This window comes from Salminus brasiliensis, chromosome 12 (assembly GCF_030463535.1).
Source record: "Salminus brasiliensis chromosome 12, fSalBra1.hap2, whole genome shotgun sequence".
Taxonomy (NCBI): Eukaryota; Metazoa; Chordata; class Actinopteri; order Characiformes; family Bryconidae; genus Salminus; species Salminus brasiliensis.
The window spans coordinates 35,004,736-35,143,703 of NC_132889.1; the positions used below are offsets into that span (position 1 = coordinate 35,004,736).

At 43.2% G+C, this 138,968-nt stretch overlaps 6 protein-coding genes across 10 annotated transcripts in view; all 6 read right to left on the reverse strand.

Moving 5' to 3' along the window:
- Positions 1-5,443, reverse strand: part of kcnh6a (potassium voltage-gated channel, subfamily H (eag-related), member 6a) — a 79,663-nt gene extending 74,220 nt beyond the window's left edge. For both annotated transcript variants that reach the window (XM_072693256.1, XM_072693257.1), the window contains exon 1: positions 4,771-5,443. In XM_072693256.1, coding sequence (XP_072549357.1) covers positions 4,771-4,846 — 76 coding nt within the window. In that variant the 5' untranslated portion in view covers positions 4,847-5,443. The remainder of the gene's footprint in view (positions 1-4,770) is intronic.
- A 16,035-nt stretch (positions 5,444-21,478) lies between these two features.
- Positions 21,479-33,836, reverse strand: gfap (glial fibrillary acidic protein). The gene is made up of 9 exons (XM_072694077.1): positions 33,308-33,836; positions 28,875-28,935; positions 28,457-28,552; positions 27,553-27,714; positions 26,864-26,989; positions 26,422-26,642; positions 26,141-26,184; positions 24,760-24,845; positions 21,479-24,458 (listed from the first exon to the last, which is right to left on the reverse strand). The coding sequence occupies exons 1-9, from the start codon at positions 33,805-33,807 to the stop codon at positions 24,417-24,419; spliced, it is 1,338 nt and encodes a 445-aa protein (XP_072550178.1). The 5' UTR covers positions 33,808-33,836; the 3' UTR covers positions 21,479-24,416.
- Positions 33,837-43,182: 9,346 nt separating this feature from the next.
- On the reverse strand, positions 43,183-81,385 carry map3k3 (mitogen-activated protein kinase kinase kinase 3). 2 transcript variants are annotated; one of them, XM_072693281.1, is made up of 18 exons: positions 80,335-81,385; positions 78,673-79,071; positions 68,863-68,949; positions 64,523-64,653; positions 64,401-64,441; positions 63,872-63,971; positions 62,299-62,412; positions 62,050-62,170; positions 58,088-58,221; positions 57,778-57,851; positions 57,623-57,690; positions 56,834-56,929; positions 56,580-56,741; positions 55,761-55,909; positions 52,175-52,306; positions 50,895-51,024; positions 50,507-50,684; positions 43,183-48,051 (listed from the first exon to the last, which is right to left on the reverse strand). In XM_072693281.1, the coding sequence occupies exons 3-18, from the start codon at positions 68,864-68,866 to the stop codon at positions 47,823-47,825; spliced, it is 1,863 nt and encodes a 620-aa protein (XP_072549382.1). In that variant the 5' UTR covers positions 68,867-68,949; positions 78,673-79,071; positions 80,335-81,385; the 3' UTR covers positions 43,183-47,822. The 2 variants fall into 2 exon arrangements, with proteins under 2 accessions (XP_072549382.1, XP_072549383.1); XM_072693282.1 differs by lacking the exon at positions 80,335-81,385 and having other exon boundaries at positions 78,673-80,327.
- A 2,896-nt stretch (positions 81,386-84,281) lies between these two features.
- limd2 (LIM domain containing 2) lies at positions 84,282-114,958 on the reverse strand. 2 transcript variants are annotated; one of them, XM_072694056.1, is made up of 4 exons: positions 114,786-114,958; positions 93,630-93,674; positions 92,432-92,568; positions 84,282-91,423 (listed from the first exon to the last, which is right to left on the reverse strand). In XM_072694056.1, the coding sequence occupies exons 1-4, from the start codon at positions 114,786-114,788 to the stop codon at positions 91,264-91,266; spliced, it is 345 nt and encodes a 114-aa protein (XP_072550157.1). In that variant the 5' UTR covers positions 114,789-114,958; the 3' UTR covers positions 84,282-91,263. The 2 variants fall into 2 exon arrangements, with proteins under 2 accessions (XP_072550157.1, XP_072550158.1); XM_072694057.1 differs by lacking the exon at positions 93,630-93,674.
- A 4,492-nt stretch (positions 114,959-119,450) lies between these two features.
- On the reverse strand, positions 119,451-121,553 carry zp3e (zona pellucida glycoprotein 3e). Its single transcript, XM_072693035.1, has 8 exons — positions 120,990-121,553; positions 120,802-120,923; positions 120,614-120,717; positions 120,360-120,537; positions 120,146-120,263; positions 119,993-120,081; positions 119,825-119,916; positions 119,451-119,551 (listed from the first exon to the last, which is right to left on the reverse strand). Exons 1-8 carry the CDS (start codon positions 121,551-121,553, stop codon positions 119,451-119,453), a joined length of 1,368 nt encoding a protein of 455 aa, XP_072549136.1.
- Positions 121,554-124,749: 3,196 nt separating this feature from the next.
- On the reverse strand, positions 124,750-135,949 carry ddx42 (DEAD (Asp-Glu-Ala-Asp) box helicase 42). Of its 2 annotated transcripts, none has more exons than XM_072693656.1 (18): positions 135,932-135,949; positions 134,796-135,047; positions 134,480-134,639; positions 134,077-134,138; positions 133,790-133,826; positions 132,826-132,978; positions 131,805-131,909; positions 131,567-131,686; positions 130,565-130,741; positions 130,252-130,380; positions 129,245-129,344; positions 129,066-129,113; positions 128,087-128,184; positions 127,276-127,552; positions 126,801-127,027; positions 126,392-126,502; positions 125,827-125,925; positions 124,750-125,492 (listed from the first exon to the last, which is right to left on the reverse strand). In XM_072693656.1, exons 2-18 carry the CDS (start codon positions 135,008-135,010, stop codon positions 124,779-124,781), a joined length of 2,832 nt encoding a protein of 943 aa, XP_072549757.1. In that variant the 5' UTR covers positions 135,011-135,047; positions 135,932-135,949; the 3' UTR covers positions 124,750-124,778. The 2 variants fall into 2 exon arrangements, with proteins under 2 accessions (XP_072549757.1, XP_072549756.1); XM_072693655.1 differs by having other exon boundaries at positions 135,901-135,943.
- Positions 135,950-138,968: the final 3,019 nt, after the last annotated feature.

Genomic DNA, 138,968 nt, shown 5'->3' on the forward strand with positions numbered 1-138,968 from the left:
GCGCAGTTTATTTCATTACACTGATCTAGAGCACAAACTAGTGTCAGAAAGAGCTATTTATAACATTACCCCTGTGGTCCACACACCAGACGCCATCCCTCAGGACAGACAGAGAGACGGATACAGATACACAGAGAGAAAGAAAAACCAGACTAAAGGCTGTTAACAAGTGAACACACACACACACACATTTCTACTCAGTCAGACAATAAAGCTAAGCTAATTTAATCTTCAGAGTGAATGTATGAATATTTACCCAGTCCAAAAGTATATAGACTATGTTAAGGTGCACCGACTGCTGACCCAGATGTTCTATGGCTCAGACTTATGGCTTATATAACCTCCACAGCCATATATAACTTTATATAACCTCCATGGGATGCTCTAGAGTAGTCACCCATGAGCCTAAGGTCGTCATGCCTAATTCAGAGCATAAGCTAGAATATATAAGGGCCTCCAATGTGGAGCTGTGGAGCTGTGGAGCTGTTTTCTCTGGAGTGATGGAGATAAGGCTTCATCCAATACATCTAGAGTGAGCTGGAGAGTTTGAATGCAGTCAAATTCATTCACCTCACAGCAATGTTCCTACATCTAAGAACTAAAGGAAGGAGAAACTCACTATTAATACCCTTGAATTCAGACTAAATGATGGATAAGCTGGGGTCCACAAACTCCTGGGCCATCAGTTCATTTCCAAAGAGGTTGAAACCTTGTTAGGAGTCCTCTGGTTAGAGAACAGGATGTGGTAAGTTCATATCATTTAATTTTTGGTGAACAAACACAAAAAAATGACTCAGTCCACCAACAAGACAATGCAAGACGCCACAGCGCTCATCAAGTGATGGAGTGGGTGGAGGAGTGAAGAAGGTCAGGTGATGTCATGGCAACACAATCAGCAGATCTGAACCCCCCTGCGAGCTTGCTGGACTGTATTAGGAAATGTACCAAATCAGCCATAACATTAGTACCAAGTGAGTAGTCTCTACAGTGGTTCCTGTCCAGGGTCAGAAGAACTTCAAAACATCAGGCAGGTCTTGTGAGGTGTTGCTGGTATACAGTGGTCAGTACCTACCAAAATTGGTTCGAGGAAAGACAAGCGATGAACAATGTGATCATGGAGGCCCCACCTCACAACTTACAGAACTACTTAAAGGATCTGCTGTCCATCTTTGTCTTGGTGCCAGATGCCACAGGACACCTTCATGTGGAGTCCATGCCTCGAATGGTGAGATTGTGAGATGGTGAAATGGTGAGAATGCTGCTGTGGTGGCACAAGGGGGCCTATTCAATATTAGGCGTAGGATACTAATGTCATATTCGGGGAACAGAAACCCAACCCTTAAAGGAGGTGTGTGGACAGCTGTGAAGACTATGTGGGAATCAGTTTATTTAGATGTTAAGAAAACATGGCAAAGTGGTGTGTGTCAGTGATCATTTGGTTTGATGGCCATTTGCATTTTTTTACATTATTATCTAATAGCCCAAATTTGCAAATCAAATGATGGCTATAGTACAGCCATTAAAGTCTAATAACTCAAGTTTGTTGAAACCCAGAAAGTCAGGCAAATTAAGACGCAGCCCAATATCCTTCAAACTCTGGAGTGTCCAGCAGTTTCTCTCTATAGTACAGATGAGACCGGTGTTGATAAATGAGAAAGCTGCTGAAAGCCTAAGAATGTACATGTGAAGACATACACAGATCAGCCAGATCATTAAAAACCACCTGTCTAATATTGTGTAGGTCCCTTTCGTGCCACCAAAACAGCTCTGACCCATCCAGACATAGACTTGGACACAAAACTCTGGAGGTGTCCTGTGGTGTCTGGCACCAAGATGTTAGCAGCAGATCCTTTAAGTCCTATAAGTTGGGAGGTGGGGCCTCCAAGGATTGCACCAGTGACCCTTGGGCACTCATGACCCTGGTACTGGTTTATTGGTTGTCTTATCTTGGAGCAATTCTGGTAGGTACTGACCACTGCATGCCAGAAAAGACCTGCCTGATGATTTCTGCACGCTTGCCATCTTACTGCCTAATACTGTATATCCCACCCGAGTGAAGATGCTACTGTAAATAGAGATAGTTAATCTTATTTATCTGACAGTGTTTTCTTTGTCATGGCAGATTGGTATTCACAGGTTTCTGATGTAAATATGGTGCAAACCCAGAGAAACACAAAGATCAGAGATACTAAAGTATTTTTATGAGCTTTTTGTTAGTTTGCAAGTAGTTGTATTTGAAGCATACAAATGCTAAGAATGGCCTCAGAACGTGTTTTGGAGGATGTAGTCATCTAACAATAAATATGCCAAAGGGGTTCTTTACATGAAGAAAAGGGTAACTCTACATGATGTAAAAATTATATTAAAATGTTTTTTTCACACTTAAACATCACATACTTACAAAATAAACCCAAAGGTTCTTCTTTTAGGGCATTGCTAAAAGACCGCTTCCTGGCATCTTTCCCTAAAGTAGGTTACACTAATTAATATACGACCTATATAAATGCGAATGGTGCTGTAACAGGTTATGCAGACTAAATAACATGTTGTTTTTCATCAAACTCAGGGCCGAAAAGCCTCTTAGCACAAAGATTGTTGTTAAACTGTAAAGCAAAAATCACATTAAACACGTTCTCTACCGGTTTACCATTAACTCCATATCTTGAAGGTTCTGGGAAATTAGGCCCTGATGACCTTAGTCTGGTCCAGACACACATATCCATCCTTTTCCAGACAGATTTCACTTCGTGTTGGGAAACGTTTTAAAAACTGCTGCTTTATGGCATCGCTAGCCTCCAGGCCTGTGTATCATCGCTAAACACTTTCCAAATCACCAGAGAATGGATGCTTTGGGAGAGTCTTTACACTGTTTACTTGCTCTGGGTGGTAGAACTTTCATCGTACACTGGGAGATCATCAGCAGCTACATGTAAGCATGCAGCATTCCTTTCTGTTCACTTCTGCACCAAATGATCAACCTTAAATTCTCTAAAATAAAGAAATAACAATTATTAGACCGTTATTAGACAGTTATTAGACCAGGTGTGACACCAACAGGTTTGTAGAAAACCAGGTTTGAAGAGCCTTTGTCACTAAAGACTTTATCACGGATGTTCACGATAAACTAATCCAATCCAAACAAGACCGAACAACATGTTTCCTAAAGGTCTCACATTAGGACATACACCTCTGAACGTCTGATCTTTCAAATACTACCCTGCTGAAAAGAAAACGGAAAGGCCCGGCCTGCTCAAAGCTGGTCAAGACGGTTAAGCTAGTCCGTCAAACTCGCATGAAAACATACGCAAAGTGGTTAACCAGCAGTGTCTCAATTCAGGGGCCGCATCTTTCGAAGGAAGCGGTATTCGAAAGGCACAGCCCTCGAGGGCTGTGTAGACCGCGAAGGCCGACCTAAAATGACACGTCTGCTCTACAGCGAATTTCCTGTTTGTGTTATAGCACCGCTGTTCCTGTCCTTACTGCAGCGTCACAAAACGTTGAATGAATCTTGGGATATGTTGGGTCCGTATGCGAAAACCTATCATACTAGCAAAAACCTCGCTGCTACGCTTTGCTACAAGCAGAAACTGCAGGAGGCCTCCCTGATGTTACTTCTAATGGTCAAAGTCTTCGTCCCTTAAGCTAAGAATTAGCCTACACCTGCAGCAGGGTTTCACACATGGGCTCGCTTCAGCCACAACCATCTTGAGCTAGCCTCCGCTGCCATGCTTAGCCTCATCTCCCTAGTGGCTTCGCTCAGATGTTTGGACTCCAACTTCAACTTCTGTAGAAAGTAGCGCACTGATGTAGCTGGGAAACCCAATCTAGGAGAGGCTACAAGTGTTTAGGAGATGTTTTTAGTTTGATATGAACGCTAGATCAGGTTTCAGATGGGAAAATGGTGCACATGAGAAGAAATACAGCACTTTTACTGAATTTTAGGAGATTTTAGGAGATTTCTGAGTTAACGATGTGCTGAGAAGGTGCTTTTGGAGGTCTGGCTTTCAGATGTGAAAATCTACCCAATAACAGAGAGCCTTTAATTAGTTGGACACTAGTTTGATAGCACACTTGCCAGTGCTAAATACTGGGGATAGAATAACGATACGTTGGGTAATTAAGGTTTTAGATGGGAATATGGTGCACATGAGAAGAAATACAGCACTTACTGCATTTTAGGAGATTTTATTGGGCGTTTGTTAGTCGAGCATCAGTTTTTCAAGTGTTAATGATGTGCTGAGAAGGTGTTTTTTGGGGTGTAGGTAATAGATGTCAAGACCTACCCAATATAAGAGAGCCTATACAGTTTTTAGGAGCTTTTACTAGTTTAGTACTGGTTTGAAATCAAGCTTATAAACATTAGGCTGTCTGTTTTATACGTGACAATACAGAACTGTAGAAAAACACTTGTTTAGGAGCTTTTATTGGTTGAATATCAGGCTTTTAGAAGCTCATCGTCTCATAAGAAGGGTTTTAATAAGGTGCACAGTGTTTCTGAAGTGTTTAAGAGCTTTATTTCCCTAAAGAGGTTCAGGAACTTCTAGCTAAGCACTGGCAGTGTCCTGAGAAGTGTTCTGTAGGGTGCAGCTAGCTTAGTCCACCCAGAGAAAGCAGGACCTTCGCTAAATTACAGATTATAAGGTGTCAGTGGTCAGAAATAGCAACACATGACCCCTGAAAGATGACCAATTCATGTAAACATTAAAACTACAGCGAAAGGCTGAAGAAAGCAGTGAGACACGAGCTGAGAGGGAAAGTTGCTGCTCTTACTCTGGCCGTCGAATTTGCGGATGATGGTGTCCAGGTAGGTGTTCTGGAGGGCGACGTGGCCGCGGCGGACGGGCATTTTCGCACACGGGAGAGAGGAGGACTCCGGAGATCCCTCCACCGCTTCCTCTGCCGATTTTCTCCCTGCGTGTTTTTTCACGGGGAGGCGGTGAAGGAGGAAGGTGAGCCGCGGCCGTGGAGCATGGTGGCCGCCGGAGCAAGAGTCGGTCGGTTAGAAGCGAAAGAAAGAAGAAAGAAACGAAAGAAAGGAGGAGAGAAAGGAGGAGAAATAAGGAGATAGAGGCAGAGAAACGCGGAGAAAGGAAGAGGAACGAAACACTGGCGAGAGCCGTTGCCAAGGCTACGCGCGCGCACGTCCGAGACTTAGATCAAATATAGCTCAAATAAACTATAATAATATATAAATAACAACTTTTACAGCGATTTTATGTAAGAAAATGATATTAAATTAAACTTCTGTCGCGCCTGGCGGGAAGAAGCACCGCTTCCCTGGGTGTTGCTGGGGTTTCGTATGGGACAGCGAAAGAAAAGAAGAAGAAAAAGATATAGGATGAAATGTCAGATTTAGCTAATAAAGAAAGGCAGCCGGAGAGCTGGAGCCCTGAAAGCGATCAGTCTCCACTTCTGTCACCGACCCATATTTAATCTCTCGGTGACTCCATTTAGTGAAGCGAGGGAGTCAACTCGACACAGCTGTCACTTCTGACAGAGACCAGATGCGCTCTGTTCACCTTAGCATCTCCCCCCCTCTCTCCCCCCTCTCTCTCTCTCACTCTCTCTCTCCCTCTCCCCCCCTCTCTCTCTCTCACTCTCTCTCTCACTCCCCCCCCTCTCTCTCCCCCCCCCTCTCTCTCTCACTCTCCCTCTCTCTCTCTCTATCTCTCTCACTCTCTCTCTATCTCTCTCACTCTCTCTCTCTCTCACTCTCTCTCTCTCTCTCTCTCTCTCTATCTCTCTCACTCTCTCTCTCTCTCACTCTCTCTATCTCTCTCTCCCTCTCTCTCTCTCTCTCTCTCTCTATCTCTCTCACTGTCTCTCACTCTCTCTCTCACTCTCTCTCTCTCTCTCTCCCTCTCTCTCTCTCACTTTCTCTCTCTCTCTCACTCTCTCTCACTCACTCTCTCCCTCTCTCTCCCTCTCTATCTCTCTCTCTCTCAATCTCCCTCTCTCTCTCCCTCTCTCACCCTCACCCTCTCTCTCTCTCTCACCCTCACCCTCTCTCACTCACCCTCTCTCCCTCTCTCTCTCCCTCTCTATCTCTCTCTCACTCTCTCTCCCTCTCTCTCCCTCTCTCTCACCCTCTCTCACTCACCCTCTCTCACTCACCCTCTCTCTCTCTCTCCCTCTCTCACTCCTTCTCTCTCTCTCTCTCTCTCTCTCTCTCTCTCTCTCTCTCTCTCTCTCTCCCTCTCTCTCTCCCTCTCAACATCACTACCACAGTGTTAGCACACCAGCCACCGGCCTCGTCCAACATTACTACCACAGTGTTAGCACACCAGCCACCGGCCTCGTCCAACATCACTACCACAGTGTTAGCACACCAGCCACCAGCCACTACTACAGGGTTAGCACACCAGCCACCAGCCTCGTCCAACATCACTACCACAGTGTTAGCACACCAGCCACCAGCCTCGTCCAACATCACTACCACAGTGTTAGCACACCAGCCACCGGCCTCGTCCAACATCACTACCACAGTGCTGCAAACCAGCCACCAGCCTCATCCAACATCACTACCACAGTGTTAGCACACCAGCACGCCAGCCACAACTACAGGGTTAGCACACCAGCCACCAGCCTCGTCCAACATCACTACCACAGTGTTAGCACACCAGCCACCGGCCTCGTCCAACATCACTACCACAGTGTTAGCACACCAGCCACCGGCCTCGTCCAACATCACTACCACAGTGTTAGCACACCAGCCACCGGCCTCGTCCAACATCACTACCACAGTGTTAGCACACCAGCCACCGGCCTCGTCCAACATTACTACCACAGTGTTAGCACACCAGCCACCGGCCTCGTCCAACATCACTACCACAGTGTTAGCACACCAGCCACCAGCCACTACTACAGGGTTAGCACACCAGCCACCAGCCTCGTCCAACATCACTACCACAGTGTTAGCACACCAGCCACCAGCCTCATCCAACATCACTACCACAGTGCTGCAAACCAGCCACCAGCCTCGTCCAACATCACTACCACAGTGCTGCAAACCAGCCACCAGCCTCATCCAACATCACTACCACAGTGTTAGCACACCAGCACGCCAGCCACAACTACAGGGTTAGCACACCAGCCACCAGCCTCGTCCAACATCACTACCACAGTGTTAGCACACCAGCACGCCAGCCACAACTACAGGGTTAGCACACCAGCCACCAGCCTCGTCCAACATCACTACCACAGTGTTAGCACACCAGCCACCGGCCTCGTCCAACATTACTACCACAGTGTTAGCACACCAGCCACCGGCCTCGTCCAACATCACTACCACAGTGTTAGCACACCAGCCACCAGCCACTACTACAGGGTTAGCACACCAGCCACCAGCCTCGTCCAACATCACTACCACAGTGTTAGCACACCAGCCACCAGCCTCATCCAACATCACTACCACAGTGCTGCAAACCAGCCACCAGCCTCGTCCAACATCACTACCACAGTGCTGCAAACCAGCCACCAGCCTCATCCAACATCACTACCACAGTGTTAGCACACCAGCACGCCAGCCACAACTACAGGGTTAGCACACCAGCCACCAGCCTCGTCCAACATCACTACCACAGTGTTAGTACACCAGCACGCCAGCCACAACTACAGGGTTAGCACACCAGCCACCAGCCTCGTCCAACATCACTACCACAGTGTTAGCACACTAGCCACCAGCCTCATCCAACATCACTACCACACCGATAGCACACCAGCCACCAGCCTCGTCCTACATCACTACCACAGTGTTAGCACACCAGCCACCAGCCTCATCCAACATCACTACCACAGGGTTAGCACACCAGCCACCAGCCTCGTCCTACATCACTACCACAGTGTTAGCACACCAGCCACCAGCCTCGTCCAACATCACTACCACAGTGTTAGCACACCAGCCACCAGCCTCATCCAACATCACTACCACACCGATAGCACACCAGCCACCGGCCTCGTCCTACATCACCACCACAGTGTTAGCACACCAGCCACCAGCCTCATCCAACATCACTACCACAGGGTTAGCACACCAGCCACCGGCCTCGTCCAACATCACTACCACAGTGATAGCACACCAGCCACCAACCTCGTCCAGCATCACTACCACAGTGTGAGCACACCAGCCACCAGCCTTGTCCAACGTCACTACCACACCATTAGCACATCAGCCACCAGCCACCAGCCAACCATGTGAGATGCCTGTGCGGCATTTCTGTTCCTAGGCCCAAACTGGCCCAACTGTGCCAGATTTGGTCCAAGTCATCACCGTCATTTCACTGTGTTAGGTGGGCTGGATGATGGTGTAAGTGTGGGCCATATCTGGGCCATGACTCGTGTGCCCACATTGCCACCTGCCTCGTCCAACTTCACTACCAAGCCGTTAGCCACGAGCCACCGGCCTCGTCCAACATCACTACCACAGTGTTAGCACACCAGCCACCGGCCTCGTCCAACATCACTACCACACCGATAGCACACCAGCCACCAGCCTCGTCCAACATCACTACCACAGTGTTAGCACACCAGCCACCAGCTTCGTCCAGCATCACTACCACAGTGCTGCACACCAGCCAACAGCCTCGTCCAGCATCACTACCACAGTGCTGCACACCAGCCACCAGCCTCATCCAATTAATCAATACAATCCCACTGTGCTAGCAAACATCTTTTTAGACCTTTGTGGTCTAAATGTTGTACAATCAAATACCATGGCATAATGTTAGAGAGAGCAATGTCATAGCATAGCAAGTAATTAGCTTTAGCTAGGTTAGCACTAGCAAACTGTTGCTATAGTTGCTGCTGCTCAGCAAACCAGTTGTGATTCTCTCTCATAAACATTCACAAACGGGACAAAGCGATACTGGTCTCCTCTGAAACAGTAAAAATAGGTCATTTACCAACCTATCACACAGGATAAAGCATGTGGAGGCAATATTCACTGAATTTTACAAAAAGGGTATTGTACTGAAATCATATACAGGACCTTTAACCCCATGCAGAAGGGCTTATTACACACTAGCTATTACTCTGTAACTACAGGGACTTCTGTTCCAACCGATGGGGCTATTCTCTGCTAATAAAGGTGTGTAATAACACTTTCAGCCCTCCGACGGACCATTTATACACTGAGGAAGCACTTATTTCAAATACATTTTCCTTGGTGCTTTCTAGTTAGTGATAGCCAGTGAGTAGCTCAGAGCAATCAGAGTAAAAGACAATCTGAGAAAGATAAAAAGACATCTGAGTCGATGGCCTGAAGTTCCCATGCTGTAAAAACCAACAGTCACTTTTCTGAGAGTTTTGAGCGTGCAGGCCGGCCTGCCCTTAACTGCCCTTATGATTTCTTTGTCCATGTAAGAGCTTGAGAAAAGGCCTAAAATCACAAGTCTCACACCACAACTGTGAAAGCTGGCAGACTTAAGGAAGGGGTTCAGTGTGAATGCAGCCTGGAGTCTAAATCCTGGCATGAGTTTCAGTACAATTCCTGAGAAATTCATGGGAGGGAGATCAACGTGGAAGTGTATGTTCAGTGCACGGCCATATCGGCCAATCATGCAAATGCTTTTAAGCGCTTAGACTCTCTTGGGAATCCCCAATGCCACCTCAAATCTAGGCTGAGGGTCTAATATTAACAGCATGTGAGTGTTTGAAGCAATTCTATCTACTGCATGTGTAGATCTTTTAAAGCAGCATTATGCGAAAATGGGTATTTCTTGCTCCTGGGCTCCCCCTACAGTCTGGAAGTGTAATTAGTGCTATGAGCCACCTCTAAAGAAAATGCGACCAATGGATCTCTAGATAAGCTGAGATAACAGGATTTTACAAATATGACTCAAATATGAAATGAAAAAAGGGTTCATTACAGTAAGTGGATTTTAGACAATGCTGCTTTAAAATGTTTTAATTTTTTTAAATAAGCAAAATCTGGCAATTTAATTTATAGATTCTTGAAGAATTACTAAAAAGCAAGTAAAAATGTCTCAATATCAGTTACACACTCTTGGGAAGATCTTACTGCTCTCTCAAAATGACAAATACCACATATTTACACTAGATTTAAGACGATTTCACTGCCTAAGGGTTCATTAATGTACAGTTTACAAAGTGCCAGAGGTTCCAGACGTCGGAAGTCCGGATCACTTAAATTCCGTAAATAGAAATGGACTACATCTGGATAAAGCATTCGTTCCGAGACAAGCTCGAGTCTCAGCAAGGCCCACTATTCGTGTGAATGAAGTCAGTGTGGACATGAGAGAGACCCTTCTGATTCCGGCTGTGCTCCTGCTTCTCCAGACCATACTGTAGCATTGAAATCTTCAAATCTTCAGACGCTTTCCAGGGGCTCTTGTGTTTTTTTTCTTGGGTGGGGGTTGGGGGGGAGAGAAAGAGGCCGATCAATCAAAGGATGCGGCACAGTCCCGGAGTTTAATAACGTCCGAGAAGCTCGGAGAAGCTCAACAAGCCAATAAAATGAGATTAACACCCCTCGTTCTGTGAAGCCAACACACAGCGTTTGCCAAATAAAGCAGCGGGACACAGCTGGAGTGGTGTGTCTTGTCTCCTAGTTCGTGGAAAGCCAAGCAGAGTCCAAATAAGATCAGCACCAATATATCAAGCATAGTTTCAGGTTTGTGAAATGTATGTCGCCGTTTATGAGACATAGACTTTAAGCTGTCGTTTTCTAGCCCAGAATCGTTTCGTCTTCTGCCGGGGTCTCTGAAGGGGTCACACTCTCTCTCTGACTCCTCTCTCTACCTCAGCTAAACACACACTGGACCTACATGAGGACGGGAAAGGAGGAGAATACAGAGAACCCAGCTCACTGATCAGAATCTGAGGAGCGTCACTGTATGGACAAAAGTATTGGGACACCTGCTCATTTATTGTTTCTTCTGAAATCAAGGGTATTAAAAAGTGTATTCTGCTTTTGTTGGTGTAATTGTCTCTACTTTAGTCAGGTCATCTCTCAAGCTCATCCCAAAAGTGCTGGATGGAGCACCAACCATCGTTCCAGTGAACACAGTTCTTCCACTGCTCCACAGCGCCTTAATACCGGGGTCTTTATACCCCTCTAGCCCACACCTGGCATTAGTCATGGTGCAAATAGGTTCATGTTTAACTGCTCCAGAGAGTCCTATTCTTTTGGCAATATTTTTTACAGGGACTAGAAAAGCTATTTGAGTGCATTTGCACTTCTGTGTCAGCAATGGATGCGACCTAATCCCTTAAATGGCCAATGGCCCGGCCATTGCTGAGGAACAGCCCCACCAATTTGCCGTCCCTTAATAGTATGACTTAGTGTGTAATAAACCTTGGAGTGTTAAGGAGTTAAAGTAGCTGAATGCATTCATTAGAGGGGTGTCCACAAACTTTTGGACACCTTGTGCATGTTCTGCTTTTGGTCATATGCATTGTTTGTTTTCCTCTAATGTTTTGTCATGTATTCAAAACAATGTGAATAGACTTGGTTGAGGGGCCCCTTTGTAAGGGCCCTCCACAGGACCCTCACAGTCAGTCTAGATAGGAGTAGTTCTGGTTTATAAATATGATCGGTGTTATTCAAGTTTATATACAACATAATTCATAATGTTTATGCTATTTTATTGTAGAGGTTTGGTTTGTTTTTGTTTTTTTGTTTAACCAGGTTTAGATGATTCAGCTGCACATGTCAGAGTGTGCAGGCCAGTGTGGTATGTGTGTGTGTGTGTGTGTGTGTGTGTGTGTCACGGTACAGGACATGTTCTGTGTTTTGTCTTAGTGGTCTTGATGAGATGAGAGCTAAACTTAGCCGTCAGGAGCACATGCCTTGCCGTGACCCCGGGCTGGTGGGGCAGGAGTGTGTGTTTGGGCTGTTTGTGTTGTTGCTGATTGAGGTCAGAGTAGAACACACTGCAGTTAAGCAGTTTCTCAGATTCACTTCCTGAAGACGCCTTAATGTTCTCACTGTTACAAATATTTACTCTATATGTGGCTGTAATTTGCATGAACATTTCAATTACACTGTTTGGACAAAAGTCCAAAGCATTAGTGAGGTCAGGATGTTGGATGACTCCCACCCCACCTCATCACCCCCAACTCCCCAACCTTCCTAAAGTAGTGGATGGAGCACCATCCATCATTACAGGGAACACAGTTCCTCCACAGCTCAATGCTGGGGGGTGCTTTATACCCCTCTAGCCCACACCTGGCATTAGGCATGGTGCCAGTTAATAGGTTCATGTTTATCTGCACCAGAGAGTCCTATTCTATTGGCAGTACTTCTCTACAGGTATAATATTATTCTTTTTTTATTTAAATCAGGCTTTGAAAATCTTTGTTGTGCTTCGGTTTCACACTGTATTTAGATCTACTTTGGCTGTTACACTTCTTCTTGATTTTTCCATAAAACTTTGGGAGGTGTTAGTGCCCCCCTGACGTGATAACGCATGATAACGCAAGCATTTTAGGGCTGTTTTTTGGCTCGTGTGCGACATTCTAAGTATTAAAGTAGTATAGTATAGTATATAGTAGTATTAAAACTCCGTAGTTTGCATTAAAATGATGGACAGTAGGCACGTCAGGCATGTATGTCATCTTGCTAATGATAGATCAAGACAAACCACCCTAAAGGTAATACATGAGAAGACAGTAGAGACACACAGTGCAGGGCTACAGGGACATTATTGGGACATTATTAGAGTTTCTCATAAACTGCAATCCAAAATATGACCACTACTGCTAATCTCTCTCTCTCTCTCTCTCTCTCTCTCTCTCTCTCTCACTCTCTCCTCCAGTAAAGTTTCGCAGTGGAAAATGCTCTGTCCCGGTCCTCCCGCTGTCTGCCTGAGCACAGAAAGCGTTCTGAAGTGTTTTATCTGTTCCACATACCTCCTGCTGCACAGCCTGGCTCTGCTACTGCTGATAACTCCCCTCTCACACACACACACACACACACACACAGACACACACACACAACATATATATATACACATATCACCACAGCACAGAATAAACTCTGGGGCTAAGTATTCTTTAACCCTCATACTGGTTTGAAGATTGACTGACTGGTGCACTGTAAAGTGGTCGAGAATTTCTCAACCTACAACCTAATGAATTAAAACCCATCAGCTGAGTCTGTTTATGGTGATTTTATGGGAGAACTTTGGATGTTTGGATGGTCTGTTGTAGACGCCTCGTAGATGCTCCACTGACATTCAGCTGGCATTCGACTGAACGTCTATTAAAGTCACTGATCTGAATGTAAATGAGTGTCTGTTGACTATCGAACCCCAACCATAACCCTAACCATAACCCTAACCATAACCCTAACCATAATCCTTACCCTTTTGGAGTTAGGTTTAGGCTTAGATTGAAGGGTTAGATTAAGGCTAGGGTGTTGTATACTTGTGTTTCATGCAGAGAAGAAGAAGGTGAGCCGGGGACGTTTTCCACCCTGTTATTTTTGCCTCGAAATGCAGTGGAGGACCCATGAAAAAATGACCAGCTCTGCTCTGATTGGCTGGTTTCACAGCACCTATCACATCGCACCACATATTACAGCACAGTTTTAACACTGAACCAAACCCCCTGTATTTGTTCCCGAGTCTTAGCGGACTGTACTGTGTACTGTGCTGCTGTCCTCTCGCTGTGTCCTCTCAGTTCTGATGTGCGAAGAGATTGTAGTCGGTTAGCTTTTAGCCTTGCTTTAACTCGCTCAGTCTCACCAGTAGAAAAGGTAAGCCTGTGCTTTCCCCTCGGAAAGCTCCAGTTTGGTTCAGCTGAGACAGCCTAGTTTGTATTTGGCGGAGCGGACGACGGGAAGAAGAGGTAAAAGCTAGTGTCGGCTAGCGTTAGCTTTTAGCATAGCAGGCAGCACTGTTTGCCTCAGCAGCTTTGGCTTCATCACGTGTCAAGTTTGAGGTGCTTTTCCGCGGACACTGAGGAAGGGAAAAGCCACGGTTACGAGGCCTGGTTCCCGTAGCAACCCATATTCCAATAACTAGCCACGTCTGGAGGTGATGAGCTGTTCTCCAGTATCAACAACAATGAAGCGGGGTTCATTGTTAGTGGGGTTTATGTCAATTCTGGGGGTGTAAACATAGCGAGTCAAGACTGTGATGTAACAGTTTGGGGGTTTTGGAAGTGGCCTGTTTCACAGCTCTGTTTTGGCTCAGCTGGATGTTGTCTTGAAGGAGAAACGGCAGCGTTTGAGGTTCCCAGTTTGTCACTTCCACGTACTGAACTCTTATTATTCCACTGGGCCGAAGATAACACAGTTTTTCATTCTAGGGCACCGTCCAGGCCACTGTCTACAGTATACGGAAGCCAAGCTTTCGTTTTAAGTGTAGTTGCCGTTGTACAGGACCCAGGGCCAACTTGTGGAAGGTGTCTGTTGAAAATGTTTGTCTCCATGGTTAGAACTGGTTCGTCACAGTGACAACAGCCGGCAAAGAAAAAAACCTCCACAAATCTCCCTCAGTCACACCTTCATCATTAAGCCCACTTAAGTGTTTCTCATCTCTAGAGGAGGATAATCACTTTACTCGCCGGGACAGACCAACACTCTCAGCCTGTGTGTCAGCGTCCCTCCAGAGATAGCTAGAGAGAAGCCGAAAGAGGTTTATAATGCCGACTGACAGTGCTGGCCGCTGCTGTCGTGAAGTGCGGAGATTCTCAGGTTGTGTGTGTGAGTGTGTGTAAATCAGCGGCGCTGCAGGATCAGGCAGGGTTAAATATGAGGAGCTGTCTGATTACTTCCCTGAGAAGCTGCTCAGCTATCTTTCAATAAACTCCCTCACCCACCTCCCAGATAAGACTTTTCTCCTCTCCGTCCAAGCAGAGTCCACAGTGGAATGTCATTCGGCATGCCGCGGGCAGCCAGAGGTCCGCACAGGGTGCCGAGATTATCACTCTCGGATCAGCACGTGGAATGTGTTGATGGCGAAATGGGCCGGAGTTGCTTTCTGCCTGTACATGGCATGTTTGCTGCGTCCACTGTGACCTTTTGGGCATGACGTGAACTTATAGGGCAAAGCCAGTAAGGGGTACAATCACCAACAGCGACTCAGATCAGGCTGGTTCATTTCTTGTGTGATCCTTAAACACAGGTTTATGTGGATATCCACCTTCATGTATTTAATTTCCTATCAGAACAGCCATTAACTCCATGTTCTGCCTTCTGTTTTAGGAGATGTTTCGGAGGAGATTTGACTCCAAACAACCATGGAAAACCTGGTAGACCACCATCAACACTGCCCCATCAGATACACAACAGCACTTAGTGCTTCCGCTATCAAAAGAGAGAAGAAAATTAAGCTTCACTTACTTCAGATCTGAGAACATCCACAGGTCCTTCTGTCCTCCATCCTTCCACTGTGAGAAGGGGCTGGCGAGAGTAGCAGACGAGCCCGACGGTCAGTCAGTCACACTGGCTAGCGGCTCCATCAGATCTGACTATAACAGCCTAACTAAAAGGAGAATGCCAGAAGGTAACACAGACATGGGAGCACCCTGAAACACTGGCATCTATCTGCTCCACCGTCCACAAACCTGAGTGGTTGCATGCAAGCAGTGGGATGACAGCCCCAGCATCTCAGTTTACCACAATTCCCTGTGTCCGTCTTGAAGACTTGAAGATTATCTGGTAGGTTATGCTAGGGTTGGGGAGGGGGGGATACAGGAAAAGGCTCATAATAGGAAAGGAGGTTTCGCGTGTACTCAGGATTTGTGCTGTACTCGGACTGTACTCGTGTAGGAAGCCAGTTCAGTGCTGATGGAACTGACATGATCATTTTTTCTGGTTTCTAGGTCTTCTCTCTCAAATGTCTTGTAATTACAAACCTGGTTCTTTATGGAACCGTAAGAGGTTCTTCTATGGCATCACTCAAAAAACCATCTGAATCACCTTTATTTTTTAGAGTGTACCAGAAAGATCCAAGAAAGACCTGTTCCTGACCTGATCCAATGGAAGACCAGTTGCTCGTCCTTCCATGTAAATGGTGACTCAGATCTACTGGTGATGTTAGGTGTTGGATGTTGGTCATCGTCCTCTCTAAGCTGCCCTTCCAAAGCGCAGCACCCTAAATGACTCACTCAATATGTCCTATTTTCCAGATACATTTTTCCTGTTAACTCAAGCCAAGAGTCAGAGAGCTGTGCTTGGAGCCAGGCCCCCCAGAGTGAGCCCCTCATGCTTTTATGGAACTCTTCCTCCCGTCACATCATCAGCTGGATTTGGAGGAAAGATGCATGAGCGCTTATGAGGAGGTACAGAGGGACAGCAGTAAGGCGTACAAAGCTTTCCTTTAAGCCATTAAATCACATCTGATGCTTTAAGATGTGTTAAAACATCATTATGTAGCTTTTTACCATAAAGTGGAGCTTCAGAATCATGCTAAAGCTCTACTGACCGTACGGCCTGATCTCACAGTGAAAACCTCCACACTGGTCATTTGCTTTGTCTTGTAAAATGGCCAGTTTTTATGTTCAGAGGACATACGACCACTAGCGTAGGAGGTTCCTGTCAGAGTCGACTCACGGCTGAGAATCGACTCTTCAAATCTAGCGTTACTGTAAACAAGCGAAAACTACAAAACTACACCTAAAAACTTAATCTACACCTACACCTAATCTGAGCCTAACCTTAATCTACACCTTAATCCACACCTAAACCTAACCTTAACATACACCTTAATTTATATCCTAATCTACACCTAAACCTAACCTTAACATACACCTTAATCTACACCTACACCTAATCTGAACCGAACTTTAATCTGTACCTTAATCTACACCTAAACCTAACCTTAACATACACCTTAATCTACACCTACACCTAATCTGAACCGAACTTTAATCTGTACCTTAATCTACACCTAAATCTAACTTTAACATACACCTTAATCTAGACCTACACTTAATCTGAACCTAACCTTAATCTGTGCCTTAATCTACACCTACACCTAATCTGAACCTAAGCTTAATCTGTGCCTTAATCTATACCTACACCTAATCTGAACCTAAGATTAATCTGTGCCTTAATCTACAACTTAACATACACCTTAATCTAGACCTACACTTAATCTGAACCTAACCTTAATCTGTACCTTAATCTACACCTAAATCTAACTTTAACATACACCTTAATCTAGACCTATACTTAATCTGAACCTAACCTTAATCTGTGCCTTAATCTACACCTACACCTAATCTGAACCTAACCTTAATCTGTGCCTTAATCTACACCTACACCTAATCTGAACCTAACCTTAATCTGTGCCTTAATCTACGCCTACACCTAATCTGAACCTAACCTTGATCTGTGCCTTAATCTACACCTACACTTAATCTGAACCTAACCTTGATCTGTGCCTTAATCTACACCTACACTTAATCTGAACCTAACCTTAATCTGTACCTTAATCTACACCTTAACCTAACCTTAACATACACCTTAATCTAGACCTGCACTTTAATCTGAACCTAACCTTAACCTTAACGACTGGTTCTGAGTATGTAGCTGCGTTCCAAAGCTTAGGCTGCGGTCGAGGTAGGGCGCGTCCTCAGTGGGACTGTCCTATGAAAACTCCCTCCTAGGTCACACAAATGGAACAGTCTGTGGACCAGGCTGTGCAGCGACGCCACCATACTTTCAGTGTTTCTGCAGAAATCTCCAGGTTTCCGTCTAAGAAGGACAGGGACCCAAGTCATCCCAAAAGCATTCAATGATGTTGAGGTCTGGACTCTCCTGGGATGTTTAGTCCATTGTTCCGAGAGCAGCAGCAGCTTTAGCAGTTTTTATCTGGATGCTTTCCTCAGTAAGAGCTTCTTAACCATGTCCATATCCTTTCAGACCCACAGCATTAAATCGTCTTCTCACAGTGGAAGGATGGAGGACAGAAACACCTGTAAATGTTTTTAGATCTGAAGAGAGAGTGGAGCATAATGTCCTCCTCTCTCTGAAAGATGAAAGCTTTAAGGGCTTTTAGGGGACAGTGTGGGTGGTCTACCAGGTCTTGCATGGTTGTTAGGAATCCCATTTTCTGAAATCTTTGAACTCCAGCTTTGGAAGCTCCTGCCCTTTCCTTTGTTGATCTCCTTCTAATGAAAGTGGACTTTCTTCTACTGAATGTCCTCAGAGATATCTCCTTATACGAATGAATAAATGAAGGTCTGTGGAAGTTGAACAGTGTATATAGAAATGTCCATGAAGAGAATGTCTGACCTTCTCTCAGCAGCTGGGTGGATCACAGACTGTACGCTGGAGTCACTGCAGTGTTTTTATCTCGCCCACTGTCTGTCTACAGTAATCACTCAGCCCCTCAGACAGTGTGTCCTGTTCTCTTCAAACACAGCATGGAATACACTCCCTGTCACTGACCCTCGTCACACACCCCATCACTCAAACACGCTGACCCCTGACATGTGTCTGCTCCCTGTATGGCAACATCAGAAGACCCACTGTCATTTCCTATTACACTCACCCTCTCTCTATTACACTCACCCTCTCTCTATTACACTCTCTCTCTCTCTATTACACTCTCTCTCTCTATTACACTCACCCTCTCTCTATTACACTCCCTCTCTCTATTACACTCCCTCTCTCTCTATTACACTCACCCTCTCTCTATTACACTCCCTCTCTCTATTACACTCACTCTCTCTATTACACTCTCTCTCTCTATTACACTCTCTCTCTCTCTCTATTACACTCTCTCTCTCTATTACACTCCCTCTCTCTATTACACTCACTCGCTCCCTATTACACTCACTCTCTCTATTACACTCTCTCTCTCTATTACACTCACTCTCTCTCTCTATTACACTCTCTCTCCCTATTACACTCTCTCTCTCTCTATTACACTCTCTCTCTATTACACTCTCTCTCTCTATTACACTCTCTCTCTCTCTCTATTACACTCCCTCTCTCTATTACACTCACTCTCTCTATTACACTCTCTCTCTCTATTACACTCCCTCTCTCTATTACACTCACTCGCTCCCTATTACACTCACTCTCTCTATTACACTCTCTCTCTCTATTACACTCACTCTCTCTCTCTATTACACTCTCTCTCCCTATTACACTCTCTCTCTCTCTATTACACTCTCTCTCTATTACACTCTCTCTCTCTATTACACTCTCTCTCTCTCTCTATTACACTCCCTCTCTCTATTACACTCACTCTCTCTATTACACTCTCTCTCTCTATTACACTCTCTCTCCCTATTACACTCACTCTCTCTATTACACTCTCTCTATTACACTCACTCTCTCTCTCTATTACACTCTCTCTCTCTATTACACTCTCTCTCCCTATTACACTCTCTCTCTCTCTATTACACTCTCTCTCTATTACACTCTCTCTCTCTATTACACTCTCTCTCCCTATTACACTCACTCTCTCTATTACACTCTCTCTCTCTATTACACTCTCTCTCCCTATTACACTCACTCTCTCTATTACACTCTCTCTCTCTATTACACTCACTCTCTCTCTCTATTACACTCTCTCTCCCTATTACACTCTCTCTCTCTCTATTACACTCTCTCTCTATTACACTCTCTCTCTATATTACACTCTCTCTCTCTATTACACTCACTCTCTCTATTACACTCTCTCTCTCTATTACACTCACTCTCTCTATTACACTCACTCTCTCTCTATTACACTCACTCTCTCTCTATTACACTCACTCTATCTATTACACACTCTCTCTCTATTACACTCACTCTCTCTATTACACTCCCTCTCTCTATTACACTCTCTCTCTCTCTATTACACTCACTCTCTCTCTCTATTACACTCACTCTCTCTATTACACTCACTCTCTCTCTCTATTACACTCACTCTCTCTCTCTATTACACTCACTCTCTCTCTATTACACTTACTCACTCTCTATTACACTCACTCACTCACTCCCTATTACACTCACTCTCTCTCTATTACACTCACCCTCTTTCTATTACACTCACTCTCTCTCTCTATTACACTCACCCTCTTTCTATTACACTCACTCTCTCTCTCTATTACACTCACTCTCTCTCTATTACACTTACTTACTCTCTATTACACTCACTCACTCACTCCCTATTACTCACTCACTCCCTATTACACTCACTCTCTCTCTATTACACTCACTCTCTCTCTCTCTATTACACTCACTCTCTCTCTATTACACTTACTCACTCTCTATTACACTCACTCACTCACTCCCTATTACACTCACTCTCTCTCTATTACACTCACCCTCTCTATTACACTCACTCTCTCTCTATTACATTCCCTCTCTCTCTATTACACTCACTCTCTCTCTATTACACTCACCCTCTCTATTACATTCCCTCTTTCTCTATTACACTCACTCACTCACTCACTCCCTATTACACTCTCTCTATTACACTCACCCTCTCTATTACACTCACTCTCTCTATTACACTCACTCACTCACTCACTCCCTATTACACTCTCTCTATTACACTCACTCTCTCTATTACACTCACTCTCTCTTTCTCTATTACACTCACTCTCTCTCTCTCTCTATTACACACACTCTCCCTCTCTATTACACTCATTCTCTCTCTATTACACTCTCTCTCCCTCTATTACACACACTCTCCCTCTCTATTACACTCTCTCTCCCTCTATTACACTCTCTCTCCCTCTATTACACTCACTCTCTCTATTACAGTCACTCTCTCTCTCTCTATTACACTCTCTCTCTATTACACTCACTCTTCCTCTATTACACTCTCTCTCTATTACACTCACTCTCTCTCTCTATTACACTCACTCTCTCTCTCTCTATTACATTCACTCTCCCTCTATTACACTCACTCTCTATTACACTCACTCTCTCTCTCTCACTCTCTCCCTCTATTACACTCACTCTTCCTCTATTACACTCACTCTTCCTCTATTACACTCTCTATTACACTCACTCTCTCTCTGTATTACACTCACTCACTCTCTCTATTACACTCACTCACTCTCTCTATTACACTCACACTCTCTCTCTATTACACTCACTCTCTCTCTCTATTACACTCTCGCTCTATTACACTCACTCTCTATTACACTCATTCTCTCTCTCTATTACACTCTCGCTCTATTACACTCACTCTCTCTCTCTATCACACTCTCTATTACACTCACTCTCTCTCTGTATTACACTCACTCTCTGTATTACATTCACTCTCTCTCTATTCCACTCACTCACTCTCTCTATTCACTCACAAACTCTGTTACACTCACTTTATTATGCTTGCTTTAACTCTATTTAACTTACTTTAACTCTATTGCACTTTATTTAACTCTACAATACTCCCTTTATTGTACTCACCTTCACTCAACTGCACTTAGTGTAATTAAAACTGTAATACCTTCACTTTAACTCACACACTGTTACTCACTTTAACTCTGTTACACTCACTTTCTGTTCACATCCTCCCCAATATTAATCACACTGAAGTCAAAAGCAAGGCAGTCCACACTGTTATCAAAGGAATGATTTTTTATTAATACAGCTGATTTTAGCCACAGCAGTTGTATGAGATCCTAAACTCAGGACTAGAATTCTTATCTAGTTTAAGACTGTTATAAACACACGTCTCAGTGCTAACAGGAAGTCTTTCATAGGAGCGCGATACACTGGACCTCTGGACAGCAGGACATGACACAGACAACAGGACAATGCAACAGATGTGTAAGAAACAGAGTCACACAAGCTGCCCGACTGACGAGCGACTGACACGCATACTGAGGCGTGCCGGACGGGTTTAAAGGTCAGTGTACTTGCTGTAATGGCTGATTAACAAGGAGAATTTCACTCCTGCCGGCAAGGCCTGCTGTCAGAATACCACCTACCTTCACTTCTGCAAGTGTAGAGACACACACACACACACACACACACACACACACACACACACACACACACACACACACACACACACTTACTCACACACATTGCTATCTTTCAAACTCACAAGTCTGTGCTCACTCAATCACACAGACACCTTGACCATGAGTGTGTCTATATGTGCGTGTGTGTGTGTGTGTGTGTGTGTGTGTCTGCGTGTGTGCATATGTGTTGGTTTCTACACACAGCTAGACATAAGCAGGTTAATCAGTCCAGCCATAGAAGCAATGCTATACAGCACTGTGCAGAAGTTGTAGGCACCTCATCTCAGCAGTGAGAGAGTTTTTACTGTAGAAGCTCCAGATCTCATCAGAACAGATAAAGCAGCTGAACATAAATCCAGTAAAAAGGAGAAACAAGAGCTTCTCAATCTGAAGAAAGAAAGTAGTGAGATCTTGTCGGTGAGCTAGTCTGAAGAACAGAGCTCGGTTCCTCCAGGTTTCTCCTGGACGCCCCCCAGTCCAGCCAGCACAGCGTGGAGGATGTGTTCAGCTCCATCAGCAGCAACAGCAGCAGCAGCTCACCTGATTTACCATCATTAAGCCCTGATTTACCACCAAACCAGGTGTTGATCTGAGGAGAACTCTAAATAATACTAGACTCCATGAGGAGAACCCTGGAGATGTTCTAATGAGCACAGTGATGGAGAACCACCACCACTTTCTGTAGTGTTTATTCTAATATCAGAGTTATACTGAGAAAATAAACACTTACTGCCCAGATAAGCAGCTTTTCACACCAATTTCCATCATCATTTCAACTGGTGCCCAAAACGTCTGCACAGTTCAGTATGTAAATTATGCTATTTCAAAAGTCTACATAATTTCCATATGAATATAATATATTGCATCCAGCCGAATATACTGTATTCATGTATTATATAGTGAAATAATGCACACGTCAATTAGTTCAGTTGAATGCAGCATGTCAGTACAGTGAGTGTTAAACACACCACACTCAGGTCAACAAAGTGTACAAACGTCCATCCTCATAGCACCTCTAGCAAATTCACCTGTCTGAGTCTCTCTCAAATTACGTCTCCAGTTCCCAACATCCAGCTGTGTTTTTAGCACCACTGACCTCTGCTCCTGCCATACCTACACGCTGACCATTCACTTACACACAGAACTACGTTTCTCTGCCTAATTCTCCCCTAGCAGACCCTACGACAACAAACGCAAGTAAAAATACTATTAACTGTTGACAAAAAAAAAAACTATGTTAGCCCTAACAACTTTAAAAAACTACATTTCCCAGCCTGCACTCTGGCCAACTGTGTTATAAGCCGCCGTCCTGAAACTGGCCAGTGATCCCGTTAACTGGGCACTATGAGTGCTACGCTTTCTACCTTACACTCCTTTTCTGTAGCTATTTAATAAGAGAAAAGATTTTTTTGGGTTATCAAGATTTGTCTCGCTTGTAAATTATGTTAGTGAGGAGTAACTGGACAGGGCCACTGAATGGTTTTATATTGACCCTGACTAATATGTCATTTATCAGATGATATCAGATGATGTTAACATCCCGCAGACTTAGATTTATCAGATCAACCTAAACTGATCTTACAGAGCGCGAACGTCACGTGATTTATTACTTCTGCATCTCAGTTCGGTCAACAATCCATATTTAGTTGGGCCTCAAAAACATTAGGAAATGAGCTGCAGCTTTATTGTGTAAGATGTTTAATCCGTGGCTCCACCCCCTCAATCTGTTTTACTGTTTATTCCCATTTGTAGGTCAGAACTGCCGGCCTAGAGCCACAGAAATGTGCATGGCTTCACAGCTCTAGAGTGGAGTGACTGTCTAACTGCCTGCTTGTAAAGAGATTTAGGAGATCATACGTTCAAATGTCTGCAACACTACCAACAGTCCTCCATGGACAGGAGTCTGAGAATAGGAAGGTGATAGCCTGTGATAGGGAGAGGTCTTACCTGCAGATGAGAATACACAGTATTGAATCAGTTTCAGTTGCAGCTCATTTATTAATGTTTTTGAGGCTCAAGTAGAAGTGAAAAATGTGAGTTAGGAGAACTTGTGACTCAAAAAATGACCTGAAATCAGTTACTGTATCATTTTAAGTTGGACTCTAGTAAAATTGTAGTGAAAATAAAGCTACCATGCCTCAAAGTAAGGCTTTTTTTACTTTAGAGGAGTGTAACCATGCCTTATTTTTTCCCTTCAATATCCAATCCTGCCTGACACCGATACCCATTGATACAATAAGCCATGAGAATTTAGCATGAGCATAACTTTTTGGGTTAAAAACAATGAGATCAGCTGATTTTAGTGTTTAGCTGTGTGTTTTTAGCTCCATAAAATTAGTATCGGTGTCTGTGACAGCATTTTCAGGCCCTAGCGTGAACCCAGAGTAATGGAGATGGAGGGGGGGTGGGGGCGGTGAGCTATGATCAGTGTCTGAAAGCATTAGCGTGAATTCGATGGTGAGGGAGACTGAAGGCTAGCCCGTCTCAGGCCTGTCCTCGTCACTGCCATTAGATCCAGCAGCTGTGTGAGATCATGGCAGGTCCTTCCTCTCCGTGGTGGACTCTTTTATAATCTGAAAGAGAGACAGCCATGAGTGTAATCAGAGCAGACAGCAGGGGAGCAGTCCCCCAGCAGCCCGCCTCATTTGACAAGCAAAATGCTCATGCTGGGGGAAAATCAGTTTAGCATGGAGGAATGTAGCACACGACCCTCTGCTGGTGATGCAGGGTAAGTACACGTTTCTGTCTTCGGGCCTTTTTGAAAATTGCCGGTCTGGCCACGGCTCGGTAGCACCGTCTGCTGGTCGTTCTGGTTATTTCCCTGTGTTAAGTGATGTTGTAATGTTAAGTTGTCGTTGGTATTGTGGCTATTACCTCTCCATCACGTGTTTCAACAGTTCGGACAACAATGCTCCTCTTCACATGAGCCTCTGGGGTCAGTTTAGTGTCCATACTGGTTTCTGAAGCCAAACAGGGAAAGAAACGATGTACATTAGGACAAATAACCTGCAGCTGTCCACTTTATTATAAACAGCAACCTTATACTTTCACTTAGTGGCCACTTTATTAGAAACCCCTACCTTGTGCTTCTACTCACTGGCCCCTTTATTAGAATCCCCTACCTTGTGCTTCCACTCACTGGCCACTTTATTAGAAACCCCTACCTTGTGCTTCCACTCACTGGCCACTTTATTAGAAACCCCTAACTTGTGCCTCCACTCACGGGTCACTTTATTAGAAACCCTTACCTTGTGCTTCCACTCACTGGCCACTTTATTAGAAACCCCTAACTTGTGCCTCCACTCACTGGTCACTTTATTAGAAACCCCTACCTTGTGCTTCTACTCACTGGCCCCTTTATTAGAAACCCCTACCTTGTGCTTCCACTCACTGGCCACTTTATTAGAAACCCCTACCTTGTGCTTCCACTCACTGGCCACTTTATTAGAAACCCCTACCTTGTGCTTCTACTCACTGGTCACTTTATTAGAATCCCCTACCTTGTGCCTCCACTCACTGGTCACTTTATTAGAAACCCTTACCTTGTGCTTCCACTCACTGGCCACTTTATTAGAAACCCCTAACTTGTGCTTCTACTCACTGGCCACTTTATTAGAAACCCCTACCTTGTGCTTCCACTCACTGGCCACTTTATTAGAAACCCCTACCTTGTGCTTCCACTCACTGGCCACTTTATTAGAAACCCCTACCTTGTGCTTCCACTCACTGGCCACTTTATTAGAAACCCCTACCTTGTGCCTCCACTCACTGGTCACTTTATTAGAAACCCTTACCTTGTGCTTCCACTCACTGGCCACTTTATTAGAATCCCCTAACTTGTGCCTCCACTCACTGGTCACTTTATTAGAAACCCCTACCTTGTGCCTCCACTCACTGGTCACTTTATTAGAAACCCCTACCTTGTGCCTCCACTCACTGGTCACTTTATTAGAAACCCTTACCTTGTGCTACCGCTCACTGAAATACTTTCGTGTCTATTTCAATTTCTTAATTCTATTAGGTGAGCAATGAGTGTGTTTTCCTGTTTACATTCAATCAATCAATATGATTGCTGTTATTGATCAGGGTGTGAGGCAGTATGTGGGATAATAAAATCTAACCTAATCTAATCTAAAATCACCAGTCTTCTAATTGTACATCAACTATGAGGAGCTAAAGGGAGGGGTTTCTAATAAAGTGTCCGGTGAGGTGTAGTTGGTAGGACATCGTATGAAGTAGCACAGTGTTCACTCACCTCTGAACTGCAGGTTAGCGAAACTCTGCACAGGAACCGTGATCCTGAGAAGAAAGCACACACAGTCATTACAGAGGCCCTCTGGAAGTCCACTTTTAACACGTCTGAGAGTTTTTGGGAAACGTGAGCACTGATGCGATTTTTAAAGTCCTAGTGCGCCCCCTAGAGATTAAAAGGAGGACTTTGTCCCTGTATTACACAGTCGTTAGCGATGACCTTCCCGTCAGTGGTGCTAATATTATAGCTGATCAGTTTACATCCTTCTCTCCCTCCTCTCTCACCTGCTCTCCTCCCCTTCCAGGAGTTTCCTGTAGGTGGCGATCTCCACGTCCAGGGCCAGTTTGACATTGAGCAAGTCCTGGTACTCCTGCAGGTGTCGAGCCATCTCCTCCTTCAGTGTCTGGATCTCATCCTCCAGACGTGCCACTGTGTCCTGATACGCTGTTGTCTCCATGGAGAAGCGCTCCTCCATCTCACGCAGCTGACGCTCCAAAGACTCGTTCTGTAGAGAGAGAGAGAGAGAGAGAGGGAGAGACACAGAGAGAGAGAGAGAGAGAGAGAGAGAGAGAGAGAGAGAGAGAGAGAGAGAGAGAGAAAGTAAATAGACACAGTCTCAGATAAGTCAGTAACCCTCCTGCAGTTTTAGGGGTTCAGCTCAGTGAACAGAAGCTGGGTGATGGTTCTGGGAGCTCAGTGTTATTAATGCACGAGTAATAAACTCACGGTTCCACGCAGTGACTCCAGGTCGCAGGTTAGGGCCTGTATCTGTCGACGGTAATCATTGGCTTCCTGCTTCGCCTGCCTCAGAGTATCCGCGTTCCTATTGGCTGCGTCTGTCAGATCCGCAAACTAGGGAGGACAAGAGACAGGAAAAAAGAAAATGACTGGGATTGTCATGGCAAAACTTTACAGGAGGAATAAAAAAACCTCTTAACTTTCAATGGAAGTCAATGTAAACATATTTTAATCCAAGTCATTTTGGAGCTTTTCTATTGGTCCAATTATCATGAAATTCTGATCCGATGTCTAGAACAACTGCCAGATTCTCATTATGCCAAAAAGTAAAAAAATGACTGTCCAAATATTTGTGGACACCCATTCCAGCTACTTTAAGTTGCACCCATTGCTGACACAGATGTGCAAATGTTATTAGCAGTACTTGTCTAGTCCCTGTAGAGAAGAAGTACTGCCAATAGAATAGGACTCTCTGGAGCAGATAAACATCATGAACCTATTGGCACCATGCTGCCTAATGCCAGGCGTGGGCTACAGGGGTATAAAGCCCCCCCCCCAGCATTGAGCTGTGGAGCAGTGGGACTGTGTTGGGGATAATGAGGTGGGGTGGTGAATATCAAAGTGGTGAATGCAATCAAATCACAGCAATGCTCCAAAATATAGTATCTGTGTCTGACCTTTGAGCGGTACCACTCCTCTGTCTCCTGCATGTTAGACGAGGCCATGGCCTCATACTGCACTCTGATGTCCCTCAGTGCAGCGGTCAGGTCCGGTTTGGACACATCCAGATCCACATGAACCTGCTGAGCCATCAGCTGCTCCTGCAGCTCCTTCATCTCCTACAGAGAGAGAGAGAGCGAGAGAGAGAGCGAGAGAGATAGAGAGAGAGAAGGAGAATAAGAGAAGGATAGTTTTGAGGGTGGGGGTTTGGTAAAGGGAAGGGGAACTCCACCCATTTTCCAAAATTTCTGCGTGAAGTGATGTAAATAAAGTCACTGTCCAGAAGCATACAGTCTCAGAACTGTTCACAGTGGAAGTGAATGCAACCAGAGACATCTGAAGGGTCACGTTCCTCCAAAAGCTGATTATAAATACACTGCCTGATCCCTGAGACACTGTTTAACCACAGGTCTGAGGACGTTTGGGCCTACAATGCATGTGTATTAAGATTCATTCATGGTGGAGGGATACAAGCGAAGACAAAATAGTCCCCAAAGAAACCTTATTTTTTCAGATTTGCCACTGTTTTACCATCAGTCACATTCCATATAACACCCAGAAGACCTGGGTGGGTTTAGATAGTCAATTAAGTGGATGTTTGATGATCCCTGGCTCCATTCACCAACTCTGGGAGTCAGCAAGGTTCTCTACAGTGACCCATTTCACACAAAACCCCACTCCGAATGACTGTTTTTCCAAATGACAAAACTGGTAGAACTTCCCTGTACAGCAGACACTGCCCAGAACTACCCCCCCTCTTTTTACATCTCAGTAATTCTGAAAATTCTGTGGACTTGCCCTTTAACAAAGAGAGAGAGAGAAAGAGAGAGAGAGAGAGAGAGAGAGAGAGAGAGAGTTCACCTCCTCATGGACTTTCTTCAGAAAGCTGATCTCATCCTGAAGGGCTTCAATCTTCCTCTCCAACTGCACCCTGTTCAGAGCGGCCTCGTCCACATCCTCACAGAGGGAGAGCGCGAGAGAGAGAGAGCGTGAGAGAGCGCGAGAGAGCGAGAGAGAGAGAGAGAGAGAGAGAGAGAGAGAGCGTGAGAGAGCGAGAGAGAGAGAGAGAGAGAGAGCAAGACTCAGTTTAATATCAAAACACACAGTTTCCAGGCATCTCTGCTCTCTTCAACATGGAGAGGAAAGAAGGGTAGAAGCGTGAAAGCAGGGAGTTTTCAGGTGTTCAAAATCCCTTTTAGAGGATCAAGTTTTGTGTGTGTGTGTGTGTGTGTGTGTGTGTGTGAGTGTGTGTGTGTGTGTGTGTGTGTGTGTGTGTTACCTGTCTGTATCCATTCAGGTTGTTGTCAGCCTCCTGCCTCTGTGTGATCTCATCCTGAAGTCTGAAACACACAGAAACAGAGAGAGTCACGCCGGCTCTAAACACACACTGCTTCAGTCAGTCTGTATGATAATCCCTCCAAGTGATAACTATTATTATTATTATTATTATTATGTTATCTACTATATTATCATTATTATACTGTAATCACTGACGTCAGCTTTATTGTCAAACCTGTAACATGTACAGGACAGGACACAGGATTGAAACTGCGTTACTCTCAGATCCATGATGCAACATTTTAAAAAGATTAAACATTAAATAACACAAAGCAAGAAATGGTAATTTACTCATTTGTAGGAATGTAAGAGTTTAAGCGTGTGTATAAATAGATAGATAGAGGTCTCTGACGTTGACATCAGAAGTGTCATATGCAGCAATGCACTTATAAAGTGTGGGAATAACGGTCTCTGGATAGAGCTCCCTGAAATGACATAAAACATAAAGCCACAAACGCAGCAGATTAAAAATCCTGGTATGTTCAGTGCAGATATAAACAGTATTGCTAATTAGAGCTTGTAGACTTGATTATAATGTGATTGTAAACACTATTAGAGGTTAATGGTAAATAATAGTGTTAGAATGCTGTAAGGAGGGTTTTAGCTCTTACTGAACCTCACTGTGAAAGTAGCTACTGAGTGGGTGGAGCTAAACAGCAACGATCACAGTATATGGATGGAACACAGTCTTACAAATGTGGGGTCGACTGTTCATTCTACATTAGGTTTCAGTGATAATGCTGAATGTTGAATTCACAGGTTTTGATGGTGTGTGAAGGTGTGGGTGTGTGTGAAGGTGTGGGTGTGTAAGGGAGAGTCTTTAGAAGGTGTATTTAGTGTGTTAATGGTTGGTGTGAGGTGCAGGTCTACAGTGAGGTGCCAGTGTGATGAGATATGTAGCCTTATTTAGCCTTATCTTCCTCTCTCTCGCTCTCTCTCTCTCTCTCTCACACACACACACACACACACACACACACACACACACACACACACACACACATAATCTGACACTATGGTTACCAGTTTCCACAATGGTAGAATAATAATAATAATAATAATAATAATAATAATTTTAACAAAACTAAGTAAAATTGAGCTTGTTCTAATCACTATTACAGCAAACCCCAGCCAGAGGAAACACTAAGCAAGGACCTAGGTGACCTACCAAGGCAAGTCTTATGAGAGAGGATGCAAGGGGGTGCCTCTTGTAAAAACGGCAGCCCCTTTTGACCCCTTTGAATCCAAAGAGGCTAAAAAAATGATGTCAGAATGTAGTCAGGTGATGTGATCTGTTGTAGATTTATTTTGATGTATTTGTTTCTACACAAACTAAAGGAAAAGTCACACAGACATGGAATTTGGTGAATAGGTATAAGTTCATACCACTACTCATGCAAGAGAGCACAGGTTGATGGGCCTGATAGTGGTAGTCCCTCTGCTCCACCTTAGGACGAGTTGATGAGGTAGGATAGTCCATATCTCTTGCTTACCATCACTTATGCTAAGCAGCTATGGCCTTAAGGTTAGTAAAGTGGGTCGGGTACAGGAGATCACTGGTTCGATCCCCTGGTCCAGCAGGGAGTGGGGGAGGGGGGGAATGAAAGAACAGCGCTTTCTCCTAACCTCCCATAGGCCGCACTTAATTATTGCTAGTTACACAGTTTAACCACTAAGCAGGTCAGTCTGTGATTTGGGGTGGGCTTCCATTCCTTGTTAGCTACATTAGCCATGTAGGTCCAGTCCGTAACTTTTAGGTGGTCCGTTTACACTGCAGGGTTGGTCTCCTGTATCTGGGCCGTGAGAAAACGGGTTGGTGGCGGTGGTGGTTGGAGTGCGTAGCTAATGCCAACACGCCTACTGAGTCAGCAGCTGATTGTTTGGGAGACATTGGGTTAAAAAATGTGACTTGTTGCTGGGACAACAAGACATCTGCATAAGGCTTTTGAGGGCTTAGCAGAGGGGCTATTGTGATCCTCCCTGCCCCCACCGTACCCGCCTCTGGAACAGGGAGGGGAGAAGATGAGGCTCACGTTTGAAAAGAATGGCAAGTGAATGAATGAATGCATGCATGGATGGACGAACGGACGAACGGACGGACCGACGGAAAGCTCTCAGGTCCTCTGCCATTACAGAGTTATGACTCCTCATACGCTCACTCCGAACATCAGAATTTACAGCTGAAATAATCCCAGCCTATGTACGCCCAGCGTCTCAACCCACCCGTTGCCGTGGCAACTTTCAGACACAATTCAAAGAGCTCCGTTTGAATAGACGCATTTCTTTGGCATCCCCGCTGACCTCGGAGAATTCCTTTACAATCCATCCATCTGCCGCCCGTAAAGCTCCCCTGGTGCTCTGAGTATTGGCATGCATTAGAGAGCCACGGCTGAGTGCACAGAAATGCTGCGTAGGTTTTGCTTGAAACAAACTAGAAGAGACTAAACTTTAACTGAAGTTTAGGAATATATAAGGAAAGAAAAATGTATTAAATGTATAAATATATTTTTCTCTCTTTTTCTTACTTATTCAAACAGATATAATTATAAACTAAAGTACCCTAAAAAAAAAACAAAAAGTATTTGGACACTTTTGCTATTTATCTGCTGGTAAACTTTAATGAAGTTCTGTAGGTTCTTCAGGTTACGCCATTAAAATATTTAAGAACATTTAAAAAGAAAAACACTTTTAGCACTTCTATGGAGAAAGCCTGGAGAAGAAATCCACCCACTGCACTAAAGGTACTGTAAAATAGGGCTGGGAAAATATTAGATCATGTTACACGACACATTTTCACGATAGACGATGTAGACTATGATATTTTAAGGATTAAAGAATGCTTTTGTTCTGTATTCTTTAACCCTTCATTCCCTTCATCCATAAGAATTACTAATCAGTAACTACATGCAAAGCAATGCAAACTAGCTGAGGTGTTCCTGAGTTATACCAGTGAGGAAGTCAGGAACCACCGGAGGTTCCAAGCAGTTTAACCCCTTAAACAGCCTATGTCCCGCCAGCAGGCTGAAATCGTTATTACAAACAGCTATTAGCAGAGAATGGCCCCACTAGTTTGTACAGAAGTCCCTGTAGTTACTGAGGTTTAGTTCTGATGATATTCACGCTATTCTCTAAGAATTTTATCATGATTCGGGGCAGTGATGGCTCAGCGGTTAGAGCGGCGGGCTATCGATAACAGGGTTGTGGGTTCGATTCCCGGGCTCGGCAAGCTGCCACTGTTGGGCCCTTGAGCAAGGCCCTTTACCCTCTCTGCTCCCCGGGAGCTGGAGTTGGCTGCCCACCGCTCTGGGTTTGTGTGTACTCACTGCCCCTAACACATGTGTGTGTGTGTGTGTGTGTGTTCACTACCAGATGGGTTAAATGCGGAGGACACATTTCGCTGTACAGTGACAAATACATGCACCTTTACCTTTGATAAATGATAGCCCAACTTCTCTGATAAGAACCCCAGGCATTGATGCTCTTACAGTAGCATCAATAAGCTTGTGTTCAGTGATTGAAGGATGAACTCAGATGTGTGTAAATGTATTAAGGATGTTGCTCAAAAGCCTATTTTGAAAGAAGATTACAGTCTGAACATGGGGTACATGGGGAGGCGGAGTGTAATTATACTGCAGGACAACTATGAAAACTATGACCGATTTGTACAGGATGAGAACTAGCTAGAAGTAGCTACTCGATTTACACACTGCAGTCACCTCCAAAAACACACGATAATAACAACTATCTCATAACCCACTTGTTATAATGATGACATTTAGCAGTGAAATGTATGAGACACATGTTCAACGTGTATGTAGGCTATAGACTGGCCTAAAGCTGCCTGCAGTGTCACCCCTCTGAGGAGGTTTGCCACAGAGTTGAATGACCCGACTAAACGAAATGCCTCCTCAAGCTGGAATAGTTACCCACACGTCGACTGGCATGGGATTAATACAACCAGAGGTTATTTTTGTGGCTCATTTTACAGAAGGTAAAAGGTGCCAGAATCTTTACTGATGCGGGAGAGAGAGAGCATCGTCCATTAACACGACTGACCTGGGATGGGACTAAAATCACTGAGATACTCTGATAATAATTACACAGCCCCACCTCTCTGTGTAAATCTAATCCCGTCTTAATAGGGCTTTAGAATGGTCTGTTAAAATGCCACCTAGTTTGATAGGACCTTAAAACATCTTTAAGTATGGTACAAGTGTCCAAATAGTTCCTGGGGCACCTGCATGTACTGTATTCAGCTGCATATATACTGTGTTCAAGCCTAATCATTTATTAGATACAGAGCCTGACAAGTACTAGAGGTACTCCAGGACCAGAGTGGCCCTTCAACTGCTATTCAGGCCGCAAAGCTCTCCCTACCTCTGCTTGAGTGTGACCAGATCAGCCGCCAGGTTGTCCCTCTCGATCTCCAGCCTGGCCTTGCCTGCGTTGAGGCCGTCCACCTGTCTCCGCAGGTCCCTCAGCTCCTCCTGGTAGATGTCCCCCAGGCGGCTGGGCTCTTTCCCCCGCAGCTGGTTCAGCTCGGCCACCAGCATCTTGTTCTGCTGCTCCAGGAAGCGCACCTTCTCAATGTAGCTGGCGAAGCGGTCGTTCAGCCCCATCATCTCCACTTTCTCGTTGGTGCGCGTCTCCCGGTACTGAGCCTTCAGCAGAGAATCGGCCGAGAAGTCCAGCCGATCGCCACCGAGGGACAGCCGGGAGGTGGACAGGGCTCCCGGGCTGGACAGGGTCAGGTGGCGAGGGGTGCTGTGGAGGGACAAGCGGCCAGTGCTTAGGCGGCTGGACACTGCAGGGGACCCGGTGGAGCCCTGGGGCCCGAAGCGCTTGCGGTAGGAAGAGAGAACACGCTGGCTCTCCATGTTGGGGCAAAATGAGGTTGGACAGAGGGGAAAGAGGGCCCTTATATACTGAGTGAGAGGGAGTGAGGGAGTCCAGTGGGAGGGATAGAGGAGGAGGAAGGGGTAGGGAGAGGGCAGTGAGGGAGAGTGAGGGAAAAGGAGGGGTGGAAGGGGTGGACAGGGTGTGTGTAAATTGTTTGTGCTTGTCCGGGCAGCGACAAACGTCTCCTGAACTGCTTCCTTTCTCTCTTTCTCACTCTCCGGGGGGTGTGTGTGTGTGTGTGTGTGTGGTGAACTGGGGGCTACATTCAGTCACAGAAAATTCTATTCATCTCTGAAGGAGAGCAAGAGGGGGGGGAGGCAGGGAGGGAGACATGGAGGCAGGGAGGCAGGGTGGGAGAGAAAGAGAATGTCAATTGTATTGGTCTTGCTTTACCTCCTGCTGGTTAGCCCCAGCACTACAGAGAGAGCGAGAGAAAGAGAAAGAGAGAGAGAGAGAGAGAGAGAGAGAGAGAGAGATGTGAGAGAGAGATGTGAGGGTGAACAAGTGTGCTCCATGTCTCACCCTGCACCAAAGTAACACACTTTTTTGGCACCATCTAACTCACTGATGGTTTCTCACTTCTGTCTGGGTCTTTTCTCTGTGGGGGTTTAATGATGTCACGGACCACTGGTGCGATTACGTAATGTGCTGATTAAAAAGAGAGCATGAGTCTGGCCGGCAGCGAGTCTGAGTCGGCCCTCTTCATTGTGCTAATCTGGGAACATCGTGCAGAAGAAATTGCTGTGGACTTACCAAACTCACATCAAGACCTGAGTTTAAGTAATTAGTCATTTTATACACTGATCAGCCATAGCATTAGAACCACCTACCTAATATTGTGTAGGTCCCTCTTGTGCCGCCAACGATGGAATTCGAGGCATGGACTCCACAATACCTTTGAAGGCATCCTGTGGTATCCCCCCCAATGGGATGTTCCTTTTAACTCCTTGCTCCTATTTTGTTCTGACTCTTTGTGGTCTCAACTCCACTGCTCTGTGGGACCTCTCCTACTTGACAGAAGTTTACATCACATTTATGATTAGCTTCCTAAGGCCCTTTAGGACGAGATGCTGACTCCTCAGGCCCTTTAGGACTAGCTGCTGCTTCTCCAGGCCATTTAAGACTAGCTGCTGCCTCTCTAGGCCATTTAGGACTAGATGCTGACTCTTCAGGCCATTTAGGACTAGCTGCTGCCTCTCCAGGTCCTTCAGGACTAGCTGCTGCCTCTCCAGGTCCTTCAGGACTAGCTGCTGCCTCTCCAGGTCCTTTAGGACTAGCTGCTGCCCATCAAGGACATTTAGGACTAGATGCTGCTTCCTACGGCCCTTTTGGACTAGATGCTGACTCCTCATACCCTTTAGGACTGGATGCTGCTTCTCCAGGCTCTTTAGGACTAGCTGCTGCGCATCCCATTTAGGACTAGCTGCTGCCTCTCCAGGCCCTTTAGGACTAGCTGCTTACTCTCCAGGCCTTTAGGACTAGCTGCTTCCTCTCCAGGCCATTTAGGACTAGCTGCTGACTCCTCATACCCTTTAGGACTAGATGATGCTTCTCCAGGCTCTTTAGGACTAGCTGCTGCACATCCCATTTAGGACTAGCTGCTGCCTCTCCAGGTCCTTCAGGACTAGCTGCTTCCTCTCCAGGCCTTAAGGACTAGCTGCTGCCTCTCCAGGCCTTTAGGACTAGCTGCTGCCTCTCCAGGCCTTTAGGACTAGCTGCTTCCTCTTCAGGCCTTTAGGACTAGCTGCTTCCTCTTCAGGCCCTTTAGGACTAGCTGCTATTTGCTAGCTTGCTATTTTAGCAAAAGCTGCAACGGGTCCCGGTCCAGACCTTCCTCATGGCATAGCTGTGCCTACTCCACCAATACCTCTGCTCTTCACTTCCTACTGGTCAGTAACTCCTACCCCTGAGACATTAGGAGGGTAGGCAGGCCCTCTATTGCAGCACTTCCTATGCTTGCAAAACCTTGACCTCCTCTATGATGCTCAGATGTCTTTGGGTAGGTGCAAACTGATGAGATGTGATGGTGGACACAGGGAACTGGCAGAGGAGCAGAGGAGCAGATATATCTTGGCCATAGATAGTTGGCAGGATTTTGTGTTGGCAAATCCATGCCTTGCAGTGCCAGGGAAGACTGTGTTGTGTTGATTTCTTTTTTACCACCTCTTCATTTCCTTCCAGTTGTCCTTAATCTGTTTGATTTGCAACAGATTTTGATTGCAGAGGCTTTTCACTGGTTTCTCAGAGACAGTAGAGATCAGTATACCTGAAATAGAAAAATGGAACTGGTCAATAACCTTTAATAATCTTTTTCAACATCCTGGCCCATCCTCTCTGATTCTACAGCTTCAGGACCATCTGCCTCCAAACACTTATCAGTGTCACTTATCATCCACTAAGGAATATTTACATCACTTGAGCTCTGGGCTCTGTGGGGTGCTTCTCAGGGCAAGCCCTATTCCTCCTCTGCTGCACCAAGTCCTGGACCTGCACAATGTGATGCCAGTTCTCATCCCTCACATTTCATCCCAGACTGATTCATCTCTATTGTTTCCAAATATTTGATACTCATCGGGCATTCATTTCCGAGAGACTGTCCATTTATGACCTTTTATGAGGCTATCCATCCCCCCCTTTAGCTCCCTAAAGGGGATCCTTAGAATCCAGGTAATTTCTACACATAAGGTGTTAGTAGGACTCAGTAGTTAGGTAACAGCAGGTCAAGCCTCAGCTGTTGTCCTAGCTTTAATCGGGATGTCAAGGCTACAGAGATAGAAAGTGCATTGTAAGCCTTACTGAGGTACTGCTCGGTCTCGGCCAGTTGCTAACCAGGTTGCTCATTTTCCATCCAAAGGCCACAACACAGTTAGTTCCAGCATGGCAATGTCTTTTTTGACAACCTAGCCACAGGAACGTCAGTCCTCCTTAGGATGTTTTGTTCTCTTGTCCCCTCATTCCCTCTTTGGCTCATCAAGCAGAAACATCAGCCAGTGCAAGAAAGCTTGTTGACTGGACCACAGTCATGCCATGCTTCTATAATAGCTTATTTTTCCTTGTGAATTCAGGATGGCAGGGCCTGTCTCCCTTCATCACATGCCAGTGCTGAGCACAGTGCTTCGAGGCACTAAACTATGCAGCTTGGCCAGGAGTTCAGAGAAGTGTTGAGTATGGCTTCCAAGGGTCACTGGGTCCGAACAGGTGCATGCTGGCCTTCGGCGCTTAATGCCAAGGCCACATAGCAGGATAATTGGGACAGTTTTATGGCTGTTTCAGCCTCCCAACAATGGCAAAAGGTGTCCTGATTTAATGCTCATCTTAAACGACTTAAACATCTTCCCAGAATGTCCTATATTCTACTTACAGTCCATTTGCTGCCCTCCCCATTTCAAAATGTGAACATCCACACAACTCAATATCCAATAATAGAACAGAATTCTCTCATATACAAAAATAGATGGTTCGAGCTGGCAGTTTAGTTGAGCAGAAAAGCCTCTAAGAATGCACATCATGTCCAACCTCAAGGTGGACGGACTACAACAGCAGAAGACCATGTCAGGTTCCACTCCTGTCAGCCAAGAACAGAAAGTTGAGGCTGCAGTGGGTACAGGCCCAACATAACCTGGCCTGATGAATCTCGATTTCTGCTCTGCTGTTTACTCAAGAAGAACCTCAGCTAGTTTGAATAGACTAAAAATTCAAAGATAACTCTAAGCTTAGACTCAAGTCAATGGCTAGACACAAGTCAATATGGAGACCATAATACTCTACTCTTTACCCAAGTCCTCTCAGAAGAGGAGGGTCTTCAGTCTGGGTTTGAAGACAGCGAGCGGCTGTTCGGAAACCCAGGGGAAGCTCGTTCCACCACTTTGGTGCCAGGACAGAATACTCAGAATGCTCAGGCTTACAGATGGTCAGAATTTAGTGCCACAAAATGTGAATCCATGAACCCAACCACAGTCCAGACTGGTGGAGGTGATGGGGTTATGGTGTGGGAAATGTTTTCTTGGCACACTTACTTGAGTATTGTTGCAGTGCTCTTCACTGGCCTTCCCAGTCACCAGATCTGAATCCGGTAAAACATCTTAGGGATGTGGTAGAAGGGGAGATTCACAGCGTAAAAAGTGCTTCTGAAAAACTGCAAAGAATTGCAGGAAACCGTCATATCAGCGTGGGTCAGAATTGTAAATAAAGTTTCCACCATCATGTGAAATCCATGCATTGAAGAATTGAGTCTTTTTTGAGAGCAATAGGTCCTAATAAGTGTTCCTAATAAATTGCTTGGTGAGTGTACTGTACATAATTACATGATTTCATTTGAAAAGTACAGTAAAATGAAAGTGGCAATGAGGTTCCTTACAGTTCATGCTATTGCAGACTAAGAGCTAAGAGCTGAGAGAGAGAGAGAGAGAGAGAGACAGAGGCAGACTCAGGCCACTGGGCAGTCCGCCTGGCTGAATGCATCATGCTCTCTGCTCTCATTGTCCTGTCAGATCTACGGGAGATGAGGTCACCAAATACCACCATTGATGACTGGCAGGCTGGACGTGTCTAGAGGGACGTTCAGGTCTGGTGGTGATGCTGGTGGGAGGTCTTAGGCCAGTGTCAGGAAAGATATAAATATATATATTGGTTAATAAGCAAACTGGGGCTATTGTGTGGAACGGTCATCATTGGCTCTCCCTTTACCTCTATCACTATCTAGTGTAACAGGCTTAGCAGAGTTCAGTGCATTTCACTGGTCAATAGGATGATAAAGACTCAGAGCAGCTCAGCGGTCTAATGCACTACCACTTTGGCCCGGTGGTAACAAGTCTGAATCCCGAGCTGTGCCGCTTTGCCATCAGTGGCCGGAGACGGAGAGAGCACAATTGGCCATGCTCTCTAAGGGTAGATAGATGGCGCTCTCTCCTCTCATTACTTTTAAGCAATGTTGGCCGGCGCAGACGTCTGTTATCTGGTGCAATAGAGCAATGCTGGGCAACCGATTGGCTTAGCATGTACTGCATAGAGGAGACACGTTAAGTAAGGGTAGATGCTGATTCTCTGGTCTGAAACTGCAATGTGAGCCTGGATGAACACACACACACACACACACACACACACACACACACACACACACACACACACACAAATATATATATATACACATGTGCATACACATACAAACAAGCGGTGCACTACAATAAAACAATAATTTCTTATTTTAATATTTGACATTTTTCAAGAGAATATAGAGGACTGGTACCAGTTTTCTCTTCAGTGCTCCCAGACAGCATAGCGTTCTTCACACCCACCAGTGGCACACCCCATTGCATCCATTTGAACAGAAGCTGGTAGGATGATAAACTACAGATAATACTGGGCTTTATTAAGGAGAGGACTGGAAATAGTTAACACTGACAGACACAAAAGAGTTACATTTTTTGCTTTATTAATAACTACGGGTATTTATTCTAACATGTTTCTTAAGTAAATCTATTGTACTGAATATATACACAGCATTTAAAAACTATAAAATACTTAAGACTATATTATTATCTTCATCTTGGCTGTTACCGTACAATGTAGCAGTTATGGAGAAACTCCTATGAGGGTTTGAGGTTGCGAACAAACGGTCGGGACTCTTTTGCATAATAATCTCAGTGTGTGGTTTCATTTAGGGCAGGTCACGTAATAAAACCACATTAATATATAATATATATCATCCACTCCGATTGGAGTGAATGTTGGGCTTAAAACAAGGCATAAATAATAATAATAATAATAATAATAATAATAATTTTTGTGTTCTGTATTGTCAATACGTGTTGTACACCGTAACCCTGCACATGTCTTATGTAACTAGAAGATGTAGGTGGTAGTTAAGAACCCATCAATCTAAGTGGTGAGCCAAAGTGGCTGTGGCCTGAGGGAACATTACAGTGTGAGGGGAATGCTAACAGTCCCTGTGTCGTGATGGAGCATCTCCACTGGAAGTCCAGTAGTGATTTGTGGAGTGTGTAGGGTTCCTCCTGTAGTGGCAAGATTACTGCAGCGCCATCATTAACGGGCAGTCACAACTCTGAGAGGAGTTCTGAGGGGGCCGGGGTGGTTGCCCTAGAGGCCGTAACTGAGGGACTACCTTTTAGAGAGTAAACATTCAAAGAGAAAGCTCGCGAGATAGTCCCAAAGCGTCGGCGAAGTTAGGAGTCAAAAGTTCAAAGCTGCAAGTCAAACCGGTACAGTGCGACCGTTTTCTAAAACCAACTTTCTGTCCGCTAACTCCTTCCAGCTTTTCTCCTTTCTCAAATAACCCTAACTCATCCTCTTTTCTCTCCCTCTTGTTCTTCTCCTCAAGTCACAGGCCTGAGAGTAGGTCCAACAGCTGATTCATGTGTGTCTGCGGTGTGAAGGAGTGCTCGAGAACGTTTGCTGAATGCTAATGCTACTTCCACCGAGTGATCGTTAGCCAAGGCAAAGCCACAGCCAGACTACCAGACTACTCTTACTCTGGCAGACTCCGTGTGTGTGTTGCACAATACATGTGGTGGGACTCTGCAGCACAAAAAGCCCAAAGCTAATCACAGAAGACAGAAGGCCGAATTTCCGTCCATGTGAACTGATAAGAATATTCATAATTCTGATCATTTCTTAAATGATAAGAATTATGAATATTAATGATAATAATTATTAATGATAATTCTCATATTCATCTTATATTCAATTAATGATAATTCTCATATTCATTTCTTAGCTTTCATTAAAGCTTAAATATGCAGAGGTTGGTCTAATCTACCTATTTGGCCCATCCTATATACACTACACTACATGACCATAAATGTTTGTAGACCTACGTTATCTCATCTCTATGACCAAGTTGACCAAGCTGGTCATATTTTTGAATACCATTGAATATTCTATTGATGGGGCCAACGCTTAGAAAGCTGCGTTCTTTAAGGTCAACATACTGTACTGTCCTTTCATCTTTCTGGGGAATGTATGAGTAGTAGTGAGTAGGGGTTCCATGTTGGCCCCACATAGTGGATAGATAACACCGCCACCTGCCAGTGAGCTTCCACACCATGTGGGAGACTGGGGTTCGATTCCCAGTCTGTGCTACACCAATAAGAGTCCTTGGGCAAGACTCCTAACACTAGGCTGGCCCATCTTTGTAATACGAGTAACCTTGTAAGTCGCTTTGGATAAGAGCGTCAGCTAAATGCCGTAAATGTACATATGGACGCACACCAGGGTCAGTGATCGGACCAGGAGGGGTTAAACATGGGGCCCATCTGGTTTGTACACTGCACATGGGGCCTCAATGGAATTGTGAGTTCAGGATGGGCTGTAGCTAATGGGCCCATTTGAGAAACCCAACTCAGAATACCCACTCCCATGTTCACCTGGAACTCACCTAGCCCCTTATTAGGATGCTTGCATTCTTGATTTTTTTATTTCATACTGTGCTTTTGTTTGGTCTTAATTATGAAATAAAATTGTCGAAATCATCAAAATAAAAAAATCAAAAGACTGTCTAATGGAAGTATTGATTTTGATACTATAACTGTATCATCAATACATCCTTTACCCCTCAGAAACCAAGAGACAATGGCCACTGGTCAAACTGGGTATCTGGGTGCAAAGTAAAGTGGGTAGGGAGGGGGCGACGTGATGTTTTTAAGCAGTGGGGTTTTATTTAGCAATTTTTTCTTCCCTCCCCAGTGCATCCCACAGACTCCTATAGCCTTCAAACTGCACCTAGAGAAAAACACAGCAATAAAGCAGCAACAGCAAAGACATTAGGCCGTTTACACCAGTCACGTACAGGAACCTTTGTGTAGGTCTCCTTCCATCTGACGTTCATATGTCTCTCTCAGTCCATCTACCCTTTTATTTCACAGGGAGAAAGAGGGGAGGAGAAAAGGCATCAATTGAGCTGCTTCTTTACGGATATCACAATACAGTCTATTCATAAAGTCAGTCTGTTATTTAGTGCTGTGGCAGCTTTACACTGACTCCACACGGACAGAGACAGAGACGGCCCTGCCAAGCAACTCAGCAACACGCTGTCGGCCAGAGCAGGGCGCTTACACAGCTCTCTCTCTCACACACACACACACACACTTTTCCATGTACAGTAGCAGTGAAAAGTTAGAATAACAGTGTAGTTAAAAATAACAGTGACGCAGGGCTGTCTTTATGAACAATTCAGCTGAAATCTGAGTTTGTGCAACCATAACAGCTCCACCATAGGTGGGGTAACTGTAACTGAAGCCCCTCCTCCCAATCTAACATCGTATAAATAGCACCTCTACCTTGTCTTTGTTTTTGACAAAGTCTGCGCTACCCTCCACCACCCTGTCTCCCCATCATTCCTGACTCCACTCTACAAGCAGGAGCCACCTAAACTCCAACCCAAAGTTCTTAAGAGTTCTCTCCCCTTATTTATGCTGTCATGCAAAAACCTTGTTTCTCAATTTTTTACATACCATGTATTTACACTATGCTCTGAGCTGAGCACCCAGCGACCCCTGCTCTGTAACTTTACATGGTCTGACACTGGTTCCTCTAAACGCTTCCACTGTTCGATAATAATACCACTCACAGCTGATAGTGGAAGATCTAGGAGGGAGGAAATTTCACCAGTTGTTGCAACGGGGGCTCCTATTACATACATAACCATGCTGGAACCTCCCACTCTTTCACTAATGTGTGGAAAGGCAGACTGCATGGCTAGGGGCTTGATTTTATACACTTGTGACAATAGAACTGAATATAGAAATTAAACACCTGGATTCAGTGATCAAGAGGTGTGTCCCAATACTTCTGTCCATAACGTGTGTGTGTGTGTATGTGTGTGTGTATGTGTATATATATATATATATATATATATATATATATATATATATATATATATACACACATATACACACACACACACACACATATATATACACACACATTGGAGAAATTCTTCTATTGTAGAAATAACACATATGGATGCTTTTTTTTTATGCAGGGACCAAAACACAAATCACATTTTTGTCATCAAGACTTTTCAGATCCTTGACAAATGACAAACATTCTGTACCAAAGTTGTGTTTGGTACTTTTAGCAACTAATAATACACCCATATTGTTAGTTGCCAAAATTTGGTGCAACAGATAACACTACTACCTGCCAGTGAGCTGTTACACCATGTGGGAGACCAGGGTTCGATTCGCAGTCTGGGTGGCTATGTTGCGCCACACTAATAAGAGTCCTTGGGCAAGACTCCTAACGCTACATACTGGAGAAGAGTGTCAGCTAAATGCCATAAATGTAAATAACACAACCCTTAATAACTGCAAACTGAATATCAGGCAACACACCACTGAGCTTACAGTTATTTTATTGTAAATAACTTTGATACATTGGACTTTGCACTGCAAGTCCCACGTCAAGATACATATTCATATATATTTAACCTATTGGTTCGTAGTCTTTTGCTTACCCCAGGGTTTTCACAATTCACGACAGCAAAAGAAAAACGCTTACTTTGACATTCCTCTAACGGTCGGATCTGCAAGACGGGAATCAACATCGAGATCTAGCTGCCCAAACTGTGTAGCAGCCATACTGCATCTCACTCGATCCATTACTCACTGTTTGGAGGAGGTCAAATCGCTCTTAAGAAAGAGAGGGAGGGGAACAGAAGGGAAAACAAAAGCAGACTCTGATCGGTCAGAGCGTATGTGCCCGTGTGATGGGCACCTGTCACTCAAACCCTGAGCTAAACAAAGTCGTCGAGATGAGTGGAACTCCGCCCTCTGGCATTTACCTGCCCTGATTCCTGGGCCACAGCCCAGCCATGTGGGTCACTCCATATTTCAGCACTATTACACTTATTCTTTTCCCAAATCCCTCAAGATTGCATCGCTTGTATGCAGTGAAGAGGTACATCACCTTCTCAAGCCTTCAAAGTCTCTCACACCCCCCTCACACGTCTTCTCTCAACGTTCTACATCGGCTACTCAACAGGTCAGGTAACGTTAATACAGAATACTGGAAAACCCAGCAGAGACCAGGCATCAATTTCACGCCAGACAAAGTCAAATATCTGTCAATAATCAACATTGGGTTGACATCCAGCGTTAGACAGACGATGAATTTTGGTTACTTAACACCATGATCTTAACCCAACACCATACCAACGTGAGTGAATTTCACATAGTGTGGACGTCAACATTATGATGTTTAGCAGGCGTTGGGTTTTGGTCAGCACTCCTAATTACAACTAAACCTTGAAGATGTTGGCAAGTGGCATTTGGAAGACGTTGGATTTTGGTTTCTCCATGGTTAACACCATGACTTAAATTCAACAAAATTGCAATGTCTAACAGCGCTAGAATTTCACCTTGTGTAGACGTCAACACTGTGATGTTTAGCAGACGTTGGGTTTTGGTCACCACATCGCATGAACCCAACTAAATGTTGGTATTTTTCGTCCCGAAGACGCTTGGAAGACGTGGGATTTTGGTTACTAAACATCATCAAAATGTCAACGTCAGCTGTCGCCACCTTTCTACGTCAAACTGACGATGGCGTTAAACATTGTCCTGACGTTGACTTTTGGTCATCTGACGTCACAACCTACATTCAACCAGATAACAACATCTATCACTGCTGGTGGCCTGATTGGAATACCTATGGGAAACAGTCTCACTGATACGTGCCTCATTTGTTTTTAAGGGCCTTGTGGAAACCACCATCAATAATTGAAACAGTTTTCTGGGCGCAGCCTATCAGACTGAGGTGGAGCTTATGCTTTTTTTTTCTTTTTTTTTTTAAGTTTCTCATAAAAAAGTTTCTCTGATTGTTGACATTTTCTGCTTTGAGTTTGAATGAAGATATGAAATTTTGCCACTTCAATCAAATTTTGGACCACACAGCTCCAGATGTGTCTGGGGTTGTGGGTTTGATCCTCGCTCTTGTCTCTGTCTGTGAGGAGTTCCATGGTCTATGTTGTGTCTAGACCATGTTCTTCTGGGTTTCTCCCTACCTCCCAGTAACAAATGGTAGGTGAACCGTCTATGCTAAATTACGCCAAGGTGTGAGTGAACGGGCGTGCCTGGTACCCTGTGATGGACTGGCGACCTGTCTGGGGGTATTCCTGCCTTGCGTCCAATGATTCCAGGTAGGCTCCTGACTCACAGCGACCCAGACCAGGATGGATAAAGTCAAATCTTATCTAATCAGAAAGATGTGAGAGGAAACGTACAGAAGGCACAATGGTCTGATTAGTTCATTAATACTCTAAATATGAAATAATCATTTGCAGCCTTAAACCTCACCACTCTCATACTCTTCTCAATGACCAACACACACACAAAAACATGCATACACACACAAACAGGTTTCTACCTCACTCAAATCAGGGACAGGTTAAACCAGCAGAGTAGGAGTTCCACTCAGAAATGCACTAAAATGCTGTAAATCTCTGCAAAACCAGCTGCTTACAAGATTTCACTCTCTTTTTTTGTCTTCTTTTGGTGTCTAACGACGTCTCGTCTCATATTTCACATTCCAAAAGACATCAATCTATTTCAAATAGTCTAGAGTCCATATATAAAAATATATATTTATACATGAATATTTGCGTATATAAAAAGACAGCTGAGCCCTAGGATATAAATAAAAGGGTAAGAGATTTCACATTATGAAAAAAAAAGGTAAAATAGAAAAAACAAATTTGGTAAATACAACAACATTCATTTCACAAAAGTGCATCTGATGTTCAAAAACACTGTCAAGCTTAAGGCACACCATCTTTTCCATTTCCATAATCTCTTCCCCTTGAAATCCTAATGTGCTTTCCAAGCCTTACGAAATCTCCTTAGGAAAAACGAACCAGTTATTTGGCTTAGTCTGAGTTATAGTAGCTGCTTCTACAGCACTCTGAGGGTGCTCTCTACAGGCACAAACACGATGCAGTGTGGCCTAACTCTGGAAAAGGCACAAAGCAAAGTCCTGACCAACATTAAATATGTCTGAGAACTTCCTTATGTATAATTCTCAGGCACAATAAGATAGAGTTTCTCGCTAAAGCTACATACCCCGTCACAGAGAGCATTTAGTCAAAGGAAGAAAAAGCCTTTATGTGTGAAAAGGAAGCTGCCTGTAACAACAACAAGCAGGCGACAAATACCTCCATCCTTCTATTAACAAATGGGTAAGTAAGCCAGTGCTGTCGTGACTGACCTCAGAGAGATCAACAGAAGGCCTCTTTCAGACATACTACCTCTAGTGGCATGACCTGACGTGGCAGCAGGGCAAACAGAGTTTTTCCAAATGCAAATGTTGGCTTTCAAAGAAGAGGACAGTAGGGATACACGGGTTGTGGCTGGGGGCTTCAAGTAGGCCGAAGCTAGAAGGCTGTGGCAGTTTGTGTGTGAGGGTGGGAGGAAGTGGGAAGGAATATTAAATTATAAATATTTATTCCTTTTCCAACATTAATAAATAGCTTTAATTACTTATATGACCAAATCATCTCCTGTCATTCGTCATTTTCATGCCAACATAAAAAAAAACACATAATTACAGGCAGATACTTAAAAAGTCCACTATTTCACCGGACACTGTTCAGTCCGCCTGTTGTGTCTGACAGGCTATACCTGTGTGTGTGTGTGTGATTGATTAGATTACTAATTTGAATCTCGCTGCTTTTGGATGTTTTAGAATATCTGGTCCACTTGGTTCCACCGAAACTACAGAATTTTTACCTGGAAAATAATCTGTTTATTTACAATTGTGGCATTTAGGCATTTTTACACTGTGGTGGGAAGCATTTGACCAATGGTTGATGCAGATGCAGGTAAATTCACACCAGGTGTGGTGGTGAGAAGGCAGGGCTTAAAGACATATGTTTAAAGTTGTAAGAACATGCAGCGACTGCAGGTGTAAAATCAGCCCAACATTTACAAAATTTGGAAATCTCTGTAGGACAGATTTTTTTAGATGCCAGAAAGTGGACGTTCGGTCATCCTATCTGATCATTAAATTGATTATTCTGTTTAATAAATGCACAGCACAAAATCTCTCACTAGTGTTTCATAGGTTTTTGAGTGTGTTTTAAAAAAAGACAACTAGACTGCAAAACTCTAGATGCCGCATCTCTTCTGGGACACAAGTTGCATTCAAGCTAAAACCTTGCATCTCAATTTGTGCTGTTGTGTCAAAATTTCTTGATGAATGGACCAGTAGAAGTGCTCCAACAGTGACGATATGTATGAATGCTCTAGTCTCCAGGTTGCTAATGTAGAGGCAGTATGTATGAAACAGGCCTTGCAGTCAAATGAATTTTGCTAAGAAACTAGCACAACCAAAAAACTACACAGACATAAAACTCTTCATCCCTCCAAACCGTAAGATGCAACAAAACCGGCAGCTTATGAAGACGCTCCAGGTAACACAAAAGGTCATAGAGTCCACACCACCTTCTGTAACAGAGACCATTTGCTTTCTAATTTGGACAGACTGCAAAGAACAACCGTTTGCAATGTATGACCTTTTGTTGCCTGTGTGCCGTGTACAATTCCACGGCAGTCAAAGGGTCAGCAAACTGCACTAACCTTGTGCTTAAGATCTACAGATCTAGCAGCTTGGGTTCAAAAGGCACAGCTGGTAATTTAAAAAGCAGAGTCCACTAAACAGCAGCTCTGATGACCTGGTAATTTCCTGAAATTTGCTGTACCTGCTACAGCACTCAGGTGTCCTTTGGCACCCCCTGCTGTTGGAGCGAATACTGAAAGACTGCCCTCTACAGCCAGACTTGAGAACTGAATTACTACTGACTGGACGGTGGTAGGAGACACATGCTAGGCCGCCTCTGTCGTTGTGGTTTATGATCATTACTCAAGTAAGTCTTTGGACTGGGCAGCTCGGCGTACAAGAGAGTTCTTGGCTTCAAAGTGGCTCTGGTGCAAGTGTCCAGCTTTAGGCGTCTTAAGCCTGGACAGCGATCAGAGTGGGTCCCTCAGCAGAGGATCTGTGAGAAGGGGTGTCTGAGCAGCTCCTCTGCACTAGGTCTGTGCTTGGCCTCCACAAAGATGCGGCGAATGAAGTCCCGTGTCTGCTCTGAGGTGTGTGAGGGCAGCATGGGGTTAGTGGGCTGAGTGGCTATTTTAAAGATGGCTGCCATGGCCTCGTATTCTGCCCAGGGGGGCTTCTCCGTCAGCATCTCCACCACAGTACAGCCAAGGCTCCTTGAAGCAAAACACAGACAACAAAACACACACAAATGCATTAATAACATACACTGTAAAAGCAAATCAGTCAGACGATCTCCTAACTCACATTTCTTTACTTCTGCATCTTATTGATACGTATTGAGTTGAGCCTCAGAAACATTAGTAAATGAGCTGCAGCTGAAACTGATTAGATACTATGTAAGATGTTTAGTCTGTGGCTCCTCCAACTCTACTTGTCTACTTGCTGTTTATTCTCATCTGCAAGTTAGAACTCCCCCATCACATAGAGGCTGCCCTTCCTATTTCCAGACCCCTGACCACGGACAGCTGCAGTGTGGATGGAAGTCTCTTGACAGGCAGGCAGTTAGACAGTCACTCCACTCTAGAGCTATAAAGCCATGTACATTTCTGTGTCTATGAAAAAAGGGGTAGATAAATTTATTCATATTCTTTTCTCTCAATTTGGTATTACCAAGAACCCCCCTGTTTGTAGCTCCCCCTAGCACTGTGCTCGCCAACACCAGGAGATTATAAGGACTTAACACATGCAACGCCAGCCACCAGCGGGTCCCCAGCTCCACCGCACCAGATAACTCATGCCTGTGCCAGTCAACATTGCTTAAGAGTGACGAGGGGAGAGAGCGGCATGGCTCGGGCCATAGTGGTAGCGCATCAGACCACTGAGCCACTCAGAGCCCTCACAGCTTTAGAGAGGCCCTGCGGTCTAACTGCTGCTCATCAAGAGCTCAGAGCTCCACTGTCAAAAGCGTTCCAGTCTGAGGATGTTGCGTGATAGTGGGACTTCTAACATGCTGATGGGAACATACAGTAAATAAACCGAGGGTGAAGAGCCATAGACGAAACCTCTGACACAGGATCAGTTTCAGGTGCAGCTCATTTATCAGTGTTTTTGAGGCTCAACTCAATATGTATTGTTGAGTAAACTGAGATGCAGAAGGTAGGAGAACTTCTGACTAAACTAAGTTGAGTTAACTCAGAAAACGCTCTGTAATCAGTTGCTTTATCATGTTTTCAGCAGTCATAAAAGATTTATACAGGTGTCATGAAGCCTTATATAAACTGTTCCTTGGTGAAATGTTGAACTAATCACCTTGGATTTCAGTCAGCAAGACGCAAACAAACAGATCAATCCGTCATGGGTTCATTATAAGTCCAGTTATGCTTTCTTTACTGAGGTGAAACACAGTACAATGGCAGACAAAGCTGCTCGTACACACACACACACACACACACACACATATATATAGCAGATCCACCGGGCCTATCAAATAGCGGTCTATTTGAGCGTGGAGGCTGCACAGGAATGTTTTGGTGGAAACTTTCCCCTGTAGAGCTGTTGACAATTAACGGGTGTTTTTGCTGGCTGCTGCACTGAGCGCTAAACAGCATGAGAGAAAGAGATCCGTGTATGTCTGTGCTCTAGAGAGAGTGTGTATGTGTGTTTGTCAAGATGGGCGTACGTGTCCGTGTGTGCAAGAGTGCTAAAGGATGAGAGAACCGACAGGCCTCTTCTAGAAACGCTTCAACTATCTCTCCCCACAAAGATCCCTCGGGATTTCAAAACCTCGGAACATTCCGGACCACTGTCATGAGTCGACCGGGTGGCTCTAGGCCAATTATTTTCCCTCGCCTGATGGGACAGTGTCCAATCAAGTTGCAAAAGGGGAATCCCTGGACAGCAGGTAAGCTCCTCCTACTTCAGCAGAGTTTATGGTTCTGTCGTTAATGCTTTAGTCCTTAAAAATAGCCCCATTTCCCTCTTTAAAATAGTTTTTCCACTTTAGGAATCTTTATTTGGCTTTACTATACCTTTGAACCTTTAACAATGTCTCTTTTTCTCTCCAAATGTTCTGCCCTCCCTTTTCCGCTTTAGTTCTCACAGTTATGCTGGCTGAGTTATTCCATCAGATCAGGCTCATAACTATAATGAATTCACTCATTCAGCTCAAGCCCGTAAGTCATTTTCATTCCTTTCTCAGGCAGATAAGTGGAATTTTCTCTCAGTGTCTCACTCTTACCGTATCAAAGACACACTTGTATGAGCAAACTCTGCTTCTTCACCCTTTATGGTATGGTATTTTAAAATTTCAAACCATTACGGTTTAACTAAATTACTTGCTCATAATTCATCCTCAGTAAATTAAAATACAGCATTTCAAAAAAGCACTACTGAAGCTTTACCAGACGAGGCTGTTTAATGTCATTTGTGGGATCTGATTGACTGCCAGCCCAGATTCACATCAGTCTTAACTAAAACAGTATTACAGTTATTCCATATGACTGATGGAGCTCTGGTTTCAGCCAATTACAGAAGGCCGTTCACTCCACAGTTATCATCATTACTCTGGAAAAAAAAAACATAACACGTACTGCAAAGCCAGACAAGCAAAGCGAATACAACGTGAACCGAGGAAAGGTCTTAACTGGTCAGTTAAAACTCTGGACTTACCAGACGTCAGCTTTGCGGCCATAACCGTCCCCGCTAATGACCTCCGGACTCATCCAGTAGGGAGTCCCAGTCACAGAGCGGACGCCCGTACTGGACATACAGATGGTCTGCAGACGCTTGCTGGCCCCAAAGTCTCCGAGTTTCACATTCCCTGCAGAATCTCTCAGGATGTTGGCGCCTAAACACAACACACCACATATCAGAACATGAGAGGGAGGATAACGTGAGCATGGAGTCTGGGTCTTCATTCTACCAGATTTTATTATTAAATTGCAGACACTAACTAAGAGGCTTATAAACTGCTACTGTAGTCTTTCAGCAGGAAACAGGATGTTAATACTGTACATGGATTACATATGGTCAAGAGGCCACATGGGTATTCCTGTACCTTTGATGTCTCTATGGACAATCATGTTGCTGTGCAGGTAGGACATGCCCTCCAGGATCTGTCTGGTGTACTTGCGGGTCACGTTTTCCGTCAGGGCCCCGTACGCCTTCAACTGGTCTTTGACTGAGCCCTGGATAGAGAGGTGTGGTCACAAACATGACAACATACATATCAAGCCAAAACTAGCTACATTCAATAAAAGGTTTTAAATCCTGCATGGCCTCACTAAAGGAATCTCTTAAGAAGACAATCATTTACAAGTCTAAAAATGACACATCTGTGCTTCGCTACTCTCCTCGCCTAGTTTGCAATGTGCGAATGCTTTTTCAGAAACTATTACAGAATAAGAACAGCATGGTGCTACTTTTATACACTGAGAGACAACACAACAGCACAAAAAGGCCCTAATTCCACAGAGTGATCCATTTTACTAAAATCAAAGAGGCAACTACTCTGACTTTGATGTTAAATGACAGAAAACCAAAAGATTTAGAGACAGAGTGAGAGAGATCATCATGTGAAAAAATAGGACACCCCTTGAAAACCTCTGTCCTGTCTTAATCGCAGCCACTATGTAGCAGCACACAATGCATTCTATGCCCACAGGCTATATATACAGGCATGGGAAAGATTAGGACACCCTAAAGGACACTGTTGTCTTTTTTTAAGATTTTTACACATCTGGACATTTGCTCTTTACTTAACCAATACTGAGAGATGGAAGCAATATAACTAAACACATATAGCTGAAGAAGTGTCTTTAATAATAAATATGTCATATATGTAATGAATAGAAATGTAATTAATGCATTACAATCAATTCATTCTTCTTGTGAGGAAATAAATAGGACATCTGTGTAAAATTAGAATCAGACATAGCTAATTAGATGGTTAGAGTGGATTCTGGAGTCTGTCTTATTTAATCCTCAGACATTTAGTCTGTTTTGCTCTTAATGGTTGAAGTGAGTGGTGAAGATCACCATGGTCAGATCCAAAGAGCTCTCTGAGGGCCTTCAGAAAGAAGGCTGTAGATGCAGAAGAGTCCTCAAAATCCTCCTCTCTAATAATGTTCTTGTGTGCTGCACCTTATTCTAATTTTAGATATTTTAAGTAGTAATAAATGTGGGGATTTTCTAACTTCTTTATAACTTAAAAAAAAAAAAAGACATTGGTATAGTTTTATATGTTTAGTTATATTACCTCTGTGTCTCAATACTGTTCAAATGAAGATCAAATCTCCATATGTTTAAATTTGTTCTCATTGGGTAAGCAGAACTTACCCCAGGCATGTACTCCATGAAGATGGTGAGGGTTTTCTCATTGTGGTCTCTAAGACAGCCATAGTACTGCACAATGCGCTCATGGTGAAGATTCTTCAACAGCTGAATCTCACACTCCAGAGTGCTGACCTCCTGCAGGGAGACAGCAGGAGAAAAGGAAGAGTCAGTGGACTTCAGCAGAGAACAGAAACGTCCTAGAGTTCAGACTCAGGCTTTTGAGGGAAGAGGGGAGCAAGTTCAGAGCATGGTGCACGAGTGGCCAAGTGGATAAAAGGAAGAAAAACACCAAACAAAAAGCAACACTGGAACACACACCAAGTACACACCTGGAGTCATTACACAATTCTTGTGTATTAATGGGAAAACGCCGACCTGGATGAGTATCTTTGTCTCTGTGGGTGTGCACATGAGGGGACCTTTTAATTGAAGTGAACTCTACTTCATTTACACAGTAACTCCCAGTCCCAACCCCCCGCTCACAAACACACACACTCTCGCAGAGATACAGGAAGTGACAGTGCATGTTTTTGCAGTGGCAGACAGGAAAAGATTTAAGAGAGTGGGGGGAGCAAACAAGAGAGTGACATGGACAGAGCAAACCCGAAAGAACAAAGAACAGAGCAGAAAAGTTCTAGCAGGCTCACAGCCTCCGTTCATAGTCCAAAAGTAAAAAACAGTAAAAACAGTTATATACAACAGCTGTTTCCAATGACCCTTAACTCATAAACTACGTAAAAGTACCTACCAGCTGGCCGAAAATACAGTGTGTGCAGAATTATTAGGCAAGTTGTATTTGAGAGGATTCTTTTTATTACTGAACAACAACTATGTTCTCAGTCAACCCAAAAGACTCATAAATATCAACGCTTAATATTTTTGGAAGTTGGAGTGGGTTTTTTTAGATTTGTCTATCTTAGGAGGATATCTGTCTGTGCAGGTAACCATTACTGTGCAGAATTATTAGGCAACTTAATAAAAAATATATTCCAATCTCACCAATATAACACAAAATTTAGAAATAAACATTTCTGACATTCAAAAAACAAAACCACAAACAAATCAGTGACCAATATAGCCACCTTTCTTTACAATGACACTCAAAAGCTTTCCATCCATAGATTCTGTCAGGTGCTTGATCTGTTTACGATCAATGTTGTGTGCAGCAGAAACCACCGCCTCCCAGACACTGTTCAGAGAGGTGTACTGTTTTCCTCCCTGTAGATCTCACATTTTATGAGGGACCACAGGTTCTCTATGGGGTTCAGATCAGATGAACAAGGGGGCCATGTCATCATTTTCTCTTCTTTTAGACCCTTACTGGCCAGCCACGCTGTGGAGTATTTGGATGCATGTGATGGAGCATTGTCCTGCATGAAAATCCTGTTTTTCTTGAACGATACAGACTTCTTTCTGTACCACTGCTTGAAGAAGGTGTCTTCCAGAAACTGGCAGTAGGTCTGGGAGTTGAGCTTCACTCCATCCTCAACCAGAAAAGGTCCCACAAGTTCATCTTTGATGATACCAGCCCATACCAGTACCCCACCTCCACCTTGCTGGCGTCTGAGTCGGAGTGGAGATCTCTGCCCTTTACTGATCCAGCCTCGAGCCCATCCATCTGCCCCATCAAGAGTCACTCGCATTTCATCAGTTCTTAAAATCTTAGAAAAATCAGTCTTAAGATATTTCTTGGCCCAGTCTGGACGTTTTATCTTATGTTTCTTGTTCAAAGGTGGCCGTTTTTCAGCCTTCCTTACCTTGGCCATGTCCCTGAGTATCGCACATCTTGTGCTTTTTGATACTCCAGTAACGTTGCAGCTCTGAAATATGGCAAAACTGGTGGCAAATGGCATCTTGGCAGCTTCACGCTTGATTTTCCTCGATTCATGGGCAGTTATTTTCAGTTATTTTGCCCCTTTTTTTTCCCAACACGTTTCTTGTGACCCTGTTGGCTATTTGCCATGAAACGCTTGATTGTTCGGTGATCACGCTTCAAAAGTTTGGCAATTTCAAGACTGCTGCATCCCTCTGCAAGACATCTCACAATTTTTGACTTTTCAGAGTCCGTCAAATCTCTCTTCTGACCCATTTTGCCAAAGGAAAGGAAGTTGCCTAATAATTAAGCACACCTTCTATTGGGTGTTGATGTCATTAGACCACACCCCTTCTCATTACAGAGATGCACATCACCTGATTTACTTGATTGGTAGTTGGCTTTCAAGCCTATAGAGCTTGGAGTAGGACAACATGTATAAAAAGGATGATGTGATCAAAATACTCTGCCTAATAATTTTGCACACAGTGTATATATTGTATCCAGGTGTTCAGTATCTAGCCCCGCCCCTCTTCTCATCGTTACCAGGTGTTCATTGTTCTTTGAAGCTGTTTTCATGTATGAATTCTGGAAATATCGTCTGGAGATTCGGGCCTGGGCACTTTCCACTGTTGCCCTTTCACACAGCCAGCATACAGCCTGAGACACTCTGTGTCCGAAGTGTTTTCACTACTACAGGAAGTGTTTCGCATGGTATTGGCAAGGGTCGGTGTAATATCTGCTGCGTATGATTTCTCCCATGCCTTTACAGATGTGTTCCTGGGCCTGTTTGGTTGCTTTTGCTGTTTGGTTCGATAAAGCAAGTCTAGCGTTTCTATCCAGACCCCTCGCAAACTGTGACTGGGTGCAGGTTGACCTGAATCTAATCTAATTCTGCACACAGTGTTTGTGTGTACACATGTTTTTATTCCATTTGTCCCTCACGTGGACGGTGCCAGACCTCATGGGAACATTTTACAGGGCCTTCTTGAAAACAATGCATTTTAAGCTTGGGGCTAATGGAAAAATAGCCTGCAGAGGGACGGTATATCTATATATACACACATATCTACAGCACTGTGCAGCACCTCAGCACATCATTTAATAAGCACCTATCTCAGCAATGAGAGATTTTACTGTACTTTACTGTAATCACATCAAAACAGGTAATCATAAATCCAGTAAAAAGGACCAAGAGCTTCTCGTTCTGAAGAAAGTAGTGAGATCTCGTGAGTGAGCTAGTCTGAAGAACAGAGCTTGGTTCCTCCAGGTTTCTCCTGGACGCCCCCTAGTCCAGCCAGCACAGCGTGAATGTGTTTAATTCCAGCAGCAGCAGCAGCAGCAGCTCACCTGATTTACCATCATTAAGCCCTGATTTACCACCAAACCAGGTGTTGGAGGAGAACTCTAAATAATAAAAACCACGACTTTCTGTAGGAATGTCATTAGTGTTTATTCTAATATCAGTGTTTTACTGAGCAAATAAACACTTACTGCCCAGATAAGCAGCTTTTCACTGGGTACTAAAACCTTTGCACGTTATCAATATATCTCGTGGTATCTCCAAAAATGGTGTCTTTATAGGAAAAGGCAAAAATGTCTTCAACTTTGATTGGAAGTAAACGTAAAATAAGTAGCAGCTACAGGATTCGAACAGTGGAGAAAACTGGACAAAAATTGACAAAAATGGAGATACATGTTTGTCATTGGACAGCAGTGATATGTGTGTGTGTGTGTGTGTGTGTGTGTGTGTGTGTGTGTTTATAAGAGTCATACCTTGCTGGTCTCTGGGCTTGCAGGGTCAAACTGGACCTGTTTGGCAGCCAGTTCCCGGCCTGTGTCCACATCGTAGCACAGGTACACTCTACCGAATGCTCCCTGCCCCAACAGTTTTCCCCTCCGCCATGTCACTGGTGCCGTGGGGGCTGGACACACACACACACAAACACACACACACACACACACACACACACACACACACACACACACACATTTGAGATAAACACACAGTAGACACAAACAATAAACAATGAAATTACATTAATCCCAGCCACTATGTAGCAGAACATGATACGTATTATGCCCACTACAAGCTATTTATCTACAGTGAAAAAGTTAGGACACCCTATAAAAACCTTATCTTATCTTAGGACACCCTGTCTAACCTTGTCTTATTAAATATATTTAAATATCTGGACATTTGATATTCATTTAAACAAGATTGAGAGATGGGGGTAAAATAAGTAAACACATACAAATAAGGAAATCAGGGTTATAAAATGTAATTAATAGAAATCCAATTTTCCTGTGAGGAAAAAGTTAGAACACCCCCACATTTATTACTACTCCAAAGGTGTAGAATCAGAATCATTTGCTGCAGATTGTAGGTGCAAGTATTGCAGAGAAGAACATACATGGGAGTAAATTGGACAACACAATTACTAACATAATATTTGCACAATCTGCCTAAACTACTGTCTGTGCAATCCTGTGGGTAATATCTAAGCCACATCACTTTGAGCATTAAATATAAATAACAATTAAAATTGAAAATTAAATATATGACATGTATTTGTTTCAATAGGATTCTCTTACACTTGTGAGGAACTGGGCGGTCCTGTGGACGGAGCCTGGACTGTGCATCCACAAGCTGCCAGGTGCCCAGACTCTCCTCGCTGCCGTTGAGAGATCGACGAGAAGGCACTAGTGTAAACAGGTTCCCCTGGGGGCGCCGAATCCGTGGAAACGTACGCCGTCCTAAGAACGGTTAAAAAGGGATTAGAAAGTGCTAATTAAGTTAGACACACAAGACTTTGTCTTTCCACTTGTGTGTGGGTGCCGCCTCTTACCCTCACTGTGGTCTTTGTGATGCAGGGAGACATGGTATCTCCGTGGGTATGTTCCTCCTTTCCCAACAACCTTGTCATATACATGATTTTCACGGTCTGAGAGATAAGAAAAAGGGAAAAAACTGAGATCTAAAGCGCTTAGTATAATATAGGGCTGCATGATATCGACAAAAGTATTGGGACACCGACTTATTTATTGTTCTCTTCTGAAATCAAGGGTATTAAAAAGAGTTTCTCCTGCTTTTCTTGGAGTAACTGTCTCTACTCTTCAGAGAAGAAGGTTTTCTACTAGATTTTGGAGACATGGAGGCATTTGATTGCAATAGAGGCATTTGCTGGAGGCATTTGATTGCATTCAGTGACAAGAGCGTTAGTGTGGTCAGGATGTTGGATGATCACGTACCAAGTAGTACTACATGGAGCACCATCATACCAGAGAACACAGTTCTACCACTCCACAGCTCAAAGCTGGGGGGCTTTATATTCATATAGCCCACACCCGGCATTACGCATGGTGCCAATAGGTTCTCTCTTCCAGAGAGTCCTATTCTATTGGTAGTACTTCTCTACAGGCACTAGACGAGCGGTGTGTGTGTGTGCATTTGCACGTATTTGTCAGCAATGAGTACAAGAGGTGTCCACAAATATTTGGACATATAGTATAGCAGCAATGTGACCGTAGTGCTACATACTGCAGCAACACTACTTACAATTACTCTTATTGGATTACATGAATCACATAAATGTGAATTAGCAGTCAATTAGTCAACTCTGCATTTATGCACCCACCTGCACAGTCCTGTCTGTTGTCAGGATAACTCCTGGCTCTGTGCATACGAGATTTCCTGAGGGAGGGACTACAGGAGGGAAAGAAACCAAGAGATAAATCCATCTATCATTGTTTAATGCAGAACAATGTATGTGTGATTGTAGGATACTCTAACCTGTCTGAGTTGCTATCGAGTGACTGGCAGCTCCCAGACACAGAGTTTTCTGCACTGCTCCATGGGTCCAGGACCTAAAATCAGAGATAGCAGTGCATTTCAATGTAAGCCTTAATTTATGTCAGCACACTGCCGCACATCTTATGAAATGTGCCCTATGATGCATATGAACCATATAAAATCAGTGTCACATAAAATGGACCAATAGAAACTTTAAACATCCACTGAAAGTTAAGAAGGTTCTTCCTTCTCCTGTAAAGTTGCCAGTTTGAAGACGTGTGTGTGTGCTTGTGTGTCCATGGTCACTTACTAACTGGTCGCTGGTCTCAGGTATGAACTCCCCCTCACTGTTAATGCTGGTATAGGATCCTTGGCGCGCAATTCGTTGCTGTCGCTCTGGTACATAGCCAGGGGGCGGAGAGCTCCGCCCAGTGTTCTGAGAGCCTGAAAGAGCAGAGGCGAAGATATGTTACAGATCAATCAATCCCAGAGGGGTTAGGCCTGTCACGATTATTACAAAATTACCTGATTGCCGTTTTACGAGAATGTAAACTTGGTGTGTTTTCATTAAATGGGTATAAGCAAATACGTTTAAATGAACAAAATCAGGAAACAGTGATTCATGGAGCTCAAGAGGTTTCTGTTGTCAATACAAACTACTTAGTATCAACAGACAGATAACCAGGCAGTTTGTCCAGTGTAGGATTTTACTACAACCTCTTTCCACATGCCTGACAGTGGCGATTCTGCTGGCAAAACTGAGTAAAATTGGTGAGAGGAGGCTTCGTTCTTGTTGGATACACTTAGTTTCTTTTTATTTAAAGACTTTATTTTGCGATACACAATATTTATCACAATACATGTAAATCACAGACTAAAAACAGTAGCGACAGATTCTTATAAACTACTATTCAGATCCTCTCCCGTACTGAATACAGTGATTTATACTCTACATCTGCTGCTCTTCATCTAATTAAACCAGTCTAATTACACTGTTAGTAATGAAACCTGCAGCTGATCAGTGTTTATTAATCACTAACAGTCTCCTCCATATGCTTCGAAATTTCACATGGAGGGTGGGGGGGGGGTATTGCACATTGTATTTTTACATTGAGGGATCTCTGTTCCCTGAACATGTGTGTGTAGTTTAAGTGTGTGTGTATCGTCATATTGCCCAGCTCTAATTACAAGTGATGTTACGAATGTCTTTCTTACATAACATTCATTACATCTGACATTCTGACACCTCGTCTATCCCAAACACCAAAAACACCTAGAAACCCAGGAAACTAAGCTGCTGTACATCCTTGGAACTACAGGTCCTCACTATGATCTTGCTACCCCCTTCACCTCGTTCAGTCCCTTGACTACCTCAACTCCTTCCTGGCTGGTCTTCCAATATGTACCATCAGGCCCTTGTAACTAGAATGTTGTTAATGTTTCAATGTTCAGCTATGTATCTCCTCTGATGCCTTCTCACAGCTGCCCATCGGATTCACCGACGCCGGTCCTTTGTAAAATTACTCACATCCTAATAGGGCTTAAGTCGATTAGTCATTGCACCAACAATACTCACAGTCCACTTAAAGGTGTAAAAACAACAAATCTCAGCATTTTTACCAGGAATTAATAATAAAAAACACAATCTGATCCTTCCAACAGTCGCCTGGACGAGCGTCTAATATCAGCACATTGAATGTTTTCTGCTTACGCCATCTGGAAACATCTAGCGGACCACACAGAATCCAGATCCACTGTTCTCAGAACAATATCATTATGCCTGACTGCTCTATGGACTCTAACTGTACTTAACCATGAAGGCCACGTCTGGAGAGGCGTTCTGCTGACCAGCTGAAGTATGATGTAATAAATCAGTATTCAGTGAAAGAGCTGAAACGGAGCTCGCAGCGCCGGCATGAGCACGAAAACAGTCTGCGAGTCTGTGGAACAGATCCACCGGGACAGGAGCAGAACTCGGCTATCAGAGAACAGAGACGCTGAATCATTACGCCGAGCACAACTATAAACAAACGGCCCTTTCCTCCAGACACCGACCCTCTAACAAGTCCTGCTTCTCTCCAGGCCTCACAAGCAGAAACCACCTCCCCGTCCCCCCCTAAACACACACACACACACACACACACACACACAAAAAAAATCTCTAAACGAGGCCACTGGCTCAACACACTAATAGTGTCTCGCAATCTGATTGGTTAGATGCCAGCAGGCCATTGTGCAGTGGCTAGTGATGGTGGACAGGAAAAGGAAGAGGACCCAGTGCTCATGGAGGAAGTTTGAGGAACAACAGACAGAGAGAGGAAGAGAGAGAGAGAACGAGAGAGAGAGTGAGCGAGAGAGAGAGAGAAGAACAGAAAGAAAAAGAAAAATAAAACAGAAAAGGAAAGAAGAGAGAGACAGAGAGGGAGAGAGAGAGAGAGAGAGAGAGAGAGAGAGAGAGAGAGATAAACGGTAAACGGCGGAGGGGAAAAAGGAACAGAAAGAAACGAGCAGAGTCAGGTGGAGCTCAGGCATTAGAAATTAGGCATTAGAGAGAGTCGTGACACAATATCAGAGAGTAATGCGAGCATCTTCCTGTTCCTCTAATTCCTCGTTACTCTTTCCTCTTTTAGCTGCTTGCGTACACGGCGCTCTAATGTCAACATGAGCCAGCGGAGAAAAACAGTACAAAACAGCAGCAGGCTTCATCTGCAGTGACCCAGGACATCAGCTGCACCTTGTGTTTGACCCCCTTTATTTTGGATAAAGTGTCAGTGTCAATTTTTCAGCATTTCGGCATATTTAAAATCCTCAGATCCAGTCGAGTCATTCAGAGCGGTTTGGTGTGAAGTGAGCTGTTCCAGAAAGTCAGAATTCACGATGGTGGAGCCAGAAAGGGACCAGACCTCTGAAGGAACTGTTTTAAGAAACCTTCCTCTCAGCCCATTCATGGTTAAAGGGAGCTGGGATACAAAACAGCACTCAACAGAATTTGGATTTATCACTATTTCACCATCATAAACATTGCATATATAACTCTGAAGGTGTGTGGAGGTGCACTGGTGGGTTTGGATAGTAAATACAAAAGGTTTGGCTTGTCGTCATCAAGACTCCTAGTCTTACTCACCATCACTGGGGAGTTGAGATGATGAGGTTATCAATTAGTTACAATTAACTATTTCAAACCAACCCCCACTCTGAATGACTCTCTGTTTGATAGCAGTGTAACATCAGTACACACAAGTCAGGGGTCAGTTCACACTGCGATTTGGAGATCACAATTCAGAACAACAAGACAAGACAGTCAAATTAACCTTCTGATTTGAACCCATCCGTGCAGTAAACACACACACACACTTATATTAGTGAGCACACGTGCCCGGAGTGGTGTGTAGCCACCACTGCAGTGCCTGGGGACCAGAGAGGGTTCAGGGCCTTGCTCAAGAGCCAAACAGTGGCAGAACCCACAACCCTCAACCTTGTCATCAGTAGCCGGTGCCTGAACCGCTCAGCTGCCTCTGCCCTCTGTTCAGTGCAACAGGAAAAAAAAAAAAACACAACCTGGAGCATGGAGGAGAGTATAGACGATAAAACTACCATTGCCACAGTGACATGCATAAATCCACTACAGTTCCCACAGTGCTATGCAAGGTTTCCAGGAGGAATTTGCGTTTGGTCTAAGCTTCGTCGTATTACTTTGTGTACTGGGTATTTTCCATGCGACTGTGTGCACCGAGCTGTGACATCTGTACCGTGATGTTTCAGTAGGCACATTATACTATTACATCCCTACTGTTTACATATCAAACACTGAATTATGCAGAATTCCCCTTTAATTAATTAAATTATACACTCGACTACTTGCTCTTAGAATTTGACTAACATCAAATATAGAAGTGACATGATGCTAGTTTGTTTCACTGTATTTACATAAATTTAAATGTGACGATTTTTGCCAAAAGCAGTGAAATTAAAGCATTTTTTAAGAAAAGAAGTTTTAACCACTTGCCACATGCCACTTTTTTGTAAAGCAGATTTTGTTAAATTTGTGGTTGTTAAATTTCAGCTGTAAGAGTGTGAACAATCTTTTCGTCTGGCGGGACAACAGACTGATTTCAGATTTGCTCCGAACACTAACATCAATAAAAATCAACGTTTGTAACGACTGGGAGTACTTATGCCTTGAATGCTTGTTCATTTGTGACTGTGTGCTGTGTGTGTGTGTGTGTGTGTGTGTGTGTGCGCGTGTGTGTCTGTCAGTAAACATGAACTCACTGGTGGACGAGTGGCGTCCCCTGGGCTCTGCAGACTGATAAGCCGTGCTCACATCCCCTGTGGACTGAGATGCTTTGATTCGAACCTGCTTACACCCAGAGTGATGAGAAGGGGAAGACACCTGCAGGGCAGATCATGCATCTCTCATTAACACACTCCGACATCTCAGTGACAGCGTATGTGTGTGTGTGGGTGGTCTGTGTTTGTGTGTGTGTGGTGTATGTTTGGGTTTGGGTGTGTGTTACTCACATTACTGTGCTCCTGCGTGAGCAGCAGGATCTTTATGCTCTTCATGTTGGAGCTACGGTCCAGCAGATCAATAGCCTTGTCCAAGTCATCTTGACCGTGAAGAGGGATGGACATCTACATACACACAGAAGCGCACTTTAACCAGCTGTATGACTCGAAAATGCACAAATTACTTTGCAAATACAAACGGACTGCTGTGACAGTTTTCAGTAAAGCAGAAGTTCTTAAATGTGGCAAGATCAGCAGCTGGATTCACAGAAGTGTCGTAAGTAAGATATTTTTCTTAAATGTATTTTTCCTAAATAAGTTGTTCTTCCAATTACCTTTGTTAGTTACAATCTGTATTATTAAAAATATTGTCCTAAATATTTTATTAACCTTACGATCACCTCTCTCCTGTTTTAGACTGTAAGAGGTCAGAAGGTCAGCCTCTAACATGAGCAGGTTAAGTAGTTGAATGACTAAATATTATATTAATATTAATGTCTTATTTAATTGGATTAAAAGTGAAGACTACATTTTTTGAACACTTGATATTGTGCACAGATTTAAATGCAAAACTAAAATTGTGTCGCATTATTTATGAAAAGCTGTAAAATTCAGCAAAAATAAATAAATAAATGATATATTTTAGAATTATATTTAAGAATATTAGGCCGAATATTAGGTCGAATGCACCACCACTATGGCTAATGATGGCCATGCTGCTTTGTCATCAGCGGTCAGAGTCTGAAAGAGCACAACTGGCAGTGCGCTCTCCAGATACTCTTAAGTGATTTTGGCCGGCACAGATGTCTGTTAGCTGGTGCGGTGGAGCTGGGGACTCCTCATAGCATGTCAGCTACACAGCGATGCCGAATCTGCAGCAGGTCAAAAAGAGGCAGTGGCTGGTTTCAAATGTATTAGTGGAGACATCAGTAAGTCCTTATCACCTTCGTAAGTGTGGGGATCATTGTTAGTGCTAGGGTGAGCTACGAATGGGTGGGTTCATTGGTAGTACCAAAAAAAAGGGAAATATTTTTCAAATTGATATAAAATAAAGAAAATTAGGCTTCATTCACCAACTGAATTCTCTTAAATTAGTTTGTTAAAAAGTCCAAACAAAAACTCTAGAAGTGTTTTTAAAGCACAGAAATGTTTCCAGTTCTGCTCTTATAACGATGGATCACATTGTCCTCGTAAACTGAACAAATCCCAATTAAAACCATGAATTTCAGAATCTTCGTGAAGACTGTTTACATGAGGTTTAAGAAGAAGCGTATTGTTCAGAACATGAATAAATGAGACCCAATCTTATAAACTTCTTTATTTTAAGATTCTTGGTAAGTTTGATCTTATAAAAGCTTCTGAGAATCCAACCTCTGATTCCATAAAGTGCAATATTGTATACAATACATTACATGATGAACTATAATAAGCAATAAGCAATATAAAAGGTGATTATTTTTTTTAAATTTATAGTTTGAGAACCCAATTAAACATTAGATAGACACACTGAAAGAGCAACCTGGTCAAATAAGAAAACTTATCCAACAACTATTTACAAAATATTAATGTGTGTGTTGATCAGTACCTCATTATTAATATAATGCAAGTCGAGCTGCTGGCCAAAGACAGTCTTGACCTTTTGCTGGACTTCGTCAAACTGCACAGGCCGACCAAACATCAATATCCTGAACATACAAATAAACATACAGATGTGTGACCCAAGACTGCACACACATAAACACACCGGAGCTGAGAGTTGCAGTGCACACAGATTCCTGAAAGTACACCTAGCATAGTTGTGGTTTCTCCTGGCAGCCAAAGACAAACCACAGTCTTTTCCCTTTCCACTCAAATACCAGTCTGAGAGCTGAGCTAGGGAATGTGTGTGTGAGTGTGTGTGTGTGTGTGTGTGTACTGGCAGAGTTTATCAATACTCTTTTGTGTGCGTGTATGTTTCAGTCTCCATCTCCAGAAAGACATATACATGACTTGTAGAAGTCTTTATCTGTGTGTTTACAAAAATATATACATTATCATTTGTTCCCAGTATTGTTTCCACAGTTATCTACAGTGTTCCCATATTATTCTAAAGTAAACACATTAACCACACTCACCTTCTCTCACCACTGAACTCAAATTTAATCCTGACATCATCCTGTAGGTGGAGAAACAGAAGCAGGTCACTACAAGCTCATACAGTAAACACACAGGTCACCATTCAGCACCTCTAAATTACCTGTCTGTTGGTCGTGCTGGCAGCGCTCACAGGCTTGGCTTTAGCCGTGTCGCAAGCCGTTATGGGCTGCCGCCTGGTCATCTGCAGAGCCACCAGGTCCTTCATTATAGAATGGAGAGCCTGTCTCTCATCTACAGATGGAAAGAGAACGAAAAATGGGAAAAGTGAAGGGAAACAGACACTGACCTTATAAATAAAGAGGGAAGACAACTAATGACCTGTTATTAACCCTTAGATTTTGGAGATGGTGCCAGATGCCGTTCATTTCTTCTTCTATTCTCTTCCTACAATTTTTATTAATATTTTTGCGGCATAACTTGCCTCCTATACAGATGTTTGTTCAGTGCTACATTTTCTGTATAGCAACAGATTTTTGCTGATTTTTGCCCCGTAAGAATGAATGTGTGCACCCTTCTTAAGCCAGGATCATACACTAGTACCACCCAACCAACTGCACAGGGTACCACAGCAACCACTAGGAAATATCATTCCAACCAACCAGAGATACCACAGGAATACAACTGATCCAATTGGATGCTCAACTACATACTACAACTGCCTTGCAACCAGCAAGCAAGACCACAGCAACCACCAGGCAAAACTACTGCACTAATGTGGAAACTACTTGCCGATACCACAGCAACCACCTACCAAAACTGTAGAACACAAGGTAGCAACCACATGGGATGGCATTGCAATTGCCTAGCACAATTATAGCACCCATCTCAAAACTACTTATCAACACCATAGCAAATCACCTGAAATACCACAGCAACCATGTGGCGACACCAATGCAAAAACCTAGCAATAATAATTCACTATATGGACAAAAGTATAGGGACACACCTCTTTGTTATTGAAATACAGTGTTTCATTCAGTTTAGGTGTATAAAATAAAGCCCCTAGTCATGCAGTCTGCCTACACACATTAGTGAAAGAAAGGATGGTCCTGAAGAGCTCACTGAACTGAATGCACTGGTATAGGATGCAACCGCCAGGAGCTTCATGGCATGGGCTTCCATTGCTGAGCAGCTGCATGCAAGCCTTACGTCACCAAGCACAATGCCAAGCGTCGGCTGGACGCCACTGAACTCTGGAGCAGTGGGAATGTGTTCTGCAGGGTCATCTGGCACTCTGATTGAGAGGTCTGTTTTTGGTGAAAGCCAGGAAAACTTCAGTTATCTGCCTGACCACACGGTGCCAACTGTAAAGTTTGGTGGAGGAGGGATAATGCTATGGGGTGGTATTTCAGGGGTTGGCCTATGGGCCCCCTTAGTTCCAGTGAACGGAAATCTTAATGCTTTAGCAAGACATTTTAGACAACTGTAGGTCTTCAACTTACAAAGCAAGGCCCAAAGCAAGGCCCGTAAAGGTATGGTTGGGTGAGTTTGGTGTGGAAGAACTTGACTGGCCCAGTTGACAGAGCCTTGACCTCCAACCCACTTAACACCTTTGGGATGAGCTTAAACGCAGATTGCGAGCCAGGCCCTCTCACCAAACATCAGTGTCTGACCTCACAAATGCTCTTCTGGAGGAATGATAAAAACTTCCCAAAGACACACTACCACATTCTTGTAGAAAGCCTTGCCAAAAAAGTGAAAGCCGTTAGAGCTGCAAAGGGGGTGGACCAACTCTACATCAGTGCTCATGGATTTAGTCTTATTTTATGTATTAAAGCTTAAAGCTGTCAACACAGGCTGTAATCTCAATGCAATTGATAATCTCAATTCATTGACATAAATGACCGGCAAACAAAGGTAACAACCTCGCTAAGGCTTCAGCAGCAGCAGTGTATCATCTGAGACGTTTCAGCTCAGCGTCTTCATGCGGTGTGTGTGAAGTTACTCGTTAGAGTGATAATGAATAAGACCGACTCTCAGCTGCAAACAGTGAAAAATGCCAAGGAAAGATTTTGTAACTGCTGTCTAAATAAGTGCCTGCATGCACACACACACACACACACACACACACACACACACACACACGGTCATTCAGACACAGTGAGTTTGTGCCAGTGTAACGGAGCCTGTGAGAGAGAGAGATTGCCATGTTTTTGCGATCTTTGTTCTCATGTTTGAAGTGTGAGCGTGAGCTGTGTCTTGGCTTCGCTCGTTCACGGAGGGAAAATATTCCCACTGTGTAGCTTGGACTGACTTCACACACCTCCGGAGAGAGAGAACCGGAGAAGCCTCATCTAACCAGCAAACCTGCAGCTGGGTCCAGTACACACGAGCAAGCCAACAGCACCGAGTGTGCATCAGTAATCTCTCTCGCTTTCTTCCTCTGGCATTTTTACTGCTGCAAAGCTTTTCTTCACATCACTATTGCAGTTTCTCCGTAGTACAGTAGTGTGGAGCCTTCTCATCCCCATATCATCACTGTCATGCAAACATTTGTCCAAAAATGGCGTCTTTACAGGAGAAGGGTAAAACATTCTCAACTTTCAATGGAAATTAATGTAAAACGATTTTATTCCAAGTCATTTTGGTGCATTTCCATTGGTCCATTTATCATGACATTTTAACACAATGTAAAAACCAACTGCCCGATTCACATTATGTCAAAAAGTCAGACGACTTTAAAACAGACGACTTTAAACTCAAGCTATTTTAGGCTGCCTTTTAACACCTGACGAGAGACATAAGATTAAAATTAGGTTATTGGACTGAAGCCATACTTGGACTGGATTAGTTTATGAGAGGGGCGCCTGTAATAAACTTTTCCAGTCTCCTCAGTGATAAATAAAAAACTCTCTCATCCAGACGGCAGTAAAATTACTGCAGGGCAAGCAAGACTGTGTGTGATGTAGATAAACTAATGCTTCATACAGCTAGCTGCCATCATAACCACCACCTTAATCAGCGTTCAGGATCTGACTTTTCTGATGAACTTTTGATTTTCTGATTTTCTCCCTCCTCCTCCACCTCCTGATGCTTTCCCAGTGTTTAAAGCAAGTTCTACCACCCACAGCAAAAAAACTCTTATATAGGTAGTGTTTGAGAGAGATTCTAGGGGTGTAACGGTGAACCGTTGTGGTAGGGACGTCATGCCTCAGTGTGCCCAGTTATCCAGAGAATACATGCTATGCACGAAGCGTCGACACTGCGGACAAATTTCCAGGCGCGAGTTCCACCCGGAAGCCTTAAGCAGTAAGCCGTTGGATCTGCATGGTATTGTGGGAATCGTAGTGGATTAAGAAGTATTGCTATAGTAACTGTAGTCTTATTGGCTCTTCCCTTTCCCCTCCTCCAACATCTCTCTGCCTCTATGGGCTGGTTTCCCAGAAAGGAATTAAGACTAGTCCTGCCCCAAATGTCCAGTTCTCTGTTCTTTCTTTATTCTTTATCTCTCACTGTTCTGTTTGCAGTGCAATGTCTGAAAAGAATAAGTGTTTCTGATATTCTGACCTTTTGCCATCTTTTTTCAACTCATTAATTAATGGTGGACCTCATTCGGAAGGTGTGTCAGCGTTGTGTGACAGTTGCACGGTGTGTGAAAACACACTGAACATGCTAACTTTTACAATTTACTGCTTAGCACATTACAGGCTGCACTGACAACCTCAGGGGAGCGCTATAACACACTAAGTGGAACCAACTGTAATGTGCACGACTGTTTGCTTAAATCAATGAAAATAAATTAAGGGTTGGTACCGAACCCATACTAAACTGTGAGGTCCAAACTGCAGTGTAAACTGAATTGTGACTAAACGTAAGGTGACATCTGGCTAGAAAATGTGTAGAAATGTGCATCAGCACTAAGTCTGGTGAAAACAATAGACAACAGGTATTTCAGAGTGAGAAGATTGAGGAAGAGTGAGAAAAAGAGAGACATGCCCAAGATATAAAGAGATAAAATAACCTTACTTGCTTATTTAACAATTAAATAAGAACTCCTTGAACATTTAATACCATCCAAGCTTAACTGTGGCTCATTTACAGTTCTGTTGATCCTGTCTGGGCACTGTCCTACTAAACCTGACAAATACATGTGAATATTAAAAGGAAATAATTGACATTTTATTAATCTGGACACCTTTTGAAAATATTTTTTTTTCCAACAATATAAGGTAATAAATGATTCATAACCTAATCTAATATAAATGATTATCTAATCTAATCGAATCGAATCTAATCTAATAATGCAAGCTCTTGAATTGTTCCAACAGTAACATTTTTCTCAGGTTTCCAAATCAGAATCTGGATGTTTCTCAGAACTGCTTATCCTGACGAACGCTGAGGGAAGCAAGGTCACATACCTGTGCCCAGAATGCATGCAGTAATGTACTACTGTATATTAACCACCTTTCCAGGAAAATAATAAAATCTAAAGGAACTTACTCATTTTTGCGGTGTGCGTCTGTCCTCTTCTGTATTACGATTTGGAGTCTTCACACACGTGGTCGTCTAGCACCACCCATCAACAGCCTGCAAAGGAGACCGTGCAGATGTTAGTCATGATCACGCTCACCATCACAGCTCCCCGTTCAAATAAACAGAATCGCTATTTAACAGCATTTAATGATCTGTAATAACACCAACTTCAAACAATAAACCAAAGCACAGCTCATCCATTAGCTCTCCTTGCAATTACTAATCAAACAACCCACTGTCGTCATAATCATCTTCATCTCCTCTTCAAATATACAGCTCTGTTATCATGGCACTCCACTATCATTATAATCACCATAATGGATAACGAAAGACTAACAGTGCTCTTGTAGGGCTTTACCAAGTTGCCTTTCTTCTCTGTTTATTTGACCTAACACTAATTAGAAGGTGAGGGGAGGGTAAGACTATTCCCAGAGGTGTGTCTCTTGATTTTCATAAAGAACCGCTCACATAATGGAATACAATCAGTCAAAGGTCTGCTGGACAATTCTGGTCCACTGTAAGAATCACAAATCAACATATTGGGTCTCTAGAAGAAAAAGACTTCAATGAACTCATCTTCTGACATCATACATGCCTGGCTGGTGACAGAAATTGATCCCTATTTAGGGTTTAGGGCACAATTGAGTATGATTTGAATTGTCTGAATCGTAAAGTGGAATTTGAGCGTGATTCTGAGGTCACTACAATCTGGTCATTTCTACTACATGAGCTGAACGTGGACCAGAATGCACTGCAAGTCATAGTTATGAGCCACTGGATGCCATGAATTTAACATACTTTCCCATGTATTTTGTTAACAGTAGGTTTAGGTTGCTCAGCAACATAACAGTCAAAGATTACTCCATGAACAGCTGAACGCTTTTGCTGACTTTAATTCGGAATTACGTTTGCGTGAAGTTTAGGTGAGTGTGTGCAGATTTAAACATGGCTCTGCCACCCACATTTTTGTTTATGATAGGGAAGTGTCCGAATTTGTGTTTGTACCGCTACTTAGGGTGCTTTCAGTTTGGTCCGAGCCAAAATAGCAAGTAAAAGGGAACCTCGGAACAAATTCCCAAAATCTGGTCAATCCAAAAGTGGTGGTCACGGCCCAGATTAAAACTGACCCATGGTTTGGTTGGTTTGCAGTGTGAAAATGCAGATGGTTCTGACTTTTCAAACCATTTTCAGGAAGTTGAGGCAGGTTTTCGGCACTCATTAAACATTAGAAGTAGAAAAAGAAGTGCAATAGAAGTACAAATGAGCACCAGGAGCCCATGGGGATGATTTTAACGTTGGTCCAGCTGGCAGCTATGCTGTAAAATCAGCAGTTTAGTGGAAATCAATCAATCAATCAATCTGTTCATTCATTTTTTTTTTTTCAGAGAAAGACGACCCATCAAATTAACAACACCACTGTCTATAAACCAATTAAGAGTACTGGGAGACCACAAAGGTGATGATGTGAAACCAAACCTAACGAGATCGGATGTTTACAATGTAACAAATCATCAACCTTGGTACAGACCTTGTTCTGGCCGTTCTTCCTATATACTAATAAGGCGGGGATCTATTTGGATCTATTTGGATTACAGCCCTGGCGATACCCTGGTGAGAGTACAGATTGATAACACGCAAAATGCATGCAACAAAAACAAAGAAAACAAACACACACACAGCATTTAAACGGTTTTCAGGATCTGAGCCCAAGTGTAACAGCACTGCATACGTGCGCATGTGTGTGTGTGTGTGTGTGTGTATGCGTGAGAGACCGGAACGTCTGAGCTGGAAAAGAGCTGAAACTCGAGCTTTGCTGGCATGGAGAAACCTGGCACAATACATCCAGCAAGAGAAAAATATTTGCCATTTAGAAAAAAGCTTTCAGTTTTCGGTTCCTCGGCCCGGTGCAGCTGTAAAGCCTTCCCAGGGCCATGGTATAACTCCCCTGTAAATATGAAGAGAGTAATATTTTCAAAATTCCATAAACTAAAATTCTTAACAGCAGAAAAGTCCATGTGTTTGAAAAAGGGCCAATATAAAGACTCAATCAACATGCCGAGACCGCCGTCTAGTTATTCTGCACACTCTGAACAACAGAGTCCAGGTGTGTTACTGAGAGATTCCTAGTCTAATGATCCTGCAGGATTATTTCAGTGACCTTTGCGTCGATTACAGCTCTGTCCCGTGTAGACAGTGACCTTTAAGAGCTGGCCTTGGAGCTACTGAGAGACTGTCATCGCTAATGGCTTGACCTGCCTTGGTTTCTGCACTGGGCTCCATCAACACTGCACGGCAGCCTCTGAAATCACTACAGAGCAGCAAACACAACAGAGAAACAGAGCTGAAACACGATGGATCAGTGATCTAAGTTTGACGAAAATGCAAGAGCAATCAAGTTCCAACTAATAACAAGGAATGAGGTCATGTGTTCGCTCGTGCAGTTTTATTTGCAGTCATGCAGGACAGGCTGGGTAAGAGTAAGGCTGACTGCACTGAGCGTTATTCATTTACAAGCATTCTTTTGGGATACAGCCTGGTTTCTCTTCGCCTTTTCGAAGCTTGAGCCTCAATGTCACTGTATAAAAGAACATGACTGAAGCTGTCCTTGTTGTTGGATGCGCTGTATTTTTTTCCCAAGTGAGCCTTCAAGCTTATTACACACAGTTTGGATTGAAACACACTTATAATTAAACCAATCAGAGTACACTGACTGTTTTGATTTTACACTACTATGACTCGGACTACGCAGCATTATGCACTTCTGGAGAGAGGTCTCGTAGTGCCATAGCAGCGTTCCGGCCTGGAGTGGCAATGTGGAGAGGCCATTCTCCGTGTTATAGCCAGTGGAGCTTCAACATGACTCTGAAGCTATTTTTTACAAGTGGCTACATAAATGTTGCTATAAGTGCAAACATACAAATACACAGCTCAGTCCAGGAGCCCCAGGCAGCCTTCTATTTCTTACCCCTATAATTTAATAAAAGCTCAGCTAGTTTGCATTACTTTCCATGTTGTTACTGAATAATAATTAATTAGCCCTTAGGTGACAAGCCTGTATTTGAGGAGTTATGCATAATGACAAAATATTAGACCTATTAAATCAAAAGTGCAGATTTTAAATTTCCATTCAGTATCACAACCATGTTTGCAAGAAGCAGAAGAGGAGATTTTATTATAATTCAAATCTGTACAGATGTAGAGACTGGGACTATATTCACCAGGGTTTCCAAAGGGTTACAAATGCAGTGAAGTGAATAAAGTGCAGATTTAGTGCTGTGGTCCAGCTTCATCCGAACATCATCAAATGTGTCTCATATGCACTATATGGACAAAAGTATTGGGACACCTGCTCATTCACTGTTTTTCCTAAAATCAATGGTATTAAAAATTGTTTATCCTGCCTGTGTTGGAGTAACTGTCTCTGCTGTCTAGTAGAAAGATTTGAAGTAAGGATTTTCCTGCTGGAACACGCCTCCTTCAATCGGACTGAGAGACAAACTGGGAATAAAACAAGCGATTATCTGCTCAAGTTAAACTTGACAGTTGGACTCGACAGCAATCCAACCAAATTACCAAAGAGAAACCATGGTCCATGAACAGTGATGTGTAGCCAGGAAACAGCTAACTGAGGCTCAGATCACACCTGTCTCTCTTCTGAGAGCCAAGAGTCGAGTGAATGGTCTTAGGAGTGTTTTCCACAGTTTTCAGGCACATTTAGTAGACTGTCTCATCCAGGTTTGCTTGCTTTCCCTTTTTAGCATGACACTAAACTCGCAACTACGGTGGGCTTGTTTTCCCCCCACCTGTTTTCAGAGCGTCACATTGACAAAACAGTGAGCTCCTATATGTTTTGGTGGCTGGATTCCAACTGTTTCTACAAACTGCAGCAAATTATTTATTATAAATAATTTAAATAATTTATTTTGTGTGAACTTCCTCTATTTATAGCAATGCCCTCAACATTAGGAGGGTGAAGACTATCATGTCTCCTCCACATGGCTCCCCAGCTGTGATACACCGGCTAGCGGACGCCAGTGCGGACCTGCACTTGCACCTTTACCTTTACCTTTTTTAACTGGTCTCGCTCTCTCAGGGTCCGGCTGCTGATGGGAAGTCCCACACTTCCCTTATATTTTACCACACAATGTAAAGTGGATGTATAGAGTAGTAACTCATACTATGCAACTGGTATACACACACAATATTTACATATTCAAAAGCACAGCAAATCCACCAACATCAACTCCAGACTTCTAAGAGCTAAGCTATTGAAGCTTTCAGGAAACGAGAACTACAGCAGAGTACCAAGTGCCACCCAAGTGGACCAACTGAATCCATCTGTGTGTATAACAGCGTTGTGGTAATCCTGACAGTTGGACAACTTGCTGAAGTACAGAGCACAGATGGCATTTCAGAAATAGCTACATCCGACCCCCGATCACACACATGCACGCATACGCCATGTAGCCGGCCACCACAGTTAACCTCGCCAAGGATGATGTTACCTCTGACAGAGCGTGCTTTGCATTTGTGGGTGAAGCAGAAGCGGAAATATCGAGCTACTGAGGTGATGTAAACTGTGCTCGACTGTAGAACACTGACTGCATTACTTCCTCACTCTCCAATGCTTCGTTCCTCGAGGCCGGTCATTTTCTCAGCCACAATGCCACAAGCAGAAGCAACATGCTCTATGCTGTCCCCGTCATTCCTGCCAGAGAACACCACACTCAGACCTTTGATCTAGCACTGGTACGCATAACGTCACGCAAAATTAACTCTGGCATTGTGGAATTCACATAAAACGATTCATATCCTGGAAACCTGAATCTGCTGGGCTTCATTACTCTGAAAGCAAATCAAACTGAAGCTTCAGACCTGCTGATATTGAATGTAAACCAAATGCAAATGTAATTTCTTACATAACCACCCATGTGGGGGGAGCCCTGTGTACGAATTATCTAAAGACTTCATATACAATGACAGCGTTGCAGGCAACGACAGCCTTCGTGACACAATTAGAGATGTTTATTGGGAAGACCAGACCAGACCAGATACACAGCTGGTTTACCAGTAAACCTCTGTTAAAACAGTGAGCTGTACAAGATGTTCAAAGACCCCACAAGTCACCTCAGTCACGCAAAAACCCTATCTCCGACTTTTCTGACCCCATGTTTGACCTACACTACATGTCCGAATGTTTGTGGACACCCCGTCTTAAAAATGCATTCAGCAGCTGACACATATGTGCAAATGCACCTACACGGCTTGCCTAATCCCAGTAGAGAAGTACTGCCAATGGAATAAGACTGGTTAAAGTAGATAAACACTAACCTAGCAGCACCATGTCTAATGCCAGGTGTGGGCTAGAGGGGTTTAAAGCCCCCCAGCTGTGGAGCAGGAAAGATGGATAGTGCTGAGGTGGGGTGGTGATTATCTAACATACTGACCTCACCAACACCTGTCGCTGAATGCTCCAACAAAAAAGCAGGGTATATTAACTGTGATATTAACTGAAGCATGTCTGCCGATACTAATATAATCCCAATATTATTGTGCATCCATACAAAGTAATGCAGACCCATCTTTAACCATGCCACACTACTGACTACTGGATTTCTGTCCAACTGACAAACAAGACAAGTACAGGACAGTATGTCTTCTTAAACCGACACAAAGTAACACAAAACGGCTCCAGACGTTTTAAGGTTCTGACCTGTCTAACCTTTCTTGCGGTCTTACTTTCCCTTTCGGTCTGGCTGACCCCCCCCACTTCCTTCACAGTCCTGCTCCCCTGATCCTAATTACCTTCCTGCAGAAATGTGTGGAATTTGGCCCAAGCAGTGGACCATCCGTAGGTCCTGACCCTGTCATCTGCAACAGCTTTGTTTTGCTTGTATCCCCTTCATAGCACTAGCTGGAATCTCACAGATTTCACATTTTCTCCTTCTTCTCTCCCTTTCCCTCCAGCTCTCAGGTGTTTAGTCTAGAGTTGCTTTTTCCCAGCTGTAGCTGTGGTCCTGCGGCTGAGGCCTGCTACAGATGGTGGGGTTCAGAGTCCAGTCTTATAGAAACTCCCAGCTGGAGTTCCCCAGGCCCTGAAGGAGCTCAACTAAAAGGTTCCTGTCAGCTTAAAAGTTCAGAAGGCTGGTTCAAATCAGCAGTCCTGCTAGACACAAACAAGACGTGATTTTCTTTCTTCTTTAAAAGTTGTAAGCTGCCCCAGAGCAGCAGAAATGATGAATTATGAAAACCATACTCTGGGTAAAACACATTTTCACAATGAGATTTGACCATCTGAGACGAGCAGTAGGCAGCAAGGCTACGGTAATGCTTCTGCAATGTTCTTTGATCCACCTTTTCAGGGACTCTTTCTAAACTGGTATAAATAAATAAATACTGTCTTTAGCTTTCATTTTCACTCCGCGCCATGTTTCCGATCTGGCACTGACCAATTTATGGATACTGGCGTTGGCAATAAACACGCTGACAAATCAAGCTTCTCCACCAGGAAGAAAAAACCTTGAAAAACCTTCAAAGCAGCTTTTTAACCTCTTAAACACAGACCACAGAATCTGTTGGTGGTCCCAGACTTGTGCTTCTCACTTGTATAACTTAAAGCCCCTGTAAACACAAAGCAGAAATATGAAAAAGAACTCCTAAAAATTCAGTCAGAATCAAACTGGACCACGATTTGGTTTGTTCACAGCGTAAAAACAAACTTTTGTCAAGAACACGGAGACCATGCCCACGTAGGTGATGAGGAATAGACGTAGGTATATCATGCAAAGTTCTTTAGTGAGCTCACTTGCTAAACTGCAATGTGGTACTCCACATTGTGGACTCCTCATATGGTCCGTTTGGCCTCCCATCATAATCCAATCATGGCTCCAACAGTAATTCTTGTTGATCTGTCTAGTGTTACTTTAACACCTTGTCCAACAGCAAGCACAGCGAGGGAGTGACGACAACACCAAAAACAACAAACCAGACCAATCTCATTATAATCAACAAAGCTGTCTACACCAGTCATCACGAGCATCAGAGAGTGATGGGCCAAGCCCTTTTTCTTTTTCTTTTTCACAAACACCCTGTGTATATTTTTGACGTGTCACGTAACACCGCACTGATGTTTCACCTTAACAAAACAGGAACTGATCCATAAGGTGGAGAAATGGGAGCTGTATGAGTCACCCCCTACCTTTTCTAAAAGAAAACAACAGTATAATGGTATAATTAACATGTTGTCTCTCTATTTTTACTGTTTTCCACTTTTCGAACAATAGAAACGCTCCAAAAGAACTTGGAATAAAATCGTTTTACATTGACATCCACTAAAAGGTAACTCTGTAAACCCCAGGTTAGTTACTAATCCTAGAGCGAAAACTATTATATAGTCATTTTGTGGCATCCCACAGGGTTCTATTTTAGGGCCTATAAAACTGACGTATATTATGACAGTAAAGATGTGTGAGCTTACATACAATGTTTAAATGGGAAAAGACAGGCTTTTTCCTGTAGAAACTACCATTGTGAACATACCAGGGTTTATCAGCATCATCTATCCAGAGTAGTCAGGTAGGTTGATTTCTGTGATAATTCGTGGCACGTTTATACTGAAGACAACACAGCCATCACTTTTCATGTTAAAATTTTGAGTCATTAGCTAGTAGGTCTGTAATTTGTGGATATTTTGAACTGATGTTTTCAGTGTGGACAGTCGAAAAGGCTGTGCATTACAATACAGTATTACATTTGACTGCACACCTGTTGTTAGGACAAGGTGCCATAGTATTACACTGCTACCAGGAAGCAACCTGATGAACATGAATTATAAATCATTATTATGATTATTATTATTATTATTATCCCATTCAATCTCAGATCTATAATCATCGCCCCTTTCACCCCTTGTATTGTACTTATTAGTCCAGTTAAAAACTGCAGTAATTCTCACAAGATCCAGAACAGCAATTTCCCCCTAAGACACAGATAAGCATCTGCCCATGTGCGGTCCAGCTGTGGACTAATGGTCTTGGTCAGAAACAAAACTATAAACACACCTGTTAAAGCTGGACAAGAAGACGTTAGCTCTGAGGTAATGCAGTGGGGTAATAAAGTGTGCTCATCATTAGGAGTATGCTTAACATCAGAAATGCACTGATATGGAAATTCTGGGCTCTCTGTTTTCTAAATGTACGTAAAAAGACAAAACTGAGACTAAATCTATCAGGATTAGCACTACAGAAAAATATATGTCTTATATACAGCAGCCCAGGATCACCTAAACACACCGGCCTGTTAATAAATGCAGTTTGAGTTATCTGTAGACACTGGTCCACTGGCGATGGTTTAAACTACAGTTGGCTTCTTTTAATCTTATGATCTTCTAGATCAATCAGATGAATGTAACAGGGGATAACAACCATTAAACATGGTAAGACTTCAGAATGCCACTTTCCTAACGTCTCAGTGTGGAGCTGCACACCAAAGTCATAAGGTTGTCCTTATGCTTCTTTAGGCTGTCAGTAAGTCTTGATGTTGACTGATCTATACACCTAATACAATATAGAGGTTTTGCTGTTTGAGAAATGATCCGCCCCCAAGCTCACATCAAGATTTTGATTGGTTCTGTTTGTGGGTTTGACTCAACTCTGAATTTAGAGGCCAGATTTTTGTCCTTAAACATAAATGGCCTTAAATTAAAACTAAATGAAAACTAGGGTGGCGCCACCCCAGTGTTTTAAAAAGCGCTCGTACGGAGGGCATTCTTAGTTCCAGACGGATTATTTGTTATTTTATGTGAGTAAGTAATTTTTTTATTTCAATTTTATTATTTTACCTCCAGCTGAGAGGCAACAAAAGACGGTTACTCATATCCAATGCGGGAAAAAGTCAGGGGGGAATTCTGATTTAGAGATCCCAGTCTTCCTATTGAAAACGATACTGAAATCTAAAGTATCGGATACCGATCTGACATTTCTTCCTTCAAATGTAAAGTCGAAGCTCTTCACAAGACGAGCAACTAACGAGCATCTCTTTTTGTGTGTATATGCACTATATGTCCAAATGTTTGTGAACACCCCCTCTAATGAATGCATTCGGCTACTTTATTCTGCTCCCACTAGTCTTAGTCCTGCCAATACAATAAGACTCTCTGGTGCAGATAAACATGAACCTACTGGCATGTCTAATGCTAAGCGTGGGCTAAAGGGGGTATAAAGCCCCTAGCATTGAGCTGTGGAGCAGTGGAAGAACAATATTATCTGGTATATTGGGATGATGAGGTGGGGTGGTGATCTTCCAACATCCTGAGCTCATTAACGCTCTTTTCACTGAATGCCATCAAATTCTCACAGTAATGCTCCAGCTCCAAAAGCTAGTAAAAAGCCTCCTTCCCTGGACAGTAGAGACAGTGACTCCAACAAAAGCAGGTGAGCATGAATGAGCAGGTGTCCCAAAACTTTTGTCTATATATAGTGTAGCTCAAGCATTAGTCTGGTTTTAGTCATTAATTCATAAAATATTATAATTGCTAATTTTATTATTTTAATTTTAGACCAAAATAACCCAAAAAAGAGAAGAAGACAGACAAACTTCAGTTGCTTTGCTGATAGATGCTGCAGTTCTATAGAGATGTTGGACGTGTTTTGGACCTGATGCCTTCTTACGCAAGCTGGTATTAGCAACTGTCATTCACTCGTGTTTGCTTTAACACCCCTCAACCAACCTGTCGTGGATTTGTGTGATCAACCGCAGCTGATTCAGATGCTTCCTCACCTGAACTGACGGTGCAGTGTTCCTCCTCTTCTCTCTGCCTCGAGCTTCACAAAATAATGTTTCAAGAAACGGAACCTGGCTTAGTTCAGCAATGCTGTCCCCAGAAATCCTGCCTCTCCGTTCCTGTAGTGAAGTGGACAAATAAATCATGCCATCGCTAAACCGCTGCCTGGGCGCCGGGCCCCTGGGGGCAGCCTCTTCGGCCTGCGGCCTCCAGCACCACCATGGAGAGAGATTTGGTCCAGAAAGAGCGAGCAAGAGTGGACGGTTGAGGCTTTTCCTACGGGCCTGCTGTCATTTCATGATGTTGCTGGGAAGGAAGCTTCTCCACGCACTTGGTCCGGCACTTTTCTGGAGCATGGAAGCCGCCGTCTTCTTCTCATCGTAGCTGTGCACAAACTGACCACAATGAAGAACACATGATTATTACCAGAAGACTGTTATTACATAACTTGCCTAGCTTCATTTTCTGGGATTTGGGGCATGACAAGCTGCAAATTCAGGTTGCCGCCGTGTCGCAAAATCAAAAAGTCTCCATATAATATTGTGAGCTATTTAGTGTGGGAACTGTGGGCCAGTGCTGGGGGGGTGCGATGTGGTACACAATATTTTCCATGTCATTTTGATAAGCACACAAAATGCACCAGTAGTGGCCGATTTAAAAACCTATCCACAGCAGAAAAATACTAGGCGAAATCATCACACAGTACAGTGACTTTTATGCAATATGATCTGCTCTTTAACAACATTATTAATTATTCTCTTTATAACATGCAGATCTTGAACTTACAACAGCCACAATATTCCCAAAATACAGCATATTGTGTTGCTTATACACTATTTACACTTATGTAAACATACACACACTATATGGACAAAAGTATTCAGACACCAGCTCATGCATTGTTTCCAGGGAGGAAGGCTTTCTAGGAGCATTGATTTTGGCGGCATATTGCCGTGAGGATTTGATTGCATTCAGCGAGAAGAGCATCAGTTAGGTAGATAAGGATGTTGAATGATGATGATTACCACCCTCACCCACTCCCTCACCCCCCCTCAAACCCTCCAGCTCATCCCAAAAGTACTGGATGCAGCACCACCATCACTCCAGAGCTAGGGGGGACGGGTGGGTTGGGGAAGGGGGCTTTGCACCCCTCTAGTCCACACCATGCATTAGGCACTTAGGCCATTAGGTTTACATCTAGCTCCTCCAGAGAGTCCAATCTTATGTGATGAGCATGTGCACATCTGCAGCTGGATGCATCTTCTGACGCTGCATAAATAAAAACATATATGACATGAAAAACTTTTCTGATCTGTGTGACAACAGACATTAAAATATCGCTTAGAAATATTGATCAAGTCGATTATCTCGATCATCTCGATTTTCTCAGTCTGATATTATCGTGCATCCCTATGAATGCACAGAGGGAAGCCTGGCAGACCCTGGCTGTGTTCCCCTCCTGCAAGACCTTACTTACCCAAGCAGCTCTCCTCTCCAACAGCGAGCTACTACTGCTGCTGCTGCCAGCCTGGGACTGGGTCTGGGTCTGGATCTGTGGTTGGGGGTCTTTTTGGGTCGTTTTAGACCAAAACTGGATAATCTGAGAAAACCGGAGCGTGCTCAGCAGCGGTAACGTTGATCAAACGTCCATGACTCACCTCACATTTAGGTTCTCTGCGTTTTTATACCGTGCTTTGAAGGAAAGTGCTGACAGTAGATGGCATCCCCCGTGTAGCAGACAGAAATCAGGTGTGAATTATGAAGCTAAAAGCCGAATCCGAAGCTTTGGTGAAGAAATCCATTTGAACCGTAGCCTGCAAAGTTGGAGAGGAGGGGAGGGAAATGAGACGAAGCGATTTCCGTGAGTCTGATGGCTTCCTTTCCTGCTAAGTTTGCAGAAATCTGCACCGGTTCAGTTCAGCTGCAGGGGCTCGTCGTTGAGAGTCGCGCGCTCACACTTCTTCATTAGCTAAACCGTCGCGGGAAAAACGGCAAAAACAGCGGGGTTTTTGGAGCTAAACTGAGATACAAATGCTCGTAAAAAAGTGAAGAAACCTTGTATATATTTTCTGGAGTTTTAAAAACGAGTAATTTCACCGAAATCGACGATATTTTCCACCCAAACCGGGAGAATAGCCTATAATCCAGCTCGCTCGCTCACTAACTACGCTAGCAGCACCGTCGCGCGCCTGCATCCAGCGCTGGTTGAGGCTCGATGGTCGATCCGTTTTCCGTTGCTGTGCTGCTGGTGGCTTTACACGGCTAAATGTGTCTGTATCCCGCAGCAAACCCGACTATTTCACATTAAAACACACGACTGAAGCTACACAAGCCTAAACATCGCGAGTTTATCAGCGATAGACCGCAGAGCTGGAGTGAATCTTTAACGCTGCGAGTTTCCTGACTGAAAAAAAAAGCTTGCAGTTCGTCACCGGAACACAAATGTCTGCTTCCTTCAAAAACGACAGAGAGGTTTAAAACATAAATCCAGATAAAACACAAACCAGCCCGTCTTCTATGTTTTAACACACAGAAACAGCACACTGTCCACTAACTTAGCTAGTTATCTATCTACATCCATTTCATGCAGCTAAACGAGCAGATTCGACTCTTTGATGAATCGGTTGTTTAGACCAGTTATTTTCAGCACTCCGACGAACCGATTCACAAGTCGCTGCTGCATCGGTTGATATTTGTATTGACACAGACAGCGACGGATGATGTCCTGTTAAATAATAATAATAATAATAATAATAATAATAATAATAATAATCTAACTAAAAATAACCTAAAAAACAGTATAAACACAAAAGAACAGACTCTTTGATTCACTTAGCTAGCTAGATGTTTTTCTACCGTCCTCGACCGAATCCAACTCCAGTGAGTCAAATTGGCAGGCATCGCTAATTTCAAAAGAATAAAAATAGATATTTAAAAAGTCTTTCTGAGAGTAAATGCGTGTAATACGCGTGTAATAAGTGTAGCTATATAAAGAGTGAGAATTCAAGTTGGATTAATTTATCATTGTAGATATCATTACTCCTTACTACCTTAGCTATCTAACAGACTGATGACATTCGCATAAATGATACACACGTCACTAACTGACACGTTATATTACATATACTATTCTTATTATTCATAAATATATATATAGATTTAATATAAAAAAAAATAGCTTAGTGAAGCCCCCGTTCAGGATTTTCAGGGGAGATTCAAAAAGAGTTGAATCAATGAATCATTGCATCGGAAGAACACTTCTGAAGAATCGGCTCGTTAAACAGAATCAGTTAATGAACTGGATTTGCGCCTTTGTTACTGAACAGTGAGCAAGACCAGACAGTTCAAGCTCGTGAAGAATGTGTTTGTTTGTTTATTTGTTTTTTTTAACTGTACACACATTAATACATTAATAATAATAATAATAATAATAATAATAATAATAATAAATAATGCAAGCCACAGATTCGGTTCCCCCTATTCTGAATCTTTTGCTCTAGTACTTGAATGGCTTGCTATGGAATAATGGAATAATTATGTTAATTAACCTGTTGTTAATGTTTACAATAAAGTGTAGTAACACAATTATTAAAAAATTAATAACCAACCATGTTGTGACTAAATGGGTACTTTAAGGGGTACTTCAGACTACCAGTATCATTCATTACTGTAGACAGCATGAGTTTAATAAAATTCTTAAAAGTAAAATAGAAATTTTACTTATATTTATGGCTTTAAACAATATAAACAAACTAATTCAGAGAGGTTTGGTGAAATCGCACCATTCTAGGGGCGCGTGCCAGACTTGTGTTGTTCACAGTGGCGGTGAACAAAACCAGACGTCTAAAGAGTTTTATGCTTCTAAAAGCTAGAAAAGTGTTATGAATACACTGCCTGGTGCCTGATACACAGATTTTAGCTTTGTTTTAATGTGAAGCACTTTAGAAAGCTGGCTGCTTACACACTAACATTCACAGTTAGTATGTGTCTCCACAAGGGGGCGCTATTATTTCTGCCTCAACTGATTAAGATGTGAACAAAGGCCTTCAGAGTGGCTTAATGCTAAAAGTATTATCACACAGAGACACAGAGACACTGATTAACCACTGATATACTTTTTTAAACATGTTAATGGTGGAGGGATACATGCAGGGTGCTGTGTATCAGAATAGTCCTTAAAGAAAATCAGCTTTGCAATTATTGCAATTTACTATCATCAACATTACATTGCAGAACTCTAGAGATATCTCATGTAGGTTCACTGGTGGATTGGGAAAGTACGTAAACTGGCCTTATTTAGATCCTGATAAGGTCATTAACCACCACTGTAAAGGGTTCAGGTTTCCCTACAGTGAACCATTTCACACTAAAGCCACCCAGAATGACGTTGTTTACACCCCAACCTCTAAATTCTGCACCAATTTTCAGAAAACAAGCTGGAATTCCCCTTTCAGTGATCAGACGAGAAGGATTTGGCATCATCTCGACGCTGTATGGTAAACGAAAGGCGTCACAACAGCGCCATCCACTGGTTAAACATAATTAACACACCTATAGACACTGGAATTAGGCATAAACATCCCCTTGTTGAGTTCTGTGGGTCAAAAGGCCAAGCCATGCTTAAACGAATATTAATCAAGGCCTTAACAGCTACAACAACATTAGAACATCTCCAGGGTTCTCCTCATGGAGTCTAGTATTATTTAGAGTTCTCCTCAGATCAACACCTGGTTTGGTGGTAAATCAGGGCTTAATGATGGTAAATCAGGTGAGCTGCTGCTGCTGCTGCTGCTGCTGCTGATGGAGTTGAACACATCCTCCACGCTGTGCTGGCTGGACTGGGGGGCGTCCAGGAGAAACCTGGAGGAACCGAGCTCTGTTCTTCAGACTAGCTCACCGACAAGATCTCACTACTTTCTTTCTTCAGATTGAGAAGCTCTTGTTTCTCCTTTTTACTGGATTTATGTTCACCTGCTTTATCTGTTCTGATGAGATCTGGAGCTTCTACAGTAAAACTCTCTTATTGTTAAGAGAGAGGATTAAATAATGTGATTTAGGGCCTAAAAGTGGTATAATAATAATAATGTATATATAATCTATCACTGCTGTCCAATGAAAAACATGGATCTCCATTTTTGTCCCTGTACCCTGTGTGAATACTTCTGGATGAATGGACCAACAGAAATGCTTCAAACTGACTTGAAATATAATCTGTGTACAAAGCACAGGTTTTTCTTTGAACAGTGACAATATATACACACACACACACACATACACACACACACACACATATATATATATATATATATATATATATATACATACAGATATATATACAGATATATATATAATATATATATATTATAGTAATAATAGTAAAGTATATATATATAATAGTAATATATATATAATATATAAATTAAGTGTGTAGATGGATATATATATATATATATATATATATATATATATATATACAGAAATGTTTTACATATACTGTCAACTTCCAAAGAAAAATAAATAACATAAATACACAAAATACACAAAATAAATGTCTGTCAATAAATAATGTCTGTTTAGCCGTTTAAAAAGAATACACAAGGCTGAATCAACACCAGCAAATTCTTTATTTCTTTTCTCCAAAAGCGAGTACAAAAATGAAAAAAGAAAAAAAAGAAAAGAGAGAGGGGCAGAAAGGGAACACTCAAGACCGCAGGGTTGGGGGTGAAGGGCTGGTTGGAGGGGTGGGTTGGATGGGTGGGTTGGAGGGGTGGGTTGGAGGAAGAAAGGAAAAGACATCATCACATTTTGGTTCTCCGGGTTCGACAGAGTGCTGCGAAGGAGGGACTAAGAGATTCCAGACTGGGGACAAAAGATTCAAAATAAAAGCACCACCTTAAAAAAGCCAAACGTCCTGCTGTTTTAAGGCCACCAGATTCACTCCACTGATCAAGTTTCCACAGAGAATAATCCACTTGGTTTAGACACGCATCTCTCTCTCTCTCTCTCTCTCTCGCTCAGCTCACTCACCCCAGGCTGACAGTCATCTACTTCTCAAAATAAGGGGTTTATTAAAATCAGTCCTACCTTAAATAATCCATACAACTACTGAACACACACACACACACACACACACACACACACTTCACGATTACGTTCAGGCAAAGACAACACCACGTTTGTATCCTTTTCCCCCATTTTTGATGATCATTAAAAACTAAATTTGGTCTCTCTCTCTCTCTCTCTCACACACACACACACACACACACACACACACACACACACACACACTTCAGACAGGATATGGTGTAGTTTTGTACATTACTGATGTAAACACAGTGTTTTGTGCCTGTGGGAAAAACAAACCATCAAAAAAAAAAAATGAATTTTGAAAAATTAAATTTAAGGGGAAAAATACACCGATAATTCTGAACTGTCCAAAAAGTAGACAGTGGTTTTGGCCACAAATACAAACCCAAACTGTACAATCTCTCCTTTTGTAAAGATCTGAAATGGATGTTTTTTTATTATTCATATTTATTATTATTATTATTATTATTCTAAGATTAGGTAAGAAAATATTGTTCTGGCTCATGTTGAGAGCTTATGATAATTCGAACCTCACAGCGCATTTAATTTCACAGTAATCTTGAACATGTAGAACAAAAAGGGCTACTGTGGCATCCAGGTTGCTAACGACAACATTTGATCTCTCTGTGCCTTCTGAAAGTACTTTTAAAATGAATAGTCTGGCAAAAAAAGTCTAATTAATAAAAAAATAATAAAATTGCGGATCAACATTTGGTGATAGAAGTATTATAAATAATGTAAGTACACCCAAAAAGATCATTTGATTTTGGGTGACTATAGATTTCCATTAGACGTTAGCAAGTTTAGCCTCGTACCTCCAGTTCGAACCTACAGAAGCAAACGTCCGACATAAAGGTCTTGGCTGAAGGACTACGGTTGAAGTAAGGAGCAAAACTGTGCGAATTCATCTTTTGCCAAACTACCCCTTTAACCCCTTTAACCCCTTTAACACAGCTTCAGTCTTTTCTTAAAGCCAACCGTGCTGCACCTTCTCCCAACACCAGATGGGGATCTAACCACCACAGACTCTCACTCTCCTGTTAAAGGAGAGCAGGCCGAACACTGCAAACTCTCATAGCTGCTTGAAACGGAGCCAAGTTCGAGCCTCCATTTCAGCACTGAATGATGTGGCCTGGAGAGCCGTTCTGAGCGAAGGCCTTATAAACACATGCTCCGCTGCAGAACGCCACTGCAGCCATACTCTCAATGACTGGAGAGGGAGGACGCTATAAGACTGTATAGGTCAGGGGTCTTCAGATTCAGTGCTGGTAGGCCAGTGGCCAGCACAGTTGGTCGATTTCCCCATTCACATACCAGAATAAAACTGGTGTGGTAGGTGTGTATAAGCAGGGGGAAATACTAAAATGATAACAACAATAATAATAATAATAAAAAGAAGAAGAAGTAAAAACAATAACCCCCCCCCCCCCCCTCACGCCTGAATCTGAAGAACTGTAGGTCACTCCTGAACTGATGGAGGTCACAGAACACTTGGCCAGACAGTTTCACTTACACCCACACAAACACTGAAAGCCATTTCATCGGACAGTCCACAATTTCTGAGGTCGGACGTTTAACTAATAGAAATAAAAACATATAGCTTCATATTTTTGCATTTTTACAAGTGAGCCGATGGCCTTCCCCTATTCAGTTTCACTAGAGGGGGGAGTTTGACTAGAATGAGCCAAAATCAGAACAGATTCTGGTTCAAAATTCTGAATTTTGAAATTCTGAAATGCATCATATTTTATTTCAGTTCAGATTTGAACTGTATTACATGTGCAAATCAAATCTATACACAAAATCACAATTTTAAACTAAATGTAAATTGAAACTAAAATAAATGTAAAATAATTAAAAGTTTGAACCGTTTCCACCAAATTACAATATTGGTTTGTGCATGTAATACATTGAACTAGAACATTGAAAAAAAAAATCTGAAATTTTGTAAAGTTATCATAAAAAAAAAATAATAATAATAAAAATTGTTTCTTAATGAACATGTAACGTGTATATGTACATATCTTACACAGGCTCACTGACACCATTTATGACGTTTAAATATAGGGAAGATTTTGTAGCTATTTATGTAGCTGAGAACTGAACCTGTGCTGAGTCAATGCTTGATTTATTGAACATTTGACATTGTGAGCATCTAATTAAAATATTTAACTTGGTAAAATTTGCACAAATTTAATTTCTACTCCAAAACAGAACAACATTTCATTTTTACTTTTAAATGAAAGTTTAAAATAAAAAAGGTTAATTAAAATAGAAAGAAATGACTCGTCCAACATTGGTTTAAAACTGTAATACAGCGGGTTAAAAGGTTTATTTAGAGAAGAATGTCAATTTAATTTTTACTTTATACAAATTAATTCATTCTTTAAAAAATTAATCCTAACTGACAAAATATTTGACATCAAATTTCCATCAAAACTCCCAGAAACTGTGGATTTCAAGATGACAGGTGCTCCATGGCAGACATCCACTGAACACAGCAGGTATGTCCTGCACTAACGCTAGAGGACAGCAGCCCTGCAGGCCTGAGCGTTACGGCCCGTTCGTATTCCTGAGCTAACGGCGAGGGCCCGACTGAACCCTGTTCACACACACAGAAACAGAGCAGCTCACAGGAAGCAGGGCGGAACGATGTGTGACAACAGGAAGTGGTTTAGAGGAGGGCTGGGGTTGAAAAGGAGATGGCGTGACACTACAATCTCGAGTTCCTGCGAGACCAAATTATCCCCTGCGACTGTTTCGAGCCCTCGCTGAAGGGTACGCACTCAGACGATGACCAGATGACCTTTCAGTAGAGAAGGGGAAAAAAAAAAAAAAAAAAAAACAAGACAGTAAGCAGACTGTCCACCAGTACACCAGGGGGCAGCAGAGAGAAATGCTTCAACAGAAAAAATCAACAGAAGACCACCTGCCTCTGTGTTTCAGCCACCAGGAATGTAAAGCTACGTATGGGCCTACAGACCAACGCTCGTAAATAAGGTGCTACAAATGGTTCTGAGAGTGAGGACATAGAAGCCACTTTTGGTTCCATTAAGAAACCCTCCATGCCTGCAATAAAGATGTGAAGAACCTTCAAACCAAGCAAAAGGTTCTTCACACTCCTGCATCTCCATTATAAGCATGGTTCTAGATTTTTCTTTGATGGCTTCCACAGAAGAACCACGTTTGGTTCCCCTTTCCATGTTTGTGATGGAGATGTGTGAGCTTGAAGAACCTTTACATTAAGTAACAGGTTCTTGAGGCCTTTAAAAGGTTCTTCACACTCCTGCATCTCCATTACAAGCATGGTGCTAGATTTTTCTTTAGTTCCCCCTTCCATGTTTTTGAGAGACATGACCATGAAGAACCTTTACATCAAGTAACAGGTTCTTGAGGCCTTTAAAAGGTTCTTCGCAATCCTGCATTTCCATTACAAACATGGTTCTAGACTTTTCTTTGCTGGATTCCACAGAAGAACCACATTTTGCTCCCTTTCCATGTTTGTGATGGAGATGTGTGAGCGTGAAGAACCTTTACATCAAGGAACAGGTTCTTGAGGCCTTTAAAAGCTTCTTTACACTCATACATCTCCATTACAACATGGTTCTAGATTTTTCTTCTAGGGATACCACAGAAGAACCATGTTTGGTTTCATAAAGCGGCCCCTAGCCATGTTTGTGATGGAGATGTGCGAGCTTGAAGAACCTTTACATCAAGTAACAGGTTCTTGAGGCCTTTAAAAGGTTCTTCACACTCATGCATCTCCATTACAAACATGGTTCTAGATTTTTCTTCTATGGATACCACAGAAGAACCCTCATTTTTGGTTCCATAAAAAACCCTTTTAGGTTTGTAGGCTTTTATGTGTGGAGGAACCTTTTATTGTGAGGAACCTTTAAACTAATGAAGAACCTCTACCTCAAGAAAAGCGTTGTTTAGGCGTTTAAACAAGTTCTTTCTTTTCCTTTGAGAGATACCCCAGAAGAACCACATTTGGTTCCATAAAGAATAAAAAAGCCCCCTTTTGTGTTGGTAAAGAGATGTGTGAATGTATGAGCACTGAAATTGGAAAAGAACCGAAGGGTTCTCCAAGCTGTTTCAAATGAGTTCTTGTGGGAGAACTCAAGAACAGGGAAGCATGTGTAGAATCTTTAAGAAGGTTCCTCATATCTCTAAAACCATGTTTGCAATAAACTATTCCAGGAGAGATACCATAGAAGAACCTCCCATACAGAACCTTTCCATGTTTGCAACAGATGTGTGATTTTTGGGAAGAACCGTTAACTTGGTAAAGAACCTTAATGTCATTTGGAGGCTTCCACAAGATGTTTAAAAGGTTCTTCACCTTTATACAGGGTTCTATACGATTCTTTGCAACCAAAAGTGGTTCCTCCAAGTAGTCACTCAAACCACCATGTTGGAAAACGTTGGAGTATGAAGAACCTGGAGACTGATCAAGTGTGAGGGGTCTGTGATGGACAACAGGTCTTTGAGGGACACCTTAGAAGAATCTGTCTTTGTTTTATACAGAAGCTCCTTTCCATGTTGTTTGCAAGAGATGTGTGATTTTGTGAAGAACCTTTAAACTGGTAAAGAACCTCAACATCAGACAAAATCTGAAAAGTGGAACCCAATGTGCTTCTTCCATAGCAATCGCCCAAACAACCATTTGTAGCACCTTCTTTTTTGTTATTTATTGTCATCTTTGAGAGTGTATACATGACCAGGTCTACTAGAGTGAAGTAAATGAGTCAAGTTCTAAAACCTGATGTAACCCAGAACCGTAGCTCATGTAGAAAAGCAGATCCTACACCAGAACAGAAAGTAACCATTACATGAAAGAACCGACTGTACAGAAACTTGCATGCAACACGTAAGAAGTCATTTTTAATAATTCAGAGTTCAAACTACATGAGCAAACCTCAGACGCCAGACGGGTCTCGCCCGATCGTCTACATTTGAGGAAAGGGGAAACTGGAAGTTTGATTTTTAGGTGAAAACAGCACGGAAACCCACAAGAGGGGAAACCTGGAAATCCAAAACTCGCCCAAATCAAGTGCTATTGTGAAAGACCTTCAGACTGATATGACTCAACTCTTATTCATCATCAGAGATGCTTTCAAAAACCCTCCAAGCTGCTATCTGAAGAGTTACACCATATGGACAAAAGTATTGGGACACCTGCTCATTCCTTGTTTTTTCTGAAATCAAGGGTATTTTTATACTACTACTAATAAAAAAGGGCGTTTCTACTAGATTTTGGAGGAGCGTTGCTTTGAGGATTTGATCACATTCCTCAACCAGGGCGTTAGTGAGGTCAGGATGTTGGACGATCACCACCCCACCTCACCCCCAGCTCCCAAACACATCCTAGAAGTACTGGATGGAGCAACATCCATCATTCCAGAGAGCACAGTTCTACCACTACTCCACAGTGCAATGCTGTGGGGGGGGGGGCTTTATACCCCTCTAGCCATGCCTGGCATTAGGGATGGTGCCAATAGGTGCATGTTCATTATCTGCCCTACAGGGACTAGACAAGCTGTGTGTATGCACTGGAAGGGGAGAGGTGTCCACAAACATTTGGACATATAGTGTAGATAGAAAGACATGGAGGGAGAGTGTGAGAGAATGCTGTGAAGCATATTCAGGAGATATTTACAGTACCGTGTAACCCTGTACTTTCACAGATATAATTCCCTGCTAAAAACAAACAAACAAACAAACAAACATTAAAGTGGTTCTATTTCAAGCCAGGCCCAATGGTTCTTATTTAAAAAATAAAAAGTACTAATCTGGAATTCAACTCGTTCTGGTTGTAAAAGACTGAAGAAAACCTCTCGCACAACGTCCCCCGAACCTCTACCTGAGTGTACGGTCTAAAACTCTGCAGTCATGCATGCGTTTGTTTCACTGAAGGAGCTCACATACACAGACATACCGGACCAGAAAAGCACAAATTTAACCAAGGGTTTCATTCCAAATGCTTGGGCACAAAACCCTGGGGTGGATTTTTACTGTCTGGACCTGGATTTCTTACCTTAACAGACACACACACACACACACACACATACCCACACACACACATCTACTAGTAAAAGGACTAGTAGTTCTGCTGAATAAGAACAACGAACACAGTACAATAAAAAGATGATAAAAATAACATCTCCCCCGATCTAGACAGGGTGAATTTTGGTCACAAAGAGCTAGTCAATCAAGACATACACAAAAAAAAAAGACAAAAAATAAAAACATTTTCTAAAACTAAATAAAATTGGTGAAAATGTGACAAATTAGAGAAAAAAAAGTAAAGTAAATTTAAAAAAACAGTAAATCTAGAGGGAGAGACGCCTGCCCTATTATGAGTGTATGCGTGAGTGTATGCGTGAGTGTATGCGTGAGTGTATGCGTGAGTGTATGCGTGAGCAGGGCAGGCAGGTCAAACATAAAGGGGTCAGACACATGGGCTATAGACGAACAGTGCTGACGGCAGGTGGACGTTAGGCCGATTTGGTGATGCTCTCGGCGTCTTTGGAAGCCCACAGCTCTTTATGCTGCTTGCGGCCGAAGCCCTCGTCGTAGTTCCCTTTACTCTTGAAGAGCTGCTGGAAGTGGGGCTTGCAGTAGAACTCGCCCGAAAGAGCCGCGTAGGAGCCCAGGCTGCAGTGACCGAGAGAAAAGAGAGAAGAATAGGATCAGAACCTTGAGGGTCTGGAACTGATCAGAGGACTGCTTCAAAAGTCCTTCTTCAGTCCTTTACGATATTTTTAATAATCTATGGTTATATTTAATTAAGAAAAATTAATATATAATATAATTAATAATAACAAATAATTAAATTAAATATATTTAATGTTATAGAATTTAATAATATGAAATTAATTGAAAATATATAAAGTAAACTGTCTTAAAATAAGTGGGACAAGGGGGAGACAACTTGTCCCATTCCGGAACAAGGGGGAGAAAATGGCATGGCGATATGTACACTACCCATGGACCCTATATGTCCAATTTCTGAGTTTTCCCTGTTTCCACACACCCACTTTAACTCCTTAAACCAGGGGTGCACATCCCCCGTCCTGGAGGGCCTTGTCTCCAGCAAAGTCTAGTGGTTGCCCAACTTAAACAAACCCAATCTGCCTGGTAATTACCTTAAGACCTGAAATCAGGTGTGTTTGAGTAGGGCAACTACTAAACCTGGCTGCAGACCAGCCCTCCAGAACTGGAGTTGTGCACACCTGCATTAAACCCTAGGTTAATTATTCAGCCATCACTCCTAACGCAGAAACCTATGAATTATTTGTGGTATAAATCGTTTCCCTAAGCAGATTTAGTTTAGGTGTGCTGAAGCAGAGAGAAGACAGAGAGTGGGCCTCCAGGACTAAGGGGTGCCACTGTTCTATATAATTTAACATATCACTGCAAACAGACACAGAAAACTAGTGGATTTGTATTAGAAACCCTGCGAGAGGCCAGTGGGGCAGGGGGTGTGGTGTTTGTCCACGACTGAGAGCTATGGAAGAAGTGCTGATTGGTGCTAGGCATTTGCCTGCATGTTTGAGAGCGGGTAAGGACATGTCAGAGAGGTGTTTCCATGCAAACTGGGAGTGTGTGTGTGTGTGTGTGTGTGTGTGTGTGTGTGTGTGTGCGTGCGTGTGTGCATCTAACCTAAGTTTGGCGTTGCAGTGCTTGCAGCAGAAGCAGGATGAGTGGAAAATAAGGTTGTTGGCCACCAGTCTCTCCATCGGATACACAGTCTTCTCACAGGATGCACAGGTTTCATTCTGGGTCTTGAAACTGAATGACTACACACACACACACACACACACACACACACACACACACACACACACACACAAACACACACACACAAACACACACACACAAACACACACACACAAACACACACACACAAACACACACACACACAGTAAGATAGTGTTGGACCATTTTGTTCACATTATGAATAATTCAATTTGACCCCTGTGAGTAATTCAAAAAGGTAGGTAACTTAATGCTTACTGAACTATTGATTGCTTAACAATTTAATGGGTTCAGAGACTCTGAAGAAGCAGAGGAGGAGGACGAAGACGAGGAGGGGGAGGATCAAGCTGACTGACAGAAATTAGAACAGAGAAAACACTGAAAGCAGTAGCTACTGATGGACAGATGAAAAAAGGCTTATTGTGGGGGTGTGCAATACAACACACAATACAGGAGTGCATGCTGAATACACGCTGGACAATAAAAACAAAGTATTCAGCAGCTCATTAAACCACTGGCCGACCTCAGACTGGGTTCAGGGTTGAGCAGTGAATGGGGCTACGGTCTAAGCGCTGGTCTTGGGGTTTGATCCCCAGTAATGCCACAGCCATCCGTGGCCAGGAATCCCAGAGAACATACATCATACATGGTCTCATTCCCTCTGGGGGAGTAGGATGACCCCACCTCTAAGCATGTGGAGTTCCAGGGGTGCCGTGTTTTATAGGTCTGGGCTTTGTGAGACCTAACCTTCACCCTCCCAGCTCTGGATGAACTGGTTCTAGCTAGCAGGAAGAAATTGGACCCTCTGGAGCAGATAAACGTGAACCTAATGGCACCATGCCCAATGCCGGGCGTGGGCTAGAGGGGTCAAAAGCACCCAAGCACTGGGCCATAGGGCAGTTAGAGGAAACAATGAATTCGCAGGTGTCCCTTTACTTTTGTCCATATAGTTTAATATATAAATCAGTGTGTAGGCAAATATAGGAAGCGATGCTCCAGTACTGATACTGATTTAACCAGAATTTCCTACCCCCAGCTGAGTGACTGGGGTGTGTGTGTGCGTGCGTGCGTGTGTGTGTGTGTTCCATTTCTTCCAACACACCTTGGAGCGCTGGACAGGCTTTTCTTCTGAGGTGTTTCTGTTGTCCTGGAAACAAACGAGAAGTGAGCTGGGATGTAAACGGCCATGTTGCCCCTGACAACCCAATATGATGAATTAACATAATACCATCCCATAATACACCTGTAGGAACTGACCCCCCCCCCCCCTTCCCTCGCATGCACACAGACTAATGCATTGATTCCCTTTTCTCCATCCACCTCCAAAGCATTCCTTCTCCACCCACACACTCCATACACTGACCACTTTCATCCCGTCACTCTCCTCATATTCCTCATCCATCACACACACACACACACACACGTTTCTCGTCGGTCTATTCACAAACTCAATCATCCTCTTTATCCCCCTTTGCTTGCCCCTCCTGCTGCCTCCATCTGGCTACACACAGACACCCCTGACGTAAGAACAGGCGCACATTTCCAGTCCAAAACAAGAGCCCAGGTGGAAGGATTAAGGAGGGACTAGGAAAATCTAGGACATCCAGAGAGTTATTACTGGAGTGTGTGTACACACACACACACACACACACACACACACACACACACACACACACACACACACACACACACCAAAGGTTTGTGATATGATTTGCAATACTGGACTGACTTTCTCACACAGTACAGCTTTACAGTTTACATGTAAAGAAAGATGCTGGCAGACAGTGGTTCATTTAGTGTTGTGTTTAAACCCATACCACTAGAGGGCAGTGTTGTACTCCGATCCCACTGTTCTGACCACAGAAAAAGTCCACTTACTCCTCCATCTTTGACCATCTTCATGCCTCAGATGGTGGTGTGTTTTTACACTATACATAAACCACATATCGCAATACACCAAAGGGTCTCGTGCTGCTCATCATATGGGCAGGTTCTTACCAATACACAGCCCTTGTAGTGAAGAAGTCAGGGAGGGACCTGAAAGGTGACACCTGAGGTCATGACTGACAGACTATTAGTGAGGAAGTGAAACTGGGTGTCTGAGATGGTGTTACAGTCTTGACTTTTAGAAAAAGGCACACAGGCGCAGGCGCACACACACACACACACACCTCTCTCAAGGGGATAGTGGTGTTTACACTGGATGCTCAGAGGCCCTGAAGTGAGCTCCATTAAACACAGATTGGGGCTCCTGAGAGCGGCATGGGACGGCTCAGCGTTTGCCCTGAAGTCATCCGCTCCTCAAATAGATCAATGACTACCATCTTAAAACACTCCAGTGACTCACAGACACCCCAGCTCACATCGGGAAAGAAGACTTACTAGCGCACACACACACAGACACACACAGACACACACAGACGGTGTTGGGATTACACCTCCACACACTGAGACAGAGATCTGCCATGCAGCAGAAGACAGTGGTGGACCAGCAACGTCAGACGGGTCCAGACTGACATGCGGACGGGGTGCTCTATTTGATAGATCCACCGCCCCCCCGCCCAACAACCCTACCTGACCTTAAGCTTCCAGATTCAGGTCAACCTGCACCCAGTCACAGTGTGCGAGGGGTCTGGATAGAAACGCTAGACTTGCTTTATCGAACCAAACAGCAAAAGCAACCAAACAGGCCCAGGAACACATCTGTAAAGGCATGGGGGAAATCATACGCAGCAGATATTACACCGACCCTTGCCAACACCACGCAAAACACTTCCTGTAGTAGTGAAAACACTTCGGACACAGAGTGTCTCCGGCTGTATGCTGGCTGTGTGAAAGGGCAACAGTGGAAAGTGCCCAGGCCCGAATCTCCAGACGATATTTCCAGAATTCATACATGAAAACAGCTTCAAAGAACAATGAACACCTGGTAATGATGAGAAGAGGGGCGGGGCTAGATACTGAACACCTGGATACAATATATAGAAGGTGGGAATGCAATAAATAAATAAATAAATAAATAAATAAATGAGTGCAAGGTTAAATAACAAACAGGCCGGCCCAGAAACCAACCTCATCTTTTCAACTGGTCATTGGACGGCTGAATCCTCGGCCACACCCAAAATCTTTGGCTTCATGTAGCTCAGAACAAGCACACACGCTAAATCCAGAGCCTGCTTCAGCTTGCACAGGAACGTCCCACTGAGAGATCATCATGGTGTCCAAAACTGAGCCCTGTTCACCATCCCTACAAGCGAAATCCTGAAAATCCTGATTTCTGTACAGAGCACTCCGACTGGGATAATTTCTCGTCAAGGTAGTGACCGATTCTCCTCAGAGAAGCTGCATGCAAATCTTCGAACCATGCAACGCAATGGATTATGGGTATTTCGTGGCAGTTAGGGTGCACTGCTTGTACACTTCATAGTATTATGGGGCACTATTGGTTAAACCGGACTTCATTTGGGCAGGTATGAATACAGTAAATCACACCGGTGAACACGAAAGCAATCGCACAGACCTTTGAGAAGATGTGGTCTCAGTTTGGTCCCCAGACAAACTCTGGAGCAGTTCCTTTGTAGTGAGAACTTGATCGGACCTCGATCGAAGCCCAAATATCAGGTGTACTCCGCAAGTTTGAGCTACACGGCTCCCATAAACTCCACGTTAAACTGCACAGAAACCTGTACTAGTCCAGAATACAGGACCTTCCCTCCCCCAATACCCAATCTCCTAAAACACCTAGTTCTTCACAGCTGTGGCGGCATCTTTTCTTTAGGTCTTAAAGATCTCAGAGGGCTTTAAACTAGAAAGTCACTGAATGCATTCATTAGAAGATCCAACAAGAGCTGGGCAATATGCCGATATTTTATCGTATTGTGATAAAATATGCTTTTCTAAGCATATTGAGGATATTGCCAGTGCTTAATAAACACTGATCAGCTGCAGGTTTCATTACTAACAGTGTAATTAGACTGGTTTAATTAGATGAAGAGCAGCAGATGTTGAGTATAAATCACTGTTTCAGTACAGGAAAGGATCTGAACAGTAGTTTTTAAGAATCTGTCGCTACTGATGTTTATAGTCTGATAAATAGCTTAAAAAAAAAAACAATGAACATCTGGTAACGATGAGAAGAGGGGCGGGGCTAGATACAATATATAGAAGACGGGAATGCGAAAAATAAATAAATAAATCGGAGTGCCTCTTCCAACAAGGTTAAATAACAAACCTAGTGCAAGTTCAAATCTTTTGATGAGACCACCATTTTTGGGCCAGTTCTGTAGAAACGGTTACTGGGTGACTGGTGGGAAACTGAAAGTCTTCAGTGTTGTTTACGCACCGTCACAAAGCATTAAAAAGAAACATGCCCTGAAGCCGGTTTCCTACTCGCCCTGACTGACAGTCACTTTATCTGCACTACCACAGACTTTCACAGACGAACACTTCTTGGTTTTAAAAGGAAACGGCCCAGACTTACATTCTGCAGTGGTGTTAAAAGAGTCCGCACGCTCTCGTTTCCCCACAGTGAACCAGCAGTTACTAAGAAAGCTGCTTATGCCCTTAAGGAAAGGTTCATCCTGCCGAAATCCAGCAGTTCACCCTTACCAACTACCATGGTTGAACCAAGCCCTCCAGCTTAGTACTTTAAATTAGGGCTGGGCAAGTAACCCACTCATAATTAATCAAAAAACAGACATGCCAGGACCTCTAACCAACAAAATCTGGCCAGGTTTACTATATGTTCATTTTATTTATTTATTTATTTTTTCAAGTACCATCCCCTTAAAACAGACAGTGACAGAAGGCCAGACCGTCCCTCTGATTAGTGGAACTAGGACCACGTTCTGCTCTTCTGGATTCAAATAAATCAGTCAGTCTGAAATGTCGATGCCGAGATGCTGTGTGGTTTAATTAAAAATAAATGAACTTAAAATCGGTTCTGATGATCGTTCACACTTTCTTACTGCCGGAATTCGCTCTGAGCTTGGTGAGAACCCTGCAGTGTGAGCTGTAGGCCTTATTTGTAAAGGCTACTGCCAGGAAGTCAACCCCCGGCCTTACCGCAGACGCTACAGCCCCATCACGTGCATATGCACTGATGAATTGAATTATAATAAATAAATAAATATAAATAAATAAATAAATAAATAAATAAATAAATAAATATATATATATATATATATATATATATATATATATATATATATATATATATATATATAAAATTAATCACACACACATATATACATATATTCACACACACAGTATTGTAACCCCAGTATCCAGTATTGGGGTTAATAATTGCATCATACATCTCATATAAGCCAGATTCTTGCCAATACACAGGTCAAGAGTGATTGGTGTAGCATAGTGTGTAGCAAAGTGGGGCAGATTAGTGTACGATTCCCTGGCTGGGCAAGCCCACCTCACTACACCATAAGAACCCTTAGGGCAAGACTCAACTCTGCCACTGCCTTTGTATTTGCATGAGAGACAGTGCAGGCAATACACCCCAGGATCTACAGAGGGCTTCACTGTGCGCCATAGACCAGCTTTCTGCACAGGCTGAATGAACTGAATGATGCTGGCTCCAACATAAAGGTGTGATTAGTCAAAGAACCTAATAATAGCAGACAGGTACTTGATCACAGAAACGGCCGTTATTCACAGCCCTACCCAGCACTACTGCCTTCAGCTGCTGCACAACAACACGCCTCAACCCACTTCCTTTTCCCCTTCTCACCAAAGAGAACCTGCTACTCACAGGTTTTCTTCCTCAAAGTGACTTACTGAAACTGATTTAACGCAGAGTAGAACTTCTGCACTCTGCCCTCACTTACACACACACACACACACACACACACACACACACACACACACACACACACACCTCTAAAGTGCAAATGCACGTGATGGGGCTGTAGCGTCTGCGGTAAGGCCGGGGGTTGACTTCCTGGCAGTAGCCTTTACAAATAAGGCCTACAGCTCACACTGCAGGGTTCTCACCAAGCTCAGAGCGAATTCCGGCAGTAAGAAAGTGTGAACGATCATCAGAACCGATTTTTAGTTCATTTATTTTTAATTAAACCACACAGCATCTCGGCATCGACATTTCAGACTGACTGATTTATTTGAATCCAGAAGAGCAGAACGTTTAAGTGACCGTGCTAACATATTATATACATGGACAAAAGTATTTGGACACATGCCCATTTATTGTCGTTTCTCCTGAAATCAAGGCCATTAAAAAGTGTTTATCCTGCATGTGTTGGAGTAACTGTCTCTACTGTCCAGAGAAGAAGGTTTTCTACAAAATTTTGGGGGAGCAATGGAGCAATGCTGATTGCATTCAGCGACAAAAGCATTACTGAGGTCAGGATGCTGAATGATCACCACCCCGACTGCATGGAGCACCATCCATCATTCCAGAGAACACAGTTCTTCCACTGCTCCACAGCTCAATGCTGGGGGGCTTTATACCCCTCTAGCCCACGCCTGGCATTAGGCAGCAGCATGGTGCCAATAGGTTCCTGGTTATCTGCTCCAGAGAGTCCTATTCTATCGGCAGTATTTTCTTTACAGGGACCTTAAAGACAAAATCAATCTACAGCTAAAGCGGAGAAGAGGATGATGCTTCGGCTGCAGTTCTGTCTCACGGCTTCTCTCCCCGTCCTGGAAAGTTTACCTGTAAGTAGAGGGACACACCCTAGAGGTACTGTCTGTGTGTGAGGTGTTAGAAATGAGGAGACCGGTCACTGGTTAAAATATGATATGAAGTCCCGCCCCTCAACATAAACAGCCAATCAGCCTTTTTCAGATTTCAGAAGTGATTTAAACGGCAATCCGTCTCCCTTCACAGAGATGGGCTCCAGATTTTGTGTGACTGGAAATAACTGCCTGGCGGCGTCGCAAATACGGCCACCAAGTGAACAGACCTGCCTGTAAGGACTTGCAGGGGCTCATGCAGCCCCCACATGTTGCTGCATAGACACCTCCTGCATGCTCCTCACCAAGCCCTGCCTCTACACACTCTGGGTTATCAACCCCAGCAATTTATCAAATGTGCTGAGCACGGGCAGGAGGGTACTCACCTAACGAGGGCAGATTTTGTTCATTTTAATGGTCAAATGTGAGCATTATGTCCCAAACAAATCTGATGTGTGTGTACAAAGCCAAACGGACGTGCTAATGTGCTTTCTGACACTTAAAAACCAGACAACTACTCATTTAAAAGGCCTACAGGGGCCCACAGGCCTGTACAGGGTACTGCTTTGTACAGTCATTCCACTGCAAATAAATAAAATTAAAAAAAAAGGAGACTGGAAAAACAACAAGAGGGTTTTAATGGGTCAAAACCTCAAAAATAAATAAATAAAAATACGAAGTTGTTCCATAAGCATTCAAACAATGACGAAACTGGATTAGGACAGAGAGCGAGCGTGAGAGAGACGTGAACAAACAGAAATCGAGTGCTCTGTTTCGTCTGGTGCCATCTGTCCCTTTTTGCCTTATTTGTACATAAGGCAAACCACATACACACATACACACACATACACTGCTGCCCAACCGTCAAGGCTGTTTCAGGAAGTCCCAATGACACATCAATCTTCCTGCACTGCACTTTATGACAACGGCTCCCATCTGCCGTCTCTGGAGACGGACCCCCCCCCCCAACTCAATCACATGACCAGCAACACAGATCGCATCACAGGAAACTCTACGCATGGATGGATGCACTAAAGAGGGTGCAGTGTGTAGATCAGCATGCTGCAGCAGCTGCCGGCAGAAAGCTCTGCGGAAACAGTACAACCCTTATCGGTGGGAGTTTGAAGGGTCCTTCAGAACCGAATCATCTTCCACTAAGCAGAAAGCTGGTCTATTCATCCTGTCGATTTGACACGATGAGCTGGGCGCTCTCGCCATGGTGTGAAAAGGTCCTGCTGAAGAGGCCGATAGAAATGCTCCAAAATGACCTGGAATTAGATTGTTTACATTGACGTCCACTGAAAGTTAAGTAGTTTTGAGATGTGAGATCTGTGCGACTGACAACACCAGTCCTTCCAGAACATGCAGGAACCCCTTAAAACCATTCAAACGGTTGCCTGAGCTGCAAAGGTCCTGTATAACGGTGGCATCATAGATTACATGAACAGTAAAATTACTCAGTTCTTCCCCATTTGCACCATTAAAGTTATAAAGATGCCAAATTCAAATTTAATTCAGATATAATAAATAATAAAAAATATATAATATAATATTAACGGCCCAACAGAAATTAAATAATTAATATATAATAAATAATGAAATAAAATCTTTGTACATTCGGGCTCCGAGTGCCTCGGTGGTCTAACACGCTACCATTATGGCCCGGGGGAGAGGAGTCACAAGTTCAAAACTCAAACTCCGGTATCTAAATGATCTCGGAAACTCCCAACTAGAAATTCCGACTTGAGGGGATGTTCACGTGCACCTTCCACACTGGGCAGTCATATTTATAAAAAAATAAATAAATAAAAAAAATGACAAAAAAAAGACACCACCCAACCCAACATAATAGGGGGAAAATCCTTTCTAATGCCACCTCATAATCAGTTGAGGTGGCATTATAGCGGCAGAACTGAACTGCCAACCTCTAGGGGGCGCACTTGCCAGGTTTCGGAAGAGAAAAGAGGGTCAGCATAAAAGGTTTAGGACAAACCCAATACATAAATAAACAAACACAAGAAAATAAAGCCATGCTGCACTAAAGGAAACCAAAAATAAAGGAAAACGTGGAATACAGGCCCTGTTTTACCAAACTGAGAGGTGCTCTGAAGTGTTTTACAGCGCAGTCTATTTTTAGCAATGGTCATGAATCTCGAATTGACCTTAAAAAGCACCCACCCACCCCCCCCCACAAAATAATAATAAAAAAAAAAAAAAAAAAGTGCTTTTACTCAGATAAAGGGACGAGCTGAGGCCAACATTCACTTTCACACAAGCGGTCACAGATCTCGACATCTGATGAGCAGTTCCTCCAACGCTGTGCCTGTCACAGAGAGCATGTGAACGCAGCATTTCCGTGAGAAAAGGGTGACTGTGCTAAAACCGAACCCAGGCCAGAGTGTCCGGGAAACAGCCGGCAGAGCTGCTGCTGCTGCTGCTTTGAGAGGGAGCCCCTGCTCTCTATCTGGCCGCTCCACTCGCAGCGCCCAAGTTTCGCTTTTTGACAGCGGATCTATTTTAAGGTCGGTTTGGATGCAAACAGGCGCAACACCAAATTTAGCATGAGCTTCTCGCCTTCACTCACTTTCACAGCAGGCTCTCGCCATGGTTACGAGCCTGTGACAGCATCATCTCTGACCTGTGGTTTCAGAGGCAGCGAGCGGTGCTCTTCCTGTCTGAACACATTTTTCAAAACGCGGTCAGAGGAGACCGATCCCACGCTGGAAAAAGTCAGCCAGTCAGTCAGTCATCGTGGATCCTTATGATGGAGCACCATCTAGAACTGAAGAAGTTACCATTTTGTTCACTGGAGCACTGCGCAGACATGATTACAGTGAACGGAAATGGCCTGATCAAAATTCACTGTATCTAGAACACCCCCAGACCCAGACTCAGCTCATCATCTGATGCCTAGATTCAAAACGCACCACTGCGGCGAGACGGAGCATAACTGAGCCAGCGTCAGGCCAAGCAGAAGGTCACACTGTAAAGTGATCTAGCAGTTAACTAGGTGCTATAAGCCAGAGAGCATCAGAGCATCAGATGCTTGGGTTCTCCCGCCTCTCCCACTCACTCCCCCTCTATCCAGGTCTCTCAATCACTCTCCATCACTCCTCCAGTCACTCCGCTGCGAGGCTTAATCTCATTAGCTCTACACGCACAAAAAAAATAAATAAAAAAAATCATCCCATCAACCGTTCCCCAAGGGTTCTTGTGAGTCCAGACAAGCTGGACAACAGTAGAGGGGTTCAAGGGTGACCAGGAGAAGATCAATGGGGTCACCGCCCTCCCCCTGACCAGTGTGCTAGACAGAAGTCAAGACAATCCAGGAACAAAAGAAGAGCCTAAGGTAGATAAATGGATCTGTAGTAACTGCAGCTAAACTGAGGGTTCTCCACAATCGCTGCTCCTGAAGACGACCAACTGCTCAGAGAACAACAGAGAGACTGCCTCACCCACACCACACCGGCCTAATCGGGTGTAGGCCCACGTCGTATCCCCAAAGCAGCTCTGGTCTGTGGAGGCATGTTCACCACAAGAGCTCTGGAGGGACCCTGTAGTATCTGCCACCAGGACATCACCAGTCCTGCAAGTTGTGAGGTGGGGCCTCCATGGATCGCATCAACAAGCCTCGGGCTTGCCCATGTTCCTATTGCCGGTTCAATAGTTCAGTGCTGGTTCAACTGGCCAATGCATCCCAGCAACCCCCCAAAAAAAGCCTGCAGATGTTTTGGAGATGATTACAATCAGCTTCTTGTCAGAGTGCCATTTTTCCTACCTGCAACAGGGCAACTTCAAGAACTGACGGTTCACCTGCTGCCTAATGTCTAGAGCCTGTCCATTGACCGATGATATTTGGGAACAGATAATCATTATGTTCTTCACTTCATCGGTCAGTGGTATTAAAGTTATGGTGGATTATTGTGTAACTAGTATAAAAATAGATGCCTTTATTAAATACCAAGAACATATACAATAAGCTTGCTGTGTATAGGAAGGCATACTGTGATGCAGTCGAACAGATCAAGAACATGTGGCCTGTGTGAAAACAGCTTTGTGCATCTGTGACACCACAGACTGATACGGTCCAATGTATACGCCTCCCAGTTCCTGTTCTGGGGACAATCTCACACTGAAACCTCATACATGTCCAAAAACCCGACCTCAGATCCAGCAACTTCTCATGAAGTTGAGAAGGGTAGGCGTTCGTTCCTTCAGCCGAACTGGTGTTTAAATAGGGCTCGTGTTCAGGCCACTACACTTTACAGAAGCAGATAAATTGACTGATTTGCTGAGATATGTAAAATATCGAACAGTCCAAGTGATGCTTCCTGTTAGACACCAAAACTCGCCCAGTGAAACACAACAGGAAGAAAAGACAAACACTTCCCTCCATCAGTGCAGCACTTCGCTGGGTTAAGCCAACCTCAACCACCAACTGCTTTACACTTCTAATGTTGCTGCAGGCTGAACACAGCAACCACCACGATACTGATACTGGCTTGATAAGGATCTAGAAGCACACCATGTTCATGGTCCGTTGTCACAACTGCTAAGTGCTCAGGCCTATGGACAAAACTAAACTAAACTAGGGCCTGCCCCCTCCCCTTTATCCATATTACAAATCCCAAGTCAAACCTCAAGCAGGAATCATAACCATATAACGCTGCCAACACAAATCTAGCCAATTTATTTACCAGTGAACCTAAACGTGCCTTCTGAGCTTTGTTCGTAATGATGATGGTTAAATAGCGATCTGAAATAATATGTTTTGTTTGGAGACGACCCCCCCCCCCAAGCTACTAAATTAAAATAAATAAATATATATATTTTAAAAAGCACCACAAACAATGCTTTAGTCTAAAATATTAATTGATAAACTAGCATAAAACAATACCTCAGGCAGTTCGTGTACCCATAACCATCTGGCACTAGAACTACCATTCACAACCATTAAACTCTTCAGACGTCACATTCACCTGCACCACCGATGGAGCATTTCGCATCACAGCACTATGAACGGAGCCCTCTATAGTTTCACTGCAGATTTCCGGAGAACATTAATAATAAACCTGGTGCTTCAGGAGTCAGTTTCTCTGTACCAGACTTGCCATTCTTTGTTGGTCACCTTACAGAGCTAACGCAGTCCGTTTCTAATTAAAAGGCCAGTAGCCGGCTCCAGCTCCAGCTCTGTAAAAGCAGGGCACTTAGTCGGCACAGACAAGGCAGGGAAAACAGGTTAAATCTTATGGTGGAGAGTGCAGGACAAGTCCAGAACAAATATGAGCATGGACACCACAGCCTACATAAGCTCTGAAATGAGCGAAAAGTGACCGGTCTAATGAAGTAATGCGCTTCAGCACATGCTCATGTGTACATTAGCATTCATCTGTGTGTGTTTGTGTACACAGTCAAGCCACCGAACCTCACACTGGAACAAGCACACCACAAGGATGTGAAACTCAAAGTAGCGATGAAGAAATGCAGCAGCCTCTACGGCTCGTGAGGGAGCCTAAAAAGAACCAGCGTTGGCTGGAGAGCCTCCTTCTCATTAGTCGAGAGAACATGTCTGTAACTATGGAAACCTGAAGAGTGCAAGATTTCCCCTTCGCCACCACATCGGTAAGCTTGATTTAGCCTATAGCCTACATCTGACCCACTACACTGGAGACCAGATGAGCCTCAAAAGCAACGCACAACCTAAAGGCCTGGACGGTATCACACTACGCAGCAGGCGTCGTTCCCAAGACGGATTACCTAGACCACGTCTACACCGGGTCACTGCATGAAAATGTGAGTATTGTGAAAATCACCACCAGTTTTCATATTACATGAAATGAAACAGAGGTAAAATGAAGTAAATAAACATTAAAAATTCTATTCTAACTTGCTTGCATATATAAACCAAAATGTCTGTAAAATATGATATTTTTGCCTTACCGCCCACCCCTTTGATCAGATGTCGCCAATTTGGAGATCAGACGATTTTACAGGAGACGACAAAAATATTAATTGAATTCAATGTAAAATCAGAGGGGTTTTTTTCCCCCTCTGTAATTTAGAGCATTTCTATTGGTTCATTAATCCCGAATTATGTACACAGTGTCCAGAAGCAGATACATGGTTCCAACCATGGACAAAACAAACAAACAAACAAAAAAAAAAACATAAATGGAGATACATGTTTTTCACTGGACAGCAGTAATATGCTAGTCTAGACTAGGCAGTCTAGGTTTTGGGCTTTTGAGCATTTTTATTAATACCATCTCTTCCCTGAACTACCTCACACTTCAAGCCATGGAGCCTTCCTTAGAGGAAGGGGATCATTGCCTGGGGCAGATACACCTGTGGAATTTGGGGGGGGGCCAAACAAAACCAGAGAAGAAATAAACACAAACCCCGCCCCCCCCCTCTATTGGTCAATCACGGTTCGGACGTGTTGAAACGCAGTGAGGAAACTCAAGAGAGGAACGCCAGGCATTCAGCACACGGCGTGCAGCAACACCGCCGGCAGAAGCCTGCATGCTTCTGATGTTATCGTGGAGAGAGGCGCACGTTACACAATCGCAGCCTATGTGCAACACCACAGACCTGAAGCAACAAGTATCTTCTGCTTTGGATGGCTTACATGGAACTTCACAGCGAATACACAAGCTGACCAGAACCACCATGGCCTTAAACACACGGTTTACTGTGCAGGCTACATCCAAAGTCCATTAAGACACAGAGGTTCCTTCAGATTCTTGGATTATCAAGATAACCTTGAGAGGATCTCCAGCACTATAGCTACTGATGGACCACCTGAAGTAGTAGTGATGTGAAGACGACAAAGGCACCAACTTCATGCTCAGAAGACGCAGCAAACATCTGGAAGTCTCCTAAATTAATCAGAACCTTTGGAAGAACATCAGATAAGTTGCATGTCACCATACCAGAGTTGGGCAACATCTTGAGCCACTAGGCATGTTTTTTGTTTTTTTTGCTGGTGCAAGCAAACCCGCACCTCTGCACAGCACACCTTTTGTCCTGTCCAGACAAACGGTTTGGAGAACAATGCTCATTTCCATATCCAAGCAGCTGAACCTGTTCCATTTCACTTGGCCAGATGGTCACAATCAGCCAGAACATTAAAACCACCAGCCTAATATCACGTAGATTTCCTTGTGCCATCAAAACAGCTCCAACCAGTCGAGGCCTGGACTCCACAAGACCTCCAAGGGTGCAGGGCAGGCCACTATAGACGGCCTGATTGAATTATAGTCCTTGGATCACTTTTAGTAGGTACTAACCACGGCATACTGGAAACACCCTACAAGACCTGCCTGATGTTTTGGAGCTGCTCAGACCCAGTCGCCAACACATCACCTTTAAACCAACCCACTGCTTAGACGGTTCGCTCGCTGCCTAATCCACAATGTCCAAATATTTGTGGACACCCCTTCTAATGAACGCATTCAGATACTTTGCACCCACTGCAGACACAGATGTGAGAATGCTTGTCAAGAAGCACAGCCAATGGAATAGGACTATTTGGAGCAGAAGCATGAACCTATTGACACATGCCCAATGCCAGGTGTGGGCTGGAGCCCCCTTATAAAGCCCCCTTCACCCCCCCCCCCAAACACTGAGCTGTAGTGCAGTGGAGCTACTGTGTTCTCTGGAAAGATGGATGATGCGCCATCCAATACGTTTGAAGGGAGAACTTGGGGGGCTGATCATCCAACATCCTGACCTCACTAAAGCTCACTAAAGTCGCTGAATACAATCAAATCCTCAGCGCAATGCTCCTTCAAAATCTAGTAGAAAGCCTTCCTCTCTGGACAGTAGAGACAGTTGCGCCAACAAAAGCAGGATTAACTCTTTTTGGGGTCAATGAATTTGGAAGAAACAAGGAATGAGAAGGCGTCCCAATACTTTTGTCCTTATATCAGATGTAGAGCCCATTCGATGACCGGTGCCACTGGAACCAGATAGTCAAATGTTATGATTAATTAGTGTAATTATACTCAGAAGAGAAATCCAGGCGTGATGATCAGCACCAGCACAGACGGTTGTGTCTGTAAAGACCTAATGTTTCTTTTCCCTCAGAGACGCCGGCATTTTGAAGAGGACACCTAAACCAATCCAAAGCCAGGGCATGGTGGCAGCCACTTAGCTGCAGGCCTAGCTGGGTTTTAATGGAACTTTCCATTTAGGCATATGTACAACGCTAGTGTGTCTCCTCTCGCTCTCTCCCTCCATATAAGGGGATTTTCAGCAGGAAAAAAAAAAAAAGATGATGCCATTATCAGCCTGCACAGGCTGTCCCAGAGTCCTAGCTGGCATAATTTCATTAGTATGGGGCTCTAAGAATAGTCAGAAGAGAGAAAGCCACAGCTTACGTAACAGAGCCCAGGCAGAAACTCACTGGCCATTTTATCAGAAACCCCTTTCTTGTGGCTCCACCTTGCTGGTGTAGAGTCGGAGACTGTCGCCCATCTGTTGATTAGCTTGGGTCAGCCTTCTTCTAACTCTTTAGCAATGGTTGGTTTCTGACCACAGAGCTGCTCTTGACTGGTGTTTGAGGTAGTAGACCGAGGTGGGTGTTCGTAATAAAGTGGCCAGTGAGTAGGACCACAAGGAAGTGGTTTCTAACAAAATGATCAGTGACAGAATCCTATAGTAGATGTTTCTAATAAAGTGGCCAGTGAGCAGAGGTACAAGGAAGGGGTTTCTATTAAAGTGGCCAGTGAGCAACTACAAGGTAGGGGTTTCTAACTAAATGGCCAGCGAATTAACCTTGAGGTAGGCGTTTCTAATAAAGTGGCCAGTGAGCAGGACCAAAAGACAGGCGTTTCTAATAAAGTGGCCAGTGAGCAAGACCAAAAGGTAGGTGTTTCTATTAAAGTGGCCAGTGAGCAGAGGTACAAGGTAGGTGTTTCTATTAAAGTGGCCAGTGAGAAGCCACAAGGAAGGGGTTTCTGATAAAGTGGCCAGTGAGCAGGACCAAAAGACAGGCGTTTCTAATAAAGTGGCCAGTGAGCAAGACCAAAAGGTAGGTGTTTCTATTAAAGTGGCCAGTGAGCAGAGGTACAAGGTAGGTGTTTCTATTAAAGTGGCCAGTGAGAAGCCACAAGGAAGGGGTTTCTGATAAAGTGGCCAGAGAGCAGGACCAAAAGACAGGCGTTTCTGATAAAGTGGCCAGTGAACAGGATCACAAGGCAGGTGTTTCTATTGAAGTGGCCAGTGAGAAACCACAAGGAAGGGGTTTCTACCAAAAATGGCCAGCGACAGAACCTTATGGTAGGTGTTTCTAATAAAGTGGCCAGTGAGTGGAAGTTCACTGCACCTCCCAGCCTGTGTCTCAAACCAGGAAGTTCATGCAACCCAAAGTTTGAGCTACACACAAATTAAACACTGCTACTGTCACGGTCACGTAGCTCAGTAGCTCATCATCTGCTCCAGCCATTTACGCACTGAAGTGCTTTTAGAAAAGGTTCTGAACACCTCCCACATGCAATAAGACACCAACTCTCTGAACTGAGTCAAATCTGTCCCCCGGGGCTTCAGAGCAGCGTATTCTCAGCAGACGCATTCACTGCGTTTCTTTGTTCTTATAAACAGAGAGAGTCAATGATCAAGTCTGGACACCTACAGCTACGATCACATTATATAAGGACCACAACGAGCCTACTTAACTTAGCCTTTCTCCTCTGTGTTACCAAGCAGAGCTGAATTAACAGTCACAAACTGGTCAGAAATGTTTAGAACACTGTAATTTGTATTATATATGTTCTCCATCACCGTGTTCATCATTAGAACATCTCCAAAGTTCTCCTCTCTCATGGAGTCTAGTATTATTTAGAGTTCTCCTCAGATCAACACCTGGTTTGATGGTAAATCAGGTGAGCTGCTGCTGCTGCTGCTGATGCTGATGGAGTTGAACACATCCTCCACGCTGTGCTGGCTGAACTGAGGGGGGCATCCAGGAGAAACCTGGAGGAACCGAGCTCTGTTCCTCAGACTAGCTCACCGACAAGATCTCACTACTTTCTTTCTTCAGAATGAGAAGCTCTTGTTTCTCCTTTTTACTGGATTTATGTTCACCTGCTTTATCTGTTCTGATGAGATCTGGAGCTTCTACAGAGACATGACTTTAAATAAAGTGCTCGGGGGGCTAAAACCTTTAAACAGTGCCGTAAATGACCGGCATCCCTGGAATCGTTGAAATGCTCGAATGCATGATTCATTATTTAGTCAAGTTCACGTTCAGGAAGGCGATTAATCATCATAAAGACTCATAGATGATTTGGGAGCTAATGTGATTAACAGTGACAGGGCTACATTACAAGGGTCTGACATCAGACTGCTAGAAGGACTAAAGCCTAGGAACTGCTGAGCAACTCCGGGACAAGCTGTGTCCAGGAACTCCTCATATTACAAGAATGAGAATTCTCACATTACATCTGCTCCTCAGGATCGAGATCTCCTACAATAGAGTTCTGAATAGTCGGGCCCGGGTCAGCAGGTCACAGTAATCAGTCAGGACACCTGGATCACTCTTGCCTTTCTCTCGTTTCTCCATCGAAATTGACTCTGCAGGCAATAATAAAGCTCCTTTGGATCAGCGACCTGCTCATTAATCAGAACACAGCCATTAGAGCACAGATTTAATACTTCTATGGACTAAATTACTTCAATACTAACAAATATGATTGATAAAAAAAGCTGTCTAATCAAACTTCAAAAGAAGAATGAACAGAAAACTGTTTCTCACCATCCAACTCATCTCAAATGCATTCAATAACATTGAGGTCTGGACTCTGGTGTGGTCAGCCACTGTCAGGCTTCAACAGCTGAATTAGCTGTTTGCATTTTCCCACCTAGAGCTTCTCTGCCGCCACTGCTGCTTCAGAATTTTATGAAAGGTCATCAAAATTGTAATTGCTTTTAATTAGAAATGACTGCTGCAGGACACAGAGACCTATAACAACGCCCAGGCCAGTCATCCTCTCTACGTACCCGACAAGGTAGAGACAGGGAGAGGAGAGAAGAGCGCTAACGTTAAGTAAGAGCTGTTTTACGGTTGAAAGAAACGGTCACTTGTAGTGTAATGGGAAGCCTGATGCATACTGGACAGCCGCGCCACAGCGCTCAGTTAAATTAAAGCCATATGGAGACACAGGAAGCCCCACAGTAGATACCCTGCGACCTGAAATTCACACAGAAAGGCATCCAGTCTTTTGATAAACAAACAAATGTTAAGCCCAGGTTACCTCGGCTAGCGTTACAGTCCCGGGGGGGGGGGGGGGGGGGGGGGGCAAAAACGCCATATGCCTAAAATGCATCTAAATGAATACAAGGATGGAAGGATGGAGGCTTAGGCCTGTCATGATGATGACTACCTTCTTGACTTATTGTATAATACATGGACAGGACCTTGGTCATTTTTGCTGACCCTGATGGTGCCCATTGTGTTTATTTGTGTGTATTTTAGCAGAGATGTTGAGTTTATGAAGATATGCTGCTGTGTTTTTTTTATTCACATTTTAATAATTTACATTTTTTATATTAGCGTTCTAAGGTCTGAATATTCTTAATATTTAAAAGCTCTCTGTTCTTTTTTTTTTTAAAGAAAGATAATTAATATCATATAATAATTAATATCACAGGTATAAAAAATAATAATACATATTTGAAGGACACAAACTCCTGTAACTGTTCTCAGATCTGAAGAGAGAGTGGAGGTTGATGGTGGTCTACCAGGTCTTGCATGGTTGTTAGGAGTCCCATGTCCTTTCTCGAACTCCAGTTTTGGAAGCTCCCATTTTTCCATCTTCACCTTTCTTCATGTAAACAATCTATCCAATCTCCAATTTGAAGAACAGTCGTTTTGACCGGAAACTAAATAAACGTAGGGTGCTCTGACTTTCGCACAAGACTGCAAGTAGGTTGACTTCTTAAAGTGAGTCTTATGCTGGAATCAGCAGCAAACGCTAGGTATTGTAGCGTTACTGAAACCTTCTAAAAACGATGCTCAGCCAAAACCACAACCCCGTAACGTGGGCTGGACCTGCAGGGCACCATTCGGCAGCCGCTGACGGGACAGAACTGCTGTCGTTGTTTGTATAGAAAGCCACACAAAACACCCTCCCAGTCCAGCATTTGGCGAAGACGTTTCACAGGTGCCGGCGGTGGCGCTGATGGCGGCCCAACGGAGCCAATTTAGAGCTCTCTGTGCACATATGTTTGTTCAGACACTCTGCTACCAGATGGCCATTTCTGACTCGCACAAAGAAGCCCATCGTCTTTACAGGCCAACGGCGCCCGCTGTAAAAGAACGGGTCCATCTGAAGGGGTTTTAAAAACCACCAACAGCAACTTCACTCAATTAGCGCTAAGTGGTTCATTACGGGACGGAGCTGGAACAATAGCTGGAGCGGTGCTGAAGGAGCAGCGATGCAGAAGCGATTCACACGGGATGTACTGTAATCTTCAGAACGAACCAAGCGTGGTTTATATACGAATACTGAACAAGCCAGCAGTCCCACAGTTATGCTGCTTTAAAGACCACATCGCCAGGGTCGCGCAAAAACCTTGTTTCTCCATTGTTGCGGTTCATGTGAACCTGAGGGCTGTTCTTTACATGGTACCCACACTTGATGATGAATGGACCAATAGAAATGCTTGAAAATGAATAGGAATAAAGTCATACACTGGCTTCCAGTTTGTTTAAAAAGGAGGCATGTGTCGGCCCTCACCCTCCCAGTGTAGGGAGCATTGCATGTGACGGGGAGAATCTGCATGTTGGGTATTTGGCGATGCAAATTGGGGAGAACGTGAAAAATAAAAATATATAAAAAAAATCATTTTAAATCATATATTTATATAGAATTTAAATATACATCTCACTGCTGTCTCACTGCTTTCCATTCAAAGTTATGTGATTCTGCATTCTCCTGTAAAGTCAGATACATATTTTTCAATGGACAGCTACTATATCTATACATCATCCTTAACTGTATGCTGTTTGGAGATCAGCTTATCTTCTACTCACTTAACTACCCACAGTAACGCTGACATTTCAACCCTGAATTAATCAATATCTTTGTGATAATCCAGCGCAGAAATACGTTCATTTCCTGATTGCCAGATCGCTTATGGGCGAGATGGGTCGAGATACTCGTATCCGCCTCTTGCCGAGTCTAACCGGTGGACTCATGCGTCCAATATTTGCCCCTCATCTGTAACTGGTGGATTCATGCATCCCTCATCTGTAACTGGTGGCTCCATCTATGAAATTTAAGGTTAAGGGTCAGAGTATCTCCTCACTCAGGCCTTTAAGTTACATGGGGTCTCATTACAGAGAGAGCTTGTTCTGAACATTTTTTAATAAACATGTGGGTATTCTCTTATCTGCAAGTGCCTTTAAAGGCAAAAAAATAAAAAGATTTATATATATTTATTTTATTTTATTTTTTTCACTCTTCATGCCATATATAGAAACTAATCTACAAAAAACACCTAATTTTTAATTCATAATGACAGAGACTTAGATAGATAGATATACATACATACACATACATAAAAACACACACAGTATCTACTACTTGAGAAATCTCTACATACACACACCCCTACAGTAGCCCCACCTTTTTATGCATACACTGACTATCAGAACTTATGCAACTATACAGCCGATCAGAACACAGCTCATGTATACACATCAGTCTCCAAGACATGGCTACTTAACTTCTATGGGATAAGGAGAGGATATGAAATGGTCATGTCCAATGATTTAGAGAATGGATCCATTACAGAGTGGATCTAAACACATTGAAACAGCCTCTTCAATAAATACCACAACTGTCCCCCATTGGTTTTTCCTGTACACCGAGCATAATTCATGGCTCACTGTCATTAGTCACATTAGTCACAGCTCCCCATTATTTCACTTCACCTGATCGTTGCTCTACTTTCTAGAAAATGACTTTCCTGGAACTGGACTCACTTCCACATACTGTCGTTACGCTATCCAGCGTCAACCATTTACGGCATCTGGCCAACACCCATATCCAGAGCCACTGGATTAATTAAAGTTACATGAGGGACAATGTTAGAAGTCAGAAGTTAGAAGTCAGAAGTCTCGTCCAAGAGCTCTTGCTGGTGTAGACTGCTGGCCGTGCTTGCTGTGAAGAAGGTGGTGTTGCCCACTACCCTAACCAACCAGAGGAGGAGCGGTTCACACTTCTGAGTCTTGCTTCGTCTCAAAACTTGCTTCCTCTCGCTTTGAGGGATCTCCGTAAAGCTGTAAAGCTGCTTCTCGACAACTCTCTTTAGGAAAAGTACCACACAACAGACCGTGAGAGCAATTTCATCTGAAGTTGTAGGACAGCTTTACACCGTTCCTACCCTGGGGAACGTTTTTCACTGGTGGAGGGGTACATGCCAGGCCTTTTAAGGAACCCGGCCCCCCCAAAAAACAAAAAACAAAAAAAACAAAACATGCATTAGCACCATTTTACCATCCGAAATATTACACACAACACTTACAAGACCCGAGTCAGCTCGCTGGTGGGCTCGGAGAGTCGAATTATAAATATGGCTATAATTGCATTGCAGACCCCTGGACTCCATCACCACCGCTGTAAAGACCCGAGAGACAGCTGGCTTTTCCACAATGAGCCGTTTCTCACCAAACCCACTCTGCATGACTCAGTATTTTGCTGAGTTGCTCTGAATTTACAGAAGAGGGATTCCTCTTTAATGCTTCAGCAGTTTGAGAAAGTTGCATGAACTTCATGCTGAGCTGAAGGCTCATTAATGAACGGCAGAGTTTCAGCTCATCGCTTCACCACCTCTGATTTCATGTAATCCAGCAGGGCTTCTGTGCAATGCTAGAAGGCAAAGTTAGGGCAAATCAAATGAATCAAATAAATCCAACATACAGCCGAAAACACATTAAATGGACCACATGCATGCTTACTAACTAACCACCCACCCACCCACCTTCCTTCCTTCACAGCCTGGACCGGCCTACTGCACCAGCCCAACACAGCCTCTCAAACTCCCAACTTGGCCCATTAAAAGCCCAGGAAAACAAAATCAGCTAGCAGACAAATCTCTAATCCAGTTAATCCAGCTTCTCACAACCTAAACCAACTTTACAGGCTGGGATCATCAGGCTGGGAGAGCAGGACCAGCTGCAGGAACCCCTCACTGCTTGGGGCTGGATGAGGCACTGCTCTGGATGCAGCACTGCTCTGGATGCAGCACTGCCCCCATGCACTGCTCCTCATTGTCCTGCAAATATGCAGCCCTTATTAAAACACTACAAAGACAGGGACCCTGTTAAAAGGAGCTTTTAAGTTGCTGAGGCACGACCTTCAATGCAAATGAACGTCTCCAGGCATTTACATGCAGCTCATTTCCCAGCCTGCACATTTATTAGGACCCAGAATCTGCACCAAAACACAGGCAGCAGGCAGCAGGCAGCAGGCAGCTAGGGTTAGCCTGTTAGCTCAACCCCATCACAATAGAGGTGGATGGAGGGGCTTTACCAGGCACTCACCATCTGTGTGTATGCGTCGCTCTTTGTCGCAGCAGTGAAACCAGCACGGTGAGAGGAGCGTGGCTGAGCTGGTGTTAGGCTTCCCTTGTTGCAGCTCTCTATGCAACCGCTTCCAGAGCCCAGTTAAAACCGACGACCCGCTAGCTAATGATGTGGAGGGTTTTTTCCAGCCTCTTTTATTCAGCCGGGTGGCGGCGTGACGGCGTTTTCCTTCAACACCCGTATTCCGCAATGCCCCGCCCTTCCTCCGCTCTCATTGGCTGATAGAGTCCCGCGTCCTGCGCTACGATTGGTTAGTCTCCCACACTCACAAAGCAAGGCGCCCACAGGAGAAAGCTACTAGCCAATCGGAACGTGGGAGAGGCGGGACTTTACGGAAAAGCGGCGGGAAATAAACGTTGTACGTGATAGGTTAAGGTGTTTAGCCCCGCCTATTCGTTCCAGCTCTCCCCTCCCGCCCCCAGTTTGTGGTCAATGGGGGCAAAGTCATAGGACTGCTCGGGTTCGCCCTGCTTCAGTCTAATAGTGAATATTAATTAATATTCTTTCATTTCTCTGTAATTATTCTCTAAATTGTGACGTTGTCCCAGTGTTTACAGCGTTGGGTTGCTGTGTTTAATTTTGCTAAATGTATTACATTTATTACATTTTATTTTAAAATGTATATATAAATAAAATCTGATTTCTGAGATCTAGAACCTGAAATATGACAACACTGATTCACTGAATTCTGTCTGATTTAATTGATTATTTAATATCTACTACAAATGTTTCAGCATGTAGTATAAACTGTTCTCTATCTATGACAAATGATTCAGTGTCCAATACAAGGGATTCATTATCTACTCCAAATGATTCTGTACTCATCTAAATTATTCTGTACTACTACACATGATTCAGTATCTACTACAAATGATTCAGTGTCTACTACAAATGATTCAGTATCTACTACAAATGATTCATTGTCAAGGGATTCATTATCTACTCCAAATGATTCTGTACTTATCTAAATTATTCTGTACTACTACACATGATTCAGTATCTACTACAAATGATTCAGTGTCTACTACAAATGATTCAGTGTCCAATACAAGGGATTCATTATCTACTCCAAATGATTCTGTACTCATCTAAATTATTCTGTACTACTACACATGATTCAGTATCTACTACAAATGATTCAGTGTCTACTACAAATGATTCAGTATCTACTACAAATGATTCATTGTCTACTACAAATGATTCAGTGTCCAATACAAGGGATTCATTATCTACTCCAAATGATTCTGTACTTATCTAAATTATTCTGTACTACTACACATGATTCAGTATCTACTACAAATGATTCAGTGTCTACTACAAATGATTCAGTGTCCAATACAAGGGATTCAGTATCCACTCCAAATGATTCTGTACTTATCTAAATTATTCCGTACTACTACACATGTTTCAGTATCTACTACGCATGTTTCAGTATCTACTACAAATGATTCATTGTCTACTACAAATGATTCAGTGTCCAATACAAGGGATTCATTATCTACTCCAAATGATTCTGTACTTATCTAAATTATTCTGTACTACTACACGTTTCAGTATCTACTACAAATGATTCAGTGTCTACTACAAATGGTTCAGTGTCCAATACAAGGGATTCATTATCTACTCCAAATGATTCTGTACTTATCTAAATTATTCTGTACTACTACAAATGTTTCAGTATCTACTACAAATGATTCAGTGTCTACTACAAATAATTCAGTGTCCAATACAAGGGATTCATTATCTACTCCAAATGATTCTGTACTTATCTAAATTATTCTGTACTACTACACATGTTTCAGTATCTACTACAAATGATTCAGTGTCTACTACAAATGATTCAGAACTACTTTAAATGATTCCATATCTACTACAAATAACTCAGTGTCTGCAACATTTTTTCTGTATCTACTACAAATGACTCTGTATATACTACAAATGATACAGTATCTAACTGATTTAATGTCAACCACAACTAATTCAGTGTCCAATACAAGGGATTCAGTGTCTACTACAAATGAGTCAGTGTCTACCACAAATAATTCAGTATGTACCAAAAATTGTTTGGTATTTAATATAAATAATTTAGTGTCTACTACAAACAAATCAGTGTCTACTACAAATGATTCCATATCTTCTATAAATGATGTAAGGTTTACTACAATTAATTCAGTGTCTACTACAAGTGATTTAGTATCTACTACAAATGATTATGTACTTCTCTAAATGATTCAGTATCTACTACAAATGATTCAGAACTACTTTAAATGATTCCATATCTACTGCAAATAACTCAGTGTATGCAACATGTTTTCTGTATCTACTACAAATGACTCTGTATATACTACAAATGATTCAGTATCTAACTGATTTAATGTCAACCACAACTAATGCAGTGTCCAATACAAATGATTCAGTGTCTACTACAAATGATTCTGTACTTATCTAAATGATTCTGTACTACTACACGTTTCAGTATCTACTACAAATGATTCAGTGTCTCCTACAAATAATTCAGTATGTACCAAAAAGTGTTTGGTATTTATTATAAATGATTCAGTGTCTACTACAAACAATTCAGTGTCTACTACAAATGATTCCATATCTTCTATAAATTATGTAAGGTTTACTACAAATAATTAAGTGTCTACCACAAGTGATTTAGTATCTACTACAAATAAATCAGTGTCTTCAACTGTGTCTACTACAAATGACTCTATATATACTACAAATGATTCAGTATATGCAGATTGCTCAGCTCTGAAGTGCATTTACCCACCTTCCCCATGCCTTTACACTTATGCTTTGAAAATGTGCATCTTATTTAGAGCTAAAATGTTAACAATGTAAAATGAATGGATTTCAAAAAATATATGTTTAAGGCCCATAAACCTGTCTTAGTTTCTCTAGAACAGAGCATTTCACACCAACCCCAGTCTGAATGGCCTTGATTACATTGTAACAGTAGAACTGTATACAGAAATCTGTGGAATTTCCCTTTAGGAGTTAACAGTTAAAAGCCCAGAATTAGTCCAGCAACTCAGAAAGCTCTCTAGTCCCAAGTCCAGCCTCTGTCCAATTGCCCGCTTTACAGGCAGAGCAGTATAAGAAGCCGAGAAAATCCCCAATACACTGCAGTGTTTCTAATAGCAAAGTATTAAACCGCCAGGCCATTTTCTGCTGTCCAGGCCAAGAAACCCTTAGCACGTGCTTGTGAGCGTCATAGCCGGCAGCCTGACAGCTCTACCAAGTGCTAAAAGAACAATTTGCAGAGGTCCAGAAATAGTGTGGCTTTTATTTTTGCACTCCAGCTTAGAACACGATGTTCTGGACAAGCTACATATCTACCTATGGTCACCATGTCCAAGGTCAAGGGTCAGCTAGATGGTTATAAAGCCTCTCGGGCCTCCTTGGCCTGTGGAGCAGTGGAACTGTTCTTGGGAGTGATGGAGCTTCCAAAGCGTATCATCCAACACCAGTACTCGGCCTCAATGCTCTGGTGGCTGAATGCAACTGAATCTTTACAGCAATGTCAAGTGTAAGGCCTTCGTAGAGAAGCAGAGGCTGTTACTGCAGCAAAGGAGGGACAGACACCCTGTTAAGAGCCTTGCTATTAGGTGAACTGCTGATGAGCAGGTGTCTACAAACTTTCATGGGACAACCACAGGCAATGCCTAATGGAGAGTTCATGAACAAGGGTAAGACATCTGGAGATATACAGTGGAGAAAGTGGTCAGCCTCCAGGCCGTACAGAGAATGCTAGAGCAAGAAAAAGCAGGTAAGAACAAGAACTCTGACTAGACAAAAAGGGAAATTTTGGAGATGGAAAGAAGTGCCTCAGGCTGTCTCCATTAGTTCCTGACCTCCATAAACAGTCTAAAACTGTGGCAACCCCTTCCCTCATTGGAAACAGATGTTTAAAAAGAGTCCATTCAGAAGAGGCCATGCAGCAGATGAATGCTGGAGTGAAAGAAATGCACCACCTTCTGGAGGTTTACTAGTACTGCATCTATATTTCCTGGACTAAGGGTTGACTGTTATTTCCCCAATTTAAGCCATAGAACAAAAGTATTGGGACACCTGCTCAGTCGCTGTTCCTTCCTAAATTAATATCAAAAAGTTTATCCTTAGCTTTTTTTTTTGGAGAAGCTGTCTACTGTCCAGGCAAGAAGGCTTTCTACTAGATTTTGGAGCAGCATCAGTGCAGAGAGGTCAGGATGATCACCACCCCACAAGTATTGGATGGAGCACCACCCATCATTCCAGAGAAGACACTTATGGACACTGCCACAGCCCTCGCCCACACCTGGCATCTTCCCCATTCCATTGCCCCCCCCAATTACTAGCACTTCACCCAAACTAGGAGAGTAAAGACTAGTAAGATAATGCATGCCCCATTGAGTGTTTTTTGCCACTCTGAGGGTGATCAGAAACCAGTGACCCCAATAACTCCTTGACCCCACTGTGAACCATGCAAGTCCAAAAGTTCCCCTGTTGCCAGTGACCCAGCAACACTCAGGCCTGAGACCAAATGTAGCACCAAACTTAAGTTCAGCAGCCAAGGAGCTCTAGTTCACAAGGCCATGCAAAACACCCAGTAACTCCAGGACACAAGCAGTTGGATCATTGCAGTTTATTTGTTGTTTCCTCAGGTGAATCACTGTGCCAGTCACTGTCCTTAACCACTACTGGACCAAGGGTTACTTCTTGTTCCAGGTGCAGGCCTGCAGAAAGGAAGAAACCAAGATGAAAGCAAAACAATTAGAGACCATGAGGTACATTTATGGCATAAGGTGGGCCAACGTAATGTTGGGAGTCTTGCCCAAGGACTCTTATTGGTGTAGCACAGCTAATAGTGCAGTCAGCCTTGGTGTTCTGTTGCACCACACCAACCACCAGAAGATCATGGATCATGATCAGCACTCTAATCTAGCACCCAAATCAACACGGACCCAACCAGAGACAGCTTCCAGGACCCAGCTAGCAAATGGTCATACCTTCATCTATCGACAAATCCCGTCCCTTCCTGAGGGAGCACCTCGTGTCGCAACAGCCACAGACCTGGTTATCACCGTATGCTGCAATCCAACTGAAGACGGACAGACATTGAAGCTTTAGCAGTTAGGCCTCAAAAGCTGCAGCACATCAGGCTCATAGCAACATACCTATTGCCGGAGAAGGAACAAGCCTTGTGCTCAGCATCAGCAGGCGACGAAGCGGCGGCATTTGCCTTCAAGAAGCAGGTGATGTAGACCTACAAACAGGGACTCAAGTCAGGTTTAGCCAGCCAGCCATCTCCAACTTCAGTGAGGACTTACCAAGCCACTGGTCTCTTGCTGGAACCTGAAGGCCTCCAGCTGAAACTGCAGCTTGTCTGCTTGCGTTTGGGGCAAGTAGTGAGACCTGGAATCTGTAATCTTCGCATCAAGCAAGCACCTGGAAGAGGTTTCACAGGTTTTTGAGTCCCAGAGGTAACCAGGCTCTGCACATGGGCTTAGGCCACACCCATCAAGTCACATGGAAACTACTCACCCATAGTTGTCAATGAAGGAATATCTGGGGACTGCGTTGACATCTGGGACTGCAGTGGCTACACAACTGTCCACGTACACACGAAGAGGCATGTGGTTGAACTGCGTTACAGATGCCTCAATATTTATGAAGTCACCTAGGTAGTACTGGTTGGATGGCCTTTCAAAGGCCCAGTCATCTGGAAGAGAAGGCCATCTCATTAGAAGGCCAAGGTCACAGCATCTAGAGTCTAGAGGTCAGACATAATTACAAACCCATCATGAGTCTCAGGGAGAACACCAGAAGCTCCTCTGCAATTCGAGTAGATGCATATGGTATCCAAGCAGGCTGCAAGGCATTACTGCTCACGTTGTGGATCCTGCATTAGGAGACATGTCATCAAGACCATCACATTAAACAGCCCTTCAAATCAGGTGGCAACAGTTGTTAGGGTCAACCTTACCTTGGGTAGTGACACTCAAGGCCAACAACAGCCCCATTAGTTCTTACAATAGGAGCACCAGTGGAGGACATCTTTGGTGCATAAGCAAGGGTGAAAGAGTAGACGAGCTCAGCCTCGGTCATCTGGAAAAGAGAAGACTGTGGTCATGTTTGTCTGGACTGTTAAGCACTCTATAGCCAGCTACTTACTCTCAAGACACTGTTGCAGGCCTGCAGTTCTGACTCGAACATAAGAACCCGAGCAGCAGCATCTTCCCCTGTGACAGCACAGCCCCCCAGTGTGAGGTCCAAAGGACTAATCAACTCCCCAATTCCAAACAGGTCTTTCTTCACTTCCACATAAAGGGAATTTTCACCACACGCCACAGCTACGGAACTGACAGGGGTAGGATGCCGCAACTCGAAAGGAACCGGAGGTTGCCTCGTCGGCAGGGGTACTTGCGGAAAACGCCAGGTTACCTTCTTCACAGGTCCTTGCAAAACTTGCCGGAATTGAACATTCTGAGGATCCCGCTGTAGATCAGTTTGGATAGGAGGCTGTGGTCCAAGTTGTGCTGGAACTGGTCTCCAAGGTATTGCTCCCTGGGGACCTAGAGAAGGCACTCTTGCACCACCTGGCCTCAAAGCCTGCACCGGCTGTGGAGGTGGCAACCTTGACAAATCTGGAGTTTCCAACAGTTTTGGCCTTTGTGCCTCTGAGAACCCAATTGCAACAAGCAGCAGCGCTGCAAGACTAACTTGCATAAGCCCCATTGCAACCTACCTGAATATCCCAGACGTACCAGCAGCTGCTCACCTGTGAATTTTTATGCCACTTTTGGGCTCCACCCAGTTGTAGTTAGCCTGACGCTCCTCAGAACCTGTGGTGCCACTCATTATGCACCTCACAGGTGACATCAAGCAGTACTTTAGTGTTCTTGCCATTTGATTGGCTGGCTGTTGCCCTGTCGCATGAGTAGGGCCAAACAACTGGTGTGTAGGACTGAAATGGAATGGGGAGGGGGGTTGGGCCTCATCAGCCACAGCAGGTGTGTAAAGCAAAGCACCAAAAAAACAAAGGGTTGAATTTATTGAGGCTAATTAGTGGTTTCTACTATTTTAGGGATCTTGAAAGTCATAACGGCACAAATCCTGACAGGGGCACTGAAGAAATGTCTTCTTAAAAACTGTGGGTGACTAAAGCCCACTTGTGGGGCAGTGGGCTCAGCTGAGGCAGTGGTTAGACAACTTTAGATAAACCAAGACATTAATAATCCAAAATACTTTTATTAAAAACAACATTTCGATACAATGCAAAGAACGACTGACAGATTCACATCATGTCAAAAAGCAAAAAACAGCACAAATGGAGATACAAGATTTTTGAGTGACAGTGATATGGTCAGTTACCATGGTTATCAGTTTTGATGAGCTTCCTTAGCATATATATAGAGAGATAGATAGATAATGTGTGTTTACCCTCCTAGGCATCTTGGGCATTCTTTGGGCAGCCAACACTGTGGCCTATCTAGTTGGGCCATTTGGGTGAGCGTGGTCGAGTGTGGGTTTTTTATGTTGACATCCCACACATTGAATTTTCTCATGATTTTATATGCTAAAAAAGAGACTAGGCTGCTTCCTTATACAAAATTCATCATGTTATAAGAGAGGAATAACAGTGGACATGATCTTAGCCAATGAACAATGTCCATGTGTGTAGCTTAATGAATATTAATGAGCTTTCTCCATCCTATCCTATGAAAAGAAACTTTGAATTCTGGACGAACAGCAGAGATGGAATCTGCAGAAGTACAAATCTGAGCAGTTTACCAGGTTAACACCTGGCTACCGGAGCCTTTTGGGTCAAACTACACCGGATAGTTGGGCCAGGTCGGGTTCAGTTTACGTTCTCGCCACAAATGAGCTGCTTCAGACATGTTCGGGGTCTGACAGAGACCACCTCCTCTCGAGTGCGCAGTTGCTTTGGGCCACACCAGCCCAAATGAATCGCATCAAGGGTGAAAACAAACCAGTCAGCCCAGTTAAACGGCCCAAAAACAAGCAAGAAAGAGACACTATTATGCATTCGGAGGGTTTAACAAGTTTATTAAAGCCAGAATGAGATGTCAGGATGAGTGAACTGGCACCAAGATCACACTGGATGAATGCAATGGAGTTTAGTGCTTTTAGACAAAGCCTACAACATCATAAGCATGGAAACAAACTACACCCAACACCATTAGATCTCAGCCCAGGCTGCCGTGCCTCAGAATGAGTTGCACACAGATGCTCATGTCGGTGAGGATAGGTTCAGATAAACAGTCCTTAGTCCCCAAGTAATCTGGGAGTGTAGAGTTGCAGGACATCGTGTCTCTGGTCAGCTGCTGAGATGCACAGGTTGCAGGTTGACCTTCAGTTTTTTTCTTTTGTTTTGTTGTTTTTTTTTTTTTTTATGTGAAAATACAGACATGAGAAAAGCGGACTATGCCACAGGTCCGAGCTCGTAATGGTAGGTTTTGAGATACAGATGAAATTCCTAACCCTAAAAAAAAAAAAAAAAGAAAAGAAAACGGACCATTTACAAACTCTCTGAATCAATCAGGCAAAAAGGTTCTGATGTCAATTTCATCCATAATACAGTTGTTCTCTGCTGCACTCATGAAATCTCACATTTTGCTGGATTCACAAAGTAACACATCAACAAAAAAAATCCTTAGAAAGAATTTCTGCAAGCTAAAAAGAACAGAAGTCTTCTAAAAGTGTCTACCACAAAACATAAATCTGAGTTTCCTCCCAAGACAGATGGAATCACTCATGTACAGATTACAGAGAAAGCCTCGTCCGACTCATTGTTTTTTGCTTCTATACAATTCACACTTTCAAACATCATTCACAAAACAGCATAAACAGCCTGCTAGGCCGGGTCGTCTGTAGCAGGGGTGTCCAATCGTATCCACAGAGGACCTGTGTGGCTCACCTGACCCACTGTTAGAAGACCAACTGATCAAATGAGTGGAATCGGGTGATGTCCTGCAGCCACTTTCTTTTGCCATCTAGATTGGACACCCCTGATCTAAGTTAATGGTAAGTTGGAGGTTTAAGGGAAAACTGCATTTTCCATCCTAATCAGTTTTTTTTGCCTCAACTGTAAAAAAAAAAAAAAAAAAAAAAAACAGTAAAAAAGAAGGTAAAAAAAGAAAAGACAATTTTCAATGGAAGTCAATGTAAAAAAAAGATTGTAATCCTAGTCATTTTGGAGCATTTCTATTGGTTAGTTCATCATGAAATACTAACACAATGTAAGGAACTGCTGCCATATTCACATTATGTCAAAAAGAGAAAAACAGAGACACAAGATTTGAGTGACAGTGACGATTAGCACAGGAACAGAAAGCCATTAACAACAGGATGTTGTCAATGCTGAAGCACCGGGTTAATGGCCACTACTGTAAGTAGGTTCTATAATAAGCTAGTCAATGGGCTTTCTGTTCTTTTCTAAGTGCATGGGATTGTGAAATTACTGAGCGTGGTAATCAGATGTACGGTACAGATGCAGCAGACAGAGATAAAACAAAAAGTAGGGCCTTAGATTGGCTTTTAAAAAAGTCTCCAATAATTTTTTTTCTCCTTAAAGTTGCTCATAAATACTAGTGGATTTGTATTTCTGGTATTTTAGGGCTGTTTTGTTCTGAAAATCAGAATCAAGAATCAATGTCAAATCCAAAAATAAATGTACAGGAGAACATCACACCCCCCACCCCCTAGAGATCAGGATGAAAAAAATCTGCAGTTTTTCTCTAGTACTCCAAGAATCTTCAGAGCAGCAATCTTTCAGATGTTGTGTGGTGTGTGGCTGGAAGAGGACAAGCAGCCTCTGCTGAGAAGGCAGCTTGTCTGGCAAGCATACTGCTTTCATTGCTGCTTTACAAGAAAAAGAAAACCCAGAACCCCCCCTCCCCCCCAAAAAAACAACAACAACAACAAAAAAAAAACACAGCTCTAATTGTCCCATCTGCTTTTCTTGCGTTTCGGTGGATCCGGAACAGCAAAGCTATCCTCCCCTCCCCTATGTGACCCCGCCCTATCTCCGCCCCTTTCACCCCTCCAATCGTCTCTCTCCGACCGTCCGTCTCGGTCCCTTCGGCTGCCACCATCTCCGTTGCGGCTGTCTCCATGGCGATCCCTGTCGCTGTGGCGGTCTCTATCCTCATACCGATCTCGGTCGCGGCCACGGTCGCGGTCACGTTCACGGTCCCGGTCTCTTTCTCTGTCCCGATCCCGGTCCCGGTCCCTTTCTCGATCTCGGTCTCCAGAGCTGTGACGGTCACCGTGGCGATGGTGACCATCTCCATAGCGCCCCCTGTCATCACTACGGGACCCATCTCCAGAGCCTCTAGAGGAGGAGTAAGAGTCTGAAACAGAGCTCAGGGAACCGGCGCTGCTGAAGCCAGGCATTTTAGTACCAGAGCTGAAGGATGGAGGAGGCATGGAGGAGTACAAAGAAGTGGATGATGATGATGAGGAGGAGGAGGAAGATGATGCCGACACTGTCGACAATGTCGACAACATGTGGGATCGGTCCACTCCTTCGGGAGATTCTGTCGGCAGGGAGCTCAGACTGCCTGCACTGGTCCAGCCTGTAGAGCTGCTGGACTGCGTGCTGAGCTTGGGAGGGTTGCCAGATGCAGCCACAAAGTGGTTCTTGTACTGAGCCTGAGGATGAGAGAACTTTAGTGTCACATATAAAGTAAAACAATAATAATTATAATAATAATTAAATAATAATCAAAGAGGGAGACAGAATGTGAGACTATAAGAGAGAATGAGAGACAGGGAGTGAGAATGAGACAATGAGACCGTATGAGACAAAGAATGAGAGAAAGAAAAGGAAACAATGAGAGCAAATGAGAGAGGGAGAATGAGGGAATGCGAGAGCAAGAATCAGAATTAGAGAGAGTGGGGCAATAAGAGAGCGAGAATGAGAATACAAGAGAGAAAAAGAGAGAATGAGTGGTGAGTGTGTGTGTGTGTGGGTGTGTGCGTGTACCTGAAAGGCTTGCTTCATGGCGGACATGCGGTCTCCCATGGCCCCGGTGGAGGGTTTGTAGGCCTCATAGTTATCCAGAGCAGCACCACTGCTGCGCTCCTGAGGTTACAGAAAAGAACCAGTAAGAAAACTAATCTCCTTAAAATCATGATACACACAAATGCATTCAATCACTACTGCTTTGGCTGTCACTTAATCACATAGGACATTGATAACTGACCACTAACTGGCGAACATCAGATTTTGTCAGTAATCCAAGCAACGTGTTTATACGCACTTGAGTAATCAGATAATGCATATTCTGTGTCTATATGAGTCAGGCCGTAATGTAATTGTTTACATCATATGGAAAAAAGTCTTACACAAAAGTGCACTGAAAAAGAAACTTCATTTCACATCCTACTCAAACCAGGGGTGTCCTAACTTATCTATAAACGACTCCTGTGGCTGCAGCTCATGTTTAAAGACTGAGCTTGTTTGGAATGAACACCTAAAGCAGCAAAACCGACTCACTGAGGGCAAGATTGCATTCCCCTGATGCGCTGATGAACAGCCAGAAACTTACCGAGGATTCAGAGCCAAGGCCGGGTCTCTCCCTGTAGCCCAGACCTCCACCTCCAATATTCAGCTTCTTCCCTTTTCCTCCCTTAAAACGAGACTTTCTGAACCACGAATTCTGGAATGACAGAACAGTATACTCAATTCAATTATAAGTAAAATACTAACGCTTAATTTTAAACCAAGCATATTTCTATTGTCATGCAAAACCACTGTATCTCCAGACCAACAGAAACACTCCAAAATGACTTTCATTAAAGGTTAAGAAGGCTTTTTCGCTTCTCCTGTAAAATTGGCAAGTTTTGTTTTTGTGGAACACAAAATAATGATAATATTTAATAATCAAATGTTCGCGAGGAGATCAAACACGGCCAGATTTGTAACTGAGAAAACAGGGAATAGAAGTAACAGTGCACCTGCATGGCCAAATCCATCAGATCCTTGGATACACTCTGATTGGCTCCCTCTAAATTCCGAACAAGGTCACCAGCAAACGAGGTGTCTTTGTGGGTGAGCAGTGTGTAGGCCACACCCTTCTCTCCTGCACGACCTGTTCGGCCAATCCGATGTGTGTGAGTGTCGATGTCCCGGGCAACGTCATAGTTCACGACTGTACGGATAGAGGGAATATCCAAACCACGAGCTGGAATAAAAAGAAAGACATGGAAAATTAATTGATTAACATTCCTCAAATGTTTTCCATTATTTATTATCTTTTTTAATAAATCGGTTCACATCACTGCTTGACATTAGAAGGAAGAGACTCGAGACAACATGCAAAGCAACCTTTAGTGCCATGTCAGACTAACCGGATGTGATGTGATTTTACCTGCTTGGTCGTTCTTCCCTCTAAACGACATCAGAATGTGAAAAGGGTCCCTTTTCACTTACCTGCAACATCAGTGGCCACCAGCACAGGCAGGCTTTTCTTCTTGAAGTCACTGATGACCTTATTTCTCTCACTCTGGTCCATGTCTCCGTGCAAAAGGCCCAGACTGTAGCCCTCCTGCTGCAGGTTGGTTGCCAGCTCCTCGCAGTTGGCTTTTTTAGTGACGAAGATCAGCACAGAGCCAGATGATGTGAACTCCACCAGCCTGCGGGTCAGCCAGACCCACTTGTCTGATCCGGTTGGCATGACCTCCACCAGCTGGGTCACATCCTCATTGGCCTGAGATAGAAAGAGAAAGATGGTGAGCCAGACAGAAAAACAGAGTTGTTCAAAAAGGAACCCTTTTTTTTTTTTACACAAAATGAATTTTGTGGTGTGCTAGTGCTCCCCCTAGAGGTTGAAAATTCAGTTACGCTGCATCCGTTAGCCAGCCTAAATTGATCACAAACTAGCTGCAGCAACATATGAAGCCTCTAAACAGCTGCTTTTCTACCTCTGCACACATTTTTCAAGTGAGGGGAGAGGGTGGAGACCCACTGATACAGAAAGTGGATCTACTCACTTACTGGCAACAATCCGGGGCAAGTATGTGAGGACTAGTGCTAATTGGTATACATAAAAGTCTATTACCCGTTAGCTACATTAGCCTTGTAGCTCCAGTGTGACACTAAACAAGTACATTTCTGGGACGTTCAACTGGATTTAAAGTAATGGAACAATTTAATAAACAATGTTACAAATGTCTACTATATTACTGTAGTAATTATACGCAGACATAAACAGCACTATATAGAGTGAATGACGCTGCCGCACCTCGCCAATGTCTCCCTGCACTACGCGGATTGGGTCGATGAGAATATCACGTGCCAACTTCTCAATCTTCTTCCTGAAAGTGGCACTGAACAACAGAGCTGAGGGAGCAAAAACAAAAAGGAATGAGGGACATCAATCCTGTAACACAACATGCAAGTTTAGAGGGGACGAGGGCGGGGGCAGGACATGTCCCTCTGACTCTCTGGATTTATTGCAAGATCATTTTAGGGGGTTGAAGGATGGTTTATAATCACAACGTTTATTATGAAGCATACTGTGTGTCCAAATGTTTGCAAACATCCTTTCTAATGACTGTATTCAGTTGCACCCATTGCTGACACAGATGTGCAAATGCACACACACAGCTTGTCTAGTCCTGGTAGAAATATACTGCCAATAGAACAGGAGACTCTCTGGAGCAGATGAACTTACCATGCATACCATACCATGCGGTACCATGCATATTGCCAATCGTGGTCTAGAGGGGTATAAAAAGCCCCACAGCATTGAGCTGTGGAGCAGTGGACAAACTGTGTTCTCTAAAATGATGGATGGTTGTGCTCCACCCAATACTTTTGGGATGAGCTGGGGAGTTGAGGACGAGGTGGGTGGTGATCACTCAACATCCTGACCTCACTAATACTTTTATTTTTACTCGTAAATCTTGTAGAAAGCTTTCACTGGATAGTAGACGGTTACTCCAACAACAAGAAACAATGAACGAGCAGGTGTCCCAATACTTTTGTCATTATACTTTTCTCCCCCCAATAGTGTCTACAGACATGTAGATTAGGCAGACAGTTTTAGACAGTTTCATTCTTGATGACCTGCTTTCATAAAGAAACTGATGTATGTAGGCTAATGCCTAATGGTGTTGGTCCCCATACTTATGAGATCAGCTCTAGCCCCCTGATGTACACACATCCTCACTTACTAATACAGACACCCAGAAACAAATACATTCATAACATCCACTTACTCTGTCTGTCTGGTCTTACGTGGCTTGCGATAGATCGGACTTGATACTCTGCAAGCAAATGCAAATCAGAGGCCTTGTTTAATTCAGGGAAATCACAATAGCTCAGCATTTGCCTTTTACAGTGGATCAACAACAAACTATTAAAAGGACAAATGAAACTACAAAGCATTAGTGTTTACCAAATCCCATGTCAAACATGCGGTCAGCCTCATCAAACACCAGGTAGGTCACTCTCTGCAGTGACGTGGCCTTCTTCTTCACATGGTCAATCAGACGACCCTGTGTGCATAGGTCATATTAGAAATGTGCATGATTAACTGCATCAGACCAAACGTCTCACAGCCCTAAATATATAGGTTCCTAAATGGTTCTCGGCTTTAAGGCAAACCAAGGACAAATCTTAGTGTGTACAGAACCTTTCATACAGAACCTTATGCTGAGGTTCCTAAATCTTTAGCCCTATACGAGCTCATGTTTCACAGCCTAAAAATAAAGGTTCTCAAATGGTTCTTGGCTCGGGCGTCAAAAGCCAGGAATTACTATTAAATGTATTAAATGTTTTATATAGTTTTAATATTAAAGAACCATTACATAAATTAAAGGTCCTAATTCAATTATACATATTTTCCTAAACCTATACATCCTGACCAAGAACAATTTAGACATAATATTAGGTTAAGGTTAGGTTTGATAGGGCTACAGAAAATACAAAATTACATAATCCCACCCACTAGAAAAAGCTTTTTGAGGCTAAACAAACAACAGCTACTTGGACAGAATAGGAAACAATTCTAAAAGCTAATGCTAGGTCGATTAGAGACGTTGAACAAAAGGAGAATGACTGACCAGAGCCCAAAAGCTAACACTAGCTGCAGCGGAGTAGAGAGAACAGCAGTTACCGATGGTGGAGCACCGCGTTGTGGCGTTTGTCTTGTGACAGCCCTAACATAACCTAACCTAACCTAAGCTAAGCTAGGCTACACTGTGTGGCTGTGGTGATGTATGATGTGTTGGTGATGTAAACCAACCAATAAAAGCCCCCCATAAACAGTAAAATCTATGTTTCATTCAGAGACAAAATAACAGGGTGGTAAATAGGCTTGTACAAACATTCAGAGCATTTTTCTCTCAATGAAAAACAACAAATGTCAGAAATCCGGGGTCAGGGGTAGCAGGGGGTCCTTACCGGGGTGCAAACGACAATCTCAGCCCCCTCTTGCAGAGCCTTGGCCTGTTCCCACATACTCCCCCCACCATACACAGCCACTGAGCGCAGGCCATAGACCTTGCCAAAGCGCTTACACTCCGTGTGGATCTATGAAAACACACACACACACACACACACACACACACACACACACACACACACACACACACACAGAGAGAGTTAATCATACTTGCTGAGAAGATAATAAGATGAGCTCTAATCCTGATCATCATGGCAAATATCACCCACCCCAAGCATCTTCTTCATTAGTTTAACCTTACTCCCACCTTACCTGCTGACAGAGCTCTCTGGTGGGGCAGACAATCACAGCGATGGGCCCCTCTCCCTGTTCCAGCTCCTTCTGATCCATGATATGCACCAGCATTGGCCAGATGAAGGCGGCAGTCTTTCCACTGCCGGTTTTAGCAATGCCGATCATGTCTCTGCCACTCAGGGCAATAGGAACACCCTAAAATAATAGAAGCAAGTGACAGTCCAAAAGCGTTAATCTACACTCCTTTAAGATCTGTGGTTTTACATTCGTCCCAAATAACAAAAAACTAGCCACCCCACCGTACAACGGCATGGATCATTCTTTTCACAAGTGATGCAAACATACAGATACACAGCATAGCTCTACAGATACCCAGCAGCAGTGACTAGAGGTCATTATGTTAAAGCATGTGTGTTTGTACTTGTTTCATATATCACCTCTTTTTTAAAAATACTTAAATTATAATTAATTTGATTGGAAATGAGCCATTTGGTTCAGAATCTTGCACTTGTATGATAAAGTGATGATGATTACTATATATTGTCTATATTAAACAAACAAAGGTAGATAAAGTAATATTCAGAGAGCTGCAACATATGAAATATTCTAAATGGTTTAGTGACATGTAATAAATACTACTTGCTGGTGAAGTGATGAAGTTGTGATGGGCCAAAACTAAGTATTAAATATAGACATATTATAGGATCATTCTGCATGTGAATTCTATTCAGTTTTATAAACACACTTATTCTTACTCCAAAATCTTCAAAACCACAAATTTACAGGAAAAGAGTAAAAAGCTTCATAACCTTCAATGGATTTTATTCCATTCACTTTTTAAGGAACATTTATGTATGGTCCAGTCGTTCTGATTGTTTTGTAAAGAACAGCCAGATTCACATTATGTCAATAAGTTAAAAACAACACTAACGGAGACACGTGTTTTTTGCATGACATTGTTGTAATTCATACAGTTTTTAAAATAATTTTATTAATTTATTTTCAGGCATGGCATCTCACCTGGCACTGGATGGGCGTAGGCTGGGTGTACTCTGACTTTCGAATCTGGTTCATAAGCTGCTCATCAAAGCCGAAGTGGGCAAAACTGGTGCAGGGCTTAGGAGGAGCAGCACCAGACACCTGTTCATCAAAAACAACGTTTTACAAACTGCAGTGTGGGAAACGGAACAAAGCACGACACATAAAGCATCTGTGTGTTTGAGTGTGTGAGAGAGAACAAAAATGGAAAGCCACAAACCCTAAGGTTGAGTTTCTGTCTCAGTTCCACCACTTGTACTCCAGTCAGGCTGTTGAGCTCCTCGTGTTCAATGTAGAAGTTCTTTTCAAAAGGATTGTAGTCAATCTACAAGGGGATCGGATGAAAGTCATTATGGCCAGTAATGCACTCAAGTCAACTGATACATTTATTTCTAGTGGGTTTATTTAGTCCATGCTCATAAAGAACGTTGTTTCTACATAGAGATGGGCAGGCACCAACATGATCCAGAATTATTGCATTTTAAAACAATTTAAATAATTTATGCTTCTTAAAATCAGGTAAAGCAAATGTGAAATTAATCACCAGTATTACTACAGAGTGCTGTTCCAATAACTAGTCTTGCACAAAAAGGAGAAAAACAGAAACCGCATTTCATGAAAAGAACACCTTGCCAACTGTGAAGCATGGGGGTGGAGCCATCGTGTTTTGGGGATGTGTTGTTGCCAGTGTTATTGGCAATATTACAGAGGTAGAGAAAAAAAAATAATAATTTCACAAAATACCAGCAAAACATCTGTTAAAAGGCTGAAGCTGGAAAGAAGATGGCTTCTATAACAGGGTAGTGACCCCAAACATACCATCCAAATCCACCACGGACTACCTGAAAGGACCCAACTGTAAGCTTTCTGTATGGCTCTTACTTTCCTCTGATATAAATATCATAGATTATTTGTGGATAGACCTTTTAAACCAGGAATAGCTCAGGCTCAGAGGCCCTCTGTACACAGGAGTGGAGAAAAAGGACTTTCAGCTGCTGTGAAAAGCACTTGCAAGCTGCAGTTGGTCAGCCCTGACTGTGTAAATAATTATGATATTTATTTATATTATTATTATTATAATAATTTATTGTTGTAAATATTGTGGTTTAGTGGTTTTACTTGTTTACTACTTCCCAATTAAGCTTTTGCTACGTGATCATGTGCTGTCCTTTCACAAGCTTTGCAGGTAGACTGCAACAACAGGCTACACTATCAGAGTCGACAGGCAGAAGAATCGATACCTCAGAGTGGTCAATAGGAGGCAGCGGTAGGATGATCTTTTTGGTGGTAGGAGCGATGGGGTTTCCGTCACTGTCGTAGTCCACATTCTCCTCCTCTTCCTCCTGGGTCAGCCCTGCTGTCGGGTTCTCCGCCATGTAACGGAAATAGGCCTCCTGCACAGAGCAAAGAAGGTCGCATCAAAGATACAGACCAATACAGAACTGCCCAACACAGTCAAAAGCAGTGAAGGCCAGATTAGGAGACAACTGGGCCTCAAAGATAGCAAATATCACAGAGGTTTCAACCACCCTGTTCCATTATGTACTGTTTCTGGACACTAGAGGCTGTATCTGAAAAGCACTTACTTAGCACCAAGTGTAGCTGCCATAGAAGTGTAATATGATCCTTATTATATGTTTAAAAGGGTTTAAAAATTGACCAATAGGGTTTGAAATTAATTGATATTTGTCCAAAGCATTGTGAGCCAAAATGTCAGCCAACTACACATTTGCTGGCACATCAAGTTCTAGACCAGACCAACCCATCGGACTACATGTTTTATATTGCCATGTTCATTTAGCTTACACATAGGGGAGCATCATATAAAGTTGAAATAAATTATTGAAAAAAATATATAAATAATATAATAATATATATAATAATAATATAAATAAAAATATATATATTTAAAAGATTATATCCATAAATGTTTATGACCATTACATCTCAGCTTTATTCCAAAATATATGGGTGCGCCACACTGAACCGGTAAAATAAGAATCCACTTGTAACCAAGGCATGGCTACGCAGTTTGTTTACCAACCACTGAGAATTCAGTTAGCTACCCTATGCAGTGAGCTACACAAAAGAAAGATTGAGGAAAATATATTTAGCAATAATAAAAATGAACAGGAGATACAGATTGAGGCAAATCAGCTGCTGAAGTAGAGGTATGATGATGGGAACTTCAGGAGGGTCACTCACTTGCTCATCTTCCTCTTCAATGTCATCCCGTATACCCCTGGAAAAACAAGCGGAGAAAAAAAAACTTCCCTGCGACTCGCTCAATCACCCGTGGACACCCTCATTCCATCCAAGCCCCCCACATTTACCCCCTTTATTTACTTCCATTTCTTTCTTCCATCTCACACACAGAGACACCCTTTTCTATCAAATAAACATAAGAGCCACTTAATAATCAGCTCTCACTACTACTATTTAAGCTCCCACTGAACTCACAGCTCCTCAAAACAATCATTAGAGAATCTTACTTGGCCAGCTTCTTCTCTTTCTCCTTTTCCTCCAGTTTCTTCATGTCCTTGGCTGCTTGATTCTATTGGTGGTCCATATTTACATACATAAATAAAAATTAAAAAGACAGATTATTAGGTATGACTATGAGATGTGATGGTAGCAGCAGGTCAATGATTGTTAGTCCTAAAGGACCGAAGATCAGCACAGAACTGTTTGCAGCTCTGCTCTTATAATGATGGATCCCACAGTCCTTGTAAATTAATAACATTTAAGACAAACATTTTATCAAACATTTTATGGCCTTAATCCATGAAGACTATGCGTGGGATCTCCGGCCTGAGCAGGAAAATCAACTAACTGTGCTGGAATGAGGCCTGAATGAATAACTGCAGTAGTGACCTATGCAGAGCATGACCTTACCTCCACCTCAGCCATAAAGGCATCCAGTGGATCATCTTCACTATCCGATCCGCCACCGTCTCCTCCTCCAGACTGCAACTGCTGCCTGGTTGGAGAGTTTTCTGCTGGGATATAGGGCAGGTCTGCGGTGCTCGATTCCTCCTCGTCATCCTCAAAATACCTTGAGAAATATCAGAAATTTAAACCCACCTCAGCACAAAGGACTGCTGGTTTTCTTTCTCTGGTTTTCTTTCTCTTTACAGTGGTGGTGATTGGAGCCATAAACATATTTAAATATATCCCCCACAATAAAACATTTACAGTAGCGACCACTCACGCATTTTCCTCATCGAAATTCGCCCGCTTCGTCCCTATTTTGTAGAACGCTGGAAGCTGCTGGTTCTTGCCATAACCCCCTGCTGACCCAGATGCCCCAAAGGCTGTGTGCGCCTTCTGGGCCAGACGAGGTTCCTCTTTTTTGCCCGCAGACAAGGAGAACCCTCCAAACCCGAAGCCTCGCTTGCCTCCCGGACCACCCTTGTTCCAGTTCATGGCTGCAACCGCTGATATGTAGACACAGAGTGAAGACCTGGGTGGACAGAGAGCAGGTTAGTACCAAAACAGGTGAACAGTTGGCAGACCAGGCGTTCCCAACCCTGGTCCTGGAGGAACCCCAGTACCCCTGTACTTTTTAGTGGTTCTATGGTTCTCTAACACACCATCTTCAACTCAGGAAGGGCTTGTTAATGAGCGGATTAGCTGGATCAGAGGTTTTGGGAACAGGGTGAACACTACATGTGCAGGACGGGGGGTCCTTCAGGACCAGGGTGGGGAACCTCTGGTTAAGGGGGATTTTTTGGGGATTTTCAATACAGTGTCCTAACACAACTAACACAATCATAGTGATGTTATTAAAAGCTAAATCAGGTATTTTAAGCTAGAAAACCAAAAAATCTGCAGAGTCTGTTGAACTTCAGCACCACACACACACACACACACACACACACACACACACACACACACACACCCCTCTGCTAACGTATCACTGTAAACAATACTAGCACCAGGGCTAACTACAAAGCTAGCTGGCGTTTAACAGACGTATTTTATGACCCCAATGATCTGCTTTCCAAACGTTTACACGTGTATCTATTTTAATTCCACCTCGTGTAGCTCTTCTGCTCGACCTTAGCTTGCTAGCTAGCTACCTAGCTACCCTCGCCATCCAGCTAGCCTGCTACGTTAGCATGCCTTAGGGCAGTTAGCTCGATGGCTAACGAAGTGGCTAATGAAGCAAACCGAGAGGAATCATATTTTTAGGTGGACATTTCCAGCATATACAGCAATATCCTCGCAGCCTGCACTGCAAAGAAGATGTGGTTAACTCGGCTTCTCTCTTAACGTGCGCGTAACTTCGTCTATATCGGCCCTATTGGCGCTACCTGAAGAGCAAGCGGAGCGCAGCAGCCTTACCGCCCCTCACCGTCCACTCCGCTCTGTTGTGCTCTGACGTCACTGGAAATCGACTCTGGTCGCTGCGCTGATTGCGCACTTGTGTGCTCGGTGAGATCTAGGACGCCTAGCTAGTGTGCACTTGCTGCGTTCAGGCGCAGCTAGTGTGTACTAGACTGTTGAAAGTGAGGAACTTTGGAAGTTCTTCTGTGGAGGAACCTTTAAGGAAACCTTTTTTTCTAAAAACATTTTCTTGAAGGTTCATTAAAGCAGATAATGAGGTTCTTCCACTTTTTTAAAGTGAAGAACCTCTAAAAGATCATCAAGGAACCACAGTGTAAGAACACTTAGCTAGCTAGTGTGTACTTGTTGTAGAACACTTAGCTAGTGTGTACTTATTATAGAACACCTAGCTAGTGTGTACTTGTTGTAGAACACTTAGCTAGTGTGTACTTGTTATTGTAGAACACTTAGCTAGTGTGTACTTGTTGTAGAACACTTAGCTAGTGTGTACTTGTTGTAGAACACTTAGCTAGTGTGTACTTATTGTAGAACACTTAGCTAGTGTGTACTTGTTGTAGAACACTTAGCTAGTGTGTACTTGTTGTTGTAGAACACTTAGCTAGTGTGTACTTGTTGTTGTAGAACACTTAGCTAGTGTGTACTTGTTGTTGTAGAACACTTAGCTAGTGTGTACTTGTTGTAGAAGAGCACTTAGATAGTGTGTACTTGTTGTAGAAGAGCACTTAGATAGTGTGTACTTGTTGTAGAAGAGCACTTAGCTAGTGTGTACTTGTTGTAGAACACTTAGCTAGTGTGTACTTGTTGTAGAACACTTAGCTAGTGTGTACTTGTTGTAGAAGAGCACTTAGATAGTGTGTACTTGTTGTAGAAGAGCACTTAGATAGTGTGTACTTGTTGTAGAAGAGCACTTAGCTAGTGTGTACTTGTTGTAGAACACTTAGCTAGTGTGTACTTGTTGTAGAACACTTAGCTAGTGTGTACTTGTTGTTGTAGAACACTTAGCTAGTGTGTACTTGTTGTTGTAGAACACTTAGCTAGTGTGTACTTGTTGTAGAAGAGCACTTAGATAGTGTGTACTTGTTGTAGAAGAACACTTAGTGTGTACTTGTTGTTGTAGAACACTTAGCTAGTGTGTACTTGTTGTTGTAGAACACTTAGCTAGTGTGTACTTGTAGAAGAACACTTAGCTAGTGTGTACTTGTTGTTGTAGAACACTTAGCTAGTGTGTACTTGTTGTAGAAGAGCACTTAGATAGTGTGTACTTGTTGTAGAAGAGCACTTAGTGTGTACTTGTTGTAGAAGAACACTTAGCTAGTGTGTACTTGTTGTAGCAGAGCACTTAGATAGTGTGTACTTGTTGTAGAACACTTAGATAGTGTGTACTTGTTGTTGTAGAACACTTAGCTAGTGTGTACTTGTTGTTGTAGAACACTTAGCTAGTGTGTACTTGTTGTAGAAGAGCACTTAGATAGTGTGTACTTGTTGTAGAAGAACACTTAGCTAGTGTGTACTTGTTGTTGTAGAACACTTAGCTAGTGTGTACTTGTTGTTGTAGAACACTTAGCTAGTGTGTACTTGTTGTAGAAGAACACTTAGCTAGTGTGTACTTGTTGTTGTAGAACACTTAGCTAGTGTGTACTTGTTGTAGAAGAGCACTTAGATAGTGTGTACTTGTTGTAGAAGAGCACTTAGTGTGTACTTGTTGTAGAAGAACACTTAGCTAGTGTGTACTTGTTGTAGCAGAGCACTTAGATAGTGTGTACTTGTTGTAGAAGAACACTTAGCTAGTGTGTACTTGTTGTTGTAGAACACTTAGCTAGTGTGTACTTGTTGTAGAACACTTAGATAGTGTGTACTTGTTATTGTAGAACACTTAGCTAGTGTGTACTTTTTGTAGAAGAGCACTTAGATAGTGTGTACTTGTTGTAGAAGAACACTTAGCTAGTGTGTACTTGTTGTTGTAGAACACTTAGCTAGTGTGTACTTGTTGTAGAACACTTAGATAGTGTGTACTTGTTATTGTAGAACACTTAGCTAGTGTGTACTTTTTGTAGAAGAGCACTTAGATAGTGTGTACTTGTTGTAGAAGAACACTTAGCTAGTGTGTACTTGTTGTAGAAGAACACTTAGCTAGTGTGTACTTGTTGTTGTAGAACACTTAGCTAGTGTGTACTTGTTATTGTAGAACACTTAGCTAGTGTGTACTTGTTGTAGAAGAGCACTTAGATAGTGTGTACTTGTTGTAGAAGAACACTTAGCTAGTGTGTACTTGTTGTTGTAGAACACTTAGCTAGTGTGTACTTGTTGTAGAACACTTAGATAGTGTGTACTTGTTATTGTAGAACACTTAGCTAGTGTGTACTTTTTGTAGAAGAGCACTTAGATAGTGTGTACTTGTTGTAGAAGAACACTTAGCTAGTGTGTACTTGTTGTTGTAGAACACTTAGCTAGTGTGTACTTGTTGTAGAAGAACACTTAGCTAGTGTGTACTTGTTGTAGAACACTTAGCTAGTGTGTACTTGTTGTTGTAGACCACTTAGCTAGTGTGTACTTGTTGTAGAAGAGCACTTAGATAGTGTGTACTTGTTGTAGAAGAACACTTAGCTAGTGTGTACTTGTTGTAGCAGAGCACTTAGATAGTGTGTACTTGTTGTAGAACACTTAGCTAGTGTGTACTTGTTATTGTAGAACACTTAGCTAGTGTGTACTTGTTATTGTAGAACACTTAGCTAGTGTGTACTTGTTGTAGAAGAGCACTTAGATAGTGTGTACTTGTTGTAGAAGAACACTTAGCTAGTGTGTACTTGTTGTAGAAGAGCACTTAGCTAGTGTGTACTTGTTGTAGAACACTTAGCTAGTCTGTACTTGTTGTAGAACACTTAGCTAGTGTGTACTTGTTGTAGAAGAACACTTAGCTAGTGTGTACTTGTTGTAGAAGAGCACTTAGCTAGTGTGTACTTGTTGTAGAACACTTAGCTAGTCTGTACTTTTTGTAGAACACTTAGCTAGTGTGTACTTGTTGTAGAAGAACACT

Excerpts from the sequence above, each read along its gene's own strand:
- limd2 (XM_072694056.1), bottom strand. Across the intron at positions 92,569-93,629 it reads AGCCTGTCCAGCGCTCCAAG|TCATTCAGTTTCAAGACCCA; the intron begins GTGTGTTGGAAG and ends GTGTGTGTGTAG. Across the intron at positions 91,424-92,431 it reads CACTGCAACGCCAAACTTAG|CCTGGGCTCCTACGCGGCTC; the intron begins GTTAGATGCACA and ends CGGTCACTGCAG.
- map3k3 (XM_072693281.1), bottom strand. Across the intron at positions 57,852-58,087 it reads CTGAGACCAGCGACCAGTTA|GTCCTGGACCCATGGAGCAG; the intron begins GTAAGTGACCAT and ends CTCTGATTTTAG. Across the intron at positions 51,025-52,174 it reads TCATGGAGTACATGCCTGGG|GGCTCAGTCAAAGACCAGTT; the intron begins GTAAGTTCTGCT and ends CTCTCTATCCAG.
- zp3e (XM_072693035.1), bottom strand. The coding sequence starts at position 121,553 with ATGGGGCTTATGCAAGTTAGTCTTGCAGCGCTGCTGCTTGTTGCAATT. Across the intron at positions 120,924-120,989 it reads CCTGCAACAGTGTCTTGAGA|ATGACCGAGGCTGAGCTCGT; the intron begins GTAAGTAGCTGG and ends TCTCTTTTCCAG. Across the intron at positions 119,552-119,824 it reads GGATTTGTCGATAGATGAAG|GCCTGCACCTGGAACAAGAA; the intron begins GTATGACCATTT and ends TCCTTTCTGCAG.
- ddx42 (XM_072693656.1), bottom strand. The coding sequence starts at position 135,010 with ATGAACTGGAACAAGGGTGGTCCGGGAGGCAAGCGAGGCTTCGGGTTT. Across the intron at positions 131,910-132,825 it reads CTCCTATTGACCACTCTGAG|ATTGACTACAATCCTTTTGA; the intron begins GTATCGATTCTT and ends ATCCCCTTGTAG. Across the intron at positions 129,345-130,251 it reads AGATTGTCGTTTGCACCCCG|GGTCGTCTGATTGACCATGT; the intron begins GTAAGGACCCCC and ends CTATGCACACAG.
- gfap (XM_072694077.1), bottom strand. The coding sequence starts at position 33,807 with ATGGAGAGCCAGCGTGTTCTCTCTTCCTACCGCAAGCGCTTCGGGCCC. Across the intron at positions 28,936-33,307 it reads CTGGTCACACTCAAGCAGAG|ACTTCAGGATGAGATCACAC; the intron begins GTAGGGAGAGCT and ends TGTGTGTTTCAG. Across the intron at positions 27,715-28,456 it reads TGAAGAAAGTCCATGAGGAG|GAGATGAAGGAGCTGCAGGA; the intron begins GTGAACTCTCTC and ends CTCTCTCTGTAG.